The 121,896-nt window shown below is 37.1% G+C and overlaps 3 protein-coding genes and 1 long non-coding RNA gene across 6 annotated transcripts; 2 read left to right on the forward strand and 2 right to left on the reverse strand.

The window, feature by feature from the left end:
* Nucleotides 1-10,305: 10,305 nt before the first annotated feature.
* Nucleotides 10,306-16,631, reverse strand: LOC139962948 (uncharacterized). Its single transcript, XM_071963367.1, has 3 exons — nt 16,430-16,631; nt 12,111-12,171; nt 10,306-10,609 (listed from the first exon to the last, which is right to left on the reverse strand). Exons 1-3 carry the CDS (start codon nt 16,577-16,579, stop codon nt 10,512-10,514), a joined length of 309 nt encoding a protein of 102 aa, XP_071819468.1. The 5' UTR covers nt 16,580-16,631; the 3' UTR covers nt 10,306-10,511.
* A 2,945-nt stretch (nt 16,632-19,576) lies between these two features.
* LOC139962946 (macoilin-like) lies at nt 19,577-45,439 on the forward strand. 2 transcript variants are annotated; one of them, XM_071963365.1, is made up of 11 exons: nt 19,577-19,769; nt 23,173-23,314; nt 24,537-24,663; nt 31,293-31,425; nt 32,250-32,431; nt 35,204-35,735; nt 36,550-36,711; nt 37,862-38,047; nt 38,684-38,807; nt 40,091-40,265; nt 41,008-45,439. In XM_071963365.1, the coding sequence occupies exons 1-11, from the start codon at nt 19,669-19,671 to the stop codon at nt 41,325-41,327; spliced, it is 2,184 nt and encodes a 727-aa protein (XP_071819466.1). In that variant the 5' UTR covers nt 19,577-19,668; the 3' UTR covers nt 41,328-45,439. The 2 variants fall into 2 exon arrangements, with proteins under 2 accessions (XP_071819466.1, XP_071819467.1); XM_071963366.1 differs by having other exon boundaries at nt 36,553-36,711.
* Nucleotides 45,440-47,695: 2,256 nt separating this feature from the next.
* On the forward strand, nt 47,696-119,683 carry LOC139962945 (ribosomal protein S6 kinase alpha-3-like). 2 transcript variants are annotated; one of them, XM_071963363.1, is made up of 20 exons: nt 47,696-47,921; nt 68,680-68,724; nt 89,937-90,053; nt 94,077-94,158; nt 95,288-95,368; nt 96,630-96,709; nt 100,618-100,724; nt 101,765-101,942; nt 102,313-102,383; nt 104,278-104,431; nt 105,800-105,902; nt 106,454-106,584; nt 108,257-108,313; nt 109,842-110,006; nt 110,615-110,773; nt 111,510-111,671; nt 112,351-112,427; nt 112,939-113,059; nt 113,411-113,548; nt 114,673-119,683. In XM_071963363.1, the coding sequence occupies exons 1-20, from the start codon at nt 47,862-47,864 to the stop codon at nt 114,796-114,798; spliced, it is 2,214 nt and encodes a 737-aa protein (XP_071819464.1). In that variant the 5' UTR covers nt 47,696-47,861; the 3' UTR covers nt 114,799-119,683. The 2 variants fall into 2 exon arrangements, with proteins under 2 accessions (XP_071819464.1, XP_071819465.1); XM_071963364.1 differs by lacking the exons at nt 47,696-47,921; nt 68,680-68,724 and adding an exon at nt 72,386-74,517.
* On the reverse strand, nt 51,032-68,673 carry LOC139962949 (uncharacterized). The gene is made up of 2 exons (XR_011791405.1): nt 60,029-68,673; nt 51,032-59,602 (listed from the first exon to the last, which is right to left on the reverse strand). It is a non-coding gene; the product is annotated as an uncharacterized lncRNA (long non-coding RNA).
* Nucleotides 119,684-121,896: the final 2,213 nt, after the last annotated feature.

Raw genomic sequence — 121,896 nt, forward strand, 5'->3', positions numbered from 1 at the left:
TCTCATATTTCATAAGCAGGAGTACCACATTAAGGAGCAAAAGCCCATTGTTCATTGTAGAGGTCACAGTTCATTTGGGGTCACCAGGGGCCAAATTATGTGAACCTTCTAAACACGATATCTCAAGACAAAAAGCTTGGATCAAACTCGTATATCGTGTGTAGGAGTACCACATTGAGTTCAAGATCCCTCTTGTGTTTGGTGGAGATCCAAGTCCATTTGGGGTAACTAGAGGTCAAATTGTGAAAATTACCTTGGTAACACAATAACTCAAGAAGGGAAGGTTGGACGAATCTCATATTTAGTATGTAGTTGGTACACGTTCAGTACAAGATTTTATTGAGGTCAAAGGTCAGTTGGAGTCAGCAGACGCCAAATTGTGGAAATCTTGTTTTATAAGCTACCGTATATCTCCCACAGACCAGCCTATGAGATAACATGTTCAATACGCCTCATACGAATAGGAGGCTACTGGCAATTGGAAATTAGCTTATGGGCATCCGTAGAATCTAAAACTCAAAACTGAAAACTCGAACATATTTGCATTGGCTTCAACGTGCCGCTCGGAAGCCTTACTTTGCGTGCAAAAAGGTGTATTTTGTAGTACAGCGGTTCTATTGGACGTTTTCCGTCGTATTTATTTAAGGTTGGATGTGGTTTCGTTGTGACTAGGCAGCGTCTAGTTAGATTTTTTACTTTGGCCAATCTCAATGCGAAATAATTGTATTAAACGGTCTTAGTTTGGCAGTGAGTTTCACGAGCTTTTGTCTGGATCGGCTGTTGATCTCAATTTGTGTAGTCTCTTCCACCAGTTTCAGCATATCTAGGCCTTAAAAGTAACGTTCGACTTTCGTCACGTTTATGATTATTGGACAATTAACTTAAACCTGGCTAGGCCTGTGAGTAATTTTATGTTGTCTATGCTAGCAACGGTTGGGTAGAATAGGGTTCGTCAACACAACAACGTGAAGAATACTAGTCAGAATACCAATACACTTAAGATGGCAAAACATTCTCATTATGTCTTAAGGCATTTTTTCTACTGGATATTAGTCATAATTCGCAAAGTATAGAAACATTTGAGACAAGTTTGCTGTTGTTTCCTGCTAGGATTTTAGGAAGATAGATGCTCTTAAAACCTCATCTTTTCATTGCGTAAAAGATCGCTTTGATTTAAGCAGTGTAATAATAGCGATATTGTTCGCGCATCAATCTGCAGTTAAAAGACAAGACAAATAATGTGTCAAATGTACGAAGTCGCGCTAATCGAGTAGCGGTTCAACGTAGCAGTAAGATACTGTATAGGCTTAGGACTCGCGCACACCTATCTACTGTATCTAATATATACCCATGGGCGTCAACAGGTGGGGGACGGGGGGACATGTCCCCCCCCCCCCACTTTCAAAAGTGGAGGGGATATCATATCATTTGTCCCCCCCCCCCACTTTTCAGAGCAGTTATTAAAAAAATCACATGCATATGTGCGATTTTCTATCACAATTGCTGAGCTGATTCAAGTAGAATCTAACTTAAGAATCATTATCAATAAATTGCACTGGAAATTAGAACAGTGCTTGGCCCTTTATCCCCCTTCCTCCGATATTCACCCTCCCCGCTTCGTCCGAGACCTCTGATAAAAGTTTGTGCGATGTTTGAACGATGCTTTAGAGTGTTTTGTGGAAGCACCCCTTCTCGCCAGAAATGGAATTCCCCTTGCCCTACACTGTGAATCAGAGAAAACAACGACGCATTTCAACTTGAAAACAAGTCGAAGACCCCACCAGGAAGGTAATACCATATATTTTAGGCCCTACAGACAGTATTCTGCCTGTATGCAGGATATTATATGATACCAAACTACCGAAAATATTTCGTTTGAGATGGACGCTGTGTAATTCGTCTCCCTTGGTGTCAGAACGGCATCTTTCTACCAGTACTTTCTGTCGGAATTTAGTTTTGTGAGACAAAATTTCTCCTCACAGATCTGGTTCTGATGTAACTAAAAACGACTCAGGAAGGCCGTCTCCTGCAATCGAGGGGGTCTTATGTACCCAAAATTTTCTGGTACGCTACGCGCCAACCAATGGTGGCGCTGCGCTTAGATAGTATAGTGTCCCCCTCACTTTCTGAAACCTGCTGACGCCCATGTATATACCTAGTAATATAGGAGCCATAATGTAACAGAAGCCAAGCTATCTTCGTAGGTGTTTTTACAGACGTTTTATGTTTAATTATTTAAGACATTACAGTAGGCCTAGCTGCTTATTTATGATTCTGCGACATGTTTTACTTTGGTCAACACTCACTTTTGGTGGAAAAAAGTTTAAATTTGATACTGCAAAGAAACATGACTTTCCAACGCGCAATTACGTAGCACCATGTATCTGCCTAAACTTTGTTCGTAGAAAGTATTGATGGTGCAGATCTGTACTTTGGAGAGTTAAACAAAAATCAAAGGCCTACTGGCGAGTGGAATTTGGCAAGTAGATGTTTAGTCACGGTCGCCAAATAGCGAGTACTTTAAAAATATTTGTCGATGCCTGAAAACTTTCAAAACATGATATCTCATGGTAGAAATAATGAATACTGTTTATACATGGTATATGGATTTGCCATATTGAGATGTAAATCGTACCTCTAATACTTGGTGTGTGGATTCATAACATTGAGTACAATACCCCTCTTGTTTTTGGTGGAGGTGTGTATAGCCACGTATAGTAGACTGACCTGTGTTTATCATGCCATAGTGCTATTGCAACAGCTACTTCTGGTTATACTAACAAGCAGAAGTCTAGTGCATTGAAGTCATCGAAACCTCAATGCATTTTGCATTCTCATTATTTTTAGACGTTTCTCTGCACTGTTTTTCATGTGTTTATCCGAAACAAACATAGTCAGTGAGGATAATGCAGCCTTTTTCGGAAGAGGGCTGGAGAGACAAGATATGTAACATTTGTACCATGCAACAAGAAAAATTGGTCGAAGTAAAGCCTATAGTGACGTCACTTTTAATCATATCTTTGGTGGCAGTCCAAGAGAAAGTTACCACAGGACTACCCTTTAGATGTTGATGATCCGTTAGTTTTATATTGTTTCTAATATAACACGACCGTCTTTCTTCAAATTCATACTTGGAATGACATGCAGCTCGTACCGCTTATCCACCATATGTTTCCATACATTGCTAGCACGTATATATATACGTGTCGTTGAATCGAAGATGATGGTACGTGTAAGTACTTATTTCTGTATTTTTTACAATGTTTAGAGCTTCTTATCAACCAGTGCAGTACGTGCTCCGGTCCTAATGATCAGGGGCTTCAATGATGGGGGCAGGGGGACACGTCCCCCACTTTCATAAGGGTGGGGCACAATATCCAAATGCCCCAGGTTTAGTGACTCGGGTATACGCCTATAGGCGCGGGCACTTCTAAATTATGAAATGTTTCTCACAAAACCAGGCTGAGGGGATATGCCCCCCCCCCCCCACTACTGTCCGATTTGAACAATATGTTGTTCAGTAGAGAAAAATAATTTCGCAAGTAATGTGTGTATTTGTACTGTGTATTCATTTTCTGCCATGTATTTGACAATGTGTTGATGTTTTCTTTTGTTGTTAAGCGCTATGTGATCATATTTGGAATAGCGCTATATCAAGCACTGTATTTATTTATATGTTGACGATCAAAATTTAGATATATAGTCGTGGTGCAATGGTGATAGAGTGCCCTCGAATTATCAAAAACATGCATTTCTCTCTGAATAGGCCTATTCATCGAAGAGAGAGAGAGGTTGAGTCATCCATGACCATCATATGCATATAGGGTTACAAATGTTCGATACTGTATATATTCACTAATAACTTGTTTTAGTTTATATGTGAGGTTAAAAAGTGGGGTTACACACTAGTACCCATACTAGCATTGCATACCGTTTTAGGACAGAGGCTCAGCAACACCACTTGTGGTACACTGATGGTCACTGTCCGACAAATTTCGACACAGGAACTCATTGTAGTATCACACTTTGTCATACATGTGTGAAACATAATCTCTGTGTGAAATAGAGGCGTATGTAATACAAGCAGAGGTCTACCTCCATCTACAAGGCAGAGGCTATGCACAGGCATTCAGAATTTACAGAATATATTTGTATCACATTTAAGTTATGTAACCCACAAGCTACACTATAGTGCTCATATAAACAGAATAAGTACACAAACCTATTGCTTGAAAGTTCTCGGAATCAAAGTTTTGATATCAACAGCAGGTCGTTGGTTAGGTGCGGCCCAGTCAATTGTTAACTCCTTATATCTGGCCCATTCATTTAAAATGGTTGCCAACCCCTGCATAGAGGTATATTTGTATCATATATATGTTTTGTACCCCACAAGCTACACTGGTACTCAAATAAAACAAAACTTAGGTCCTACAATCATGCGAATGATAACTTCACTGTACATGTAAGGTTGTAAGCCAATGAAATAAATGTTTGTTTTTGATCAGAGAACTCTGGGTTTAGTGTGAAGACCAAACACAGAGCAAGACATACAAAAAATGGAAAACTCAACTGGATTGGATCAAAAGAAATTATAATTATCAATAACAAAAAATATACGGCTGATCTGGGCCCAGTCAAAGAATGAAATTAAATAACTTACAGTCGTGAGGTTCGCACCCAAAAGTTAAAGTAAATACACTTAATTTAAAAGTTGATTCTGGTGGGTTGGCCGGCTGGTGACATAAGTATTCCACGAAATTAGATCTTCCACGACATCATATCTCCCACGACATCAGTATAGTTGCACATAATACAATAAAAGGTATCATGAATGTCTCCCACAAAATAGTATCCTTTAATATATAAGAAATAGTGTCCCAGGATATCCTTTACAGTAAAATAATGTCCTTTATAAAAAATAGTGTCCTGGAATATCTTTTATAACAAATTAATATCCTTCGTAACAAATAGTGTCCCGGAATATCCCTTATAGTAAAATATTATCCTTTATTATAAATAGTGTCCCAGACTGTCAGTTGAATAACACGCCTTCCGTAAAATAATAAGGACTACAGTAACTTCTACTATGTAAATTCAGGTTTAAAACAAACTAACCAGTCATTGAAACTATATTTCTCCTCTTTTGCACTGCCTTCCTCAAATACTCATAGAAAACTCCTTATACCCCCACAAACCTCCTCTCTTTCTAAAATATAGACAGCACAGACCGAACTAGCCGTGAGGGCTAATTTCCAGGACGAACAAGAAAGTTGCCTAGCAACCCAGAAGAGGTAGCAGTGTAAAGGTGTTAATCCACCCTTTTGCTGCCACAAGACAACATCCAGGGGTCCCGTTTGTCTTATTCCGTCTTTGTCTGTTTCTTGATCAAACTTCTGTCCTCATCCACCGTCTAGTCTACCATCCAGTGTCTTCATCCATCTGCCTGCTGTTAAATCTGTAAGAAAAAGGATAAGACAAACAGTTAAAACATATGAAATATATTACAAAATTCACCAACCCACCCGGGATCCCCTGTCTGTCTTCTTAGGGCGTGCTCAAGAGTCATAGTCCTCCCGCTTATTCATCCATCTCATTCCTCCTTCAGATCTGAAAGCACAAAACAAAAGAAAACAGTTGAAACATCAAACACATTGTGAAACCCACCTATTCAGGGGTCCTGTCAGTCTTCTGCTTCTTCATCCATCTTCTGTCCCTTTCCACCGTCTCCAAGTGCCATGCAGCTTCTCCATCAATTTGCCTGCTGTCATATCTGAAAGAACAAGGTTAAGGAAACCATTTAAAACATGGCAAACACATTGTAAAACGCACCTGACCAGGGGTCCCGTTATTCTTCTTCAGACGATGTTCTGCTTCTTCATCCATATTCTGTCCTGTTCCACCCTCTCCAAGTACCTTCCAGCGTCTCTATCGATATGCCACCTATCACATCTGAAATAAAAAGGCTAAATAAAACAGTTAAAACATATCAAACACATTGTAAAACGCACCTATCCAGGGGACCCGTCATTCTTCTTCCGTCGTTGTTCTGCTTCTTCATCCATCTTCTGTCTTGTTCCACCCTCTCCAAGTACCTTCCAGCGTCTCCATCGATCTGCCACCTATCACATCTGAAATAAAAAGGCTATAGAAAACAGTTAAAACATAGCAAACACATCGTAAAACGCACCTACCCAGCTGTCCTGTCAGTCTTCTTCCGTCGATGTTCTGCTTCTTCATCCATCTTCTGTCCTGTTCCATCGTCTCCAAGTGCCGTCCAACTTCTCCATCGGTCTGCCCTCTGTCATATCTGAAAGGAAAAGGCTAGGGAAATTAGTTGTAATATATCAAACACATTGCAAACCGCACCTATCCAGGGGACCCGTCATTCTTCTTCAGTCGTTGTTCTGCTTCTTTATCCCTCTTCTGTCCTGTTCCAACCTCTCCAAGTGATTTCCAGCGACTCCATCGATCTGCTTGCTATAACATCTGAAATTACAAGGCTAAGGAAAACAGTTAAAACATATCAAACACATCGTAAAACGCACCTACCCAGCTGTCCTGTCAGTCTTCTTCCGTCGATGTTCTGCTTCTCCATCCATCTTCTGTCCTGTTCCATCGTCTCCAAGTGCCGTCCAACTTCTCCATCGGTCTGCCCGCTATCATATCTGAAAGGAAAAGGCGAGGGAAATTAGTTATAATATATCAAACACATTGCAAAACGCACCTATCCAGGTCATTGTTCTGCTTCTTTATCCATCTTCTGTCCTGTTCGACCTTCTCCAAGTGATTTCCATCTCATTCTTAGATACCCTACATACGCTTAAAACCCCTACTCATGCATAGATACCCTACTCAGGCCTAGATACGCTACTGCGCTTAGATACCCTACTCACACTGAGTGGGTGGGTAGGAAGGTGAGGGGAGGGAAGGGGGACAATGGGAGGTGATGGGACGGTACAGGAGGGGAGAAGAGTATATAAAAGTATAAAAAGTAAGTAAACCTGGTTCCTCTCGTTCTTCCATCGATCTGCGGTCTAGGTCCTCATTCGCATTGTCATCGTTCTAGAAGAAACCCAGTAGAATTGTAGATTATTATTTCGAGTATATCCCAAATATGAAACTTGGCAATACATTCGCTCCAAGTAGCAAGTTTTGACAACCTCCTTTTGTAACATCTTTATGATTTTTTGTATTTATTGAGGATCTTTGAATTTACATTGCTCCTAAAAACTTTGGATATAGCAGAGAACAACTCAACAAACAGCATTTTGACCAGACAGTTTGAGTGTTCTTTGCCAAAACTGAAATTTACTTAGTCAAAATTGTAACTGCTTGTCTGGGGATTGGCTCTTTTAGTTCACTAACTTACTGTCTCTTTTGGCTTTTGGTATCAAACTTTGCCTTTTCATCCCAAGTTCACATGACCCCCCTATCGTCTTCTGGTGGAATCGTCCGAAGTCTTAATCCATCTTCTTCTGTATCTGAATAAACAAGGATAAAAAACAATTAGAATGTGTCAAATACATAAACCCACCCACAAACCCAAGGAACCCCTCTTATTCTTCTGGTGGCATTGTCCAGCGTCTTATTCCACCTCCTTCTGTCTGCATCCACCTTCCATCGTCATCATCCTTCTTCTTATGTTGTCGTCGTCCTACGTCTTAATCCATCTTTTCTGCATCTGAAATAGGGATAGAAAAACCAGTAAGAACATATCAAGTACATAGCCCAACCACTGACCCAGGGACACCTCCCTCCCCCCCCCCTCTCTTCTTCTGGTGGCATCGTCCAGCGTCTTTATCCATCTTCTTCTGCATCTGAAAAACAAGGACAAAAAACAGTTTAAACATATCAAATAAATAGCCCACCCACTGACCCAGGGACACCCTTCACGTAACCCCTCTTCTTCTGGTGGCATCGTCCAGCGTCTTAATCCATCTTCTTCTGCATCTGAAAAAACAAGGATAGAAAAATAGTTAAAACATATCAAATACAGAGCCCACCCACTGACCCTGGACACCCCCCACCCCTCTTCGTCAGGTGGCATCGTCCAGCGTCTTAATCCATCCTATTCTGCATCTGACAAAACAAGTTTAGAAGGACAGTTAAAACATATCAAATACATTACTCACAATCTGACCCAGGGACACCCCACCCCCTCTTCTTCTGAGGGCATGGTCCAGCGTCTTAATCCATCTTTTTCTGCATCTGAAAAAACAAGGATAGAAAAACAGTTAAAACATATCAAATACAGAGCCCAATCACTGACCCTGGACACCCCCCCCCCCCCCCACCAACTTTTTCAGGTGGCAGCGTCCAGCGTTTTGATCTATCTTCTTCTGCACCTGAAAAAACAAGGTTAGAAAAACAGTTAAACATATCAAATACATAGCCCACCCATTGACCTAGGGTCATACCACCCCTTCTTCTTCTGGTGGCATCGTCCAGCGTCTTATTCCATCTTCTTCTGCATCTGGAAAAACAAGGATAGAAAAACAGTTAAAACATATCAAATACATAACCCACCCACTAGCCAAGAGACACCCCCCCCCCTTTTCGTCTGGTGGCATCGTCCTGCGTCTTCATCTATCTTCTTCTGCATCTGAAAAACAGGGATAGAAGAACAGTTCAAATATATCAAATACATAACATATCCACTAGCCCAGGGAGCCCCTCCCCTCTTCTTCTTCTGGTGGCATCGTCCAGCCTCTTCATCTATCTTCTTCTGCATCTGGCAAAAACAAGAATAGGAAAACAGTTAAAATATATCAAATACAAAACCTACCCACTAGCCTAGGGACACCCCTCACCCCTTCCCCTCTTCTTTTGGTTGCATCATCCAGCGTCTTAATCCATCTTCTTCTGCATCTGAAAAAACAAGGATAGAAAAACAGGTGAAACATATTAGAAACATAGCCTACCCACTGATCCAGGGCCACCTTACCCCCCTCTTCATCTGGTGGCATCGTCCAGCGTCTTAATCCATCTTCTTCTGAATCTGAAAAAACAAGGATAGAAAAACAGTAAAAACATATCAAATACATAGCCTACCCACTGACCCAGGGACACCTTACCCCTTCTTCTTCTCGTGGCATCGTCCAGGGTCTTAATCCATCTTCTTCTGCATCTGAAAAAACAAGGATAGAAAAACAGTTAAAACATATCAAATACATAGCCCACCCACTAGCCCAGGGACACCATACCCCCTCTTCTTCTGGTGGCATCATCTAGCGTCTTCATCTATCTTCTTCTGCATCTGAAAAACAAGTTAAGAAAAACAGTTAAACCGTATCAAATACAAAACCCACCAATTAACCCAAGGACATCCTCCCCCCCCCCCCTTCTTCTTCTGGTGGCATCGTCAAGCGTCTTTATCCATCTTCTTCTGCATCTCAAAAAAACAAGGATAGAAAAACAGTTAAAACGTATAAAAAATACCCCACCCACTAGCCCAGGGACACCCCTTCCCCCTCTTTTTTCTGGTGGCATAGTCCAGCGTCTTCATACATCTTTTTCTGCATCTGAAAAAACAAGGATAGAAAACAGTTAAAACATATCAAATACATAGCCCACCCACTGACCCAGGGACACCATACCCCCTCTTCTTCTGGTGGCATCGTCCAGGGTCTTAATCTATCTTCTTCTGCATCTGAAAAAACAAGTTAAGAAAATCAGTGAAAACATATCCGATAAATAACCCATCCACTTACCCGGAGACACCCGCCCTCCCCCCCCCCCCTCCTATTTTTCTGGTGTCATCGTCCAGCGTCTTAATCCATGTTCTTCTGCATCTGAAAAAACAAGGATAGAAAACAGTTAAAATATATCAAATACATAGCCCACCCACTAGCCCAAGGACACCTCTTACCCCACCACCCCTCTTCTTCATGTGGCATCGTCCAGCGTCTTCATCTATCTTCTTCTGCATCTGCAAAAAACAAGGATAGAATAACAGTTAAAACATATCAAATACATAGCCTACCCACTGACACAGGGACCCAGGGACACCCAGGGACCCAGGGACACCTCTTCTTCTGGTGGCATCGTCCAGCGTCTTCATCTCTCTTCTTCTGTATCTGAAAAAACAAGGACAGAAAAACAGTTAAAACATATCAAATACATAGCCCACCCACTAGCCCAGGGACACCCCTCCCCCCCCCCCTCTTCTTCTAGTGGCATCGTCCAGCGTCTTCATCTTTCTTCTTCTGCATCTGAAAAACAAGGATAGATAAAACAGTTAAAACATATCAAATACATAGCCCACCCACTGACCCAGGGACACCCCTCCCCCCCCCCCTCTTCTTCTAGTGGCATCGTCCAGCGTCTAAATCCATCTTCTTCTGCATCTGCAAAAACAAGGATAGAAAAAAAAGTTAAAACATATAAAATACCCAACCCACCAACTAACCCAGGGACACCCCACCCATCTTCTTCAGGTGGCATCGTCCAACGTCTTAATCCATCTTCTTCTGCATCTGTAAAAACAAGGACAGAAATACAGTTAAAACATATCAAATACATAACCCACCAACTAACCCAGGGACACCCTCCCCTTTCCCATCTTCTTCTGGTGGCATCGTCCAGCATCTTAATCCATCTTCTTCTGCATCTAAAAAAAGAGAAGAAAAACAGTTAAAACATATCAAATACATAACCTACCCACTGACCCAGGGACACCCCCCCCCCACTCACGCCTAGATACCCAACTATGCTTAGATACCCTACTCACTCTTAGATACCCTACTCAGGTTTAGATACCCTACTACGCTTAAATACCCTACTTACACTTAGATACCCTTCATAGGCTTATATACCAAAGTACTCCGGCCTAGATACCCTACTTCGTTTAGATACCCTACTCAGGCTTAGATACCCTACCCAGGCTTATATACCCTACTCAGGCTTATATACCCTATTCAAGCTTAAACTCTACTCACGCTTAGATACCCTACTCACCCTTACATACTCTACTCGGGCCTAGATACCCTACGTAGGCTTAGATACCCAGTACTCCGGCTTAGATACCCTGCTCAGGCCTAGATACCCTAATTCGCTTAGATACCCTACTTACGCTGAGATACCCTATTCAATCTTAGATACCCTACTCATGCTAAGATACCCTACTCATCCTTAGATACCCTACTAACGCTTAGATACCCTACTCATGCTTTGATATTGTACCCTACTCAGGCTTAGATACCCTACTAGGGTTAGATACCCTACTCAGGGTTAGATACCCTACTCACGCTAAGATACCTTGCTCATGCTTAGATACCCTACATAGGCTAAGATACCCAGTACTCTGGCTTAGATACCCTGCTCAGGCCTAGATCCCCGACTTCGCTTAGATACCCTACTCACGCTTAGATACCCTATTCAAGCTTAGATACCCTACTCACGCTTAGATACCCTACTCACGCTTAGATACCCTACTCAGGCGTAGATACCCTATTCAAGCTTAGATACCCTACTCACGCTTAGATACCCTACTCAGGCGTAGATACCCTATTCAAGCTTAGATACCCTACTCACGCTTAGATACCCTACTCACCCTTAGATACTCTTCTCACACTTAGATACCCTACATAGGCTTAGATAACCAGAACTCTGGCTTAGATACCCTACTTTGCTTAGATACCCTACTCCCGCTTAGATACCCTATTCAAGCTTAGGTACACTACTCACACTTAGATACCCTACTCACCCTTAGATTCCCTACTTAGGCCTATATACCCTACATAGGCTTATATACCCAGTACTCCGGCTTAGATACCCTGCTCATGCCTAAATTCCCTACTTCGCTTAGATACCCTACTCATGCTTAGATACCCTGCTCAGGCTTAGATACCCTACTCAGGCTTTAATACTGTACCCTACTCAGGCTTAGATACCCTACTTACGCTTTCTACTCATAGATACCCTTCTCACTCATAGATACCCTACTCACGATTGGATACCCTACTCACGCTTAGATACCCTACTCATGCTTAGATACCCTACTCAGGCTAAGATACCCTACTACGCTTAGATACCCTACTCACACTTAGTGGGTGGGTGAGAGGTGAGGGGAGGGGAGGGGAGGGGAGAAGGGTATATAAAAGTTTCACAACCTGGTTCCTCTCGTTCTTCCATCGATCTGCCGTCTAGGTCCTCATTCGCATTGTCATCGTTCTAGAAGGAAACCAGTAGAATTGTAGAAATTTATTTCGAGTATATCCCAAATATGAAACTTGGCAAGTTTTGGCAACCTCCATTTGTAACATCTTTATGAAAATGTATTGTATTTATTGATAATGTCTGAATTTACATTGCTCCCAAAAACTTTGGATATAGCAGGGAACAACTCAAGAAACAGCATAAACAGCAAGAAACAGCATGTTTGGATTTGGGGTTTGACATCTTGACTGAATAGAAATATTACTTTTGAGCTGTTCAAACTTGCTATTAATTTGCAAGATTCTGAAGAGTCTATATATAACCTTAAATTGGCACATTTTCTGACTGAAGTACCCCAGTCAGTGTTCGTTTCCAACAATTGTTTTATCTGTGAAGAGTGATTAAAATTTATACTACAAATGCTACAAATAACCATTTTGTTATGTGATCAGTTATGTTCCAACATCTAGTTATCACAGTGACAACAACAACTTGTGATTGGTTTCCATGCAAGTGTTTATCATTTGGAGACAAAGGTATATTTACTTTAAGCATTCATAACATGTAAGTGCTATGATATGATTATCTTCATTAAAATATAAGCAGTCTTTAGTCTTGCTCATGTGAGACAAGCTTTTGTTCTTTTCTTGTTTAGACCCTTAATAAGTTGTAAGCTGTTAGTTTTCTGTTAAGGTGTTTTCAGTACAAATGATGTTTAAGTTTCAAGATGAATAAAAATGTGAAACACATTAAAAATGACATCTTCAGTTTTACCCTGTTGTTTATTGCTTATCCCTATCGTCCACTAGCCCAGACTAAGGCGATACTTTGGAAAGTTAACATCAATGGGAAGATCTAAATAACACCAATTTTGGTGTTAAAAGCAATTCAGTTAGTGTTAGTTGTACACCAACCAGAGTAAAAAATACCAACACCAAAGATAATTAATTAAACACCATTTTTGGTGTAAAGTAAATGATTATCAACTTGGTGTTAATTTTACACCTGGTGTTGGTAAAAAACACACTCCAAAAAGAATACAAATTTAACATCGTGGGTGTAAAACTTAACACCGGAGTTTTGCAGTGTTAATTGAAATCATTGACTTCTGTTTGTAGGGTATGGTATGTAGTGTAAGACTTATACTGCATGCTATGCCATCTTATTGGTGTTATTGTTCTGTTCACCTACCCATTATTGCTATGTTAATGTTTGTACGGTATGCCTTGCAGTTGGTGCACTGCACTGGTGTATGCAGTGCAGTGTTGCGGGAAATACAGTTAAGTTTTGCACTTACTTCCAACCTGTCAACAGTGGCGGAGTGTCCATATCGTCAGGGGGCCGATCATGCCCCCCACCCCCCCCCCCCGACGGACTCAAATAGATTGCTGGCGCCCTTTTCAGCTTTTTACCACTTTTACTTATTCGCGATTATTGACTTTTTTATTGCGCTCTCATCTACCTATTGACACTTGTCACATTATCTGCAAATTAGCAAGGCCCGGAAAGGGTCATTTCCGGCGATCTAGGGAGTATCTTTACGCAAAAAATATTCTGTACGCTCCGCGCCAAACTGGTGGCGCTCCGCTTAGATAGTGTCGAATGCGCCCCTACAGACCATTCTCGCCCCCGATCAATAACCCTAGCTCCGCCACTGCATGTCAACATATCTTCTATTGTGCCTTGTAAAGGTAAAAGGTAGAAGTAGGAGTTTGCTCGAGAAAAACGGCCCTTTTTAGGGCCACTAAATTTTCCAGAAAGAGCTACTTTCCTCTCCTCCAACGTGCAAAATGTACTTTCTCTCTCTCTACCTCTCTCCTCGTTATCTAAAAAACGCAAATAGTCCGATCAGTGAAAGCTAATAAAAGCTCCGAAAAATTCCGCACCACCAACAGGGAGCTACAGACTACAAGTAGTCACTCAAAAGCCCAAAATCTTCGAAAAGAAGCAGAAACACTAAAAAAGTTCGTAAAGAACCTATCAGACAGAAACATGTCCAATATAGAGTTTATTGCGCTGGGAAAAGGTCTGAAGTTCATAGCAACTCCAGTAAACCTAAACGAAGTGATCTTCTCAAGTCATTAAAAGACCTAAAAAGAAAAATGAGAATCCGCTTCATCATTCAGAATAAAATGCAAAAAGGGATTACAAAATTCCGTCTACCCTCTACATGGTCACCAAACATGACTTTTAGTAAAAACCTAAAGGACTAATTGGAAGCAACACAAACCGAAATGGCACGTGTTACTATCCGAAATGCCAATAGCAACACGCATAAAGCGGAGCGCTTTGCACTAAATGCAATTACAAACGACCGCTCTATTATTGTCAAACCCTTCGATAAAGGTAGAGGCATTGCTATAATGAATCACTCAGACTATCAAGCCGAAATTGAAAGGCAATTAGCTAGTCACCACTACGCAAAGTTAGAAAGTGATATGACGTTTCAAACTAAAAGTTTAGTCCAGGAAACACTAATTGAAATGTTCTCTGCAAAAGAGATAAAAGCACCTTCGAGTACTTATCACCATATAGCCATAAGATCTGCACACCGGTCATATATGTGCTACCAAAAATTCATAAAGCACCCCCGGCTAACTCAAAATTTGCCGGTAGACCGATAATAAGTGGAAACGGATCACCGACCGAAAAAATATCGGAATTTGTGGACTATTTTTTGCTTCCTATTGTAATAAAACAAAGCACTTATGTGAAAGACACAAATCACATTCTGCAAATTTTGGAAGCCATCCCGTTACCAAAACGGTAGCACTTGCTGTACTCGATGTCGTCGCCATGTATACAGATACTCCCCAAAAGGAGGCATTAGATATATGTCAAGAAGTCTATGAAAAGACGGGAAAAAGCGAATATGGGATAAATAAAATATCTTCCATATCCATGCGCAAACTAATTGAACTCATCTTAACAAGAAACTGTTTCGAGTTCAATAACCAATTCTATCTACAAAAGATCGGTTGCGCCATGGGTAGCCAAGCCTCTCCGGAAATCTGCGATATCGTCATGCATAGACTTGAAAACCAGATTTTACCGACAGATAATAAAATCTCAAAATGGCTCCGCTATAGTGATGACATTCTATTGCTCTGCGACGGTACACATCAGGAACTTGAACACATAGTAAAAAGGTTGAATGAAATTCACCGCTTCTTAAAGTTTACGGTAGAAATATCACAAACCGAGGTAACATACCTAGATTTGAAAATCTTCAAAGGTCCAAGGTTCGAAACCAATGGGTTATTAGACACTAAAGTCCACACCAAACCCACGGAAACCTTCCAATACCTCGACAGAAACTCTGCACACCCACTTGCCACTTTTAAAGGCTTCATTAAAGGGGAAATATTACGATACGCACGTCTCTGTAACAACAGAAAAAGAACGCGTTCACAGAGAAACTGTTACTCAGTAGCTATAAGAAAGAGGAAATTGCCACAGCCACTAAAGGCATAAAATTTGAAAACCGTAGGCATTACCTCACTACCAAACCTAAACAAAAGGAACCACCACTGGTGTTCAAGCTTACCGTGACCCCATATCAAAACCACGCATTTGAAAGAAAAAGGACTTTTGAAACATTGGCACTTAATTTCGCAACACGCGGAATTATTAAAACTGTTTCCAAAAGAACCGATTCTTGCCTACAAAAGGGCCCAAAATCTCAAAGATTTACTTGTTAACTCAAGGTTTCGTACTAACGAAGACTCAGCTGACTCTCAAGGTTCACACGAAGCTCTTTTAGATGCTCTTATATAGATGCACTATGAGTCCATAAAAACTCGTGCACAGAAAATAGATGCATTTTGAGAACGAGACGCTCATGCCGAATATAAAATATTCAAAGGCTTACTACTGATGAAGCTCCTCCTATAAAAGTTGAGAGCAGAAACCGGTGTAGTTGGTCATAAGAACCTACACTAGTCTTTCCTACTTTTAAAAGTACACTCAATTCACCTAATAGGTGCAATTATATTTCATTATGAGGGCATGCTATAAGTTCATGTTCCTCGGGCCCTCCCTTAAAAATGATTCAGGTTCTTGGCCACTACGTTGCGTTAGATAGTGTAAAACCGCCTACACCCCCATTCCATACATCCCTTTAAGTTGTAGTGTACTCTACATGCATATGTTCTATGTTATAATTGTTGTACAGTTACGCACATTATTAGCGCTCACTTTAAAATGTTTTGTATTCCTCAGCCAATCAAAGGAAAGGTAACTTAAGATATTCTATTTAGATTCCTTTACTTACCTTCACTGCCAAGCAGCCCGCTGTATGAAATGTTGCACAACATTCGTTCCTTTCCTTCCTATCCTTCCTATCGTCAAAAATGAATTTCCCGCGAAGCGCGTCTGTCGCGTGCCTGACCTCATTAGTATGGATGTTTTCTTGTCTGAGCATTCATCGAAGTCAGTCAACCATACATACTGAGCTGTTGGAAGCTAGACCAATTATCCTCCTTTTCATACTGCGCCACTTCTTGTGGAAACTTCATCTATGAGTATATTTAGGAATGCATGCACTCCACGGCAGTGCTAGATCGAACAGCTGGATCATTTCTATTAGCGGCAATATGAATTTAAGGCAATCAAGTGATAATTTTTTTCCGCTTCAGATAGTAATCAGCCTAATTTTATAACCATAACAATAATAATACATTTTAGGTGAAATTTTTTCCTCATCAATTTCCGATGAGATATACCACGGTACCAGGGCGGCCAGTAGCGTCGTGACAGAGGCTTGTAACGTCGGGAACCAGTGCGGCCTGATGGGTTGGAGCAATATAGGCCATAGAATTTTGATGAACTATTCGAAATTTTCAGATAAACAGTTTTTCGACAACGTAGTAAATGCAGAATTTTAAGTTATTATTAACTTCTTTTTTTGCTCCCGACAGTTTTTATAACTAAATACAAAATGATAAGTTGTGGAGTGTTACACAAAATATGTTACACAAAGTTATACAAAATGATAATTTAGTGGAGTGTTAGCTCAGTGGTTAACGCCGGAGCCTTTCAATCATAAGGTCCCCGGTTCGAGTCACTCCCAGATTAATGTATGTCGTCCAGTTACAGAGTTGTTGACAAATAACAATTCATAATCATGGACGTTAAATATGAATGTAAGAGACTGACTTCGGTCAGCTTGCGGCTTTGATAAGCCAATGAGGCTCTTCGCGAGTTCCTGCTTGCAGGAGGATCTAATATACATACATACATAATATGTAAATAGATTCGCATTAATTTCTCCGTCAGTTGATAAGTGAAAAGGTCAATATATATATATATATATATATATGTATATATATATATATATATATATGTGTGTGTGTGTGTGAGGGTGTGTGTGTCTGTGTGTCTGTGTGCGTCGTATAGGCGTGTGCGTCCTATGTGTGCGTCCTACATCTGCAAATTTTGTGTCAAAACCGGTCGATTTCCCTCAAACTTGGTAGAAAGGTGCCCCTAAAGGGAATTCTTTTCTTTTCTTTCAGAACGCAATGTCAGAGGGCAGTCGGGAATTTTTGGGCTATAACTTCAAAGGGAAGCCGTGAACTCACGTACAATCTACAGAGGTACAAATTATGTAAGTGCCAAGTTCTAAGAAAATGAGGTTAACATGGTTACTGAGGTGAAAGGTTAAACTGTATACTTTCAATGTAATTTTGTGTCAAAAACGCCTCCTTAAAGGCTAAGCCGATTTTGTCCAATATTGGTATGATGAGAACTTGCATCTCACATACTGCAGAATGAAAAGTCAGGGGCCCAATGTCCAATAAAGCAGTGAATGTGTATTTTTCTACAACCCCAAGGGGACTATATACAATTCACTTGCAACGTTCACCTATTGAATTGGAAGTCAAATATCAATGAAATCTGCTCATGCTGTCAAATGTGGAGTTATGGAGAAAACAACTTAAAGGGGTTGAATTTACTCAATGGGTGTAACAGGTAAATAACGTAATCACACTTTGTGGTATCCATGGTAACTTAAGAGGTAAAATTTATAACTTCAGTGGAATTCGTGTAAGAAATCCACCCCAACTGCTCGGCCGGGTTTCTCCAAACTCGGTACGAAGGTTCGCCATGATGGGAACTTGTATTAAGCAGATTTTGAGCAAAATGTGAGAGGTCAATGGGTAAATAAAGCAAAAGGCGAGGGGAACAGTGGCGGAGCGTCCATATAGTCAGGGGCGAATGCCCCCCCCCCCCTGACGGCTCAATTAGACTGCTGGCGCCCTTTTCAGCTTTTTACCACTTTTTACTTATTCGCGATTATTTACTTTTTTATTGCGCTCTCATCTACCTATTGACATTTGTCACATTTTGTTGGTGTAATTTTCTGTCAAAATGCTCTCACGGCTATTTATTCTTAGTTTATCTGCAAATTAGAAAGGCCTGGTAAAGGGTCATTTCCGGCGATCTAGGGAGTATCTTTACTCAAAACAATCTGTACGCTCCGCGCCAGCCTGTGTTGGCGCTCCGCTTAGATAATGTCAAAAGCGCCCTACAGACCATTCTCGCCCTCTCTGACCGATACCCCTAGCTCCGCCACTGGAGGGGAAGCATTATATTGACTTCCAAACTTCACAGGTTTGTGAAAGGTCAACGAAAGGTGAAAGATCTGAAATCAAATCAAGCAAAATTTGTTTATTTTTTTTTTAGTCTGGCAACCTTCACAACTAAATGGTCTGTCAGTATAAGAAGAAAAAATGACGAAAGAGAATTGTTCGTACCCGTGATCGGGATTTCTTTTGAAATCTGTCGACTTATCCGACGTATACCTATGGGCACACCGCATATTATAATACTACTACTACCTTACTACTACTACTAATAATAATATTAATAATAATCAGCAGTTAGTTTACGACGCTTAAGCGACTACAAATGTCGCCGGGGAGGAACCGCAAGGGCTCGTGGATTACAACTTACACGTCGGGTGGCTTACAATTCAACATTTTAACTCAAATTTGGAATTATTTAAATTGAGAAAGTCATTTCAGATGGGACCACCGTAAGTTGCTTTTGTATGAAAGACCCATCTTACTATGACCCGACCGGGAATTGAACCCCGAACCTCCCGACTGCTAACCCCTCATTGCTTCAAATGCCGCCGCCTTTATCCACTCGGACACAGCACCGGTATTTAAAATAGAAAACAATGAAGACAAAAAAGACAGTTGATATGCAACCAGAACTGTCTCCTGTCTCCTGGTTGTCATCACATTTCGCCGACTTGTATCAATATGTCTTGCACATTAAATAGCTGTCATAAAATTTAGTACGTCAAAATATTTACTATGACCCCACCCGACCTAAAAGATGTGTCCCGTAAGGACATCCTTTGTGAATTGCGCCATCTATTGTGCACAAAGCGATTTGTACAGGTATCATATCAGGGAAATTGTGGTTTTAGGATTATGTAGGAAGAACTTGACAGCAGGTCTTCTAAGGTAGTATCTAACCAACAAACAGGCGAAAATTTTACATATGGTGGCCAATTTTTCGAATATGAAGAGGCGAAATGCCGACTGTGGCAGACCTAGAAGACCTCTAAAACGAACAAAGATCGCTGAAGGGTTTTACAGCAGGTAAAATTAGATATTATATCGTTACCCGAGTAAGACACATATGCTATACTTTCTACAATAACAACATAGCCTAGCCTAACACTAGTAACAGTTAACCATAGGACCTAGGCTAGGTCCAACCCAGACTAGGAGCATAGGTTATAATTACATGTAATTGAGATAACTAGTAGTAGCCTAAGCTAGGAGCAGGTGTGACAATAATAGGTCTGGCAATTATAACCAAGCCTTAGCCCATCAGGTAGGTGTAGTCTGATTTATTATAAGTTTTGACTAATGCTAAGTTATGGATAGGCTAGTAGCAGTAGGCCTAGTACTAGTATAGTCAGTATTGCGAAGTTCGGCATACTGCGAAGTTGGGACACCCTAAGAAATACACGATTTCACCATGAAAACCTACAGGAAGAGCCAAATTTCACCAAAAAGTATGAAGCTACAGTTATTTTCTCTCCAAAATGACCCGTGTGCAAGAAATTACTTACATATTTGTCAATAAAATGACGAAGATCTATGAAGTCTGTTATAATTACTGAAAGAGCAACTGCGCCACCAATTTTATCACCAGCGCCACACTGTGGGTTGCGTGTCCGAACTTCGCAATACTCTAGCAAAGAAATACCAGTTCCACAATCACGAAGAATCTTCTTAGAAAACAACGTGAAAACAGTTTGCAGGAAAGAAGTTTTGCCGTGTATCGTACTATAACACAATTCTCCCACCATATGAAGTATATTTTCTGGTGATTTAGACCAGAAGATTTAGTTTTGGGGTGTTTTAAGTCTTAAGTGCCCAAACTTCGAAGTCACCATGCTACTACAAGTAGTAGGGGGCCATGTCATTCCGCCATCAGTACATTCCACCATAGAAAATATGCTCTTTCCGCTAAAGAAAAAGTTCTGTTCCGCCATGTTACCCCGATGGCGGTAAAGAACTATTGTATGGCGGAAAGAGCACATTTATTGTAGGTGCACTGTAGGCCTATATGCACTGTATTGCTTTGCTTCACACTACCTATAGGCCCGCAAAACACAAAATCGGGTCATTTAAATCAAAAATCAGAATCTGTCTTTTTTAATAAACAATCAACCTAATTTAACTTGATTTATCCAACCAACTTTCATATATTTGAAGACAGTGTATCGACTCAAGATTACAAACTTACAACAAAAACTATTCAATCAACATGTACGATAAAGGCTGTGTATGTATTCCCCTATCTTGTCTTAACTATAATTCAGTCTATCCAGTGAACCGTCACATTTGAAGAAGGTGTACCTATAGATCCTTCCACGTGAATCAAAGAAAGTTTCATCGGTACATTCCTGTGTAAAAAAGTCTAACACTAGCCGTCAGTGTCGTTACTGTTAAAGTAAGCCTAACGTGGGCTAGATCGTGTGATTGAGCTCTAGGTCTAATTCAAGTAATGCTTTGTCATGCAAAATTTAATATGCCTATAGGCTCTTCACAAATTTATTGTAAAATTAGAGACAATTATAAGTTGACAAACCTATAGGAACTTGTTAGGCTGTCAATTTTAATGAATATGAATAGACAACACAAACATGTATGAAAATTGATTTGACATCGATTAATTGTAACCTGGTACTACTACTTGTGTGTTAGATTGTGGTCATTTCTTGAGTACATCTAAGCTAGACTTGATGTACACAGACACATGTTGCATTAATGCTACGTTTACCTTGTTGCTGTTCTTTTTTTGTCACTATTTGAGCGAGCAACATGAATGGGAAACAGTATACTGGGAAATTTTTACATTGTACTTTTTGGCAAAAGTTGCAGATTTATTCCTCAGTTTGGTAATAGCAAAGCCACAAGCTTTTAATCATTAAGGTCTCAGGGCCACCAGTTTTCATTGGTATTGGGCATGTGATTAAGCAATGTCCAAACAAACTCAGCAAAGATGGCAAAGTGTGGTTACGATGATAGCTTGGTTTCTGTCATATTGCCGTACAAACATACAGTAAGGCCTTATACTTGTAGCAAATATCTCCACTGCAACTCTGAGCGGACTCCATGTTCTATTTTCAAGTCATGTATTGCTGTCTTCCTACTGCAAAATGATTCATCAACATTTAGCTGCTACTGCCCTACATATATCAAGGTCATAATTTGTCAAAACTTTCATTATTTGTAATAATTTCCTATGCAGGGGATTTCCACATGTTCAAAGTAATCTAGATTACTAGTGCCACAAGCACTACGTTTGACACTAAGTTGACTGAGCTTATATGCAGGTTCATCATGGGATCGTTGATCAACAAACTTTTCAATTAGAAAAATGAATAAATGAGCACCACATGTTGATGAAAAAATGTTAATTCCCCACATGTCTCCAGCCTCAACCCATTCCAGCAAATGCCGTGGGAAATTTGTGAACAAGCACTGCACATGAAAAACTCACATATATACGTACAGTCAGAGTACCATTTCACACAGTTAATTCCCATTGAGATTGGTCATTGACAAAAATCAGCTTTACCGTTTAAACTCACTTCAAGTGTGCTAAGGTTAATTTTTATCATAAATAATACTATGCTCTGAAATATTGTTAAACATAGTCTTGGTATTATTTTGTAGGTATATAAGGTACTGATGAACTGTAGTCGGAGATCAGCAAAAAATTCTGTGTTTAATAAGTAAGGCATATGTAGGAATACTTACAAACAATTTGTAACCGTCTATAAACTTACCAAATCACTAGAAAAGCTATGTTGACTATTGTTTACCCAGAAAATTGCTGTAGTAGAAATTTATGTATTTAGCTCTCACAATATTTTGTAGCTATTTAGTACCTTCTTTTCTATTTTAGGGGTGGGGGAGAGGGGAGCAGTTGCCTCTAGCAAAATGTGAGAAGATGAATAGGTTGTTTGGAGATTGAAAATGTTATGCTACAGTAGCAGGGTATAATTAATTTGGTATCATAAAATAAAAGCTATGCAAAATAGGCAGATTGCTATACAGTTGTAAGGATGTAGAGCAGTCTTGTACACAAGCACCATAGCATTTCATACCTGTAAGTGGCAAAAATGAAGACTACACAAAATTTGAAAACTGAATTATTATTCCCTGATTAAGTTTCATACAGTACTTGTTTGTTTTGACATGCTTTTACTTACAGTGGGTGTGTGTTTTTTTTTTCTTCAAACAAATGTTCTTTGGACACAAGCAGTATAGAGACTTTCAAGACTAAAATATAGCGTTTGGGACATATAGGATCCCGGATTCATTAATGCAGATCACCGAACTATGAAAGTTTTATTAGTCTGATAACTTTTTCACTTGTGGCAGAATTTGAGTCTTTCAGTTATCAAATGAAATATGAAATTAAATGTCTTTAGGAAGATACAAAATGCTGATTGGTATACATTTTTGTCTCTACTTATAGTACCTTCTTGTACCTGAAGTTCTTGGGAATATGGGCTACTGTCTTGCTCTTTGACTTCTTACTGGAGTTCCGTTTTGAATACCTTTGGCCTGTGTGGCTCCTGCTACGCAGTATTTACGACTCTTACAAGTACCAAGGCCTGGTAAGCTTAAGTTATCTCTGGTAGCTTCCTGAGGAGCATTTATCACCTTTTCATAGTTTGTTTACAGTATGTTATTGATTGTGCATGTTTGTATTTGCTTATTTACCAACAGTATCTACAGTAGGTATTAACCAGTTCTGGCACAAATGCGCCTCCCTGTGTTGTAGATTAGCTTTATCTTTTATCAGCAAGATGTGACTTGGCTATGATGTTTCTGTTGTGAGAACAAAGTTTAATTGTAATGAACATGAAAGTGTATGTCATTGCTATCTTTACAAAAAAGTTAATCCATTGCCTACAGTAGTAGTATCGATTATTTGCAATATCATCATATTACTCACCAGATCTCTTGTTACCTTGTCAGGAGAATTTTTCTCTGCTCTTAAAATATTCTTGCTCTTGAAATTTGGTCAAAGCAACAAGGCAAACAGTGTCTTCAACTAATATGTTACACTGTAGTTTGTTTAAAGTCAGAAAAATACAAAGGTGTTTTGATTTCATATTTTCACTGCTAGTTGTAAATTGGTTGTTTGTGTGGTAGAAAAGTATTGCTTGACAAATTTTCTAAACATGTCACGTCATAAGCGATGCATGAAATCTACTAATATTCCGTATTAACTAAACTCCTATTTGGATTATCAAGTATGAAATGTTGTTACCCAAGGACCAAGGTAATGGAAAGCTGGCATCCTAGTATGTACTCTGTGTTAAATACACTCCTTATTGTGTTTGTAAAGAATGACACATATTATTTATTTGAAAATTGGAATTTTTCATATATTCTGTATATTAACTCCTATTGGTCTGTAAGAGTTTGAACATGTTATTTCAGGGCAACAGAAGCCTGGCATGTACTTACGTATGTATTCTCTACATAAACTTCTATGGGGGCTCGAAATTCTAATTGTGTTTCTCAGATACTTGTGACTACAGTGGTTAAGTATATCAGTGAATAAGCTTTCATTTGGGACTTTCAACTTGGAATATTTACAAGATATTTAAGCAAGCCCCTGATTACCACACTTTATGGAAGATTGTTGAAGATGCAATGTAACATTTGATTTTTCTTAATGAATTAAATCAGATAATTCTACCATTGAAGATATGCAGTCATGTTTGATTGGTGCTACCCTAGTTTCCTAATTCTTACATTATTGTCCCATAAATTTAATAATTCAGACGATGTCCATTTTATCATGTGTTTGTTTTTTGCCACCCGCAGGCCTTTTCCATCTTCTTCGTATTTATAGTCGCCACTTCGGACATGGTCTGCCTACTCTTCATCCCTGTTCATTGGCTGTTTTTTGTGGCCAGTACATATGTTTGGGTGCAGTTAGTATGGCATACAGGTAAATTGTCAACTTTTGTTTACATTTGTTAGTAACTGCAAAATTTAACACTTTTACCTGATCACACAGTTAATTATAATTATTTCCAGAATGGTTTTAATGAATGATTACAGTAGGCACTTTCTGTTGTCACTCAAGCTGTAAACAACTGGACAAGACTTGGAGCATTTTGCCTAGATGGTAGGGAATTAATGATGATGAGGAACAGGTGCCTGGCAAGATAAACCTTGCCATACCTCATCATATATGCTACAGTAAATAAAACTTCTCATAAATTGGCTTTAAAGAGATAAAGAAAGCTAACAGCTTGTCTACTGGGATAGTCAGTGGTTGTAAATATATACATGTAAATATCTTTATAATTGTTTCGAAGCCAGCAGCAACAAGCTACTTTTTAATCACTTGGATAGATCTTGCACTTGATATGTGGATGCTCCATGTCATGTTCAAATGTCAGATTATCAAATGATTCAGCAATGACTTCATCAATGTTGTGCTGTGAGCCATTTCTTTTTTCTTCTTCCCTAAATATTTGTATATTTTTGTCACCAATTGATTATGTTGTATAGAATCTTTACTCTTCAGCATTAACAGATTTGTACATGATTGGAGATGTATACCATCATACTGTATCTTTTATGTCACCTTGACTCTGCAGTATTTCTTGCTTCCTTAGTTCTGTATACAGTCAGAAAAATAGTATTTCAAAATTTCTCTACCTATTTGCACATACACATCTACACATACACAATGGCATATTAATCATCTTACATATTAAGGCACACCCAACAACCCACTGGTCTGACAATATGAAATCCTAATACACACATACTTGCAAGAAAAATTCTGAAATATCAAGACTTACCTTACAAGAGATATTTAAGAGCTTATTTCATTTTAAAATAATCATGTTTTTTTTGTGATATTACTTGATGAAGTGAACCTTAATGACTAGTCCTTGGTTGTTTATCAAACTCAACTGTAAACATGGTTTCGTGGGTGTGTTCCTTCTTGAGTTTAATCCATTGATTGTGAGTTTTGATCTTAATTAAGCAACAGCCAATCTCAGTAGGGAAAATCGGAACTTATGATCTGAGTCACCTGGAGAAGGTTAATAAACAGCTACAGTATTTCTGCAGAAGAGACTGGATATTAAGTGATGAGGTTGATTAAAAGCTCTGTGTGCATTAATATTGGAAGAGGTGAAAATGCAAACTTTATGACACTAAATAATATAGGCAACTATATAGAACACATAAATTGCCATTCTAATTTTGCAATTTAAAAAGTGTATCAGAAGCAATTGTCAAATTTTGTATTCAAACAATTATGCAAGTATAGGTAAATATAATAATTGTAATTACAGCATGAAATTTCAAGGTTTTAACATATTTATTGATTTTTTTTTATGTTGTACAGAGTTAAAGGTTTCACATTTTCAAATGTTTTTTTTTTAATCTAATTTAATTCCTAGGATTACTATGGTTGTCAAAATAGTGATATGCCTTAAAGGTTGATTTTGGTTGACTTTGTCACAATGTGTTGGTAACACACTCAATTGTTAGAAGAAACCAAGGTATCAAGAAGTATAAATGTTTCTTTAGTTCACCAAACTTGCACATGTGTGTTCAAGGATAACATAAGTCACAAAATTATTATCGTTTTTTTTATATGTTGTAGAGTGTTTAATAACAATGCTATCAATCTAGGTTATATTTCTATTTTTTACACCACATATAATTTGTGAGGAACCCTTTGCTTGCTGTAGTCTACCATTATTAACATTGACATATAGACCTTCACTTAGGAGCATCATCAATTAGCCTTAAGGGAGCTTTACAGAGACTTAGCATATTTTTAAAGTGGAATATCGTGAAAACCAGATTAGCATTAAAAAAATTAGTAGCTGTCAAATTTTTCTTCTGTCATGTACAATAACATATAAAGTATGAATTCTGTATAAAGTAATCCTTCAAAAACAGGCATAAACATCAAAGACATGTTTGCAAATGCAACAGTAAAGTTTGTCATTCTCGACTTTTAAAAACGTTTGCTTGCATAACCAGGATAGTTTTATGTAGGCACATTGCTCAATTGCCAGCTTGTTATGAGTAAAACTTTGAAAATTTATCAGTTTCCTGAAACATCTTACCAAATGCCAGAAACATGCTATATAGCAACGGCCAGAGATACATAAAGGAAAGTCATGTATATATCTAGATTCTATGCCAATATCATAACCTCATTCATTTATAGTGAAGGTCAAAAGTCACTTGAGGTAAACCTGCTGCAAAGTCATAACACTTCATATCAGTTCACAATATCTCCAGTTGGACAGTTTGTGAATCCACACACCTGATATATTATGTATATATTATATAAAGAGGCCAAAGATCAGTAAGGTCAAAGATTGATAACTTGTTAACACATTTGAAGCTTTAACCTTGTCCTTGTCTTTATTACTGAAAAAATGATAACTAACTTGAGGTCAAGGACATCAAATGTAATTTGTATATTTGCTGCTCTTGTTTGATATTTGAAACCAATTTGTAATGAACCGTTTATGAGCCTTAATTACATAGATTAAGCACTGGCCATATATTCCACATAATACATGTTTTCTTTCAATACTACAGTAGTACATGACAATATGCTGATGACACAATGTAGTTTAAGCAAGTATAGGTTCATAAGTGAAATGATAGTGTGTTCATTCCTGTAGAGATTCTGTTTCTGGGTTGTTAGTCTTTCAGTTATGAAACAGAAAGACCTCAGTTTGTGGGTGGTTGTGTTTTAAGGAAAAGTTACAAAAATAAAGTGAAAGAAAGTGTATCTGTGGTAATTGCAGAAGCTTTCTGTTACTGATTCAGTCACTCAGTGTGATTATAGCCTACAGTAAACTTGGTTGGATTCATCTTCCACAGAGAATTGGGATATTTGTTGCTCTAGCCACTTACCTTCCCATTACACTTATGGATGTATTCTTCAGCTGTTACTTTTCCAGAAGACCCTTTTTGGTTCTTTCCTGGAAGCAAAGCAACCTATGGTTGGCGTGTGTATCGTCTGTGACACTTGAATAGGGCTGCGAAAACTCAACAACAAAGTGATGGATATATGTCATACTTGCTATGTAGATGTAGTGAGAAGGTGTGCCCTATAATTTGTTGGCGCTAACTTTATAATGAGGTTGTGAGGTCAAATGTAAAATCTTTACATTGAAATGACTCCACAACCTTTGGATTGTAGCCAAACTTGGTATACAGTTGTTGGTTAATAGCTAACTAGTACATGTAGCAATTCTTGGCACACTTTTGGGCTGAGTGGGCCCAAATTTTATTTCCACCTTAAATGCATTTTGGGACACATTCTTTGGGCCCAAATTTGTGGGGTCCAATATTTTTGGGATCACTTGGGCCCACAATTTCTTTACATTATTGCTGCAATAAATCCACAATGGTAAGTCCTATTGTAGCCAAACTTTGTATAATAGCTTGGTTAATAGCTTAGGCCTAAATTTGTTATGACCATCTGGGCCCATATTTGTGATAGGTGATCCCATATTTTATTTCAACCCCAAAGTACATTTGGGACACATTCTTTGGGCCTGAATTTGTGGGGCCCAATATGTTTGGTACCATTTGAGCCCATATATTCTTTACATTGTTATAACTTTGCAACCTTTAAAGTCAGATTGTAGCCAAACTTGGTATACTGTTGTTGGTTTATAGGTGGTACATGAAGGCCATCTGGGCCCCCAAAATGCTGGCCCTTTTCTGGGAACATGTGGGCCCACATTTTTGGGGTTCAATTTTTTGTGGCAAATATATTTTTGAGGCACATTGTTTGAGCCAAATACTGTTGGGACTATTAAGGAGCAAAATGATCTTGCCCACTTTGTGGGGAGGGGCCAAAATTTTAAATTTGCAATAACTCCACAATCTTAAATCAGATTTAATCCAAACTTGGAATACAGTTGTTGGTTAATAGCTGATACATGTGGGCATAAATATTATGATATTAGGGTGATGACATGCAACACTTAAATATTCCATTAAGCTAGATACCATAGTGCCCGTTGGGCTCTCGTTAGTTTCTCCATCTGCTTTACCGAATGGCAAGGATTTTACCATATTATATCGGTAACAAGTATTCTGCACATTTTTACCCATTATATAGGACAGCAGCATTACACCCAGTGTCCCACTTCTCACCAATATGCAGCTGCACTTAAATCCCAATAAAACCTGTTAAATTCTTACTGTAGTACAGTACATTATGCCAACTTGTCAGCCCTTACTGGCTAAATTTTGTTTTGGTGTGTTTTCTGTTAGTGTTAGTGACCTCCAAGTTTAAAGCAAACTTTGCAGTATCTATAGGCAAACTTAACCTTACAGCCTATTGATACGATATATATTTCTATGGCAAAGTTAACAGTCTGTGGCGGTTTTCTTGCTTATTTGTCATTGAAACTTCCAATCAGTGGTGGGATTACAGGAGGACAAGACTTTCCCAGACTTTGAATTGGCTTTTTCATCTGATTCAGTTGGTAATTTGGTTGGTTATGTCGTAGCAATTATGACAACTCTGCGATACTTTTATACTTATTCATAATGTCATTAAACAGGCTATAAATAAGGACCCATTGTGACGATTCTTAATCTTAAAAATCTGTCAATACTTTTATGCAGATAGCATAATTACATTATCAAATACACAACTAGTACTGGGAAATAGCCTGTAAATATTGTACCATATTACATCTACTTATCTTAGATGGTTCCTTGTCCCTTCGAGGCTCTGGATGCCATGGTTCACCACTTCGTTCTATCCTCCGCTGTTCGTGCCAGATCGTGTAGGCTTTTTCCTGTCTAATTCCGGATGTCTGCCAACCACGTGTTCCTTGGTCTCCCTCTTTTCCTTTTGCTCCCCACCTTCCCTTCAAGGAGTTGTTTCTGAAGCCCATTCGATCGCAAGATGTGGCTCATGTACTGCATCTTTCTGTTTTTCAGCTCTGATAGTAGCTTCCTCTCATCGCTCACCCTGTTAAGTACCTCCTCATTGCTCATCCTGTCTTTGTAGGGCACTTTCAGCATCTTTCTATACAGCCACTTCTCGAAGGCTTCAATCTTATTTTCTGTCTCTTTAGAGAGTGTCCATGTCTCTGAAGCATACAGCAGGGTTGAAAGGACATAGCACACATCTACTATAAGGGGTTTATAAAATCCAAAAATTTCTCAAAGGGAAGGGTGATACCCCTCCTCTTAAATCTTCCCCCTGGTTTTCCCCACTTTCAGACATCAAATCTCTCCCCTCCCCACTTCCAATTGCTTGGCCTCATTTTATATTCCTTTTCTGAATGTATTCACTTGTATGAAATTTTTTAATGTTTCAATGTTCTAAAAGAAAAGGCAAACCAGGTTTGGTGTAAGGAAAAAAAAGCCATTTTAATGAGCAGGTGTTTGGGTTACTTCCAGAGTTACAAACTTAGAAGTTTTACAGTCTTATTGCAGTTATAAATTCAGACATGGTTTTAACCTATTCACAATATGGAACCACAGCCCAGTGTGTGGCAGATTTTCCTACAATATATACATTCTTCTTGATGGACATCAATAACATTGTGGAATTTCTCAGGGTTAAATCTCATTAGGCATTAAATTTAAACCCTGTTCAGAATTCTATTCTCAAAATTTCAAAACTTTGGTAATTTGCTGAAAACCATCAACAATACAGCTTTGTAAATTAAATCTTTTGGCAGGAGACTACAACTACCAAGCTTGTATTATTGTGAGGATATTTCATTTTTCCTTGCTAGTAAATAACTTTGGAAGTTGGAACACATTTTTTCCTCTTTGGTGTCCTCTCTCTTGAGAAAATTGTAGATAATTTAGAAATATTAAGAGCTCATTACCCACAAGATATGTATATTTTTGTGACATTTTTACAATGATTCAGATTGCTATGTACTTTATTATGTTCCTCATCCCTAATGGATGTGTGGGTGTCAATTTTTTTTTTTTTTTTTTTTTTTTTTTTTTGCTGTTCTGTTTCATGAATAACTCCCAAAGGAGTAAGTAATATGATCTAAAAATCAATGTACTTGAAATTATCATCCAATTTTTAAGACATCTTGTACAGCTTATCTGTGTGTGTCTTTCCAAATGACATGTAACCTCACTAGATATAGTTAGACACTAGTGTATTATATTTGGATTCTTTACTTTCCACCTAGATTTAGAACTGATAAGACCAGTTGCCTAGATACACACTGTATATATAGAGAATTTGATATTACATTAACTTCCATTATCATATAATAGTATTAAAAATTATGTTTGCATTCCAATTGAACAGTCAATAGATACAAAGGTGGTAGGACAATATATCAATGATTGGACATACTGATGTAAGAATATTGAAGTGCTTTTGGACCTTCTGGTCATTCCTACCCACCCCCCCCCCCCAAGAAAAAGAAGACAAAGAATTTGTTAGCCCAATTTAACCACAAACTACTGTATGAGATGCAACACTAGATAAGTGAAGAGACTGTTAATTGATTGTGTTGCAGTGGAAAATTTCAGTCATCTCTATTAACGAACCATTGTTTATTTCTTGCTTTTTCTGTACAGATCGTGGTGTTTGCCTTCCAACGGCGTCGCTTTGGTTGCTTTTTGTATACATTGAAGCGTCAGTACGGCTACGGGAGTTAAGAACAGCGCTCCCATTCCATTTGGATTTATGTAGGCCATTTGCTGCTCATTGGTAAGGAAAATAATGCTGCTTGAACCAAGCCATAATTTATGTAAAGATTTTTTGCAGCACCCCAAATTCTATCATGTCGAATTCTTAAAAGTTTCTGAAAAGTATGTTCTGCAATCTCTACAAACTTATTCCCAGACAAGAATAACAAAATATAGAGGGGCTTTCCATTAGCAATTAAGGATTGATTAATCAGAAAGGATGGCTTTAGCTTCTGCTTTTGAAAGTCCATTGTCTCACTGCTGGTGTTTCTGAGAAATCAAAGAAGTCACAAATTCTCAGACGGAGGTCAGAGATAAAATAAACTAGGAAAGATTGTTAAAATGGAAATATTGTTAAAAATGGACAATTGGAAACATGGTCGAAGCACTGTGAATGTGATACAACATTACTAACTGATCAGAGGCAAAATGTGGTCTGGTCATGGAAGAAAAAAAGAGACCGTACTTTACATTAGGTTTACAAAACTCAAGACCTTTAGAGGAAAAAGAACTCTATAAACATAGTGACTTTCTGTATTATACGAGCAAAAGAGAATGTGTAGCATAACAGAGAAACACATGATAGCTTAACCATAATTATCAGCTACACATGCTATTGAACAATTCATAAGCATTTCATATGCATATTGAAAGTAAAGTAATACATAATGAAATCAAAATAATATATGAAACTACTACAGTAGCATCACCCTGAAAAGGAAAGACATTTTATGTGTGTAATTTCATTCATCTTACTGGGTGAAAATGCCACATGTGATCTTCTAGAAATGAAGACTACTGTAACTCATTTGCATACTATCTGATTCTTTTGTTTTTACTTTCCAGTATTGGTTATCCAGTGGTGACACTGGGATTTGGTTTCAAAAGTTATGTCAGCTATAGACTGAGACTTCGAAAACAGAGAGAGGTCCAGAAAGAAAATGATTTTTATATGCAGTTGCTTCAGCAGGCATTACCACAAGAAGTGCTGACAAATTCATTGAATACTGTTCCTGATAAAAGTAAAGGTAAGAATTCACAAGGAAGAATTTGTCATTGAAATAATATTAAAGAGTTTCAAGGCAATGAATATGATATTACCTTCACTAGCATGGAAACACAAGTTGCCTAGTGCTGCCTGTAGCATGAAAGCTTTTGATTTTTTTCAGATTTATACTAAATGATTACTTAAATAATATGAAAGGTAGATTTCAAGAAATTGCATTTACAAACGTCACTGCAAACAGCATAAAGGAACTTGTCTCCGATGGTATCCCAACCCAGTTTACTGCACTGGATAATTCCTGTTAGCAGGAAGGAAGGTATTTGATACCATTTCAAAGTTGGGTTGGGTTTGGGGGAATACAGTTCTTGGAAGTTAAGTGTAAGGTATCATTTAATTGATTAAGTTCACAGACATCATAATTGTTAATGGCATATACGAATATATCCTTATGAGATGGTTGTAAGTTTGGGTATATTTTGTTTTGAATAAGTAGGATGTAATTTTATGAACTCTTTGAATTTTCATGTAAGGGAAATCAAGTACTGAGGGTTCTTGTTAGTTTCTTACTAACGTTTTGGTCATTAGGAATCCTAATGCTCAGGACGTATGAGGACGTCCGAGCATTATCTCGGAGACACAGAGACAAAATAAATAACACTGGACAACAAGAGTGCTGCGGACTAAAGTAAGCTAGATATATTCAATACTTCAGCCACTCAGTCAATCATAATAATTCACATAATTTGGATTTAACTTACTATTAAAGGTCTTCGATAACAGATAAAACTTAAAATAATTGCCTTACTGTTGGGGTGCCTCCAACGAACAACTTTAAATATAACAATACATAGTTCATGTAAATAATAAGCTGAATATTTTTTTGGTTATCTGTTTCATTGCGGATGGTGGTTGTTGGTGCTGGCTGTGGGTACCGTCTCCGCACAGTATAGTATTAAGTATTTATGTTGAATGGCAAATAATTAAACAGTTTGGCGACAGTTCCTTAAATTAGAATCACAAATCAAACACTTTTGACTTCCTCTAAATATTACGAAGGATGGCAGGAGAAAGTTTCTTCAAAGGTTGTATGAATATTAATAATGGTGAAGCTGGCGTCCAGACAAAGTTATATCCTTATTTAATAGTTTACTATAGCCAAGAGCTAGACTAATGATTAAACAGGATTCTGCTGTCTACCATACACACATAAACATTCTACACAGTAATAAGTGAGAACCTACAAAAAAATAGGTCTTCGCTGCTTGGCAGGTAGAAGTGCTCTGCTGATATAATTGGCTAACAGTCAGAACCTTCACTACCACGGAGGACTAAACAGAGGTATAGGGAACTAATCGCTCAATCGGGAGATGGCAACATCCTGCCTTATCTTTAACTATTGGCTTTGGTCAACGGCACTACTATAACATAATGTTTTGGTCCCTTTGCATATTCAGTGGTTAAGTGAACTTGTTGCCAGGGCTGGTGACTACTGTTACTAATACAACAAGAAACAATGGAAGGCTTGTTTTAGTACCAGAGTAAAGATGACACAAACGGTGTCTTATTCAGCACTTCTGCAATGGAAGATAACGTTAATTGAAAACAGTGTCTATTTACATTCAGGGAAAAGAGAATTCACAATCAACCTCAAGGCGGGTCCTTTGTAAGTTAAAGGTTTGACTGAGAAAAGTTAACAAAATTTGTAAAAATTCTCTAAGTTGTATGTGCCTTCACATAATACCCAAATCTCTGAACGGTACTCCCCACATCATGTCATGAATGGCTTTCCACCAACGAATTGTCAAATTTGGCTTAACTTTACAACTAGAATTTAATTATTTACTAGTAGAAGTAATCCATACCTTACAGTATACAGAGAACATAACATAAATAAATAACATAATAAAAATAACCTAAAACAGAATCCCATGTTTTCAAATTAGCTTTAGGTGCAACACCTAAGGAACAGGTTTTCAGGCAAATGTTGCACATTATAATGCAGTCAAATCCTCCGAAATAGTTGTTCACTTTTATGAAAGAAAGTCTCTGCAAAAGGAGTACAAGAAGTCCAGTGAGCTCTTACTCTTATGTAATGATGTGATGAGGTGATTGTTGGTTAGCTCAACTGGCATAGCCAGTGGAGCTTGTGGTAAAGCAATGAGGTGATTGGTGGTTAGCTCAACTGGCATAGCCAGTGGAGCTTGTGGTAAAGCATTTATCTATCTACCTGTCTGTCATCAGGTCAGAGGTCATTGCTTGAGGTCATTTGCTGCAAACGTTGTTGCCCATGTCAATTACTAAATTAATATTTAAGTCAGGACTGATTTGAGTTTACTCTAAATCATTCTGCTAGTGACAACGGTTGGAATTTTTTTCTTTTTTCTTGTTGAATATGGGGCAAATGGTCGTCATGTTCGGAGTAATATGAAAATAGTAAGTGTGGCTGTCGCATTCATTTCAAACTAGAGCAAAACCCAAAATCTTTGATGATGTGTCTCTTACAAAGGAATGGGATGGAAGTTGCTGATATGCTTTAATTATTTTGATGAGGACAGTGCTGTGAAGAGAAGCAGTGTTTCCACGTGTGTCAATATCTGTTTAATCTTTAAGATAGTATATACTGACTGTACTCAGTATTAATATTTGTTATGTTCCAAACAAAAGATCATGTCAACAGTTTGTGTAGTAATAGATGCTATTTTGCAAGCATAACAAGCTTATTTAAGGATAATTAAGCAATCCTAATTTGCTAAAAAGGCTATGCGTTTCACACCTTTTTTTTCCCCTCTTCCAGCTCTAACACACAAAAGCGATGAACCAGTTACAAATGGTACAGTTAAAAAAGGCTCACCGAATGGCCACGTCCATCACAAAGGTTCTTCAGATAGTAATTCAGACAGGGTGCATAGTAAAGATTCCAAGGAGAATAAACATTGCAAACACAATGGAACTAATAATGTGAGCTCAGCGACTAAGAGTGATAATCCAAACCTCTTAGACACCAAGCTTACACAGAGGATTGTGAATTATCATGACAGTACACGTGAGAATCTAGCCAATGAGCAGACACAAGCCAAACATCTACGACATAACTCATCCGGAGGCTCAGTGCCTAAGTCTAAAAATTCTTACTCAAGCTCGAAAGATAGTAGTAGTAGTGGTAGCAGCTCTTCTTCATCTTCCAACAATCGTAAGGGTAACAAAACATTACCTTCCAAGGTAGAGAACAAAGACAAAGATACTAACATAACAGCAGATGTACTTCTCCAAAATGGTCCGCCAGCAACAACCAGTCAGCCATTTATCAAAGATGACTTTATTATCAGGTAGGTCCTGCCACACCCTCTAACTTGTCAGTGAATTCATTATCATGTCAATAAGCTTTACATCTAAGCATAGCTGTATGGGTTCAAGTTTAGCAGAAATTTTGTTTAGTTACAGCCTGTAGCACAATTGGCTTTTCAAGGTTATTGATGCCCAAAAGTAAGAATGATTCAAACTTTTACATTGTGAGCAATTGAAGTTATGAAGAGACACAATTAGCAGAACATAATAGAAGGTCAGAGGTCATCTTGAGCATAATCTTAACGTTACATAGATACAACTCTGTTAGCATTGTTTTTCTGTCCTCAACCATATTTGACAAATGGATGTAATCAGTTTTCAGGTAATTTTAATAACTGTTAAAGAATTTCTCTGATGGCAGCATTGATTTTAAACATCAATTGAGATATTATGAACTTAATACTGGAGCAATGCACCTTGATGTGTCTGTCATTGATATCCAGTTGAATAACTTTACCTTGTTTATATGAGAAAAATATGTCAACATTGTTCAAATGTTCAATTATGTCCCTTGACCAAAGTAGTGTATAACTATCTGCGACTAGGTGTAGTTTCGCTGCAAATATTAGTTAAGTATTGTACATGGTAGTCAAAAGTAGTGAGAAATTCTGTTAATTGTTCAGTAAGGTGCATATCTCAAACAGTGAATGTTGCCTTAAGCTTTGGTAGGTAGTGGCATTGATTAGACAGTGGAGTTCATAAATACCATGTCTAGTTGGTCACTTACTGATTTGTATCTTAACTTCATAAGGTTAAGAGTATTTCACCATTCAGTGCTTTGTTTCTTTAATAAAGTAGATTAGAATCAGATATAAAGAAGCTAAAGGCAGATCTGCAAAGCAGTCGACAGACAGAATCAGACCTCAGAACGGATATCAGTCGCTATGCGGCAGAAGAAAAGAAGGCTAAATGTGACTGGGAACAACTGCAGAAAGAAAATGAATCCTTGCAGACAAGGTAAGTGTCATGAAAGATGTCAGGTATTCAGGTCTGTCTTATGAACATTAATACCCCCTTCCATCAGCCAACCCCCCCCAGTGCCAATACCAACGTAACACGGTGGTGACGTGTTTGAATTGAAATGACTGGTTCATAAACTTTTCCTAATCTAATGTTTCTTGTATCTGACTGAAATGATACTGTAAACTATGAGAGGTGCACTCATTTTGCACAGTTTTTTCCTCAGTCATTAAATTATTTGAAGTTTGCAATAAGGGTAAGTCAAAATTGATGTCTTCAAAGGAAGCATTTAGAGTACTTTCCATGTGGCTCTGCATATATAAATATATTTGTAGTCCTGGTAGTGAAGTAAATTTCTGAATCAGTTTAGCAGTTTTGCAGCTTGTACTGTCTGCCTTTGGCAACCAGTACTTATGCAGTAAGGTGGAACACGAAATGCCTCAATATCTCGACTCTGATTGATGTCTTACTATAATTTTACAAAGATTGTTTCTCATGGGATCTTTAAATTTTTGTTAATAAGGACAGGTTTGGTAGGGACTGTTCACACTTTGTATCTATTTAATTTTCATCCTGTTCATGATATCTGTTCGTAGCATTTGACATTAGTTTGAGGATAAAACGTGGTGTTTCACTGCTTGTTTGTTTTATATAATCTTACTTTGGTTTTCTTGTAAGGTGATGTGGGGGTTGTTCCCAATGCTTTAAATGATCTTGTGTATTATATAGTTTCTTCAGTTCAGGATTTCTTCCCTACAGCAAATTCAAAAAGTTGATCCCATTATTTTTAGTTCTATGAGTTTTCTGACTAGAATCTAGGAATCTCTGATGTAGTGTTGAACCATTCCGCTAAATGTTAAATGTCAATTAATGCACACCCAATCACTGTAAACAATTATGATCCAAGTTGAACCAGTTGTTTTAAAGCTGTACCAACCATCTCAACAAATATTCATGAGAATAAGTCACAAGAATATTGAGTAAAGGGTTTATGTTCTAAAATGGTCCATATTTAAGAAAAGTTTACAGAGGTTTTGTAACAGAACATGTGTAAGTGAGCACTCAAGATTAATTTACTTGTCTGTTGTGACTAACAAGCTTCAAAGTAAGTGTTCTATTCAAAGCCTAATTGTTCTTTGTTTTGCAGACTTCATAATTTAGTTACACAAAAGCAACAGGACAAACAAAACTTGGTGAAAATGGAACAAAAAGTTAAACAAGAAAGGGAGACCCGTTCATCAACTGAAAACCAACTACGAGAAGAAAGAAAAAATCGTAAGATGGAAGAGGCTGCTGCACGTGCTATGATCATGGCAGCAGCGAATCCTTCAAGGTATGTGTCAATATTGTGATTTCAAAGAAGTCTGTGTTCATAGTTAAATCAGGCATTGGTAGGAGCTAAGATAATATCTGTTAAGTCTACTTGACTGTCAGATCTATCTCGTTAAAGATAACACAAGCCCTAATACAAAAAAATGAAAAAAAGAACAAGCAGCTGTGAATTTGATTTTTTCTTTCCCTATGTTTGAGTAATCTGTAGCATATTTAGCAACTTTAGAGAGTTAAATAGCAAGTTTTAAGAGAACATTCATGATCTTGCCATTAAGATAGTGTTTCAGATATTTTGCTTGCTGTGTAGGTAAAGATCATAAAATTTAATGTAGAAACGTGGCATCTACTTGGGGACTACCTCGTATCATACTACCTCGTATCGTCCTACCTCGTATCGTCCTACCTCGTATCGTCCTACCCCGTATCGTCCTACCTCGTATCGTCCTACCTCGTATCGTCCTACCTCGTATCGTCCTACCTCGTATCGTCCTACCTCGTATCGTCCGACCTCGTATCGTCCGACCTCGTATTCTCCTACCTCGTATCGTCCTACCTCGTATCGTCCTACTTCGTATCGTCCTACCTTGTATCGTCCTTCCTGTTTAACTGTTTTTTGATACTTTTCCCACTTTTGCAGGGTTATAGAATGTTCAGAGTCATGTCGCACAAAGCAAAAAGACCAAGAAAATGAAATATGCAGATTGACACAGGAAGGACGTGATAAACAAGAGAAATTATGGGACCTGGAAAGAAAAGTTGGGGTAAGTTTCTGACAAGTGAGAAGGTGTAATATGTGCCAAACAAGTTTGTTTGTTTGTTTGCATGTTCTTCCTTTTCAATTGCAACAAGTGGGTTATAGGTCAAATGTCAACAGAGGTCAAACTCTGAAACGTAAGTATGATACCCCAAGATGGGGAGCATTGACAGCTGTCTTTATACGTGACATGTGGCCCTTAATGAAACATATTTGACTTGTAGCTCACAAAGTCAAAATTGCTCAAAGGGGTCAGAGGTCAGCAGCAGTCAAGGTGTGAAAGTCTTTATATCTGCATAACCGAAGAATCATAACCAGGGCACAGGTTGTACATGCATGATAGAGATTTATCTGTCAACTTGCATGGACTCTTTAGGGCTGAAATGTCATTTGAAGTCAACAAAGGTCAAAATGTGTAATGGTCTTTGTCTCAAAGAATCTTAGCATTCACATACTTGGGATTGCATGGTAGAATACTTTGATGATGTTGAACAAGTTGACAGTTTGCTAATAAAGAGTGTAGTAAAGTACATTGATAGGAAAGGTTAATATTCACTCTTCTTGGCACTTAACCAAATCTATGCCAAAAGCTGTAGTAATTCAGCTTGTGCTATTTTGCAATATTTAATATGTTTAGAACAGTTCAGAGGATTTCTTGTGCATCATATATGATGTTAATCTACTTACTGTACTTAATTGAGGGTCTTTCCTTCAGAGACATCCATTCCTTTAGAACAGCATTTTTCACACTCCTTGAAGGATATTTGCTGATGGCGGCAAATGGCAGGCATTAAGTTAGTTCATCAGCTGTCAGGATTTAACATCCTCGACAATAGGTCAACAGGTTATCACTTCAGAGTTCTGTTGAAACCTCATAGAGGTAATCTGTCATAGCAATGCTTAAAACATAGTTGTGATGACTTTCATGACCATCAGGTGTCTGGCAGTATATGATTTTTAAATTGGCTACTTCTAACCACTGGATTTGTTGGCACTCTTGTTATAGCAATTTGATTCAATTACTTATATGCTTTTATACAGTTGCTTGTTATCTGTAGATAAGAAAAGGGCAGGTAAGTTACTGACCTCCAGTCAGATTCATGCATGGTCCTTTTACTGTAAAAAAAAACACCAATGTAGGGAATGGCTCTTTTAAGATGTCAAAAATAAAACTAATAAAGAAAAGAATTAGAAGCAGAACACTGTAACTCTGGGAACTTGTAGACTATTTCTTCTTCCATTAATATCCTTGTCTGTCTCTGCTCTGACTAATCTTACCTCATCTTACAGCAATTACAAGACAGACAGGAGACACAAAGTCACAACGAGAGACTAATGTCCAATCTGATGGTCCTCCAGGAAAAGACCACCAAATTAGAAACAAGCTTGAGTGCAGAGACAAGACTTAAGATGGATCTTTTCTCTGCTCTAGGTGATGCACGTAGACAGCTGGAAATATCAGAAGGTGAGATTCAGATCAAATACAAATGTAGAATCAAAAAGCATCTGTTTCTCAGTCCATCTCCCTGTCTACAATTTACAACCTGTTTCTTTTAGTTTAGAGAAACATTCACACAGTGATTCTTGATTGCAGGCCATGTGATACATTCAGAATGTTCAAGGTTTAAGATAATTGTTTGAAATTTACAAACTATATCAGAAGTTTGAGGCCAAATGTTACTTGGGTTTGTTAGGGACATTTCTTGCCAGTGATTCATCCACATAAGTTAATGTTCAATTTTGGTTATTTAGGAGATTTGATCATAGAGGTGTTCTTTTGGGGTCATTGTTCTACCCTGTGTTAATGTGGAATTGTGAGCTCCTCATCAGATCACAATCTGTGAATGAGGCCGCAATATCTTTAAGTTAGCGGACCGGGGGTCATGATCAGGTATGGGAAATGATCAAGATTGTTATTATATATAACCTTTATATTGTAATGTTAGGTTTTGGTAAAGGAATTTTAATTGTTGTTGTGTTACATTGTAACACATGAGAGAAGTTTATCAATTAATTTCTGCTAAATTTTGCTTTGTTGTAAAAGAATTGCTATCACTGATGGACGGCGATTTAGTATTCGTTTGTGCTTTATACATTTTTGGAGAATTGTTTCAGTAAATTATAGTTCACATATCTTGATGTAAATGCACAATTTTCTAACTAGCGAGTCAGGATTAATACAAAATACTCTTGTTATATCATTACAGGTCAACTTATGAAAAAAGAGCAGGAAATTCACGATCTCAAGTCCAAGATAGCTGATATCATGTCTGTCATGCCTCATCCGTACCAAACCCCACCAATAACCCCTCTCCCACCAAACTTGGTACAAAACCTTAGCGTGCAGCGGTATTTCTGTGTACCTCCTCCTCCCACAGACATACCCTCTTCTCAAGTGCCAGCATCTTCCCCGCCCACAGCTTCACCACACGAGATGCAGGTGGAAGCTCAGTCTTCCCCTGGTATGGCGCAGAACAGATCATGTTTAGATCCAAATGCAGCAATCTATAGGCCTAAAAGCAACTAACTTCATGAAAGAGCAGTGGTCTTTGCATGGAAACATTTGAAATAAGGTGATAAAATTGTCAGACAAATAGTCCAGGCAAATAGTGAAGAGATTCAGTTTACAAGTTTAGTCTTGAGGACTTCCACACTTTTGCTACAGTTCACTTACTCCCTTTTAAATCTAAAACCAAGAGTTAAAATAATTAAGACAACAAGAGGCTTATTCTTCCCTTATTGAACAACAACAACAACCCCCTTTTCTCATTCAGTTCAAAGAAAACAGTACAGCTAATACTCTATAACTCTGTTTGTGTGTAACATGATAGTCTTGTTCTATATGTTTAGGAACCATCATTTCTTCCCGGAGACCAAGGAGAAGATTCATTTAAGAATATTTTATGTCAAATGAAATTGTCTCCCAAAGAAAAGATTTAATTTATTTTCTTGATTCAATTTGATGATATCAGAGAACTTGACCATTTTGGACACAACAAAAACCAGCATTGCTTCCAAGTTTTGCTTTTCATTTTTAAACCGTGCCCCTTTTCTTAAAACTTACACAGTTTCAATAAGGAATATGTATCAAATTGGTACTTTGTTGAATTTGACAAGTTTTGCTAAGTTTGTGGACAATTAGGCAAAAACAAAACCTTATTTCAAATAGTTTGCATTTTGTTTGTAATGTGTTTCAGAGGGTTGGGATCCTTGCATTTGTTAATTGTACTGCTATTTGGATTTGCCTTCTACAGTTCTTGTGCTGCACCCTGGAGTGTAGTATTTTTTTCTCCCTGTTCTTCATGGTGTTTGTGTCGTTTTCAAGAATGTTTCAATGTTTATCACTTACATGAAGACGAATATTCGTACTTGACTATTTTTTTTTTTTTTGTCATTTGTGGGTTTTTAAGCCCCACTCTTCTTTGTCCATTGTGAAGTTATTACTCTCACCTTATTGACAAGATAGATTAGAATATATCTGTTGGAATAGCTAGCACTGTTTAAAGGGACTGTAAAAAGAGATGTAAACAAGCTGGTGTTCAGGTTATGAACAACCTGCATTCATAATCACATGTGGTGTAAGATTGGAGTCAGATAAACTGATGTGGTACTGTCTGGTTGTATTCTGTTCAAACTAAGACCTTTCATCATCAGAGATGGTGTTAGCTTTGAGTCAGATACACTGATGTTCTACATGCTGGTGTGGGGTATGTATATTTGCTGTGTCTATAGAGGAGGTTTTGTGATGGGGTCAAGAATAGGTTGCCAGTTTATAATGATCATAATCAGGATGGACAGTGTATAGGGTTTATCTCACATTGAATTGAAGAGAACCATTATGATAGGTTTTGCATTATGTTATGAATGGTTAATGTTGTTATGTAAGATCATTAAGTTATCCTACATTGAATGGGTCATATCGTCATGACGATTGCTGATACTGACTGTCTGATGGCATTATAGTGTTAGAACAAAGACCGCTCAGTTGCATTGGTTAGATCAAGTTAGTGTGTACTGGTTACGTTGAGGATCTGTAATGGTAATACAAGAAATGAAACTACTTGATATAATTAACACATTTTTCGAATGTATGAATTCTGTCTGGTAACTGTTGCTATATCACATGATTGATTGGCAGCGTGTGGTTGGCTGATATCAGATCACAGATCTTTGTATTGTAAGATTAACTGTTACACATCTTATCATGTTACAGTAGCATACAAAACTATATTTAATGCAGCTGGTTCCTTTTCATAACGATATTTTGCCTTCCAAAATGATCCACTTCATATACTATCGCATTGGTCCTACATGAGCACTGTAATTTGTTTCTAGTAATCAAAAAGTTAACTGTTAATTATCATCAACTGTTGATGAAACATAATCCAAATTCTCAAACAAGAAGTTGCCTAGGCTAGATACATCTGTCATGAGATTGTGGTTGATAGGCTCTAGTGTAGGGAAAGGTGTGTAAACCTTATGACACAAGTGGGTGGTGGGTCATGGAGGACATTGGTGAAGGGGTAAAGTATCCACATATAGAGTGCTAGTGGATGTCATGATGGTTATGGAGCAAACCTGATAAGTAGCTAGGTGAAGGTGCCAAAGGAAGGGTGTGGTAGCTGGTGTTTAATATAAAAGTAAAGGTGTCACAAGAAGAATTTCATAGGAAAATTGAAATAGCTTTACTCCTTGGATTGACATGTTTTGAAACATAAGACCAAACTTGGTGTTTTACAGTAAGCACGTAGAAATTTTGGTGGAAGTATTTGCCAATTTATAGTTCAGCAGGTTGGTTCACAAGAGATTGTAATGTGTTTTAGTTATGTCATTATTAACTTAAGGGGGAGAGATGAGGTATATGATGTTAGGAAAATTAAGCAATTAATTTGGTACAAGGTACAAAAAACATGCTGATTTATAGATAGATAGATTTATTTCGTCCATAAGAATATGGAAATTTTCATTCTAAAATTGATCTGACAAACTTATAATGTCATCTCACAAGCTGTCCATAATCTATGGACAAAAGTAATATTTGATCTAAATGAAAAACAATATAATAATATCTCTGCATAGATTATATTAAAGAGGACAAACCGAAAGGCTAGGGGTACCAAAAATCTTTGGCCTATAGACTATCTTCCTTTAACAATTATACCAGGCAAATGTTCCTCAGTCAAGAGTTGATGTTCTGTAGGAAGTAGTGTACCTATTGTTGCACATAAACTTGTTAGGTCTTTCCCTTCCTGCTATGCAGTATCTCACTTTCTTCCTTTTTCAGAGAGCTGTGTAATATGTAAGATGGACAAAATTGTATGCCAGTTATAAGCCTTTGATAGAATACTACATGTTGCAGATACAAATAACATGTATACTTACCTATATACATATACACAAACATACATACATACACCCAAAGAAGCATATATATGAAACGGCCAGTTATTTATTTTTGTTCCATGGTAGTTATATGGCCAGTAATGAAGCACATGATACAACCATGCTGGGGTTGGAAGTAAAAATAAACCATTTTTACCACCACATAACCCAAATGGTATCACAAGATGTTAGGTAAATCAAATCAAACACAACGTTTCCATTTCTCTCTTCAAAACAGTCCTGCTGTATACCCTCCCCCTGCCCCCATTTTCATCATCCATCTCAGAAGAAGTTCAAGCTCAATTAAATTCTTCTCTGATTCTATTCTCCTGCCTCTCTCATTTGCATCATCTTTTCTGATTTTGAATAATGAATGTTCAGTAACTTTGCACTCACAAGCCTAAGAATCAGACATTAAAGCAATCACAAATTCTAAAATTAGTAGGGTGTGTATAAAACATGAAGTGTGAAACTTGTTTAAAGGGAAGTTGGAATTTTGTCAGTCAATTTTAGCTGTGAGGAAACAGAGCCCCCTCCCCATCCCTGTTTTCAATCAATGCTCTTGGTATATATTAAACTACTTTACATCACTCAATGACATTTCATTGTTCATGTTTGCCTATGGTTTCAATAACTGGTATGAAGCCAGTTACCAAGTTCAAGTTCTATGTTGGCAACTTGGTACACAAATCACTTCCAGCATTTACATTCAATATCATCATATGACAGAATATCTCCTCACATTTATAACATAAATCAGTTGGTATTAGAAACAGAAAGTGCCCCCATGTTTATACATACAGCACATTGACAACATGTAATGCTTTTGTTATGATTGATCTTGGAATCTTCTCATTCTCACATCTTCTCTTTTCCTCCTAGAGATTTTGTTTTCCACATCTTCAAAGATGCTTCAGTAGTTTTTGAAATGTTCTGGTTCCATGAGAACAAGTTAGGAAGGGAAACATGGAAGGGCAGGGGAAGGGGCTGGGGGAGGAGGGATGGAATAGCTTGGTCTGTTAACCCTGCTGTAACTTTTTCGGTCTTGTCTTGTGCTTTTGTCTCCTTTGCCTTTATCTTGCTGCAGGACTGCTCTCTTTTTGAATTATGAGAAAAGGGACTTTTAAGTCGGTTGTTACTATTTTGTAGTTTTTTTGGGGCGCTTTGAAAGAAATAGACTTGCTGTAAGTTCAGAAAGATAAAAAAATAAGAAATGCAAGTTGGAAAATAAAAATGTTTTATGTTGCAAGCGACAAATTCTGTGTCTTACTGATTTATGTTATCCTTTTTTCAACATGGGAAAAACCATTGCTGTACATACCAGAACCTGGTCTGGGAGTGTGCAGATATTCATAACAGCATACATGCCCTGGGTAAAGGCATGTACTACTACTAATACTAGATGTGTCCAAATGAAACAAGTTCAGATGCTACCATTCTTACTACTTCAAACATTACTTACTTTGGTGTCATCATCAGTAAATATAGGCCGGACATGGCAAGAATTGGATTGAACCTGGATTTCTAAAATCCCTATTTGCTATTACAACAGCACTGAATCTGAGTTGATCTTTGCTGTCTCAGTAATATAACCATACAGCCCTGAAAGGAAATTAATGGAAGTAGTTATATTAAAAGACTATTAACACTTGTGGCGTCTCGGAATAAGATTGCGACATACAGTTGGTCTATGATTTTTCACTGAACAGTTAACTTGCCACACAATGTGACACCTGATCTAACTCTGGCTATTTGTGTATTTTTCCACAAGTCATGGTTTCCGAAACGGCCAGGATTTGTCCATGGATTGTTTAGTCACGTACCAACCGGTTACTGGACCCTTAAATTCCCTTTTGTAGTTACTATCCTTATACATACTGTACTTTCTTGCTACTTCCCTTCTAATTTAAAACACATGTACAGTACTACCTTAATTGTTGACACCTTGGCCAAATGTCTACTAGGATTATTTCCAACATTCGGCATCTCCCTTATGAAATTTGTTTAAGTGCTCTTGGGCTAACTACACTTGAATTGAGGCGATACCATGGTGACATGATATACGTTTATAAGTTCCTTACAATTAATGATTCTTTAGGTGCTTGTGATTGTTTGAAGGTTTCAACTATTTCTCGAACTTGTAGTCATAGTCTCAAATTAATTAAAGAGTTTTCTCGTCAGGATATTAGAAAATTTAGCTTCTCTCAAAGGGTTGTGAATGAATGGAATGACTTGCAAGAATGGGTTGTTAGTTATGACTCTGTGCTGTCATATAAGAAAAACATTGATACTTTCTTTACTTCGAGTTGTCATATGTAATGGGGTGAAGGGTGCATTTTTTAATTTATTTTTCTTTCTTTATTTCTCTTTTTAATTTTTTTATTTTATAAAAAAGTTTATTTTTTATAAATAAATATGCTTGTGTGTGTATTCCTGTGCTGGGGTTTTCTAAAGTTGGGCTTTCCATGGGAAAATGTGGCCTACTTGGCCCTTTAACCTGTGATGTTACGTGATGTCTGTGAAAGGCCAGTTGTGAATTTTTGTCAGTGGATGGAAACAATTACACCCGCTTTGTTCCACACCTCTTCATGCTAGCCTAAAAATTTATTATTTGTATACTATTCTTGCCTCATCCCAACTCCTGTTCTATTTCATCTCTAATGGTTATTATTACCCAGGAACCCCCATAACCAATGCAACCCATATTTCAACTGTCATGGCACTAGCATCTTCTTTTTTCCTTAATTTCCTGCCTTACTGATGGCTCTTCCAATATCATGTAAGCCCAACCTCCTGACCAGCGAGGCCTTGAGGGTAGGCAATTCAGGCCGGCAAGTAGCCAGGCATTGAGTGGGGAGAGGGGGCAGAGGAGGAGGGAAGGGAGTGGCACCAATAATTTAAGGAGGTGGACAATACTTGTGTCCAGACACTTCTATAGTTTTTGTACACATCATGCTGGCACAAAAGAGGCAGTCTGCATAGGGGCAGTCCCCTCTCCCTTGGCCCAAGCCTGAGCAATTCCATTAGGGAAACCAACACCCTCTGTTCTGACATGGGTTTAATAATCATAAATAATTGATGAATGACAAATTAAATTGTTTACAGGTAGCAAATAATTTTGATGTATCCAATCAATGATTACTTTCAAAATATGAATTTTATGGCATTAAACTTCCGTTCCACTGAGGCTGCAAAATGTTGCTGCAGAAATGGGTTGGATCCTCGTGCTAGGTGAATATTATTGTGCTGCCAATATAGCATACTTATTATGAAGTTAATACAGAGGAGTGTCTGATCATTGTTGTTCTGTGCCAGCCACCATCCTCAGAAGTTTTTGTTCTTTATTCAACCTGAAAGAAACATTGACAAATGATTTTGAAGCCCGACATCCCATACGTTTAACACACAAATATAGGCGTTCCGTATTAATTTGTAAACCGGTACTACGCCCTCGTATTGTACTTCCGTTCAAGTGTCTATGTATGATATTGTGTTTGACGTACATTCAATATGCCACACATTGTCTACTGCCATATTGAACGTGTCAACCATCTACTCAACGACCCACTAAGCACTACCTTAAAATAATATCGGCATTTGGTGACTACTAGTCTTTTCTCACAAGTTTCTTTCGATCGTATTCAAAACAGTCAAGATTTTTCTCGGAGTGTACTCAAAAATGCCGCTACGCGAGTTAGCGGACCCGTGGAAGAAGATCCAAGTGAGGCAGGAGATAGAGGTAATGTAATCTTAGGCACTCTGTGTTAGGACGTGTAGCCTAACTTCCATTAACGTTAGGCTACAGTTGGACAACCTGAAATTAGTCAGCCAGGCTAGCTTAACCACAAGGTAACACTTAACTGTTAGCCTTTCTGTTCTAACTGTTAGTGCACTACTAGCCTAGAGCTGATAAGAAATCTTGTTTAAGAATCATTTCAAACCAATGATAGGGCCCTAAGTAGCCTAGCCTAAGCCAGCACTGTCACTAGTCGAAAGTAGTTAGTCTAGTAGTAGGAGTCGTACTAGGTAGGACAGACAAGTTAACAACTAATAACTAACCCTTTAGAAATTAAATCCTATCTTAACTGTGTTAGGTACAACCTTAGCAAAATGTTATAAGCCTGACATTAGGCTAATGTTACACAAATTTGCTAGGTGTAACTGATGTAGGGACTAGGGTTTTTGGTGATATGGGTAGTAGGTATTATGGGGAAAATAATAATACTTAGGAAAGTCATTAAACTGCAACTCACCAAATTACAATTTAGACAGTCTCTTGTCTATTAACAGCAGATCCTCCGAAGTCCAAACTAAAAAGGGGTCTTGAATGAAATATATTTATATGAAGGATATTAATGATGAAAACAATGAAGGTCACTTTTCGGTAAAGAAAAGATCAGTGGCGAGTGGAAGCTCCAAGAAAATAATAATAATAATAACAAATGAGACTTATATAGCGCCAAATCAGTATATAAAAGTCACTGCTCGAGGCGCTTTACAAAGAAAGTAAATTCATTTCCAAAAGAACAAGTGAAAAATGGTTCTTAAGTAGACTTTTGAAAGTAGAAAGTTTATAGCATGTTTGAATGTGATCTGGTAACTTGTTCCAGAGATAAGAGCCAGAGTATTTGAAGCTTCTGTAACCATATGTCTTCAAGCGTGGTTTAGGAACAGCATTAAATACAGTTTGTTGGAGGAGCGAAGTGTGCGAAAGCACCAATTTCCAGTAGAATTTGTATAACAAAGATGAGAGGATGTTAAATAAACCTCTATATCTTGCGGAGCGACATGGGGAAAATGGTCATAAATTCCTTTTTCCAAAATCCTAAAACAAAGGCCTGGTCCTTTCATGACTGAAGGGGAACATCGAGTTTCAGTCCACCTGGACAAAGCAATTTGAAGATTTTGCGTCCCTGGCCAAAACATTGAGTTCCGGACGCAGAATCCTGCGTTCGTAGCAATGCTGGTACCAATGATTTAGTTAGTTGGAATGGAAAATTTATTATTGCGTTGTTCGTGTTGTGTGTTTGCGTCCCTGGCCAAAACATTGCGTCCCAGGCGCAGAATCCTGCGTTCGTAACAATGCTGGTACCAATGATTTAGTTGGTTGGAATCAACGATTTATTGTTACAAATACCTCTGGGGTGATCAAGGGAGCTGGTAATCTTGGTTCTGGCTGTGAGTTGGGACTTAATTCTTGGACAATTAACTTAAATGAGAGCCTGGGAAACTAAATATGACTACCAGGTTCCAAACTGTGATTACCCTTTCCAGAAATTTGTAATAACTGGCAAAATGTACTAACATCATTTCCATTTTCAGTTACATTTAATATCCAGTAAATGCAACTGAAAAAGCAGTTCACATCTGTTGTTCTTGTCATCATTTGGTGTTCAACGTTTCCTTCCTCTTTGATGCAGTATTGTTACTACAATTTAAAAACCTACCTCCCAAGGCACTCCATAACTAAAGTATGTTTGCATCTGCTCAGAAAATCATACATCTTGCAGTTTCCCATGAAACCATGGTTTAAATTTCCAAGACAAGAATGCACAATGCTTGGTCATAATGTCCCCTACTAACACATTGGCTTACCCCAGAAACAGTAATGTCAGAATGACTGTGAGAATGAGAGAACTATCATTGGAATGTAGTAACCAAACATTCACACCTGTACAACACTCAATAGGACTACCTGACATGACCTGTGCCAATGTTAAAGGCATATTGTAAGTCCTGACTGGAAATTTGAAACTCATAACCTCAAAAGTAAAATGAAGATGAACTTCATACTTGGCATGTTGATCCACCTTAATAAGTACAACAAACTTGTTTTCTGTTAAGTTCCAAGGTCATTTGAGGTCACCAGAGGTCATGTCTGTAAACTGTACTTTGTTAACAAAGTTTAGATGACCTTTCATGTAGCATGTGAATCCAACTTAGTAAGCACAAATCCTCCATAAGTGAACTTGAAAATATTTTGTGCAGTGTTTTGTATAAACCAGGAAAGGAATCAATGAACCTCTAGTATGCTATGTGTTTTCTGGTTTAAAAAATGCCCTACTTTTCCAACCATTCATAAAATTAGAGCCTCGTAAATCTTGAGTCTCTACACTGCATTGACTGCAACAGCAAAAAACTAGGCTCACAATGCACTTTATGATCTTATATCCATGTATAAAATTTTGTGTCCAAAATGGCAATCCTGCATTTCTAACCATGCTGTTGATGCTGATATTAATTTAGAATCAGTAATTTCCAAAATCCTGCTGTTGGTGAGCTGTAAATCCATTCATGTTTGTAGAGTAGATAGGACAATGGCAAATATGGTGCATCGGTATATATACCGGTATACCCATTGACGAATAATGGTATTACCCGATATACCGGAAATTTTCATGGAACCACTATTTCCAGCGTTAACTGTACTTTCAAACACTAGCATGAACCTATGGACACTAGCCTAGCCTACAAATGTATTTGCTCGTTTATGACGACTTTCCCATCTCTCTCTTTTCTTTTGCAGCAACTTATTTAAAGATTTGATTAAAAAGAAAATAAAATACGAAAAAATCAGTGTTGTTTACATGTCTTTCATTTTAACGCGGACGTACACTCCACTACGGGGCCCAGTCCAAACAGTACAGTAGCATATAATCGGTATGGGAATTACCAGGAAATTGAGTATTTGGAAAGTAATGCATAGACTTAGTATGATACTAGGGATGCACCGGATCCAAATTTTTGGATCCGGCCAGAACCGGATTTTGCCGGATAGTACATGAAATGGAAGACCCCATTTATGAGATTAAATATGACTTGAAGTGGTGTTATCTACATTCTTTAATAAAATAACTACAATATAATTGTTGACAAACTTGATACAGTATGTTAATTTGTTTGCTGGAAAAATACTGCATACTACCTATGAAGTTTGTTTTAAAACGGGAAGCTACATTTCACAAATCTCATACTTTATACTGAATAAAAAGATTATTTAATTGTTGTAATAACACTACTATCTGGATTTAGAATTGTCTTTTATTATTCATTATTTGGTAACAAATTTTTACACTGCAATATTATCTGTAAAAAAAAAATTTTAAAAAAGAGCTTCATATTATTACAGTAGCTGTATTTTTTAGTTGATCTTTAGAAACAGTGGGTCAGACCATTGAGAAAATTAAATTAAACATGTTAAACCTAATTTTTCCTTACTTTGAATGTTTTTATTAATTTTTGGAAATAGTTTACATTGATTTAAGTTAATACCAACACCTTTTTAAGGAATAATTCAGGCTAGATTTTGAAAAAGATCCGGCCGGATTTTGAAAAATATCCAACCGGAACCGGATAACTGCTCACTATCCGGCCAGACCGGATATCTGGTGCATCCCTATGACAGTATCAGGCTGAGAACATGAATATATACGTATTGCGCAGAATCTGTTTCTTCCCAAAACAACTTGTTAGAGCATATGACCATGGACCTATTAACGAAATAATTTTGTTAATAGCTCCATGATTTGACATACTACGTGCTCCAAATGGAACTATTAGCTCCATGATTAGTCGTAGGAAAGTGTGGGTATTATTATACAACGTGACTGGAGAATAACTTTTATTTGTCAAGTAGCAGTCGGTAGAAAAGAACTTTGGGAGAGTCCTTTTCTCAAATGTAAAGAGAGTGACATCTTAGAACCGCAATAGCTCCGTAACATTGTGAAAGTAGTGAGATAGAGACCAGATTATCCCATCAATTAGTTTACTATGGATTGTTTTAAAACTTTGATAAAACTTTGCCGATCTTTCTGACAGTAGGTACAGAAAGCTTGGCATGCACAAATGTCTGTATTTTACTTTCGTGTCTTTATAGACCTGCTTCAAGCACATTTTACCAGCTCAGGTTTCTCTTAGACCGCATTGCATCGCTAACAGCAACTGCAGATTCCTTGCTACCAAAAAATGCATACATGTATTGTTATTAATGTACACACACAATGTGAAGGGCAGCACCTGAACTCCCTAGTTGAGAAAATAAAAATCAGTTCATCGCGCAACCCTTTTGGAACACCTGTGATCTGTATTCTTTTTCCACCCGGCTACACTGTATATAGAATTTTTAATGCATCTTTTAATCGTTAATCTCTTGCCTTTGTCTTTCCTTCTTTCATTGGGTTCTTATCATATTTACCGTTTGTGATTTGTTTATACTTTTTATTCCTTGCCATTCTGTGAGCTTTGGCGCATCTGTTCCCGTTCCTTGTTATTAGCATTTCTTATGCATTTATTGTCCTACTGTTTGTTCTCTTATTGTTGTATAGCATCGTTTTTATATCTTACTGTTTTTTCTGCAAGCATGTAATTTCCCTATCGGATGCAATAAGTTTATCTTATCTATGTACCTACCTCTCTCTGGAATAATAATATTGGCTTAATAGCGTGGATTGAGGATAGAGCAATTATCATATTTTCTCTGGAGGGGGTTTTACAATAACATCTACACTTCAGGAAGATTCTCCACCTGGCACAAAAAGTTTTTTGTGTTAACAAAAAAATGCTATGCTGGGGCCGGGGTATGAACATGAATTATGGTGGGAAGTAATTATATAGCATTAAAGGAATTGTCTGGTGGAAGATTTTGATACATTGTCCTTGTAGTTATTATTTTTCTCTTTCTAACCATGTAAAAATTGTCCCCATTCGACATTTTCTTCTTGTAGAAATCTGGTTTTCAAATTCACCAGTTTCTCACCAAAAGTACCGTTTGTTCGAACGCTTCAATATGGTGTTTGACGTAGTGCTTGCAGATAGGCAAAACAGGCGACTTGAAGTTAGCACTCCCAATTCCGCAGCAAATTAACTCACGTGTAAGCACATTGAATTGCCTCATATATATAACGTACATACTCGCGAACGTATATACTACGATGCTCAGTTGGTGTACTTGTATAGCGTTACACATAGTACACTCACACTCAAACCACAGTTCATTAACTGTTCTTCGAACTCGCGGAAATAAAATTCACAGATCAAATTAACAGTAAAAGGAAACTTATAAAGTATTCGTTAAACCGAAAGATGAAACTTGGCGGGATCGATGTCATCGCAGAACTGTCCGATTGTAAACGTTACAGTAGCCTATACACGCGAACATTCTTCGCGCTGGAGCTGGATACCGCGATGTATAAACAACGAAGAGCCTGCTGTTAAAACTTATCTTGTGTTACACAAAGACCACGAAACCACCGATCTACTAAATATATTGCGGCTTAAGGAGTTTTTTATATCATATCTAATTTATAAGAAATTTCACCGGAAATTATTGAAGAAATTGATCGAATCGTTGTCAGAGCAGAATATAGCGCTGAAAAGCTTAGGCTTCTCAGAACTGTCCGATTGTCAACGTTTGAGTACAGCCTACATGCGAACATTTTTCGCGTTGGAGCTGGATAGCGCGATGTATAGCCTGAACAACTCAGAGTCTGCTGTTAAAATTTACCTTGTGTTACACAAAGACCACGGAACCACCGCTCAAGTACATGGTGGCTTAAGGAGTTTTTGAAAACATAACTAATTTTTAAGAAATTTCACCGGAAATTAAGGAAGAAATTTATCTGTATACACACGCTGGTTTTGTTGTGATTACCGTATAGGTACTGTGCGGAGGGTGGGTTATGACGCAATCTGCTATGGCAGAGCTGACGTCACGTATTGTACTGTTCAAATCATATTTGAAGTGTCTATCCATAACGATTAAAAAATCGTTTCTCTGTCAAACGCAACATTAGCGTTCTCATACTTTGACAACATGTTTGGAAAATTATTTACTATTTTTTAAGGTAACTTCTTTGGGCCACCAGACAATCCTTTTAAGTGAGGGAGAAAATTACTGCATGATGTGAAGGGGTGAAAATACTTTTCTTTTGTGCATTTTCAACTTCAATCAAGGTAAAATTGGATTGTTGACCCTATATTTCAGGTACTGTAGCTCCATTTTTATGGAAGTCGAGGTCAAACTGTCACATTTAAACTTTTAAACAAACGAAACTGGTCGTTTAAACATTTAGATCATTAAACGTAAATGCACAGCCTTAACACATGCCATCCAATCCCTTTTTCCTGGTGTGACGAAGCACGTGTTTCAAATCCTCCAACAGGTGCTGTGCTGTATTCTGTACCTCCCCCCCCATCCGTACGTAGACTGTTCCATATTATCGTGTGTAAATGCAACCCATCTGTGCTCGTGCGTGGCCGAATAGGCTTAAACCATGTTTGAAGGTGAAAACGCAAGAAACATATCAGTGTGTCCCTTCAGTGATCTTTGGTCTGGTACAGTACAAGCAAACAAGGGCTAAGATTGTGCAGCAACAATGTTTACAGTTAACTTGGGATGGTAAGTTTTACACTATAAAGGTTAGCAGCCAGAGGTTCCTCAAGTTTGCATGTATTATCTGGGTCGGAATTTTTTATTGGGTATTATTTTTTGAAGGGTATTTAAGATTTGTTTTGGATAGACCTGGTATTTTTGTATATTTGTTGATGACAGCTTTGAATACCGTCAGTATGGGTATGAAGGAAATACCCGGTACTGTATATCGACCCACCCGAATCACAACTCTCATGGCATTTTAAGACCCATGACTCTTTACCAGCTTTTTACCAGAAATTCTCATGTATGAATCTTTATTTTCATTGTTACTGCTAATTACCTTTAATACTTTACAGTTTACTGTATGCAATATATTTTCCACTCCAAACTCCTTTCTTTACATCATCTGTCCTGAAACATCTTGAAGCTGGTTTTATGAAGATTAAGTTAGGGGAATTCTATATGAGATTTCCTTGGGGTTTTCAATGCATCAATTCGAGCAGGAAAGATGAATCTAATGAGCCTTAAGTTTCAGGCATCCTGCAGGGAAATCATTGAAAAGTAATGAAACAACTTGAAGCAATCTAATTGAAGGTAACTAGACCATCATAGGAGTAAATTATTATCTCATGACCCTACATGTAATGTATAGGGATAAGAGATATTGTACTTCACCCCACATCAGAAATGTGAGGTAGTAGTTGGTGAGTGTGGGTAGGTGCGTTTGTTTTGTATTCTGAACGAGGACTTGAACAAAAGAATTTCAGGTCCTCGGTTGTGATTTCTAAAGAATCACCACGTCCTTGGAAGAATTCTATTGTATGGGATATTGTTATCTTCTTGTCCAGAAACCTAAAAAAAAGATATTTTTGGATAGCATGCAACACTTTGAGAATGTAGGCGTTTGGCAAAGGTATATTGATGACGTGCGCCCAGTGGATGGTGATCTGAAAATGGTTGAGAGGACACAGTTTTTAACCTGTTATAACTATGAATACATTAGTGCTTTGGATAATCGTATTGATCTATAGATTAAATATGTCTAGCATTTTGTAGAGTTGTGATGTTATACAGTCATTCCGCCACAAGTGGTGCAATTTTTAAGTTATGTTGTAATTATAGATCAACTGTATACACTATACACACATTCAACTTAAAGTATTTTCATGATTTTATGTCAAATGTAGTTTACTGTATGCAATATTGAAAATTAACTTTGCAAACTTGATCAGTCATACATCATGGCAGTGATGCCTACAGTAGATAGAGTTTATCATTGCCATACACATACATTAGCTTTCTTGCATTCTTGATGCTCAAGAACTAAGTGCCTTGTGCACTCTGAGCAGAGGTGTTACTTTCACACCAAATTGATATCTTTATTGGTATACACTACTGTGTCAATTGGAGGATATCTCCTGTATACTTTAACATAGATTTGGAGGCAAGAGACTGAGATAAGATCTTAAAGCAACTTGTGTAGAAGATGTGACCAGAAGGTTTATCTACCTTTCAAGATATATTTACAACAGTAGGTTTCTTTCTTAATTGACCATACCTTGACAAAACCACTACTTTTCTGGATGCATGTGCCATGTACTTTGTTGAAATATTCATGATGGTATTCCCTTATCACCTACTGTATTGTTTGTGAAGAATCTTAAAAGGATTGTCTGGTGGCCCAAAGAAGTTACCTTAAAAAATAGTAAATAAATTTCCAAACATGTTGTCAAAGTATGAGAATGCTAATGTTGTGTTTGACAGAGAAACGACTTTTTAATCGTTATGGATAGACATTTCAAAATGATTTGAACAGTACAATACGTGACGTCAGCTCTGCCATAGCAGATTGCGTCATAACCCACCCTCCGCACAGTACCTATACGGTAATCACAACAAAAACCGCGTTTGTATACAGATAAATTTCTTCCTTAATTTCCGGTGAAATTTCTTAGAAATTAGATATGTTTTCAAAAACTCCTTAAGCCACCATGTACTAGATCGGTGGTTCGGTGGTCTTTGTGTAACACAAGGTAAATTTTAACAGCAGACTCTTCGTTGTTTAGGCTTTACATCGCGCTATCCAGCTCCAATGCGAAGAATGTTCACATGTAGGCTATACTCAAACGTTGACAATCGGACAGTTCTGCGAAGCCTAAGCTTCTCAGTGCTACATTCTGCTCTTACAATGATTCCGATAAATTTCTTCCAAAATTTCCGGTGAAATTTCTTATAAATTAGATATGATTTCAAAAACTCCTTAAGCTGCCATATATGTAGTAGATCGGTGGTTTCGTGGTCTTTGTGTAACACAAGATAAGTTTTAACAGCAGACTCTTCGTTGTTTATGCATCGCGATATCCAGCTCCAGCGCGAAGAATGTTCGCGTGTATAGGCTACTTTAACGTTTACAATCGGACAGTTCTGCGAAGCCTAAGCTTCTCAGTGCTACATTCTGCTCTTTCGGTGTAACTAATACTTTTCAAGTTTCATTTTACTGTTTATTTGATCCGTGAATTTTATTTCAGCAATTTCGATGAACAGTTTATGAACTGTGGTTTGAGTGTGAGGTTACTATGTGCAACGCTATACAAGTACACCAACTGGGCATCGTAGGATATACGTTCGCGAGTATGTACGTTATATATATTAGGCAATCCAATGTGTTTACACGTGAGTTTATTTGCTGCGGAAATGGGAGTGCTAACTTCAAGTCGTCTGTTTTGCCTATTTGCAAGCACTACGTCAATCACCATATTGAAGCGTTCGAACAAACGGTACTTTTGGTGAGAAACCAGTTGGTGAATTTGAAAACCAGATTTCTACAAGAAGAAAATGTCGAATGGCGACAATTTTTACATGGTTTGAAAGAGAAAAATAGTAACTACAAGGACAATGTATCAAATTCTTCCACCAGACAATTCCTTTAAAGAGGCCATGACACGAAAAATCCAACTCATCGAAAGTAACTTCCTCTGAATCTATGAGAAAATCTATGTTCAAAACTATCCTCAACACCTTGAAAACCTCAAGGACTAATTAGTAATTAACGTTTTAATATTCGCATCCGAAAATAGATATCTGAGAATGCGATTTCACAACAAGACAATGATGACGTCATGTTAGGAACACACGTGCAAAGCTCAGGCATGTATCGGATGCGCGACGATCATACCGTTCCATATACAGTACACGCACATTTACACTGAGAGAACAACCACTGTATTACGCTATATCGTTAGAAATTTCAAGTTTGTTTTACGACTGTTGTAAAATATCCGAGAGAAATGCCGGTCCGTTGTGTTGTTGGGGCTGCATAAATATCATTACCCATGCAATTAGCCTTCATCCATGGCTGAAGGACGAAAAAAAACACGGCGATTATGACCAAGTTAGTGCACAACACCAGCGCCGATTTCACTGGGCCTAGCCAGTATGCAGCTCCGAATGAAGCGAACACTTCACGGAAGCATACTACGATCCCTCCTTTTTGTTATGAAATAAAACAAATGGACTTTAACGGTTCGACATAAAAGAGTCATTCTTCTGTCAAGTAATCCACAAAAAACTACTCTGAAGACCAGATCGGGGAACAGGAAACCTCCAATGGGGCAAGTGGCGATCCTTAGGAGGTAGCGCGCCGAGCACTAGTAGTACTATAGTATTAGCGTTACTACACTGAAGTCGCAATAGACGAAGAGATTTTACTGTATCATCAAAATTAACACCCCCTTCATTGCTCTATTGTATACTAATAAGCTATGAGGTTAGCTTCAGAAGCGATGGGTTACATCTTCTTGTGAACAAATCTCAGTGCCCCAATTTATTTCTGGAATATGCTGGATCAGTTAATTATAGCAATAATTTCTTATTCCTATTCCAGGAAAACCATTTATTATGTTGTGGAGGGAGTGGGGATGGGTCAAAATAGGTAGGTAAAAAGATTTTATTCCAAAGGTTGTTTAATTAAATCTCAAAGCGATTTATTTTAAAGTCACAGAGCCAAAAATTCACACAACATAGTTCAAGTGTTAAATCATTGAACAAAATTTATTCAATATCAGTTCTAGACAGTCATTCTGGACAATCTGAACTAACATTAACAACAATCATTGTATTATATGACATAAAAGTAAAACTGTACTTTCCATAAACATTATCATTCTTAAATTACACTAATGTAATTTGTGACATCAAAGGAGGTTAAAAGAAAACAACTTACATGAATTTTTTTGCTTTAAGCCTACAAAGCAGTTGCATGTCCATCGCTATCAATCGTTGTTGTGACAAATTAATTAGAATAATCCAGAAGCAAATACAATACAGGGTTATTTAAACCAAGAAACACTGCACGACGCAACTCATATGCAAAAATGTTACCCACGCAGGACGACATGTACAACACTGATGGGCAATGTGAAACACAGCATCACACGCATTAAAACAATCGAAGACCATTAACAGGGTGTACTGCTGAGTTTTTGAAGAAAGACTACAAAACAAACCAACTGCTGCTGAAGAAACAGTCTAAACATTCAAGAGTTCTGCTGCCTCCATTGGTCTTTATTATGACTTTTCTGTCAAATATCATTGGTGATATGGATATTTTGGCTTCCAGATTAAAGGTACGAATCAACAAGGTAAATGCCCCTAAAAAGATCAATGCCCGTTCCCTTATGCACATATTATATGACATCACGGTCACACCAATACTTGTGTCTAAATGCTTCAAATCATGCCTTTTCTTTTATTGTTGATGTTGGGTCTGGAAAATAACCTTTTCATCCTGAATTAAAAGTCTTGAATTTCAATATATCAACACTGAGGGAACCCTGACGGATTGATAATCCAACACAATCGTAGTTTAGAAAGGCTTCCTATACAATGAGTTTTCTCCTGGCAACTTGAATCCAGTGTAATGACCATTGGCTGGAAAATCACTTCTGATCCTTTGGACTGCACATGATGGTAGCACAACCCTGACGTGTCTTGCTAGGAACCCCAAGTATCATTGAACCTGTTGACCGTAGGCTATGTATCTGTACTGCCTGGGAAAAAATTTATGAAAGTTCAAAATGTATTAATGTTGGCCATGATGTCCACAATAACAAGCAGGCACACAATGTACAGTTATGGTTACATTTGTTGTGATTTTACACCTTCCATGTATCATGAAACATTCTTTTGTTTCAGAAAATTGATTTGCAAAACTCCAGGCCAAAGTACTAGCCAAGTAATAATGAGTATGAAATAACACATATGCCTACCTAGCATGGCTGCATAATGCAACTTACATCCCCGAGCCAAACTTTCAGTATGCAACCAACCCTACTAGTACTACACACTCTACATATGGGTTGTAAGTTACCGTAACACAACGCACAATACGGTTTAGGGTGTTCCGCGAATTCCAACAACACATGCACAAAATGGACTGGATTTTGTTTTTAAATGCTTCGTTAATAAATTCTTACCACGTTGTATGTTCCTTGCAATGGTTTCGAACGGATTTCTTCTTCGATATGTTGTGGAGCTTCAATTTCGGCTCGTTTAACAGGCTCGAACTGATACGGTTCTAACACCTCCGCTCCACCCTCAGCGTTCGGTTCAATATTGGAATGATCATCGCCTTCACTCTCTGCTTCGAATATGAGAAAGGGCACTCTAATTATAGCCCAATTTCACTGCCTAGTGAAGAACCATTATCACTTTGAACTTCGGTTGCCGCATTTGGCTCTGGATCCGCCATTTCACAGGAAATTTTGATTTGATATCGCACTTGTGATCGGTGTTTTGTTTAGTAACTACTAGTGGTATGTGTACTTGTCTACTGTGTACGTGAATGGTACCGTAGCAGCGACAACAAATATGTGTTCAAAACGTGACGTCACATGACGTCATGCGAATCGGAAAATTTTCGAGTAAACAAAGTTTCAAACGCCGAAAAGGGTAAATTCATTCTCAATTTTCGACTTGAAAAATCAAGTTTTAAACTGGCAGATTGGTTGATACATGTTTTAGAGAACATTCTTTAATGGATCCCAAAAATATAGGACTTTGAAATTTTCGTGTCATGGCCACTTTAAACACCTCCAAGCCCATTTAACACATGATTCCTTGCCTACCATAAGAGGAAGTTATGGGATGGTGATAGCATTTGTGTGAGGGTGTTTAAGCGTACTCTGTGTGTATCTGTCACTATGCGATGCATTGATTTTTGTAAATACTGTAACTACAAAAAGGAAACGTTGGATTAATTTAAAGAAAACTGTAGGATCATGAACTTAATACTATATGTGGTACGCACATCCACCTTATTGAGTACAACAAATTTAGAATGTTCATCTGCTTCTTAAAATTATAAAATGTCTTCAGTTCTCTTTGTTTTAGAAAACACATTTTAAAAGATACAAAATCTACATGGAGGTTGACATTAAATGATCGCTGTACATCATTCACCTAATTGGACCTTATAGTTCTATGGATCGCAAGATCACTTGTGTCATTAATAAAATTTCTTTTTAATGTTTGTGCAAACACAGGCTTTGGTCAGTAGTTTGATATTTCACAGTATGTTCCATTTTGCTCACATCATGATTCTAATCAATGTAATATGAATTATGAAGTATGGAATACTTAACTAGTTTCTGCAATGTTCTTTTATGATTGGAAGTGGAATATACTTAGGTAAGTTTGTGCATTGCTCTGTACCTGCATATCAGTATTACAGTGAAACAAATTGCACAGTAGAGGTTCAGCTTTGTGCAAGTTTTTTTTCACTGTAATATTGATATACAGGTACAGACTCCATAGCAAAACCTTCTTTCAGCAACTTTCACTCAAACCAGATTGGTTAAAGAGATTATTTACACTTATTTGATTTACCTCTTAAGATTTAATTTTCTATCTCCTTGATTGGTTTATTAAAGCTTTGCAGCAAACTTTCCTTCAAAACTAGGACAGGACACAGAAACCACTTACTTGAAATGAATAGCTACTTTTCTAGTGAGTTTATGTACACAGGGACAAATAACTTAATTGACAATACAGTGCACTTAAGTACAGTGTTAAATACAGTGCTTATAGTACGCTATTGAGTAGGATGTGGCCAAAATTGACAATGAGTCTGTTTATGCTTCAGAAAGTCTTTAAAGTGACTAATTGAGTTTACTACTAAAGCACTGCTTCTGAGCACAGTAGCATGTTTTAATAGTACTTTTGTTGAATTTGCAGTACAGCAGTATAGTAGTATGAATTAATTGGTTCATATTTGTTTTGTAGTGTAAGGTTTTGCCACACAGCTAAGATTAGCAATATTCAACAAGAGGCCAATTCATCTCATTACCAGCAAACACTGATATCAAATTATTATTTGTTTTTGAAGTTTTTACATGACTGCATGTATTTGTGAACCCTACACTGAACAATTTTTCCTTTTTGGTTCCTTGCTTTTTGCAAAGCAAGGAACCTATGCGTTCAACTTGGCGTGTGTGTGTGTGTGTGTGTGTGTGTGTGTGTGTGTGTGTGTGTGTGTGTGTGTGTGTATGTGACGCTTGGCTTGTGTACACGATATCTCAATAAGGAAATGATGTATCATGATCAAACTTGGTGAGTGGATGGCCCATAGTAAGAGGAAGATCCCTATTGTTTTTGGTGCCCGCAAAGGTCACCAAAGGTCAGTTAGATGCCAAAAACCAATATATTAAAAACAGCAATAACTCCCATTGACAGGGTCCGACATGGTTGATATTTTGGGAGTAGTTGTGAATGGGGTAAGGCATCGTTTCCAAACATAACGGTAATGTGATCCGAGGTCAACAAAGGTCAATTAATGATAAAAAACTAGTATTTTTGCGATAACTTGAGAACGAAATGTCCGTTAGGGTTGGGAGTTGCTTCAATGTAATCCAATTGTCGACCCGCACCTCGGTGACCCTTGACCTCAATTTGACCTTTGGTGACCTTTACGTGTTTTTGGGGATTTTTACAGTTTTGATGCTATTTTCAGATGTCAAAGGTACCTTCTGAACATAAATGTCAATAGGTTGACCCCGTGTGACCTTTATGTGCGAAGTTATATGGGGTCAAAGTTTTTCGGTCGGAGTTAGGATGGTTGTACAGACTTGTCGTTTTGTTTTTTGGAATCAGGAGATTGAACTACATCTGAAACCAAGGTCAAAAGGTCAAAGGTCACATTAGAAAAAATGTGCTTATTTTGGGAGGAAACGAGCAAAAAAGAAAATGTTTGGTTTTGATGCTAGATTTGGATACCAAAGGTACCTTCCGATCAAAAATGTCAATGGGTTGACACCTGTGTGACCTTCGTGTGCGAAGTTATACAAGGTCAAAGTTAATTTTCAGACATTTAATGCAATAACTCCCAGTTCCAAGGTGTGACGTGGTTGATATTTTTGGACAAGTTGCAAATGGTATAGGGGAATATTTTCAAACTTAACGGTCATGTGATCCGAGGTCACCAAAGGTCAATTAATGTCAAAAAATTAGTATTTTGGGGGTAGAAAATGGGCAAAGAAAAGAATGTTTGATTTTGTATAGTTTGATGCTCTAATTTAGTTCTCATCAATCAAAAATGTCAATAAGTTGACCCAAGGTGACCTTTGTCTGTTAAGTTATATGAGGTCAAAGTTAATTTTCAGACATTTAGTGTAATAACTCCCAGTGCCAAGGTGTTACACAGTTGATATTTTGAGACAAGTTGCAAATGGTATAGGGGAATATCTTCAAACTTAACGGTCACGTGATCCGAGGTCACCAAAGGTCAATTAATGATAAAAAACTAGTATTTTTGGGATAACTTGAGAACAAATTGTCCGTTAGGGTTGGGAGTTGCTTCAATGTAATCCAATTGTCGACCCGCATCTGGGTGACCCTTGACCTCAATTTGACCTCTGGTGACCTCTGGTGACCTTTTTAGTGTTTTAGGGATTTTTACAGTTTTGATGCTATTTTCAGATGTCAAAGGTACCTTCTGATCATAAATGTCAATGGGTTGACCCCCGTGTGACCTTCGTGTGCGAAGTTATATGAGGTCAAAGTTAATTTTCAGACATTTAATGCAATAAATCCCAGTTCCAAGGTGTGACAAGGTTGATATTTTTGGAGTAGTTGCAAATGGTATAGGGGAATATTTTCAAACATAACAGTCATGTGATCCGAGGTCACCAAAGGTCAATTAATGGTAAAAAACTAGTATTTTTGCGACAACTTGAGAACAAATTGTCCGTTAGGGTTGGGAGTTGCTTCAATGTAATCCAATTGTCGACCCGCATCTGGTTGACCCTTGACCTCAATTTGACCTCTGGTGACCTTTTCGTGTTTTGTGGATTTTTACAGTTTCGATGCTATTTTCAGTTTTTAAATGTACCTTCTGATCATAAATGTCAATGGGTTGACCCCCATTTGACCTTGGTGTGCGAAGTTATTGGAGGTCAAAGTTAATTTTCACACATTTAATGCAATAACTCCCAGTGCCAAGGTGTGACAAGGTTGATTTTTTTGGACAAGTTGCAAATGGTATAGGGGAATATTTTCAAACTTAACGGTCATGTGATCCAAGGTCACCAAAGGTCAGCTAATGTTAAAAAAGTAGTATTATGGGGGTGAAAATGGGCAAAGAAAAAATGTTTGAATTTTTACAGTCATGCTCTATTTAGGTCTCACCGATCAAAAATTTCAATTGGTTGACCTCCGGGTGACCTTTGTGTGTGAAGTTACATACAAGTTCAAAGTTAATTTTTTGACATTTCATGTAATTAAATCTCAATGCCAAGGTGTGACATGGTTGATATTTTGGGACAAGTTGTGAATGGGGTGGTGGAACATTTTGAAACTTAAAGGTCATGTCATCTGAGGTCACCATTGTTATCATATCTGTTGACACGCTTGTAGGTCTCTTATATTTCTTACATTTGCGACGCCATATTTAGATCTCAAAAGTGCCTTTTGATAAAAAATCCGATCACATTTTGTGATCACAAAAGTGTTGGCTATAGTGTTGGTTACTTTATGGGAACATGTAGGACCACAATTACTTGGACTATTTCAGCCCAATCTTGCTTGATAATATTATGTGTATTGTCATATACCCCAAGCAAGGAACCACAGTGCCCTTGGGTTCTTGTTCTTGTTCAATTTATACTTACTTTTCACACTATGAAGATTACCAATCATTGTCAGTCAGTGTAATTCAATAACTAGGCGGACTTTGTCCTCTTGTCCGCACCTAGACGCAGGAAATAAACCTATAGTAGGCTACGCATCTAGGCACAATGCAGTATATGCATTGCACATATTTACAAGTTAAAGCCTAGGTATTAAGCGATATTATTTTGTTCGTATCCATCTGACATGCTGAAAAAAAACGTTCCTTGCTAGCTGCAAGTTCCAAGATAGTAAATGATAGTAGTAAACATTGCTGCATGGGTATTGTCAGTGAAATCCTTACAGACTATTGTTTTTTTTTAACTTGAAGCTCAGAGGGTACCAGACAGTTCTGGACATTGTCAGACCTTTTCGGACATGTACTTTAAAATCGGACAACTGTATGGAACACCACTGTATGCACAACTGGGTCATTATATGTACCAAAAGGAAGGAAAAATCAGTTATGGTATGCAGGCACAGCACACATATGCAGGATTTTCTTGCTGGTGAGGTGGAATCGTTATAATCTGATCTTAGCTGGTCAGCACCACACAACAGGCAGTTAAATATGACACCTTAGAGGGCATTTTGGTATAAAAATGCCCAGACAAAGCTCTACTTCGCCCAGTGAAAAGGCAGTGGTTGTCACTCGGACACCACGATGAGGTCAGCTTTGAGGGACTTTTGGTCAGAGAACTTTCTTTTTTAAGAATGACTACACATTTTTTTTGGTCCCTTTATTTATTTCTCATTCATTATACTAAAACTTTTGAGAAGTAAAACTGTCAGAAAATAGTAACAAGACAACAAAACATAGCTGCCAATGATGGCACAACCACTTCATAAACAAGCTATCAAACACTATGAAAAGACTTGAGGTAAAGTAGTAGAAGGTAATGTTACTTAAATGAAAGGCAAGACCAGGAATGGCAAGAAAGTTTGGTGGAACAGTTATAAAGTACATGATACAATAATATGTCACCCTATATAAGATATAAGAATAAAATATATATATGCTCCCAGCAAAAAAAATGTACCCTAAACTTACAGGGGTAAACTATGGTTGAAATTAATTAGGATAAAACATGGTAAAGTTACCACAGTAGCCCTCTACAGAATAAAAGTATGGTACTGTACACACTTAATTTACTTGACATAAACTGTACCATACACTGTAAAACTGTTTAACCTTTATATTGTTGTCATCAGACCTCGACAAATAAGGTCGTCAACTCACCATTGTAGAATTTTAGCTTTGACCATTAGAAAATGCACCACGCTCAACAGTTTGGGGAGTGACTCGTGGGCTGGTCAAACCCCAATATTAGCAAGGTTACCATGTTACAAACATTTCACAGAATGATGAAAGCAGTACTGTACCTTGGCAAACTTGAAGCAAGTTCAAATTGTAAACTAATTTTTGTCAATGACCAATATCAATGGCAATTAACTGTGTAAAATGGTTTGCTATCTGCACCTGCATTATTTTGAGAATTTCGTATCACTGGAGGTTGTTCATGAACTTCACAGAGCATTTATAAACATACCGCAAAAACAATTAAAATCTAATATACAATTTACTACAGGGAAAGATTTGAGCTTAAGAAGTACAGTACGTAATGTGTTTTGAGGGCATTCATAAATATGTATGTATTATATGTATTTTAGATCCCCCTGCAAGCAGGAACTCGCGAAGAAGCCGCAAGCTGACCGAAGTCAGTCTCTAAGATTCATATTTAATGTCCATGATTATGAATTGTCAATCGTCAACAACTCCGTAACTGGACAACATACATTAATCTTGGAGTGACTTGAACTCAGGACATCGTGACTCGGAACATCGGGACATATAAGTTGTGTTCATATATTAATTTCTCAACCAATTGAAAAAGTTTATGGAACATAGATATCATGACGGCTTGGTTATGTGCAGGCAACCCCTAAACAGTGGAGTATAGTACTAGCGACCCAGGTTTAGAGTACTAACAATAAACATTGGTCATCCCCATCTCTAACAACAGTAGGATAATATTAAGTTGGTTCACAAAATCCTGAAGAAAAAAATGTTTCGTGCCAGGATACCAATGCACTTAAGGTTGCCAAATTGCTCTTAAATTATTTCTTGAGGCATTTTCTACATGCCATAGTTCATAATTTGCAAACTTTACAACAATTATCTAGGATTTTTGTCACAAGTTTGCTGTTATCATTGACATGATTTTTGGGCAAACAGTTTCAGATTTTCACTCAACATGAGTTTCAAGTGGAAGATAGATGCTTTTTCAGCCTTAGATTTTAATTGCGTAAAAGATCGCTTTGATTTAGGTTGTGTAATGGAGTATAAGTGACATTTTTCACGCACCATTCTGCAGCTAAAAGACAGATAAATAACTTTGAAAATGTATGAAGTCGCGCTTACTTAGTAGCCATTCAAAGTTGCATTGAGGTACTGTATACGCTGCACACCTAGCTACTGTATATGCCTTGTACTAGAGGAGCCCTAATGTTACATAAGCCACGCTACCATCGTAGGTATTTTTGCTGATGTTCTTTGGAATTGTTTTAGAATTGTTAGACACTGCAGTGTTCCTGGCTGCTTATTAATTATTCTGCGATATGATATTCTTTGTTCATCATTTCATGGAAAAAGTTAAATTTCATTCAGCACAGAAACATAATTTTCCAATCTGTAATTATGTAGCACAAATTATGATACAATCAACCATTGGGTGAAATTTAAGGTAATTTGTGTTGTACTGATTATAGTTAAGAATAGGGAAAACTGTGGTACACTTAGGGTACAACGCTTGTAAATTTAGGGTAAAACTTACTGTGGTACAATTAGGTAAAACCATTGTATAACAATGTTAAGTACAAAGTCTAATCTAGCCAATTTTACCAAAAATGTGCATTTTTCTCATGTAACGAAAATCAAGCAAATTTAACGGCACTTTTTGGAGCCATGAAGAAAGGCGCCAAATTCAATGGAGATTTATCAGAAGTACAACAAAAATAGAAATTTTTACTGTTTCATTATGAAAAATATATGTGAGATTCAACTTTCTGGTCATGGAAGCCAGCGACGCCTTCTTTTGCATGATTCAAACATTTAAACCAGAGGGGTAGGTCTCAAGCAGTTTGCGAAATTTCATACGTCTGACTGACCAAATTTGGGGGCTCATTACCTCGTTCATTGACAGGAACATTGACAGGAACAGTAGGGAAAGTTTGAACGAGTACAATACTAACTGGAGAATCCAGTGAAGAGAATGTGTTATCCAGTGTCTAAGAAATTGTAAAATAGTTTGTGGCAACGTTGTGTAATTTAGTTTGATCTCATTTCTCCCCACAAACCCAATAATCTATCCTTTTTTCACAGAATTCAAACTAAGTAATTTGCAATTGGGTCAAAACCCTAATGGCAATGTTCTGCACTGTTCATGTGCACACATATTTTCTTCTTAGTTCTGGTTGTAAGCTTCAAATGTTTGAAAGAGTGAAAATAATTAACATACACTGTTGATTGAAGTATAACATACTAACATAGATCTAATCATGCATTTGTGTATGTTCACTAGTTTATATTTACTTCATAACTAGATAGTCTAATTTGCAATTGGCAGTTCAGATTAATCTAGATGATTCCTTACACTGTAGTTATAAAGATCCCTTTGCAGATTATGAGTGGATACCAAATAGTCTTTTGGTATGCCTTGAAGTACAATACTTACCTTGAAATATAGTCCTGCATACTGTACCTTCTGGTCAGTATAGTAGAGGTTTGTATGTCCCAGTGGTACTTTGATTTGCCAATGGTGGATTCTCCTTGATGGGGAACACTTTTTCAGTAACACTGGTCCTCTCAGGAAGCATTAAGTTAACAAGGTTTATAGAAGGGGTTAAATTGCTTCCGTAAGTCGATCAGTTAATTAATGAATGTTCTTTTTGATCTGTTTCACAGGGGAAGAGTCATGAGGACATGCTGGTAGATGACAATGGTCAAGAGGTAAGCCTAGAAGTGATTACATATTCTAAAGAAGACCTGTTCAGGATTAGAAGGGTATTTTGATTACTCAGTCAATAAAGAATGCCACATGTACACAATTCAATTAACAAGTTTGCGAAAGACAGAGTAAATAGTATGAATGAAACCAAAGAATATATTACATCTATACGATAATGTTAGATCTATGTGATATATTTTAATGAATTCATTTGATGACATCAGAGAGGAAGATATGTTGGTTGGCAAGCATGCTACAAAGGTTTGTAATCATTTTGAGTTCTATATTCCCTGTTTGATCTCAGAATAACACTATTCTGAGCTGAAAGCACTGTCTTTTTGGGTAATCAAACTGTGGGTAACCTTTTATGAAAAAAATCTCAATGTTGGGTTACTACCCCACATTTTCTTAAATTGTGTATTGTGACATGGGATATTCCATATAGTAAGTTGGGTCAGGGAGTTGTTGCAGCGGGGTGTGGGGGGGGGGAGGAGGTAATGCTTGGAGATCTTTTGACATATACAGGTGTGCTTCTGACCATCTTGAAACAAACATCTGTGATATTAAAACCTGTCTGCTCAGGAGGGATTCTTACAGGAGTCTAAAAGTCTCAAGACGTGTTCACTGAAGAATTTTGGAAAACAAACTTCCAAAGTAGATTCAATGTTTCTTATTCTAAATGCTCTCATGCTCTGACCAGGTGGGTTTAATGGAGGAAACTGGAAATCTGTTGCAATCGAAAAAAAGAATTTAATTTTCTGTTGCCCTTAATGCGCAAAAGATTTACCGTAAAATCACTGCGACTGCCCATGTCAGCATGTTCATTTACACAAATGTAAACAAAATGTTCTACACATGCTGCTCCAACAAGATTTTAACGCAGTCCTACACTCATATCACCCACTTTTTTACAATTCCACGGAGGAAACGTCTGAAAACACCAGTTTATTCATTGCAATGAAAGGAAATGACACAATTTCACAAGCTACGTCGTAAAGACCGAGAGAAAGATACAAGAGCAGGGACCTAAGACAGGACCTACTGTAGTCACGAAAGCCAAAGTAAGCCTAACCTCGCAAACAAAAAAGAGATTTGATTGGCGCATGATCTGTTGCGTGGGGCTTGCACATTTTGATTGAAGTTTGTAGAATATATGGACTCATTAATAAATCTGGTGAATTTTATTCAGCTCTAACATTTTTAACGACAGATATGAATATTGAATATTGATATAAAAATTGTATGGAACGGTTTCATTTTCACTGAACATATAGTGCAGTAAGCTGGAAAGGTCGAAGTTTAAATTAGACAAACACATACTGAGACTTTAAGATTATGTAGTGACTATTGTTTCCTTAGTGTGATGTCTTCAGTACAGCCATGAATATTTGGCACTTACACAAAGTGACCAGACAATTAGTAGAAAAATACTGTAATGTATAGATAGGGCACATGTACATGAATTTTCAACAGCAAGTGGACACCACAGAATGCCCTTGGTATAATTTGGTGGAAAAGTGAAGTTATTTTAGTCAAATTACTTTGAGTGCTTATTTCCATCCTTATCTTGTTTAAGCTCCCTCTTGCCATCATTCCCACCCCCTTTCAAAGAAGAATCAAGTTCAGCACTTTGAGTATCTCAAGCAGTATAAAACCCATGTATATATAGTAGGTACACAAATGTTCAACACTAAATGGAGGTCATGGAGTGCTATGCATAATTAACAAGAAAAGTGATTTATTTTTGACAAACCACCAAGATGTTCATAAGAACTTTGCAACCTTTATTTTGTTTTTATACAATAAAATGTCTCTTAGTAAGACCTTACTATCAGTAAATAGCAATTGAGACCTGACCTGCTGCAGTTCGACATTTTAGTGTGAAGGAAACAACTTCTATATCCTGAAAGTTAAAGTTACACTTGAACACTACTTAAGGGTTTTAATTATTTGGTGAAACCAAAACACATTATTTCACTAAAAATGCTGTACCGGAATTATTCCTGGAATGAACTTAAAACATGCCTCACTACGCAATCAAAGATGACACATTCAAGAATGTTTTCAGGTACTGAATGCAACCCTTTTTATTCCCCAGTGAATGAGGTTGCCAGGAGGAAAATCCTGTGGCGACTAGATCTTTATTTTTCTCAAATTCTGGTCGCCCAGAATAAAAATGTGATCGCCACTTTGATATGCTAAATATTAGTACAAAAAACACTAGGCCTAGGCTCAACATCGAGTAGCACTACTGTCAGTACTGACTACACTAACGATGAACTATAGTATAATTAAGTTCTAATTCCCGCGCTTTGATAGTCGTGGCAACATAAGGCCCGTGTGTACACACATGTATGGGACAATACCGAAACGTAAACGATAGCTACAGTACCCCTCACGTATAACTGGACATGTGTACGCGCACAGAATCGTATAAAGACGTATAAACACGTACAACAATTTAAGAAATGCTTACCGTTAAATACTGGCGTTAAACAATACATTTCGTATTTATTCCAATAAAGATCCACAAAGGATAAAAATGCTAAGTAGAGCTTACTTAAAGAGAAATAGAAACTGCATGTACAAGGTCATTTTAAGTATCCAAATACTATACAAAGAGATTCAGTTCACCGAAACACCCCTTTTCCTTACCACCTGAAGAAAACCGTCCTTTATAAATTATAGTACCTTACAGAACTTTACATTTGATACAAAAGTTACTTCTACAACAGCTTCCAAAAAATTTTGTGTGTCGCAATAGGTTAAGTTTTAACCGCACAGTACAATAATTTGCATATTACACAAAAATTTACACTCGGCGTCCAGATGGCGGGAAAATGTTCAATGTTGTTGTTGTGGCGTTCGGTCGTTCCCATGGTACGATGACCTTGGGCAAGTTCGAATGTCGATGACCTACTTATGTTCCGTGACCAATGTCAATGGGAATTAGATGCATATTACAACGGTATGGTACGTAGACCGCTACGACATGTGTGTACAGCGGTCTTAGGAAATTATTGCTGCTCTGAACTTTGCGAAAATTTGGAATGGGAAATCCATTCAATATTAATTTTATAGCAACGTGCGTTTAGTCAGTAAGTACATTTCAGTTTTTTGTAAAGCATTGGTGAAATTTTCAGTTGCAAAAACTGATCGCCACAGTATTATAGGGCTGGCGACTAGCATTAATTTTTCCAGAAATTCTCATCGCCAGCCGAGAATTGTGGTCGCCAATGCGACCATGGCGACCGTAATTAAAAAGGGTTGACTGAATGATATGATTATAATACCACTGCAGTACAAATTTTTAATTTCTTGGAAGTAGGATCCTTTTCAAAACACTTCAATGGAAGATTAGAGGGGAATGTTAAATTATTTCAACAGAATGAAAGTGGTCTAGTTAATGGGAAATACCCTGTTTCAATCAGCTTCAGAAGTCAGCAAGATTGTGGTGTAATAGTAAACTACAGTGAAATGTTGGTGTGACATTTTCTGCTTAGTTTGGTGTTTGGCTAGGTGCCAGTAGAGTTACCATTTGAAGTTTCAGCAAACAGTTGCTAAGATGTTACTCTGATATGTTCCAACTGTGATACTGTGTATTTCTTTTTCTTGGGTATTACTCTATTATGAAGTCCTATAGTTAGGATATTCCAGTACTGTAATAGGAGTCAATGTATTTACAGAGGTGGATATTTTTGGCTGTGGATTGAACCTCTTCAAGGTGTTTGACAGAAGTGTCAGATCTGTGGCATACAGCATATGAACTTCAGGTCTCATGACATGAGCATCCAAGCAACGGATGAATGTCTGAAAAATTCAAGATAAGAAAGTTAACTGATGTTGTCTTCTGCCCTATACCCGAGTGTCCAGGGACTTTTAAACCTTGCTGACTGAAGATTTAAGATTTTTTACCATGATGTGTCTTAAGTGCTTCATTTGAATTACATCTCATTCAAATGTGGCTATTACTGTGAAATATCGAGTCACCATACATGTAAATTTTAGAGGAAAGCATGCTTCAGGAGAGCTCTGCTTATGCATATTCTTGGAATTTTAAGTGTACACGACGGCAACATTGTCCAAGGTAGTGTGAGACATGAAGTACAGGTTGATGGATGTTTCTGGATTACAGATGGTGATCTGAATAAAGAGAGGTAGAATACAAAATCTCAATAGGTCAATCTGTAAAGTAGAATTGCAAGGACCATTTCCACAACTCAGGTTCGACTCTAGTATGTTGATGTTGTTTGGAAAAAACCTTCACAGTCATGTTCATTTGTTTCTTCTTGGAAGTAGAAGTATCAGCACAGGTGATGCAGTAGAATCATACAGTAACAGAACTTAATAGTCTGACGGATTGGATGTGTACTTTTGTATTTCCTGAAGATTATAATTCAAATGTGTTTAGTTATGAATGATTTGGTTTATAGGAGATCTTTGTAGGAAAAAGAATACAAGTGTTCAATTACCTGGAATCTTCAACTTTTGACTACCTTAAAGTCTAAAGGTACTGTCCACTTTGGAAATTTACACTGGATAAAACTCACAATTTAGGTCTTAGAATAGATATGAAAATTATTGACTTTCCAAGGGAACATTTCCTCTTAGAACAACATTATAGACCTATGTACTATTCAAACATCATTTCATTCCATTATATTATATTCACTAGAACAGTATATGAAATTTGTTCTGAGTGACAGTTGAATTGGAAGACCTCCAAAGAGAAGTGTTTTCATTGTGAAGACAGAACTTTACGCTCTTTCAATTGTGCCAGTGTATTGCTCACTCTGAAAGCAATATCACTAATACATTTAACTTCTCGATCTCTGTCATGTACATTTAAACTGCTTCTCCATTGAACATTAACTAAAGTAAACAATGGAGTAATTGGAAAGCGAAAGTTCTATGAGCATTGATGTGCAATCTTTGGGATTGAGAAATATCGAAACTTGTACAGTGCCGATTACAGCAAGCTAATTTTAAACATTTGCACTGGAGGCTTAAGAAGCTTAAAATAGAACATTGTACATAGCACTGGATAGGAAGGAAAATTGGAGTAATACATATATATCCTCAGGAAAGAATGTATTCCATCAAACTACATTGGAATTCTAATTTACTTATCCAGCGTACTATAAGAAACCAGGAAACTGTGTTCAGTTACTCATTGAATTTGAAGTGGTGTAACAAGATACCTAACTTTCATAGTTTCGTTATAGTACACTGTATTTAAGGGCATACTGTAGTATGCAGGAAGTACTGTTGTTAATTGGAAAACATATACATCGCATATATGGCATCATTTAGCATGATCATATATAAGTTGGATTAGTGTTTACAGTATAACCAGCAAGTGAATGGATGAAGTCCACATATGTAGAGTTTTGACAGATAAGGTGTACCTCGTCTACTGAATGGATATTTAGTGTTTATTGGAATTTTATATAGGTTTGTACAGCATCACAAACGTCTGCATCCAAAGTTAGAATTCATTGCAGTGGATAGATGAAAATACTTCTCTTTGTGCAAAGGATTTATTGGAATATGTATTAATTTGCTCTTTAAAATATATTTTATCAACAAAGAAATGAGACATTTTGAATTTGTAAACAGACCAGTCCTGGTAGGTGTGTCTTTACGTGCTTGAAAATAAACTTTGTGGATTCGACCTACCTTATAGTTTGATGAAAGCAGGTCAAGAGTTAATCATCATGGGAGCTGTACATTTGAAGAATAAATTTATTTGGAAAATGAGAAATCTCATAGCCTCTCCTCATCCCACCATTAAGGTAATTACTTCATCATTTTCTCTGTTAGAAATTCAGTTAAATCTTCTAAAAATCGTACCTAGTTTAGTAGCAATCCAACATTAAGCACCAACTTTAATATTTGCTCTGAATTAAGGTTTTTAGTTTGTTAATTTAAGGCTCCATAATACATCGTTATATTGTCACATTCTGATTGAGCCATATCATTTAATATTTAAATTGCTATTGAAGTTTTGACTCCAACTCCAGAGTCACAACTCCTGCTTAGGAGTCAAGTAATAGTTCCCACTCCATTGCTGTTGCAACTTGCACTTTTTTTGTTGCAAGAGTTTCTTCACTTTTAGTTAGTATATATAATCAGTTTAGTCTTATTTATAAAGAGGGGATGAAATTGTGGGTTTTCATGTTTTAGAATGGTTAATCTACATTACTACAACACCACCCATTCACAATTTCCAATAAATGCAGCTGCAAGAAATTCGCTGTCAAAGTATTCCCTTGAGACCTTCCCGAGCAGACACTTGTGAAAAAACTCAAAGCTTCACACTGCAGTTCATATGAAGTCAGTTAAGGGACAATTTCAGGAAAAGCCGACTACCCGATTTTTACTGTTACGGCGTCATACAGTTTACTACAGGTAACTACAACACACTCTCATCATCAACTGAAAAAGTCTTCTCCCGAATCTTCCGATTCCGAGGAAATGGACCTTCACCTCTCAGAACATTCGTAAGCTTTGACGAAAAAATTACTTTCTTGAAGAAGAAGAGGAGGAAATAGTGTTCGAGGGTGATGAAGTCGGTGTCTTGCCCTACTGTATCAATGTGACCCCCTTCCAGAAGAATTGTAAAACGATTCCCATTGCTGAGATGCTTCCCTGCCAATGAAAGTCCCTGAGCAGGTTGGTCCTGAACCGAAATTGGTCGGTTGACCATAAACAAAACCACTGTTATTAAGACTTCAATATGATTTAAATTGACTCTAATGTTTTTGATCCTGCTACTTAACTTTGTAGCAAAGCTGCTAGAATTTTGTTACTTACATTGCAAGGAAATTGTGACAGTCTGTAAAGTGTACGTATGTGCAACCATATAGTACTAGTACTTAGTAGTAGTAACATGGGTCTAGACCTAACTAATAAACCGTGTATAACAGGCTAGCCTGTGTAAGTTGTATCATCCAACTGTTACGTTAAAATCATAACACAACGCCAGTTTTACCACAACTTAAAAATTGCAGATCTAGTAATGGTTGTTCTAAATCCAACTGGCTTTAAGTTTTGTGCAAAAAATTGTCATTTGCTGCATCAATGAGGCCTAGGCTGTGGTCATAACAATTAAGGCCCACAGGCACTCATAATGTTGTCTATGTGTAGTGTTTTGAACGAATCGTGTTCAAATTCTTTGATTTCTGTCATCTTTTGGAAAAGTGTACAGGTGAAATATTTCTTTTAATTGTGTTGGAACAACCTGCAACCACCCATCAGCTTGGCCTAATTAACAGTTACGAGATAAATTTAAGTAAAAACAAAACTCAATTACTACAGAGCACTGCAACAGTGTAATGTTGTGTGTTCACAGATGTGTAGAATGCAAACATAGCGTCCCAGAAGTGAGCTGGGTTCCTCGACTGATGTCACGCAGCATTACCATATAAACAACAATTTTTAGAAAGTTTTATAACCCTCAAAGTTTTGATCGTTTATTCCTTCGTTTGACACAAATTGGGTATCATTGGAAAGCTACGAGTGTATATAAAACAATGATTCATATAAATCTGTCCATTTCACCCCCTCTTTAACTGTTTTGTTTAACTTGTCCGGCCACTGATTTAGCACCTTGAAACTCACAAATTATCCTTTATATGCTTAAAATTTCATCTGAGACCTATTCCTATTATATATTTGTTTCTGTTTTCAAACAATTTCTAGTAATGTTCTCCATACAGTACAGTAGTTGAACAAACAAACCATTGGTAAATGCTATGTTTTTGTGTGTATTGTGTATACGTTAGGCCACAACAACTACTGTGCATAAGTATAGTGGATATAAGCCTGTAGATAGCAAGCTTTTCATGGACGAAATTTATTATCAAGCAACATAAATGAGAGGACAGTATTCACCATTCACAAAGGGATTTAGTCCCAGCCTTAACGACTGATTTAGTAAAGCATTGTTAAAGAATACATTGTTAATGGTTGAGTAACCTGTGTTGGTTATTGGTATATGAGGCACTTGGTGTGGTTGCGCCAATTGCCACAGCAACTTCCCTCCTCCCCAACTTGTACACAATTGTGTGTTCTGTTGTTCTTTTGACTCATGTATTTAATAGTTCTTACCTCTTTACTAGCATTGGTATTGTGTAATACATATTTTGTTCCATGTTTTTTCCCTTCATACTTTCTTCCACTAGTGTTTGTTCATAGCTTACCCCAGGGGATGAAGTAGACCTAAGCTGCTGTTCTAAATACTACTGTGTGGGCATTTAAATCTCATTTACATAATTTAAGACTTTACTTTGTATGGTGTCCTCCTCACCTCATTCTTACCGCTCATTTTCTCACCCATCCCCAGTAGTATCATCACCCTTCCAATTCCCTTTGCTTCACACTCTCCTTTTGAAAATCTGTCCAAATAGGTCTATGATATACAGTAGTATATATTTGCTCCACTATTCAATCATTCATATATATCATGGCTTAGATGCATTCTGCAAATGATATACACAACAAGAGTATACTCTGTGTGTTTGTGGTCTGGATCCTTATCTCTGATGAAAGTCTTGTGGATTTTCTTCATTTGCTAGGTAGGGGGTCACAAGATCATTTTCAAGGAAGCTCAAATCATACATGTACATGAAACTACTGAGTAATGCTTGTAAACATACTGCACAGCAATGTTTATGTGACTTGTCACTGCTATCTGCTTCTTGTTATTAAACTATAGAGCTACCATCCTACAATTGCAACATCATCCACAGTTCAAAGGTCTTGCTGTGAAGTAAGAAGAAAAGCAACTTCTAATGCTAATACTTTATTCAATGTGGCAATGACATGTATGAGGTTATGTGTCAAATTGGCTTGCAAACTTGGTAACAATAGTATGTGATATTTAAAAAAAAAAAAAAAGTCTGATGTACATCATAGTTTTCATATAGAATCACCGTATTGAGTGAAAAAATTCTATCCTTACCTATGAAGGTCAAAGGTCTTTCAAAGTCAACAGAGGTCAAAATCTGCAACTTTGTAAACACAGTCAATTCAAAAGTAAGTTTTAATGAACAACAGTCGTTCTGCATCATGTACAAGGACCTGATATAATACACAGTTCTTATAAAGCGCAAATACACACTTTGCTTTGATTATTATTGCTGATTACAATGCGCTGATGATTATTAACCCCTGGTCATTGGTAACTTGTCACACCCACACACCAAAGTGTGCACAATTCAATCAATCTCTCCTGGGGCACCACAACCACGTGTCCCCCGGGGGACTTCCCATAGGGTGCAGCCACAAACCGGCGCACACAACTATATTTACAAGTTACCTCGCAGGTCCCCATTTATACACCTGGGTGAAGAGAGGCAATGGAGATAAAGCGCCTTGCCCAAGGTCACAACGCAATGATCTGGCCAGGGCTCGAATTTGTAATCCTTAGATCACAAGTCCACTGCCTTAACCACTTGATATGGACAGTGTAATTGAGATGTTCTCATATAAAATGCAGCAAGGAATCAATAAGTCTATTTAATTGTTTTACCAGTATGAAGTACATGGATATTTCAATTTCAAAATCAATAATGAAGTTAAAAAATTCATGGACATTTTACAAGCTAGAATGGCAAGTTTGGCAGTAGCTCCTACTGTAAAAAGAAATACTGCTGTGTTTGTTAAAGAAACCATCATTCATGTGGCATATTAGATCTTTACACAACAGGTCTAATTGTAAGATCCACTTTTCTGTTTTTAGTTCATCCACCCTTTCAATTCTCAAGTTTTCTATTAGCTACCCTGTAAGGACTTATTCACCTGTCTCTAGTCAGAGCATGGAGCTCATGGAGCAATCCATGGTATAAATGCATCATCATCACTGTGTCTGCTGCCTCTCTTGCTTCAATAGCACACTCAATTCAGCCTTTTGATGGTTTGCATGCATGTGTGTTGACACAAACACAAACATACGCTACAATGCACAGGATACGCATATGGCTTCCTGAGTTTTGGCTTTTGACTTGACAGCAGCAGGTGAAGAAATCTATTCATAGTTTTTTAAACCAATCAATGATTTACATTAACCAAAGAGAAAAGTTTTAAATAGATGCTGAAAGTGTGTGAAGCATTTGGACGAACAAAACATTTTGACCAATAACTGGAATTTCAGCTCTTCTGGGATGGCATACGTCAGTAGTAACACCTTGACGAAATGTTCATTGTTAAGTATTGTGTAATTTTACAGGTATGGGTGCATGGATTTGATAACAGTTTGAGGCCTTCCTTCCAAACGTTCTCCAACTTGTAAGAAGAAGGAGACATCATTGGTTATGTAACTTCGCATTGACTTCAAGTACAGTAGTCTGCTCTAACATTTTCAGTGTTACCATGTAATTTACTTCACTTTTCCCTGACCTATTTCCCAGTCAACATATTCACTTTCCTATCTACCTATTAAACTACATACTTTTTGTTAGCTAGGGAGATCAGCTTGAATATTTAGTGATGACAATAGTTATGATAGTTGTTTATAGATATTCCAACCAGAAGGTTTTGGGGATTACCATCATGCAATTTAGCAGTGGTTTCTCAAATACAGTGGCATCTAGATAGTCCACCTGTGTTAGCATTCTGTCAAAGTGCACTTCAGTGGGTAACTGGTTGAAATACATTAAGTTCAGCTAGACCCACTTTCAGTTGAGGCATACATTTACATACAAGCCCTGTAGTAGTAAAATCCAGTAAGAAATTGCTGATTGCACAGCAATTCTGTGTTCCAGTAATGTGAGGCCAGCATAAGAGTGTGTTTACTTGCTTGATTTTGTGTAAGACTTTAGTATTTTTAGGGTCTTCTGCTGAAAGCATCATGAAGGAAGGAAATATCTCTCCTAAAAAATTCTGTTTTGGTTCTGACCAGTACTCTCAGCAAGGAAATACCTAATAGGGGTTGGCCATGTGCAACTTACAGCTGGATAGTGTGATTGAGCAGAAGACTTCGAGAATAGCTGTAAACAGGTTTCTTGGCAACATACAAATATGTACTAGTGTGCTGCACATTAGCCTTCCTAATCTGAAATCAGGTACTGGAGCAGTGATTGAATAGCTGGCAGTCAAGAACAACAGCCTAGTGAGGAATAGAACATGTTTGCAAATTCTGAATACTGCAGGTATGTGTTTTATTGTTTGCACTGTGACTACATGATAGTCAGTTATATATGGTTCCTTTAAAACACTATTTGATTGATCTTCGTAAATCTTTTTATGTCAAATTCCATAAAAATGTTGTTCAACAGCCTGACTTCAAAACACGCCTTTGTTTCATGTTAATGAAATGAAGGCAGGTGCCTTAGTTCGATCAATTGCAATCTCAGTTTGCAAGTTGAATTGTATTTGGAGAAGTGGGTTGTTGTTCAAATGCAAAAGGAGCATTTAAATAAACAGCTGTAAAGAAACCATTGAAAACATTTCATGTTTGTCAATGAAATTTGGAACTACTTCCAAGCAGCTGCTAACTTGATCAATCTTAATTCTTGCAAATTAAGGAATCCATTTAACAATCCCACATCAAAACCCATGAAAGATTTTAAAAATTTACTTCGTTCCTCGCTTACCTGTCTCCCCACAACCTTAGCTTAGTTTTGGAATAATAAACTCTCACACAGCGTTCTTTATATGTGATCATATACTACTCAGTACCTACCTCAGACCTCAATATTCTGACATTCACCAGTATATGTCATATATGTCATGGGTGGTTATAACTTAGTAGGGTTTGATATGTTAGTTGACAACATGTGGTTTCTCAGTGCCCAAAGAATTGAAGAGATCACAGATTGAGTCTTTCATCACTTACAACAACACTGCAGTGCTGTAAGAAACATATTTTCACTTTGTATTGCATTGTGTAGCTGTCAGTACAGGCAGGGAGCTGCTAACTAAAGTAGCAGCTCCCTGGTACAGGTAAAGCACTCAGTATGTGGTGTAGCATTGTTTCTGTGCTGACCTGTATGTAACTTTTACCATAGGTTGGCATTGTTACACCCTGTTGTATTTCTAGCTGCCACTACAACAGTATGATACTGTATTACTATCACTAATTGACAGTGTGGTTTCAGGTTTCATAACCAATTTTGTGATTAGATTTCCTGTTAGACCAGAAGCCTTTGGTCTTCCCATTTCCTTGCAAACCTCATGGACAACGGAAGAATGATTCCTACTGTACGTTGAGAAGGTGTCCAGGTGTAGTTTTGAAACCATTGAAGAAGGATCGTTGTGCTACAAAGCATTGCTATTATGCCCTGTAACTTACTACATCATATTTTGAAGTAACAATTATTATAGCCAGTTGTATGTCCAGCTGTGTTATCATAGCAAACAGATAGAATACCATATGAATTGTATAGGCAGTTCTATACATGAGTATTGCTATGCCTCTGTGTTACCATGGGTAGACTCAATACACTATTTCCATGATGAGTGTCTAACATTCTTGTTAGTCTGCTTCAAAGGAAGTACACTTCCTCTTAGATTGCTACAGAATAGTCACACTGTGAAGTTCTGTAATGCTGGCATGTCTATATGACCTGTTAATAGTTCTTAAGTTGCTTAGGTCTGTGTTATTGAGTGTGTGCATAATATGTACCATATTTCTATCCGGTTAAGTGATGTTCATATCTCAATGCACACCAAGTCATTGTTATATATTCATTATTATATTAGTGATGTACTGTATATGAATGGACTATGTGACTATCATACACCAGTGTGGTGTTCCTGAATGAGCATTAAGAAGTGTGTGCTCAGTTGAACATGGCAATGCAGTTACCAATTCTGCACTAATTGTTAAATGGCTGATTACTGTTAGTCTCAGACTCTGCATGATGATGATTATATTATAACACACAAGCCATTTTATTTCATGAAACCATATATTGTAATGCTGATACAAAAAATTAACTGAACACATTTTACCAACCTTTTTACATATAAATATTAATTTGGAATTTTCTGCCTTCGACTTCTACACATGAAAAAAAGATAAACTAATGAATTACATTGTATTGTGGTTGTTGTCTGCAACTAGGGGTGTTAACAGTTAAGTACTGATGTCTTGATCAACTCTGTCCAATACCTGTCACACACAAAGAAAATGCTCAACTGTTTCTCTCACACCAATACTCCTCATAGAAGCTGTCTGCTGTCTGTCATTTATATGAATAATCTTACATGAATGTGACACATTAGGCTGTAGCATATAGTCAGGATGAACAACATACTTCAAATTAGTCCAGTGAAAATCATTGAGATACTGTATGGCAAACAATATTCACATTGGCAGCTGATAACCGAGATTGACACACTGAAAGCTATGGACTTTTGTTTGTGAGTTTTGATTAGATTTTACGGATGCCCATAAACTAATTTCCAGTTGCCAACAGCCTCCTGTTCTTATGAGGCATAATGCACGTTATCTAATAGGCTGGACAGTGGGAGGTACAGTAGATTAGAAAACAAGGTTTCCACAAGGTTTTGCCTCTGACTCCAAAGGACATTTGATCTTCACAAAAAACAAGGCTTCTTGACCCTAACATGTCACAACTATATACTAAATATCAGATTGGTCCAATATTCCCTTCTTGAGATATCGTGTTTACAAGGTTTTCACAATTTGACCCCTGGTGACCCCAAATGACATTTAACTTACAAAAAAAAGCTCTAGGATTTCTACTCAATGTGGTACTCCTACACAACTTATAAGATTGCTCCAAGCTCCCCTTATTGAGATATTTGTTGTTTACAAAGCTTTCACAATTTGACCCTTGGTGACCCCAAATGACATTTGATGTCCCCAGAATACAATAGGCTTCTTCTACTTATTTGGTACTGCTACACACCAAATATGAGCTTGGTCCAAGCTTCCTTTCTTGAAATATCGTGTTTACAAGCAAGGCATGACACACACACATACACACACATCCGCCTGCATGACTACAAAGGTTTATAGAGTTCATCAAAACCCAAAATGGTGAATCGTCATAGTGTTTCTAATGCAAAGAACTGACACTGCACATGAGCCTTAATACATTGTTCCCTGCCAATGCATCCTATAGCCTACTGAAGTAATACTCCTCCTATAGAGTAGGTCTGATTTCTTAGTTATCTGTCAGCAGTGTTATCTCCAGTTCTGGAGGTGATTGTACTATTTTCAACAGATCTACTGTATGTTGTAAGATGTGATTGCAAGGTTACATTGATAATAAGTGTGTCTCTTGTATGGTATAGTGCCTAGATAATGTAATATGCTGTTTGAAACAAATAGTGCTAGCTGTATTTTCAAGAATGCTAGCATTAACTGAAGGACTGTAAATTAAAGAATTCATCAGCAGAAATTTACATCGTTTTGCAACTCACCTGGCAGGATGTTTTTCATTGATGTGAAAATAATGTTTCCTGTTGTTGTGTGTGTGTGTGTTTTGTGGGTGATATATTAAGTCATTTAACCACAGAATGGTAAATTAAATCAATCTTTGCCGACAGCATGCAACTCTCTGAGCTATATGGGCAATTTCTTTCTGTGATATTCTGGTGATACAAGGAGATATAGCCTGGAGGATATAATGAAATATTAACTTGATATTATCCTGAAGATGATCATTTTATTATAGGTAGTCCTTAACACAGTGGCGGTTGCAGGTACAGTACTATAACTCGTTTTAGAAAGGACTGTAGCTCATCTTCTCTCTTTGTGACTCTACAACCTCTCAGGAAGGAGACTTGGTGAGTGGTGATAAGTTTGTGCCAGGGGAAAGTTGTCTGTGGTTTTGATAGTTTAGTCAGATACATAAAGTTTTTGTAAGGTTTGTCCTGATGGATTTTCTCTGAAACATTACTCCGAAACAGAAGTTTAAGTCTGACCATTCATGCCATTATAAACACACAGAAACCAATACATATAGTGACACAGTAATCCTCATCTTCAGTAGCATGATGAGTACTATCTTCTTCAATGTTTGGCAAAGGAATGAGTAAATGAATAATCGATATGAAAAGAGTCTTGAATATATTACTTGACGGAGCACTTGCACATGTTTGACCTTTCAAAGCTTTAATATTCTTGATATTACAGTGACTTGACAATCATTGCACCCTGTATTGGAGAGGGTAAAGCATTATTTATTGCTTGTAAGGTGACTGACAGCTTTGCAGAAACATGGATTAATCTTAAAGTGGTTGTTATAGTAAGTGTGCAGTGTACTTCTTATCCAAATTTATTCTTCGAAGGATTTGTTTTGTTTTCAAGATGTCTCATGACAGAGCACAGTAAGTGTTTTATATGAACTTGCAATCCGATGGAAACCATTGAATAATCTGAGCTGAAGTGACATTGTTCAAAGTTCCTTAATGTCTTGGAGACTATTTTCCTTATTTGTAGAGTTAGCTATCACAAAAAGAATAAATGAGAGCACTCCTGCAGATGTTTCCACAGTCTGTACAGGTGACTTCTATGAAGTACTGTAGTTTCTTTATTAGCATGTTTCTATATTTGGGTATTGGCCCTACATATTAATTAGTGTAAACAAACTAATATGAATCACCCACCAATTATTTAACATCCACTAATTGTTATGTGTAAGATTTCTTTTGGTGATCACTGCTCTGCACAAGAAATGTATTTCTTAAATATATACCAAAGACTTATTTTCAAGCATATACAGTACACAAATTAGTTATTAAATGGAGAAGTCACAGATGACAGGATCTCAGAAATCACACATTCAGAGACTCTTTTGAGATTTATCAGCCTGTCGTTTGCTAGCAATCACTTTCTCTCACTTTAAACAAATGAATTTCAGGACATGTTGCATGGTGGTAACTCAAAGTTAGTTTTGCTCTTCAGATTTTCAGATTTATGTAGGGCCCATAGGGAATTAAAGAAATTGTATTTCTCCTTAGTTTTCCCATATTCAATCTCTAATATCCTGGAGATGGTAATTGTCAGACAATGGCTTACCATGTGGAAATTGAGAAGAAAACCCCAACTTAACTAAGACACACTCAGTGAGTGGAAAGGCTAAATGGACTTTATTTAATATGATTTACAGTTAATGTAGCGCCAAGTGTTATAGACAGAAAACAGCTGCTTGATGCAAACTGCATCAGGAGTAATGAGTATAGAGTTAGTATTAATGACCATTAGGGCCTTCTGTTCTACAAGGTCAAAATAGAATACCATATGCCCCTTGTAACTACTTTGTACACATTTGCATCTCATGTGTGATTAACATCATATATCTGGTGAGCGCTGTCAATCTTTGAGTCCTTCCCCAAGGCAAAATGAGTCTATGCTGGATAGTGATGCTATGGCTTGTGTGTATTTGTATGTGTGTGTGTGTATGTGACTAACTTGTAAACACCATAATTCAAAAAGTGTAGCTTGGTTGAACTTATTCTTGGTACAGTACGTACATCAGGTTGTATTTTTCTCATTTTTCCATTCTGTTTTACCGATAGGAAATGATTTCTACAGTATAGTTAATACACAAAGTGAACTACTGGGAGGTAAAGCAATCATGTTGTGTGTAAAACTCAAATGGAAAAGTAACATAAATAAATATGAACTTAATTTGAAGGTGAACTTTCAAGTTTCTTTGTGTGTTCTAGATTATCACATTTTTCACATTGTTAGGCTTTGGCCCATGTATGTTTTGTAAAAATTTAGACACAGTGACCACATGAAATTCTACTCAGAAACCACAAGCCACATCCAAAGGATGCAGAGGCTAAAAAGGGCTTGTCATCAACATAATAGAGAGAAGGTTTACAGTACATAAAACCACAGTATAATATTGTGTTCAGAAATGGAAAGGTCATTTTGATTCAACCCACCCCCCCCCCCAAACAAATAAGGTGTTTTTATCAACTTTTCAAACAGTACTTTGCAAATATAATATGGTGAGTACAAGAAACCTTTTGAAATTGGTGGAGGTCAAAGGTCATTTGCAATCAACATTTAGGTCAAAGTGGGAAATCTTGTAAACACGATAACTCAAAAGTACATCTTTCTTGAACTTCATACTTAGATATCTATCTAGCTCGGTAAGTGCAAGTACCCTATTTATTTGGTAGATGTTGAAGGTCAAATGAGGTCAACAGGTGTCTGTAAACCAATTCTGAAAACCAACACTGAAAACCTTTTTAATATGAGAACTCTAAAACTAAAGCTACAATGAATTTGGGAATTCTCCAATGCTATGGTCATGGTGTTCGTTTGGTAAACAAAATTTGGCCACAGGTCTTCAACAAAACATAGTCATCCAAGAAATGAAATCTGCTTCAAAGAGTTGATAGTCTTGCTGTATAAAACACACTCAAGTGGGCCCTTATCAGTATTCACCCTCTGAGCTTCAAATGACTCAACAGGTTATCTCAAATGGTGGATTGGTCTCAAAATTGGTCATTTTTATTTGGTGGCTCATTCGTTAATAACAATTGCTAGAGGATGGTTGGTGTAGAGCCGATTTGCAAGCTCAACTTGGTAAAAGAAAGTGTCATTCTATTCAAACATCTATTTCTCTACATTTCACATAGGAAGACTGTTCTTTCTGGATATTGAAAAATTTTGAAATAAAAAATCTATACTGTAAAATCTTTACCAGTGGATTAAATGGTTGATGCCCACAAGGGAGTGTCACAAATATGAGCTACAAGTTTTTTGACCTTTTTTGACCTATCTGTCTGTCTATCATGTCTGTTCACATTGTTTGTACAGTTGTTTAAGTGCTCTGGAACACTCAATTTTGATGGTTTTTAATGAAACTTGGACACAATGTACGTTGAATGTTGGGCTACTTTCGATCAGTGAAGGTCAAAGGTCATTAAGTGATCACTACTGGCCATTATGTGAAAATTTCCAAAATGTGTCTTCTCTCTCCCTGAAGACCACATGTTTTTGGAAGAAACATGACCAGTTCTTCTTCCAGGGTGTATTTATGATTTTGGCTCTGAGGTCATCAGAGGTCAAACCCTAGAAATCTTTGAAATAGTCTGTCAAATGACCTTGAATTCTTATTCTTCAATTGATTTTGATGAAACTTAATAATATTGAGGATTTATTAAGCGCAGACATATCCACTGATAACGGTGCTCAAGGCGCATAACAATATTACCCTGGTCAACGATAACCTGTCTTACATAGAGACAATCCCTCCACATGGCAACTGCTAAACAGCATCCACCTGACAGGTCCCCATTAATAAACCTGGGTGAAGGGAGGCAATGGAGATAAAGTGCTTCGCCGTAGGACCCAACGTAAGTGATCTGTGGTGGTCAGACAAACCTATATTGGCGTGAGTCTAATCTCCCAAATAGACTCATTATCACTGTGTAAATACTTTTGAAAGGAAAAATTTGTGGAACTGCAGAAATGGTAGTTCCACGGAAATGGTAGAAGTTAGATAGTCTCAGACATCGATTGTGTAGGTTTAATACTAGATTCCAATTGTATTTTAGTCTGACATCATGTTGCTATGGTTCCCAGTTTTGTTCCAACTCTAAACAGCAATGTGTTTGTGTAAATGTTGTGTTGCTTGAAGCTTAAACTTCACATTGGGTGGCAGTCTGAGTCATAGTTACAATTCAGGATTTTGGATGTTTCAGAACTTTGAAAAGGTGATGATTCTTCGTGGTAGAAAAACCCACCTGACTTTTAGCCGGGGCTCAAAGTTTTGTGTTTCAAGCACAGTAAAAGCAAGCAAGCAAGCACAGTACAAATACTCTGAATAGCATGGTGACTTCCCGTTATTATAGTTAACTTTTACTATCTATTTCAGAAAAAGTAGGGCAATTTTTGTACTATAATTTATTCAGAGTTGTAAGGGATATCTAGTGTAGTAGTGTACAATCTTCACGTGATGCAGTAGTGTATGACTAGCCTTAGACTCTTATGTTGAATAATGCTGACATCCTCAGTATGATAACATCACTTCCTGCATGTGGGTGTGAATAAGCATACAGTGTCAAAAGTAAAGCAAAGTGTGACTGACATACTAGATGTTCATGTTCTTGTTCTTGGTGAAGAATTCTCAACAGCTTTAGTGTGAATGATATGATCTATACTTAATCTGTTCCTTAACCTAAGAAAGAAAGAAAAGGGCACTCAAAACATGTTTTACTCCACCAACATTGTAATGTAGTGTCTAGTGATGTACAGTAGTTACTCAACTTCAGATGATAATAAGTACATTAAATTGAGGAGTATATTCAGTCAATGTTTTCATAAATTCCTGACACAATAGAGAATAAACTCTACAACTGAAGTCACAGGAAGTTCAAGGAAACCAGGATGTTGTTTATATGTCTTCTTGGAAATGGAAACTTGGAATGGAAATGGAAACTTGTAATAAAGGATGTTGGAAAGGTGCATGGGCCTTGTCAAAACTGAAACAATATTCCCTGGCAACTATTTTGGGTATAGCAGAATTTGTCTGGTAATTTTCACACACTGGAATATCTGAATAATTTTATTTTACTTCATCCTTCTCATACCTCACATTGTTAAACTCTTATCCTACAGTAGCTAAAAAAAAGTGACCCGCTACTTGTGCACCAACCATTGTCCCTTTTAAATCTACCATTTCAAAGTCTTACAAACTGCATTCTAGCATTTTCATCCAGGTGAATCTTATTTGTCATATGTTTTGGTGAAACTCTTAAATACTCTGAATATAAGGTCAGATACATTTGTGTTTAATTGTATGATGACTTACTGTACACAATCCTTCCTGAAGTTATAGTAATCAATGGCTTTTTTCTCATGCATTTTCCAGATTTTCTTAGCTTCAAAGATATTGTGACTTCAGTATTATTGTTGATTTCTTTACTTCCGTTTTTACATTTCCCTGGTAGGGTTTACTTGAAACATCAGACGAGTTCCTCAATCATTCCCCTATCAAGAGTACCTTGATAGATACAACTTGTTTTGTAATTCACTTGAAAAAAGGTTAAACAAATAGTGTGTGCAGTAGTACTGCGTATTTTCTCTGTAAAGCCTTCTCGAATGCATGTGAAATGTGTGTACCTGCATTCCATATCAAAGGTTCAGTTGCACTGTGTGGGAGGAAATTCCAATGGCTCAGCAGACCTTCCTTGAAGGCTGTGAGTCATAATATAAACCACCACCTACCAACACTCTGCTTCATAACCTTTATGCCAACGTGTAATCAGGGAGTTGTTCCATAACAACTCCCTGGTGTAATGTATATACCAAATGGGTTTATTTGTCACTATAACATAGATGATTTGTAGGTAAAGGAGAGAGAGCATTGGTAGGTTATATCCCAAGTATTGAAAGTGCTAGTTTGCTTCATAGAATTGCAACATTGTTTCCAGGAATCAAGTATTGTCCATCTTTAATAATGAGACCTTTTTTTCCCCCTGGTATGTATGTACCTTCTCAAATAGGGCAACAGTCATATGTTATGTGCCTTTAAGTAATACAGGGTTATTATTGATTTTGGCAGGGTCAAAGGTAAGCAGATGTCAAAAATTCAAAATGTTAAACTCTTAATGCAGGTAGCTCTATAACTCAAGACTCATAACTTGGACAAGATTTTTGTATAGCCTACATAGCAGATTGGAGTTGTGGAATGGAAACTGTTTGAAGCTCCCTTACAAAGTCAACAGAGTTGATAACCTGAGAACATTGTAAGCCCCATGAACTTGTGTACTGTATCTATGAATGATGATACTTACCTGTCACTGAAACATACACACTCCGATCTGTTTAGCCGATAGAAATTGGTAACATTGTTGCTCTGTGGCCATGATACCTTTTGGTTTCATGGAGGTAAAAAAAATCTGAGAAAAATGTTATATCTCAAGAAGCCTAAATATGACATAGTTTGTAGTACATGGTACTAGAATCTTTGGGATTTAATCAACAATTATATAATAAAGTGCATAGCTATCAAATAAGCTATGAAATTTTATGATGCAGTCCTGTTCAAAAGTTGCCTAACCAGTACCTTACATTGTGTTTTCTTGCATAAAGGAATGACAAGTAACATGCGTTGTCTTTGTTGTGTAAGAACAATGCTCTATATCGGTTTGCTGTTATTGGCAATGGAGCTAACTTTTACCGATACCAATATGCCACGGATATTGCAAATATCGGCTGATACCAATATTGCAAACAAGTTTGTAACCTTCATCATTCTCTTTTCTATCACAGGAGGACTCCACCATGAGGGAGATTGAGGTTGTGTCTATGGCCGCAGAGGGCCTAGAAAAGGCAGACTCATCACACTTTGAACTCTTAAAGGTTCTAGGTCAGGGATCATTTGGCAAGGTAAAAAAAACTTAGAGATTGTCAAAGAGTTTGAAGCATGCTTTCAATACTGTTATGTACATCTTTGTTGAATAGGCTGATTTCTTACAGTTGTTGGATCATCGAAGACAACTGTATTTTGGTATCATTGAATTTACTCATTGCTATACTGTATATCATTGCTAACTACATTATGACTGATACTGTACCTGTTCCCTGGTATCCAATATATGTTTTTCAATGATTTGATTGACCTATAGTCCACAATAAACTGCAAATATTTGATCATACTCTGTAATCATTGAACCAAAAAGCTCTTTTTAGAGCTTCAGTCACTGTTTCTATGGTAAAGTATAGGCTAATTTCATGCAGATAATGCTACTGAAAGTTGCTTGAATGTTAGGCAGTGGTAGGTGCATGTATGGCAGTGCATGTGTACCAACTTACCAGCCCATGTCCATGGATGTTAATGTTGACAACAATCTTAATATGCCCATAAACTAACCTCATCATAACAATGTGATGGTAGAGAGCTTGTCGAAAACTGACAGGATTGATGAATGTTTCTGGACAACGATTTATACCTGTTTAATAATGGACTGCCAAATAAGGCTTTAAGTAATAATAATGAGAGCAGACAGATTGAACCCGGTTGCTCTTATGGTGAAGTTATGAGATTTGTTTAGGCTGCACTAAACTCATGTGAATTTACTAAGCATTTACCTTTAAGGTAATATTAATGGATTTTGTTAGTAAGCCCTAGAAGGAAGTATTATTGCATTAAGAATGTTAAACAATGTATAACTGTGGACTCAATTGATGCAAGATACAGTATATCCTTCTTTCGCTCACTAAGAAGCAGTATACTTGCAATTGGTTTGGCAGATGTCTGTGATGAATGAGATGGATGCTGCCTCTCAGTGCTTCCTGTCTGTTGCCTCTAGGCTCAGTCCTGATAATTGATGAGGGACAATGATGATAAAGACAAACATCACACTTTATACAGTCCCACATTTGTCAACACTGTGTCAAGTTTTCCTCACATTATTCACACATGAAACAGAACAACACATTGTGTTGCTGGAAGAAAAAAGAAATGAAAGATTTGCTGATGCTTTTAGTAGCTTTCTTCTTCCATTTGCACAATGGAATCAACAACATACATTGCTTTGATGAAGCAGAGGCAGTTGTTATTGATTGCAGTCATCTGTGTTTGGTTTCGATGGAAATCATAACCTTTGCATTCATGATGGCGTATGTGTGTATGTGTGTGCGTGTGACACCCAGCTTGTAAACACGAAATCTGTTCAAAGAAGGGAATGTCGGACCAATTGCAAACCATATTTATTGTGTAGAAGAACTACATTGAGTACAAGGAGCCTATTGTTTTGGAGGTCAAAGGTCATTTGGAGTCAAATTGTGAAAACTTGTAAACATGATATCTCAAGAAGGGAAGCTTGGTGTGTAGAAGCACCATATTGAGTACTGGAAGCCTATTATTTTTGGTGGAGGTCAAAAGGCCTTTGGGGTCATAAAAGGTCAAATTGTAAAAACCATGTAAACATGATATCTCAATATTGGAAGCTTGGGCATATCTCATACTTGATATAAAGGTGTATAGCATTGAGAAAAAGAATTTTGGTGGAGGTCAATGTCTGTTGGGGTCATCAGAGGTCAAATTGCCTAAACCTTGTAAACATGATTTGCTATGTACATTGCGTCATTGCGAGTAGTACACTAAAGAATAACCCAAAAATGTTGCGGAGATATTGTTTGATTCATCCTTCGCAATGCAGTAGCAATTTTTTGCACTTTTTCACTTTCTTACATGTTTCCGCAACCACCCCTATCTATATTACATACAGTACAAACATAAATGTCGTTGAGATCGTTTTTTATGCTCCCTTGGCAAGGACTTTCCTTTTTGACATTCTTTTAACTTCCACAGTAAGTCAATGAGACTTCTCCATTGAGTTAACTGTGTGCGAGGGAAATCACACAGTAAAATCCCATTGACATTGTCGCATGAAACTTGGACTTGCTTTAGTCGTTTCTGTATTCAGCTATAAACTGGGCGAGAATGTTAATACAAGAATATTTATGCTTGAATCACGAACGTATACAGCAGCTATAACTATGAGAGCAAAGCACATGAATGTTATGGACAAATACACTTGCAATGTCAATGGGAAAATCTAGCCTAACCATTGGTTTTCAAAACAAAAAACACACTTTGCATAGCTGTGTTTATAACGATAAATTGCTAAATAATTGCAAATTTTTGTGATTAATCGTTAATGCATTTGTTACATGTTGCAGCCCTAGTATCATGTCATATGGCACATACCATGTAAAGAAAGGGATGATTGATTACTTTAGTACTTATGGGACTTTTGAGGTAAAGGTTGCATTGCGCTGCCTTTTATACTAAATAACAACTATGTAGAGAAAAGTTTTCGGCATTTGGGATTTACTATGCCATCAAGCGAAAGAAACAAACGGAATTGATTTTTAAATTTTTGTAAATAAAATTTCGTTATGAAATGAAAAATAACAATTTGTGTGATACTGTACTTGTATTTTTTAGTTCTTCATAATGAAATGGCCTGATTAGACACTTTTAATGCGCATAAAAAAGGAGGTAAAAATTGCATCAACCATAAAGTCATCAGTGCCCTTACTCATATTCAATTTTGCCATCCTGCCCTTCCCATTTCCCGTCATGCCCTTCACAATTGGAAACTACCAATAGCATTTTTGCTGTGCCCTTTCTGAGGCTTATGTCAAGCCCTGTGTATGTATGTGATGGCTAGCTTGTAAGCACGATATCTCAACAACCACCAGCTAAATCAATGTCATACTAATAGGTAGATGCCCCATGATGTATAGATCTGCCCTATTGTTTGTTTGTTCCCATATCATGAATATTAATGAGTATCGGTGCTTAACATAAATTCGTAAAATGTCAATATCTTTTCAACCGTATGTCCAATTTAATACTTGGTATGGTGATGTAACTACATAGTGATTACATGTTTTTTCAACAACTATTTTACCTCATAAATATTCATGAGTGCGTGGGACTTAATGGGAAAATGACAAAAACAGCTTGTAAACACGAAAACTCAACAACCACAAGTTGAATCAATATCATACATGGTAGATGTCCTATGATGTGTAGATGTGATTGATTGTTTTTGTTCCCATCTCATAAATTTTAATGAGTGGGCTTGCTTAAACTAAATATTCTTAAAATGTCAACATCTCTTCAACCGAATGTCTGATTTAATTCATACTTGGTATGGTAATGTGGGGCTTAATGGGAAATTGTCAAAATAACTTGTAAAACACAATATCTCATCAACCACAAGCTGAATCAATGTGAATCTTAGTTGGTAGATGCCCCATGATAATAAGTAGATTGTTTGTGTTCCCATCTCATGAGTATTGATAAACGGGTAGGGCTTAATGTAAAATGTAGTTCATACTGGTATGGTAATGTTGGTACATAATAAGCACATTTTCATTATATCTCCAACTGTATGTCAATAATATTCATCAAATTGCAAGAAATGGCTTTTAAACACAAGAAAAGAACCAAAGGTTCCAAGGTTTTCATCCTTGGCATATTAGGTTAGTCACACTACATTCATACAATCAACCGTGTTGTGTTTGTTTGCATATCAATTAATCAGTAAACAGAGAATTCTGAATCAGATATGTCTGAAATAACATGTCTAATTAACTTCATGCATGTACTTGGATAATATAATATAAGTATATGGTTATGAGATCATAAAATTTGACCTCATTAATATTCATGCATGTATCTGTTTTTTATGCTATGTCACTGATAGACTTTGTCAACATAACAACTAATTCCTGGTTGGTCACTAGATTTAAGCCCTCTCCATTTTGGTGTGCACAATATCATGAATATTAACATGAATGACTTACCACATGATTAATATGTTTGGGCATTGGAAAATGTTAGAAACTTAAGAAAGATAGTTCTTAGTAAAGCCTTTTTTATTTCCTTTATAGGTTTTCTTGGTTCGCAAAATTACTGGTACTGACGCAGGCACCCTTTATGCCATGAAGGTACTTAAAAAGGCCACTCTGAAAGGTAAGGAAATCATTGCAATTGTGATGATGTTTCTCTTTGTGTCTTTGTGTTTGAAGGTCAAGTATCATCTGCTGCATATGTGAGAGAATAAGCAGTTGAGGGAAGGTTACAGGAGACATTACCAAATCATCATCTGTACTCAAGTTCATAAGCAGCTCCCTAAAGAGCCATAGTATTGAAGTGGGGACTCCCTTTTGTGAAATGTTTGATGACATAGCATCACCACAAGGTGAAATGTATTAGATTCCCCCTGTGCTATAGTCCATATATTCAGTGTGAAATGAAACTTGATCATAACAATAAAGTTTGTAACAAAAACTGACAAGTAAGAATGAAAGATGAAATAGAGAGCTCCCTAGTTTAGAATGGAATCTTATAAAGAACACACAGATGAGTTAAAATAACTACAGGAGGTATAACTGAATAAGGAAAATTGTTAAATATTTCAGCTGTTGTAGCTCTGTGATTGAGACTTTGCATGTGGTTATAGCTGAATTAGAATGATAAGGATATTGTTAACTACTTTGTTGTGCCTATTAATTGCACTGATTCCATTAGCTTACATGAATCCAACCTTTCCATTGTGTCTACTTTCTGTTTGATACATGTATATCAATAAAGTAGGAATGTCACTAATGTTCTTGACAAGTAGGTGGCTTTGAAAGCAATAGTTGCTGTCTGATCTTAAAAGAGAAGCAAACTAGACCATTATTTTCTTTAATAGAGATCTTTTTGAGAACAATGTATGAGGGGTGAAAAAATACACTTTTAGGCAGGTATTGTGATTGTTGGGATTCAAAAGTTTTATCAGGGAGTTTGTCAGCGCTGCTTTTAGTTTCATATTTTCAAAGTGCATGTTAACAGTATTGACATAGAAACCAATGTCAATGCAGGCTTCTTTATTCAAAAGGTTCAACTTTTCAAAACCTTTACAGGAAAAAAATATCATTACAAATTCAAGCACATTTGTGGCTTGATGATGGCATAATTAGACTAGTTTTGTGTGTGAAAGGACTTTAAAACAGTGGTATATGCAATATGGAATAAGAGTTTCCTTGGCTGATTGGAAAAGTTGTTAACCACAAGTATCTCTGATCTATAAGACCAATGCTGTTGATTTTTTTTGTAGTGCGAGATAGGGTGCGTACGAAGATGGAACGAAACATTCTGGTAGAAGTCAATCATCCTTTTATTGTCAAAATGCACTATGGTGAGTCCAGAAGCTTCTGACAACATAACTTTTAACCTACCTATTCAAAAATTGCTTTATGTATCTGTGTGACCCTTTGGCATACCAGATCCCACACAAACAGGAACATATCATTTATTCACCTTCCAGAAGAAGTCAAATACTTTTTAAGTATTGATCAAGTAATTTCATTACTGTAGCTTGGCTTGTCCAAACCATGGAATGGTTCTTTACTGAAAAAGAGACTTAATTATCCATATTGATTTCATCGTTTTAAAAAAAAAATCCATGTTTTGTCAGCGACTTCGCTAGACAGTTAGCTTCAAACCGCGAATGCCTCAGCTAGTTAGAAACCCTTAAGATATTGAAAACTTTCCATTAGATGGTCTGTACACAAGTTAAAATATGAGCTCAACGGAGTAATGCACAGTTTATAGAAGTACATTGCAATGCTGAAGGCATGAAATTTATGTAAGGGGTCTCTTTCCCTGTCCCCAAGATACCAAGGCAAAATATTGACTTTTACATGCATATATACTGTGTACTGTATTTAAACAGGTTGTATATTGTATATCATGTTTGATTGATTGATCCATTGACTTTTCTTTATTTAATATTGTACCTAAGGAAACAGGGTTTGTTATTTGGTTTGTTAGTCATCTTTGGCCATTATTCTTTCGCATTTATAATGTGTACCGTCATTGTGCTTGAAAGGGTTGTCATTAAAAACTCATTGATATCCTCAGAGCGTCTAACACCTACTGTACACCAAAGAACCACAGCTTATGTTTCCGTACATTTCCATGAACTTTGATCTAGACACTGGAAATACTGCCTCTTTACATACAAGACATTTTAATATTCATCCAAAATGTAGTGCCTTCTACTGCAATGGAAAGTACTTAAAGTAAGCTACTTATTTGTTATTGAATGCATCCTCATCATACAAAGAGCCATTTATCTTACCTTGTCCTGATTAAATTGTGAGATTTATTTATTACACACACAGTATATTAGACATTCATTCACCATACTCTGGCAGCTTTGTTTTTCGTCATATATCCTCCAGTTCCATCGCACTTTGTCCGATTTCAAGAGACGAATCTGCCCAGCTTTTTTAATCGTGCGCTAGGGCCGGCAGACACGGAAGTGCAATCCATCATTATCTGCAAACTGTGAGGTCATCTCTTTAGATCATCGATATTAGGCAAATAATCCTCTCCAGAAAAGCTGGGAGGCTGCGAGATTGACGTCACAGTCTCTTCTCTCTATTTATCTACAGCATTTCAGACAGAAGGTAAACTCTATCTTATACTGGACTTCCTGCGTGGGGGCGATCTTTTTACAAGGCTTTCAAAGGAGGTTTGTTTCTTTTTAGACTAAAATCCCTAATTTTTTTTTTAGAAAGCATGATAGTTGGTAGAGTTTCATGTGTATTACAATTTATTTAAGAATGGATCTAATGTGGAGGCTTGTAGATTTCAAGAACTATAAATGTTCAATGTTGACACCAAACTGTGGAGTACAAATTGCTGTACAACAAATTGATCTTGTAATATAGAAGATTTTCACTCCCTTGACTAAGGCTGTATAGAACAAAGTGCTTCAAAGTTAAATGTCATTGACAGTGATTATTATTGTTTCTTGGTTTATTTCAGCTTGGATAATGCTTAATAACAGACTACTGATGTTATTTGTCTCAGAGGATATCCATGAGTGAATTTTGATGTCCTTTGATAACATTTTAGTCATGACTCATCTATTTTTCCATCCTTCATTGTTCTCATTTGAACCATCTGCTTCATTAGTGATGGTGATGATATATTACTCAATGAACTGTAGTTGGCTGATAATTATCTTAGAGAATGCATCTTCCTCTCCTCTCCCATCTCCTTCTTTAGGTGATAAATATATTCACATAAATCATTAATAGTAAGGTGTCAAGTGGTTTCTGTTTTCAAGATGTCTCGATGCCTTGGATGCTTTAAAGCAAGTAACCTATAGTATCTAGCAGAATTTTTGGTTTTCTTGACAAAAATCCTTTAAATTCATCTGTACAGTATATTGAATCCTTCATATTACTAAACAAGTCTAAATGCAAATCCATAATGATAATCAATAATTTAAAATAAATGTGATAGAACAGAGAAGTAATGGGTTAGAACAATACAGAACAGGATACTAGTAGAAAACAATGTAACTTAAGGTAATGAACTTAGCATGGTTGCTATAGTTCCATGTGGCATTTATAGGTGAGAAATTCTTAATAATTGGTGCATTTTGTTTAATGCTTTTGGTGGTTCATGCAAATACATCATCAATAGATAGTTCATATGATAATATAGAGTTTTGTTCAAATTGATATTATGTTTTAAAGTTAATGCCACAAGTTTTAGTAGGCGTTATGGTACATCTTCACTAGTTGAAGTGGGCATGTTCTTTCTGACATTGGGAGTGCCAAATGCATGATTCACATGTTTTTCTTCAGCGACTACAGTATATCTGCGTGCCACCTTCAAGTGGTGTGCTTTATATTTTTTCCTCTTCAAATTTTACATCATTCATGTGCACTTAAGCCTTGAGTAAGGATTGTGAGAAACTTGTCAGGTTTCAACACAGATAAAGGATATCAGCAAATGTTTAGTAGTTTATTTGTATGACTTTGAGATCAGAGTAGTAGTGCTCATATTACATGTGTCACATGACACCCAGTGTCAACTCTGAATTTCCTGTGAGTTGCGTTCAATGGTTTGAATGATTACCTCATTTGAATGTCCTAAATTACATTAAAAGCTGGCATCAGATATTAAAATTGCTTTTGCTGGATCAGATCATTTGTTCAGATACCTTAAACCTGATGAAGACCAGAAATCCCCAGGGATCTATAGAAATAAAACAAAAGATGTATAAAGATTATTACACAAATAAAACAAAAGATGTATAAAGATTATTACACAAATGCCTGTTATTAACCTTCAAGGTATGTTTTATAGAGAGTTCTAGCAACCGTGCCTTTCACATACGAAGGCTGAGAACTGTATCATGCCATTTCTGGCAGGGTATAATTAATCTGGTATCACATTGTATAATTTTATGCAACCTGGTCAACTTGCAAGACAAGTTCAAAGATGTATCTATAGTTGCTTTTGTACACAGAAAACAAAGTATATTATAGGAGCCTTCAAAACTGCTGCACCAAATTGGAACACTAAATTCTTCCCTGGTTAGTTACTAAATTCTTCCCTGGTTGGTTACTAAATTCTTCCCTGGTTGGTTACTAAATTCTTCCCTGGTTGGTTACTGTATTATTCTCTGGTTGGTTACTAAATTATTCCCTGGTTGGTTACTAAATTATTCCCTGGTTGGTTACTAAAGTATTCCCTGGTTGGTTACTAAATTCTTCCCTGGTTGGTTACTAAAGTATTCCCTGGTTGGTTACTAAATTCTTCCCTGGTTGGTTACTAAATTCTTCCCTGGTTGGTTACTAAATTCTTCCCTGGTTGGTTACTAAATTATTCTCTGGTTGGTTACTAAATTATTCCCTGGTTGGTTACTAAATTTATCCCTGGTTGGTTACTAAAGTATTCCCTGGTTGGTTACTAAATTATTCCCTGGTTGGTTAATGAATTATTCCCTAGTTGGTAACTAAATTATTCCCTGGTTGGTTACTAAATTATTCCCTGGTTGGTAACTAAAATATTCCCTGGTTGGTTACTAAATTCTTCCCTGGTTAGTTACTAAATTCTTCCCTGGTTTGTTACTAAATTCTTCCCTGGTTGGTTACTAAATTATTCCCTGGTGGTTACTAAATTATTCCCTGGTTGGTTACTGAATTATTCCCTGGTTGGTTACTAAATTATTCCCTGGTTGGTTACTAAATTTATCCCTGGTTGGTTACTAAAGTATTCCCTGGTTGGTTACTAAATTTATCCCTGGTTGGTTACTAAATTCTTCCCTGGTTGGTTACTATATTATTCTCTGGTTGGTTACTAAATTATTCCCTGGTTGGTTACTAAATTATTCCCTGGTTGGTTACTAAAGTATTCCCTGGTTGGTTACTAAATTATTCCCTGGTTGGTTACTGAATTATTCCCTGGTTGGTTAATGAATTATTCCCTAGTTGGTAACTAAATTATTCCCTAGTTGGTTACTAAATTATTCCCTGGTTGGTTACTATATTATTCCCTGGTTGGTAACTAAATTATTCCCTGGTTAGTTACTAAATTTATCCCTGGTCGGTTACTAAATTCTTCCCTGGTTGGTTCTATCATTCCAAATGACTATTCTTGTTTTCTTGGAACACAGCTATAGTTCATACATCCAGCTAAATATGGTCCTCTAAAGAAGTAGATGTTTACATTACAGCCTTCTGTTACAGTACTTATTATCACGTTTAGTAACAACCATTCTTGGAGGATACAATTGTACAGTCATATCATTCACTATTTGTTGTCAATCAATCACTCTCATCCAGATAAAATCGACTTGTAAACATCCCTTGTGCAGACTTATGAATTTATTATGGGAAATGTCATAGAAGCATTACGGGTATTAACTGTGATTGTTGGTAAAGCATATTATGACTCAAGATCATAATTTATGCAAGTGTGTCATCACTTGGTGTTTTTAGTTGCAGATTGCTATATCTGGGAATGGACTTCTGCACAGGAGAGTGAAGTGTTACAAATCCCTGATCGTTGTGGTGTTAGAACTGTTGAAAATTGTATGAGAGAAGAATAGAATAATTGTGTGAACTTACAAGTTGTACGAGACAGTATGTAGCTAGTGTCACTAGATTGTGAGGATTCAGCTCTTATACCCAAAGAAAGAGAAGTGGTTTTTAATGCACCCTGCCTCCCACCCCCCCCCCCCCAACCATATAATCTAAGATCAAATATTTACAAATGTAACCAAATATTTTTTCTGCAATAAAACAGAGTTCTAGATCTGCCTCTGGACATATTGACTGTGCAAACATATCAACATCATCCCCTAATTCTTTCATTTAAACTAAAACGTTTCATTCTAATTCAAGGCACTGGAAACATGTCTCTGAAGTTCACATAATGCACAACTTCTGTTAACTTTTAAGTTAATGGTTGTTTCAGTGCACAAACAAATGCGGAGATCCGTGCCACTGCATACACCCTATGATTACGTAAATGCCTGCGGCATTGCAGTCTTCGATCTCCACCTGGTATGACAAAAAAGCTGGCTAGAGCCATGTTTTTGCACATTTTTAATAACACATTATTTCTTTACCAACCTAGGTGATGTTCACAGAAGAGGATGTCAAGTTTTACCTAGCTGAACTAGCTTTGGCCTTAGACCACCTTCACAGTTTAGGTATCATCTACAGAGACCTCAAACCAGAAAAGTGAGCTATAAATGTCATATACTTGTAGAGTACTTTACAGCTAAGTAAGTACTTTACAGCTAAGGAAGGCATTGACAGTGGGCCACTGTTATGTTTTCTAAGCTGATTGATTCCCTCTCTGTAATCAAATCAATTAACAAAATTGTATGAATTAGGAATCTGTCCCCCAACACAGGGATCCAAAGTTAATGAGGCAGGGCTAATTTGTGGGCAAACCAAACTTAACCATCAGTGAAAAAATTTGTAGATCTCTTATGTGTGACAATTTATTTTGTGATCAGAATCTCAACATACTCTGGCACTTTTCTTTTTTGATTTACCAGAAGTGAAATTACAAAGAATTCTGATGGAGAGTTATTAGCTATACATATGACTACACCTTTACAGAAGCTACACAAGTCAAAGCCTTTGTTCTTATATCCTTGGTATCTTTTGAATGGACAATGTAACAATGTAAAGTTTAATTAGATGACCTAGCTGTCTCATTCAAAGCTACCTGTCAATTGGTATGCTTGTACAACATCTTCACAAAATATTGACATTCAACATGGAGTGACATTATTTCAAGATGCTCCTGCTTTTTCCCCTGATTGTAATCGTCAATTTGTAGATGCAGAACATGCTCTTCTCTGCTTGGATGAACCCATTTTCATGATGGGTATGATCTCTTACTTCTCTCACTTCCATGAAATCTCTGCTCATCCTCCTTCCTCTCTTCTGTTTTCAATTAAATACAGTAAATTTGGTAGAGAAAGTCTTCCAATTTCCTCTTTGGCAGACTTAATTACAAATTGTATTTATTTTATGGTTTATTATGGATAAGCAGGTTCATTGCAAGGGACATTTCTTTCATGTTTTTTTTATTGTATGACAAGAGAAGTCTCACAGTATATTCAGGTTGAAATGATGGAATAAGAAGAAAAAAAACAAGATTGCTAAATGCAACAATAATAGAATGTAGAAGAATTGATAAACTAAAATAAACAAATACATGTGAGTTGATAACAATCACCTAAACTGCCCATTTTCTTTTCCTGCAGTATTTTACTAGATGCCAAAGGTCATCTAAAACTGACAGATTTTGGTCTGAGTAAGGAGTCATTGGACAACAGTAAAACCTATTCTTTCTGTGGTACTGTGGAGTATATGGCCCCAGAAGTGGTGAACCGGAAGGGCCACACAACAGCTGCTGATTGGTGGTCATTTGGTGTTCTTATGGTGAGTTGGTACCCGTTCCTCTTCCCCAGTGACAGGTCAGGGAGAGGGAGAGAGTGGTTTATTCAGAGTAGGTCATCATGTCTGATTTAGTACTTTATCATCAGTCAGAGAGACTGTCATTATTAGTTAAAGTGTATTCTATCCATACACTCTTCCTGAATTGCACAATACCTGCAAATGCATGATACAAAATATGTCAACATAACTAAAAAGGCTGTTCAATCTTTACTCTAATGTTACTACAAATATTTTTGTGGAAGAGTAAAGCAATGTGGAGGGAGATCTCAATTCTACCCTGTCCATAAGTTGTGAAATATGATGCCTCTGACACTTTGGTGAAATCACTTTCTTTTCATTTTGATTCTTGCAGTATGAATTACTAACAGGATCGTTGCCTTTCCAAGCCAGCCACAGAAAAGAAACCATGGAGATGATACTGAAGTAAGTACTAACCAACTGTAGATGGAGATAGTTGAAACCATACATTATACATGCTACTGATATCTCATATAACCTACCAAGTATTACTCAAAATTAGATTTCCATTCATCAAATTAAGACAGTCTCTTAGATTTGTCATCAGCTAAAGGTTCAGGAAGAAGAAATTAATGGTTAGATTCAATTCTCAACAGTTGGTCATCCAGACAATTTAAGTTCTTCATATTATTATTTTTAATGTGTAGAAATTTCACAGACTTTTTATTTTAATAAAATTATTTGAAATGAAACTTGACTACTAACGATAGTGAACAACAGTGGTGTTTTTAGTTCAGAATAGTTTAAACCATATATTTCATCTAAGAAAGCTGCTTTAAGCAACCTTCTGCAGTAGCAATCACCTCAAACCTGATGCTGACACTGTAAGAAGTGTCACCACTGCTAAGTTATGCAGGCTGTTTATGTCTGTTTATAGACAAACTGGAAGCTTCCTAGTGATTACTATTCGATTACCTCTACTGGTTTATTTCAACTATATCTGCAGTCATGAAATGATCAAAAAGCTATGAACAGGGTTGTCAATGGTGTCTTTGACATTAACAAAGTCAATCTTCATGAACAACTTAACATGAACAATGGATGCATCAACTGTTGTGCATTGCTGAACATGAGGGTATTACTAGCAATATTCTTGCATTAATAGTAACCAATAAAATTAACTAATAGTATATATGTAGTTAATACATTAGCAACAGTCTGTTTGCTTACCATGAAACCACATGTATAGAGGTAATATTAGTAGTTACTGTGAATGAGATCTGTCTTTATCTTCAATATTTAAGTGGTTTGTTTGGTTATCCGTCATGACAGACATTTATTTCCTATTAAAAACAATCAAACCATAAATATTTCCTGTATCATAATATTTAGGATCATAAGAACAGATATCATTGTGTTGTGAAGTTATAATAGTTATTCATGGTGCATTCAAATTAAATTGAATGTGTATGTTCCTGTAGACATTGCTATAAAGGAAAGAGTATATTTGCTATACAAATGTGGCTTAGTTTGGTGAGAAAATGTTGTTTCTGTATAATTGGGATAGTCTGATATTCAGTAATATAAAACAAGGAAGGGGTGGTATGGGTGGGTGGGGGGGGGGGTTGTAGAGAAAGGGGTTCCAGGAAGTGAAGGTAATTACAAGGTCGTCTCCTGTTTGTAGACTCACCAGACACCTCTGACTTTAACACATTTTAACATTTTCTTCAATTTCTTCAATCCCTTAAACATTACTTCACAACCAATAAATATTGATAGCATTGAAGTCTAAGTAACCACTGATTTGAAAGAGTTTTGAAAGAGACCACTGATTTAAGAGCCTTTTTGAATACTAGTGTCTGAGACGTTTGCTTGTTACTAAATTACCCTACTCTAAGTTGTTCTGTTGATACTAGCCTCTCTGTTGTATTTCTCATTTTATCCCACATACTGAGGTGTTGTGGCTTAATATGAATCTAGCCAGCTTGGTCTATTTCCTAAGTACAGTCTCTGATAATACTACAATTCATGTCATACTGCACTGTAAAGCATTCAAATGATTACCTGAAGCTTCTGATAACTGCATGGTCAGGGTTTACACCACCAGGTCTACATCCTTCTGTGTTGCTCAAATTTAAGCACCAACGTCTATCTTGAAAGATGTCCCATCAACAGCAATTATATTGGTAAATTGACATAACCCCATGCTCTGATAACGTGAGGACAGCTTAAAAGATTTGTTCAAGCCTTGATTAGCCTGCATTCCATCGGGTTACAGCATCACTTCACTGTTAACTGGAAACAATATAAACATGTGAAAAATGTTGAATCTGATGAATTGTTCTTTTTTTTTTGACAGGGCCAAGTTGGGTATGCCACAGTTTCTGAGTCCACAGGCTCAATCTCTGCTAAGAGCACTCTTCAAACGTAACCCAATGAACAGACTAGGGGCTGCTGCCAATGGTGTGGAGGACATAAAGAAACATGCATTCTTTGCCAGCATTAACTGGGAGGTATGTAGTGATTAACTCTGGCAAACCTTTTTATACAGATTGTAAATGCTCTCATGCAGGATGTCTTGACAGTATACTAGGCTTAGTAAAGAAGAAGCGTCTCCCCTTGCTTGCTTCATGTCTTGTAATTTGAACAAGTTACACATAGTTTGTAGAAAGAATCTCCCTGTTCTAGGCCAACATTTTGGTTTGGTCAGCCTCCCTAATGGCAAGTTTTAAACTAGCATACTAACTCAATTTAAACCCTTTATTATCATGGCCTCTTTAATGGGTAGGTTTACAGATAAGAATCCCAAACACAAGTAAGATGACTCTAAAACAACATTTTGACATATTTTCAGTCTCATTTATTTGGCCTCTAAGTACTTATGTATGCTGGCCTGCCACGGGATGTAGATGAGGTGTTTTTCTTTCTGCCACAGGCCCCCACAAATATGCTCTATGAGTAGAATAGTAGCTTATATGGTGAATGGAAAATCACCACGCTCGACATTTTGGCGAGTGATTTATGGGCTAATCAAACCCAAATATTAGCAAGGCTACCGTAACAAACATTTCACAGAATGATGAACGCATTACCTTGGTGAACTTGAAGCAAGTTCAAGTTGTAAACTGATTTTTGTCAATGACCAATCTCAATTGGAATTAACTGTGTAAAATGGTTTGCTCTTTGCACCTGCAATATATACAGGAACTATTCATGTGCAGGGAGCATTCCTTCCATTTATTAACCTGCGGTGCAAACATTTTAAAATTTAATGTTACCAATATTAACCGGGAATGGGTTGAGCTTACGAATTACATAATGTGTTTCAAAGTATTCATAAACATGTTGTGTTCAGTTTTTCATTTCTATAGCAGTTAAAGAAGTTTGTTGAACATCATTATTTTGATGGCTTCGTTATGCTCTGGTAACCCCTACACAGTACAGTATAGTACTAGCAGCCCAAGTAAACTACCAACAATAAACAAATGGAAACCCCCCATCTGAACTTAAAACATTAAAGCATTAAATTACTACAAGATAAAAAACTTCTTGGGTTTTAGTTGTTATGCACACACCTTATTGGTTGTTGTGGAGGGTCAAAGGTCATTTGAGAACAGTTCATTTGTTTATGTTAATCCAATTCCATCGAGGCATTAATGAATGTGTTAATAAGAATATTGACTAAATTTGGATATTTCTCAGAACCCAAGAAAGTCTCTAATTATTTACTAATTGGTTTAATGAAACCAATCAAAATGTCACCTCATTTCAATGATGTGTGAAACTTGGCAGAGTGTTGAGAATGTTACAGATTGCATAATGCATTGTTTGTAGTTTTATGATATTCAAATTCTTTGTGATTTTTCTTTATGCTCAAACAGAAACTGATGAAGAGAGAGTCTGAGCCTCCGTTCAAACCAGCTGTTATAGCAGCAGATAGCACATTTTATTTTGATAGAGAATTTACTTCCAGAACTCCTAGAGGTGAGCACATTTTTGTGTTAAAGATACTTGATGATACATAAGAAATTAGTATAAGTTCTGCGTTTATTTCTTTTTAGTGTATACTTTATCGAGAAAGGTCACATTTTGCAGAACTGTTGGTGGTAAAATTTGCTTTATCGTTGGATTATAACCATCCCATTCTGATCAAGGCATGTGACGTTCACACATACTTTCATGCCCCTCAATCTAACTAAGAGAGCTATAATAGTTACATCCAATCGGTTGTTCCTTTGGTCATCAAGCATCCAGTCCAATACTCAAATATGTTCTGCTTTAATGCAATGTGTGAATTTCACATTTGCAGAACTTTGCAGTTTGTTGGTAAATTCATGATTCCCTGTGTGAGCTAAACGTGAACCTAAGGAAGAGCTTATATTTGTGGATAAGTGATCTTTTCAACAGTTTATTATTCTACGGCCAGATTGTAGAAACTTCAACAGCACATAGCCTGAAATGTCTGGGTCTTCTCACATAATGCTGGTTAATTACTTAGTTTTGTATTTCTAACATTTTCCTTGTTGTGTCATCAGATTCCCCAGGTCTGCCACCAAGTCCAAGTGCCCACCAACTATTCAAAGGATTCAGTTATGTGGCTCCAATACTGTCAGATGATGGCAAAGCCTCCTCTGTGGCTCACACTAGACATACATCCAAGGAACAGGTACACATGCATTTCATGTCATTATAGAATATGAAGCAATGTTTTATAGTTGTCTGTGTATCAAGTGTCATTTCTTTGTTCATGTTTAAGCCATTATCTTACCTTTCACTCAGCGATTGAAACTACATGTAAGCTCATCATGTGTTTCTGGCAATATTGGCATTCCACAATGGTCCATTTAGGACTACTACTTTTTATTTTTAATATGAAATATAAATGATATTTAAATGTCTTCTCATATTGTTTCCCTTATTTTGTTTGCTGATGACACTATTGTTTTCATCCAACATAAACATCTAGAGAATGCACATCAAAATATCAATTCCTCGCAATTTCTGGCTTGCTAAAATTGAATAGATTGTCACGTAATATAGGTAAAACAACATAAATTGTGGTTTGGCAACAGATTTTGTGATTACCCAAAAGTGTCAGTAATACTTGATGGAGTGCTTATTAATGCATCTGATTGTGCTAAATTTCTGGGATTGTATATTGATTCAAAACTAAACTGGAAAAACATGTGTATATCATCAGCAATAGGTTGCATATGTAAGTAGTACAATTAATAGGTTGAAACTCTTCTTACCTAAACTCACTTTACTGACAATATATGATGCACTTGCTTTGCCTCATTTAAACTACAACATCCTTGTGTAGGGTAATGTCCACATGTCAACACTTGATAGCTAATTCAAATCCAGAAATTGACGGTAGAAATATTTGTAATGCTTCATATATCTCACATTCTGCACCCCTTTTCGAAAGCTTAAACTTGTTTACCCTTAATGAGCTCTAGTTCTGCCTTATTAGGAGCATTGTATCACTGTTTCCTTTCCCAGTTCTGTTAAACCCCTATGTGTGAGCTTTCTCTGTGTTTCCTTGATGTTTTCTTTTCTCTATATCAACCTTCTGGTTTTCTGGTTTTTCTGGTTTTACTTTGTAAGGGACCAGACTTAAAAGTTTATCTTACTTCTGGTCTCGATGCCTCATTGCTATAACTATGTATTAACAATTGTACATCATTGTGATTTGATGGCAGAAATAGACAAAACAAAACATGTATAAGAACAGTAGACTAATAAAACATCAATCTAGTTGACACTTGTTGAAGCTTTGATCAAATTGTAGACATAAACCAATGAATGTTAGAAAAAATGATATGATCATTTTAATTTTAACATTGGGTATGCTCAGAAATGAATAGTTATTCGATACAGGTTGCATGTATGTTTCAATTCAAATTGGTGATTATTAATGTCTCTATCAGTCATTATTTACATGCGATTAGAAAGAATTATTTGATCTGTCCTCCACTCCCCCTCCTCTCCATCCTTCCCTTCTCCATTTAACTTGTTATTGGTAAGACAACATGGAACAAGTGTTCCATAGGCGTTGACCAACAGAATTAAAAATGCACGACCTATTTTCAGGTATTAGTACTTGATTTGTGTCTGCAAGTGAGACATAGATCTCTCTCTCTTGTTGCTGGAACTACAGTTTCACTGATTATCTGGTTTGCATGGTCTTTCCAATTGTAATACCAAGCTATAAATGACAACAGTGAAGAAAAGGCAATGACCTGCTTGATGGAAATGTTTAGCCTGTGGAGTAAACAAAATATGATGATTGAATTGTAATCCCATGAATTTACAATGTTGTCATCTCTCTTCAGCACCACGTCAAGAATGCCAGGAAAACATCTATACTAGAAGAATATGAACTGAAGGAGGTGAGTTGAAAGAATGTTTTACCTGCTTAACTCTGCTTGGGCACAAACAAGTGAAAAGCACTGGAATTTTGGTACTAAGCCATAGTGTTTGCACAGGGTATCTGGGTACCCGCCTGACGCGATACTACTCGGTTCCTAATTTATTACCCAAATCCTACGCACAGTGTGATTTTTTTGGGGGGGGGGCAAACCGATGGTTAGGCAGATTTCCCATTGACTTAGTGTGGTGTTAGGCTACCATGTGGTCGAAGATACCAGCAATAACGAAAGTATTCCATAGATATCTTATAACTGCGTCACAATTTCAGCTAATAAACATCGTTAGGCTAGATTATCCCATTGACTTAGTGTGGTGTTAGGCAAGCATGTGGTCAAACGTAACAGCAATAATGAAATTATTCCATGGATGTCTTTTAACTGCGTGACAGTTTCAGCGAATAAACAGATGGATAGATTTCTCATTGACTTAGTGTGGTGTTAGGCTACCATGTGGAAGAAAGTGAAAGAATTCTCACAATTATTATTTATTCATTTGTATATTTCATAGAAGGAAAGACTGACAAAGAATTTTACGAGATGTTACTAATGGATTATAGACGGGGATAACTAAAAAATAATAATCGCAAGTGGTTTTTTACTTATCGTTTATTCCAAATGCAATCAAATTGCTCGAATCGCGTAATCTCGCTGCGAACCCTGGGCCTACATAATAGTTAGTAGTAATAACAACTGTTTAAGAGCTAAATTGAACATTTATATGGTCTGATCCAATAGAGGTGGAGAGCAAGCATAAGCAGCGGCGGCAGTGTGATGTTAGTAGTGATGTTAATTATATGAAGTTTATTAAAAAGTTAATGAAAGAAACAAAAGCAAATAGAAATTATTGAGGAAGGTTTTATACTTTATCATGCAGCTACGTATTTGAACATAAAAACATTGTCAGTAGAGAATATAATTTATTTATTATAGCATCCAATATGTAATTTCTTGAAAATCGTAACACACGAGGGTAAACAATTTTTTCCGGATACCTGAAGGGTAACAGCTCTCGGGTACCCGGTTCCCGATTTTTGGACCTGTGTAAACACTACTAAGCCAACTATGTTATTTCTCAGTCACTTCAGTAGATGCAATAGTGTGTGTGATAATGTAGAACTCCCTTGGTTTTTACATGCAAGTACATTTGTAATTTACTGAGGGATATCTTACTTCAATAGTACCAGAATCATTATTTTCAGTATTGTTAAAACCAAAAATATGATCACTCCCATCCAGACATTTTGCTCATCCCATGGCATTTAACCCTGATTGAGATGCACTCCAACTGCCACCCACATCCTACCCTCACCACACCCCCACCCCCACCCTCACTTTACCCATCCCTCACCACCCCCACCCCCCCCCACTATATTGTGAACAAATCAGTGGATTCAGAGCCAGAACATTTCTTGTTCAAGCTACCAATCAGATGCTATATAGCTCCTCATATACAACAGTAGTTATTGTTCTCTTTTGTTTATGTTTCCAGGAAATAGGCCTAGGTTCATACTCTGTCTGCAAGAAATGCATTCTGAAAGCAACAAGACAAGAATATGCTGTGAAGATTATAAAGAAGAGTGGTAGAGACGTCAAGGAGGAAATAGAAATATTATTAAGATATGGAAACCACCCACACATCATCTCACTTAGAGACGTAAGTATACTTACTTATATAAATCCAGCTGTGTGATTAGAACAGGTGAAAGTTATTTATTGTAATTTCATAAAAAATTAATCAGTTGGCAGACAACCTTGTTCATGTTCAGAATATTTTGCAGTTGAATAAGTTATGGTGGAATGGACATTGTCATTAATACTCTTTGTAATAGCCCTTGCTACCCCAGAATGGTGCCTCATGTACTTGGTGGGATGGTCCACATTGATGAAGGAGGAGGAGAGGTGCATCATTGGACATGAGTGGTATGGGAAGGGGTTACAGGTAACAGAGCTCTATCTCTAATGTTATAAATAGTGCCAGTTGTGTGCATAACATATTTATCAAACTTCATGAATCATTCACTTTCATGAATAGTCACAACAAGATGGAATAAGTATATTGAGGCCTAGACTTTATCATTGACTATGTGTATTGCATCTTGGGTTTTATAAATAAATATATATATAAATATACAAATATTCATTGCACACTAGGTATAAGTACTTCATGTCTGTGCATATGGGTAATTACTTGTACAGATAATAGTGCTATGTACCCTTACAAGTAATATTCTCTGGCACTAAATATATCTGTTTTGTCCTCAGGTGTTTGATGATGGTCAGAGAGTACACATGGTGATGGAATTGATGAAGGGAGGAGAATTACTGGACAGAGTCATCAAACAAAAATGTCTATCAGAAAGAGAAGCCTGTGAAATTATGCTGGTAGTAACTGATACAGTAGCTTATCTCCACAAGCAAGGGGTGAGTTAGTTATTGACCTGGTAACATATCTTTAACAAACATTATCTGTGTCCCAACATAGTTAGCAAACAAAATCACTGCTCTGAACCATGTCAACTGCATGGGTTTGTCACTCTTCCTTCCCATAGCAAGTCCTGTTATGTTTGACATTTGTGATGTTACATTGTGGATTAACATATTTCAAGGCAAGATTGCACCTTACATTCTCACTTTCCAAGCCTATCAGCTACGAAATCCACAACCATGTCACCATGAATGCACAGTGCATCTTAATGAAGGATGTTTAAGATATATCAAAGAAACTTTAAGTGAACAAAATCTTCATTTCAGGGAGTGGAAAAAGTCAAATCTCAAACTGGGATCACACGCACACGTAATACTTGCATATGCAACGGTGTCTTTGGCTGAGGGAAGCAAGGCATAAGCTGTCCTCCTATTGTTTGTTTATTCAATATATTCCGATGTATTTGTAGGATCCAGACAACAATCAAGGCATGATGATTCTACAGTATTTTGTTTTTGGGCAGAGATGAGAGGTGGTTGGTTACTATTCTCACTAAATTTTGACCTATTCTTGGCCGCCTATTTTGTTCATATTTGCTCCATTTGTCTTATTGTCTGCAGGAGTTACTCTTCCCAGACCTTTTGATTGTACCCTTCAAACATATATTTTTTTTAACAAGATTCTCTTATACTTTTGTATCATTTTAATGCATTGTCACTCCCAACTTCTCAGGTTGTCCACCGTGACTTAAAACCAAGTAATATCCTCTATGCCAACGAGACGTACGACCCTAAATGCCTAAAGCTTGGTGATTTCGGCTTTGCAACACAAATGAGGGCAGAAAATGGGTTGCTCATGACACCCTGTTACACAGCAAACTTTGTTGCACCAGAGGTAAGCTGTTTACACCTTTGCTGAAATAGTTAAACAGTACACTTTACTGTTCAAAATATAAAAAAAGTAAGATTTATTGTTACAAAATTATGTAACCATATTTCACCTTGTGTAATGTATGTATGCATTACATAGTGTTTTGTAGGTACAATAAGACAAATTACTCTGACCAGTGAATGATGTCAAACACAGAACATTTATTCTTATAGGTAAGGTATGTGTCCCTCTGTCTGCTCTGAGAGTGTTATAGGCCTATATTAATTTGATATTCATATTAGGTAACTGTATCTCTCTGAGTCACAACCACTTGTTGTGTCTCTAGTAATATGTTTGTGCTGATATATTAGCATGTCAGGAGACTTTGAAAACAAATAGTCAGCTGTTTTAAGACTCAATGAATTGTTTGCATTCTGTAGATATGTTTGATATTTATACTGCCAGAACTTTGTTGTTACAACTTGTATGTCCTCACATGTATGTTTCATGTTTGAATATTGCACTTAACAAGAGTAGAACCGCTAAGCAACAGAGTTGGACACTGTATATAAATCACATGAACGATATGTTAGAAACAATATTTGGGCAAAGTAGTTTATCTGTTTGGGGGTGTGGGGGAGGTGAGGGGACATTCATCTGCTACTTTTAATGTTATTATTAAAGTATTTTTCTATTTTGTTAGGTGCTGAAACGTCAAGGGTATGATGCAGCATGTGATGTATGGAGTCTTGGAGTTATTCTGTACACTTTATTAGCCGGGTAAGTATCAGTCATTATAGTAAAGAATACAGGTATCGTTAAAGTAGATTATCCAGAGATAATTAGTTCTTTGTTAGCAAGCATGCGGTTTATTGTACAATCAATAGAAAACACATCCTTGAGGCACGTTTTCTGAATTGATGTTAACTTTACACTTTAAATATCAGCTCCTGTTACGCCTCAAGTTTATATCCTATCCTGTATTAAATGTAACATATTTTAACAAGTGTTTGCTCACAAGCCAATTAAGTAACTAAATGTGACATGCAGGCTTTGCACATTTATGGTCCTTCAGTGTTATTTGCCTCTTAATATGACTTGAAGAAAGCTCTATATAGCATCCCTACTAAATAATATATACCAATAAACAAATGTATTAGAAAACAATTGCAAGTACTACAGCCAGAAGATAACACTTTACATCTGTTGAGTAATACTAGCTCTGCATTTGTATGATAGAATAGATGTGTGAACATACTTGATATATTTACATATTGCCTTAAATATACAGGTACACTCCATTTGTGAATAGACCAGAGGATTCAGGTCAGATGATCCTGGACAGAATACAGGAAGGAAAGTACCACTCTATGCAAGGAGGGAACTGGGACAATGTTTCTAATTTAGCTAAGGTATGTTTACCAACAGCAGCAGTTTAGGACAGAATCAATGGCTAATTGCTTAATTGGCCATGAAGATTTGTTGCCAATTTATGTCCCCCTCCCCCCAAAGCATACACTCATGCACATACACACCCAGAAACTTCACATAAACTTCTGAGAATGAAAACAGAAATGAGGCTGTAGTGGTATTACAGGAAGAGGGGAGGGAGCCAAGTGGAAGAAGATCCTTCTAAACATGACCTTAGAAATGAAGACAATTGTAGCAAATGTCCCCCGACCCCCCCCCCCCCTGACCCCCGGTAAGCCTTGAGTAAGTCTGAAGTAAAACTGAGATGTTTTACTGTGGTTTGCTCTCACCAGGATTTAATTAAGAAGATGCTACATGTGGACCCTTACCAAAGACCAGACTCTGCTCTTGTTCTAAACCATCAATGGTTCCAGACCAGGGAGAAGTTGTCACAGAACAGACTCACAGCTCAGGACTATCAGCAAGTCAAGGTTAGTTCCTTTTCAAGAAAATTGCAATTGCAAACTTATCATTTGTAGTGCAGTGATCACATTACATTATACTTGTTCTGCTGATACTCTTATAAGTGTAAAGATATTTTATGGTAGGTAAAGTTCATTATAAGAACTTTCCTTGCATACCTTTGTTAAAGAGCAATTTCTACAATGGTACAACCTTTGAATATCCATCACAGGCCACCAGATTCCACAGAATCAATTGTTTTCTAGTATGGTGTCGGTACTCTGACAGCAAACACACGGCAGCAACAAAACCCTCCAAGGGAAAATTTTGCTACAGGATTTTACGTTCACTATTACAGAAACCATTTTAGTATTGGTCTTTCTGTTTTATTTAGCATATACAACAACTGGATTGCCACTCACAAATTCTCTTTAACTTTATCCTCAATAGAGGTTAATAGTAGAATGATAGGTAACAAAGGTTCCCATCATTTGCTTCAAAGAAAATGGGTTCCCATACTTCGTGGGCACAGAACTGGAATTTGTTTTGCCATAAAATGTGAAATCCTGTGGCCTTCATCAATCATTGCATTAGGTTTGTCTTGTGCTGGCTTTCATTACATGTGTGAATTATTATCCAGTGCTGTTTATTCCATTTGACAATTGCAGCGGTTGTGAGCATTTACTTTGCTAAAAACAACAGAGACTTAGATTGTAGATTAATGTAATCTATTGATTTAAGACTTCCTGTCTCTTGCATCAACTATTATTCGTGGACAAGACTGCTTGTTAACAGAGAAACTATTTTCCATATCAGTTAGCAATTGGTCATTTGACAAATCCAAACATACTTACAAAACTTTGCCCCTTTCAGACAAGGTAAGGAAAATGTCCCAAGGTTTAAAAAGTTTGAAGGTATTTATTACTTCCCAGGTAATGCTTTTGTTAACATTCGAATTAGATTAGTGCTTCACTGAATTACAATTATGTTGTAAAAAACACTTGAGAGTCTAAGACAATCAGGATTTTTACATAAAGTTTAAATGGTTGGTTTCAGTTTATTCATTCCTCCTGTTTAATTTGACAGGAATTGTTAAAGGTTTAAATGTAACTTTGCAAGTATTTACGATAGCATCTTTCTTTGATCTTTCCAGGGTGCTGTTAAAGCGACCTACTCTGCCTTAAACCAAGCACCAAACCTTAACCCCCTGGAACCAGTCACAGCCTCCGTTCTGGCCCAACGTCGAAAGCAGAAGAAATCCAGCTCTACGACATTGTAAGCTTGCGTCATCATTCTCAGGTCCAGAAGCTACACAAGTACTAGTATTTGACAAACATTTTCTTCTCTCTCCATTTTTTTTCTTCTTTTCTTTCTGTTTTGTGACATCATTGTTCATTTTGTGATCTTCTGCTATGTCTGCTTTTTCATAAGCCAACTGTTGGTTCCTTTCATTTCTTTCATTTCTTTAGCTTCACTGTTTCCCATACGTCTTCTGTTGTTATTATGTTTGACCTAGGGGAGTAGTTGGTGATGTATATTGTCAATAAACAACACTGTAAATAGGTATGTTTGGATGCAAAATACAGCATCCTGTCTGGCTATGCTATCTCTGTACCTTTAGGAGGAATGAGATGCCATATGCCCCTCTCCTCCCCCCCCCCTGCCCCATCCTCATTAATTGCCCATGCAAATGAAGAGTGAGGTAGTTTTTATTGAGGTGCCTTGTAAAATTACAGCTGTCAAATATCAGTGTAGAAAAAGGAAGGATAACTTCCAAACATTGGTTGACCACGGGCAAGCAAGTTTCTGGAAGAGATTACAACTCTTAATCCTTGTAAAACAATACTTCAGTCTTGCCAAAACTCTTGATGGCCAAAAAAATGAAAACAAATTATTCTTTAAACCAGTAACCTAGTATGAGATGTAATGTGAATCAACTTCAAAGTTAAGTGTTTACTCCTCTCTACACTCTTTATTGGGGTGGGGTGGGGGGGGTTGGAAAGGATGCATAAGTGGAGGTACTTTTTCCTCAAAGACCCTGTAAGGGCAGAATTGGAAGTCATTGTTCAGAATGGACTTTTCAATGGAAGCTCAGGTCTCCAGCAACTTCATCGCAAAAGTTGCTTTTTGTTGTATTGTGAGACATCACCATTCGTTTAATTGTTAGACATGATTTCTCTTGTCAAGGCATCTTGAGGATCTGTCTATAGCTTTGATGCCAATCAGTAGCCAAACACAGTCAGTAAATGAGGAGTTGAATCTTAAGCTGAGGTTTGTTTCTGTGTATATCAGTCAGTATTGGTGTCTGCTGGCAGTTATTCTCTTCACTAATCATGTGGAACCAATTTTAGTTAACAAACTTTTTCATGATGAACCAATCTGTTTTGGGAAGTGGAATGTTCAAAGGAGAGGTTACAAAGTCTTTGCCTGAAAGAGAAACACATTTAATTTGTTCACCATTTAGAATAATGACAATGAAGGTAGTTGAATACCTTCTGCTGTTGGCTGCCAAGCCTTCTTAGTTTGGCAACATTTGTAAAATCCATTTATCAGTGTGGTCTGCTTGCTCCTCTATTAATATATTCACACAGTGAGTAGAGCTTCAGAGTAGAGAAAAGGATTCAAATAATTGCATTCTTCAGTATTTTGCTGGAGTTGAGGACAAAAGATACAAGTAGCATATCATATTTCAAACATTAATCTGACAGAAATCTGCAGATAGACCATTTTCAGCAAAACAAGTTGAACAGCTTGTAAAGAGCTCAGTTTGGTTGTAATAAATTATTCTGCTGTTGAAGGTATTTGAAAGTACAAAATGTCAGTGTTTCTTATTAAATGTCACAGACAAGTTTGTTATCATCATGTCTTTCATGCATCTAATTTGTAACCGCTGGCTTTTATTATAATTCCTTGTTCTGTAGCTGTTTTGTGCATCAGTTAGCATCTGTATATTTTTTTTTGTCCATCAATACTGTTTGTTTATTTTTTTTCAAGAGGCTTCCAATTAACATTTTTTGTCAATTTCAATAATCACTAAAAAAGAGTATCATGTTAATTCTTTCAAAAAGTTACAAAAATACTTATTTTTCATATCAAGTAAAAGACAATGGAAATGTACATATATATACACATCAAATTTGTACACTTGTTATTAAACTTTTTCATTTTTCTTTATAACTGTTCCTTAGTTGGTCAGCTCCAGGAGTAAAACTGCAGTATATTCTGTTCTAGTACCAAGTGATACAAAACAAGTCTATCAATTGTGATATCCCTTTGTAAGTGAATGTGGTGAGATTATGATCATTCATTAGTTGCATATCGGAAGAAATGTCCACTGTTTGAACACCTCATTGAGGAGGGATGGACTGTTTGACAGGAATTACAGAAAATGTATAAGTTGATTTGAACATTGAATGCTGCTTTTGGTTGTGCAAAAAGTCAGTTTGTATATAATACACCAGTTTTGTCGCTTTAACTTTATTTTATAATGATAGGGAGTATATCATAAAAGGTTTCAATGCCATTGTTTTGATAATTGTAAAGATTATACTAAGTTGATTTGTTTGTTTTGGTTTTTCCTTGTTGTGGGAGGGGGGATGGGGAGAGGGTGCATTTTTACTGTGATGAGGAGGAAATATAAGCAAGAAATGTGCTAATCAAAACAGTTTTCTGTTCATTGTATTTAGTATCTTAGTCATTTTCTCTTTTCTTTAGGTATTTTTTTTTTTTTACCAAGAAGCATGAAATGCTTTGGATCAATGAAAGATTCCGTAGTTTATATGATTAAACAGAACAAATATTAGTAGGAGACAGCAAATGTTTAATTGTTGGTATAAAGTCTATTTGTATGTCTGGTGAAGCACAGCTTTAAAATCGGGAGGAGAGAATTGGGGGTGGGGGGTGATTTACGAAGACTAATAGCCAGTGCTTATTCCGTTCAGTCAATGGTTTAGACTGGATGACTTGGATCCAATGTAATGTAGTATTGGAAATGTTATAGATGTAAAATGATGAAACAACTGAGGAACACAATCAGCGATTTTGAGTGAATGATTAAAGCAATCATAGTTGTGTTCAAACAGTTTACAGAGAAGGCAGTGGTGTATATTGAAGCCAATGTCAAAGGCAAGGTCTTTGGGATATTTGCCATTGAAGCTTACGATATAACACTAATTGTGTGTGTTGATAATGCAAGATGCTTGTATCAAATAGCTGTAACTCAACTCCCATAACAATTGAAAAGCAAAACATTAAAGTTTGCAGAAAGCTGCATTAATGCCCTCACTGCCGAAATAACAATTATTATTTGTAAGTCATAAAAAAAAAATTTTTTCTTTTGTTCCGTGGTAATTACAGATTTGTGGATCATGACATTAGTTCCTTTTCCTTGTCATGGCAACCTTTGATCTCATTAATGTCCATAGACATTTGATATCAATGAAATGAATGTGCTTTGAGAGGTTATAGTTCACTGATACAGCCACTGATGAGCCATAAATCCACCTGCTACTACAGTAACAGGGGTTGGTGGCTGGAGTCAAGGATGGTATGTAGAAGGGTGATATGTTGAGGAGGCCGTTGAGGTCTGGTGATTAAAATAAAGAGGTGAACAAAAAGTTTTAATTTACTCTGGTAGATCATTAATATGTAAACTCCTATTTATGTTCTGCATCACTGTAATTGATAGACATAGTGACCAAGTCTGTCTGACGCTTCGTTTTGAAGATAATGAAGGACAACACAAGGGCTTTTCTAAATCTGTTTTGATCATTACTACTCAAGGAGATGATGCAGGTCTCTCTCAGATTGATGTATAATATTGTTGAAACAGTTGGGAAACATGTCAAATGTTGTAAGCTTTGCATCAGACCATTTTGTGTTGCAAACTTGTAAGTCTATTTTATGGTAAATATCATCCAGTACAACATGAAAGTGAACTTTTTCTTCTCTGTTGAACATGTTTTGTGCCTATGAAATTGTGCAGGTTGTCCAACAACATTGGGTGTGTAATGGAAGCAGTCTCGTTCCTGGTTATTCTTCTGGCCAATGCAAAGGGTACGTTCTGTCTTGCTGATGATTAGAAACAGCTTGGACAGGACACACAAAAGACGTCAATTGATTATTGCAACATCATAGACTGGACCAAAGGTGCCAGTGTGTTTGTCAAGTGTTCTACTGCCATGAGCTCATACCAGACTGTTTGGTTTGTATTGTCATACAGATACAGGACAATGGCCTTGAGACTTACTCATTCTTTCTATTTCTTAAAGCAAGTTTTGATCATTTGATATGATATTTCTCATAGTGAAATGCAGAACTGTGCCCAGAGAAGTTCCTTATTTAAACAGTCAACGTGGATGCAGGGACAAACTTTTCGATTTTTTTTTCTCACAGGGTGGGGCCAATGAGGGGGCCAAGGAGGCCCGGTATATTATGGCAACTTACCATTGGTGCTGTCACTTATTCCAAGCCCTGGGAAAAATTAAGAACTTGGTTATTGTTTTGTTATAATGTCTTTAATGTTTGCCTGAACAGGAAGAAGTTGAAATTATCCTGGCTTTTTGTTAGATGAAGCTGGCTGTTCTAATCAGACTGGTTTAATCAAAGTTGGCATAAATAACTGGCAAATATCAGATCAAGCAGGAGGTGTTTCTATGTGTTTCAAACTGAAGAGAAATGAATGTATTGATAAACAATTAGCAGAATATGGAGCTAACCGACCAAACTAATTTGTGTTAAGTTGCAAGACTCATGTTTGGTTGCAGGTACTGTGTCTACATAAAAGCGGAATGTGTATCATAATAAGTCCTTCATTTTCAAATGTCATAAGTATCAGGTCCAACCTTTTATCTCAGTTATTTGGAGATGACACCTGTAAGGTCTCTCTCAGTGTGTTCAGTCATTCCCTGGTAGTTTATTATATAATATTTCAGTATCTTCTATCCAAACTTATCCTTCTTGTAGCTCTTTTGTACTGTAACTGTGGATGATGATATTACATGTTGCCTTCCATGTATCGAATTTAATGTACTTTTCACATTAAGACGTTCAGTGATGGGGTCTACAAAGTCTGCTCATATAGACTAATGATTTGTAGAAGGGTCTTCTTTTTCTCGAAATAATGTACAAAGGAGAAAAAAATATATATGAGATTGAAAACAAAACTAGTTTTGGGCTTGTTTTTAGCTCAAACCAGCTATGCTGGGTTGAGCTATTGTGATCCACCATTGTCACTTTATCTACCTGTCTATCTGTCTGCCTATCCAAGGGCGGCGGAAGCACTTTTAATCTGGGGGAGCACCGACATCGAAGGGCACTTTGCAGAAATTCGATTGGACTGATGCAGCCTGATATTTAGTACCCTTTACGCTGGCCCTGGACTTTGGAACGCTCTCCCCGTCGACGCAAGAAATTCGAAGACCATCAGAACTTTTAAAGCTGGTTTAAAGACTCATTTATTTAAGAAATCGTTTTTATAATTGTTTTGTTTGTTCAGCGCCATTGAGTGTTTCTTGTCATCGCCATTTTGTCAGAAAATTACACCAACAAAATGTGACAAATGTCAATAGGTATTTGAGAGCGCAATAAAAAAGTCAATAATCGCGAATAAGTAAAAAGTGGTAAAAAGCTGAAAAGGGCGCTAGCAGTCATTTTGAGTTCGTCAGGGGGGCATCCGCCCCCTCTGACTGTATGGACGCTCCGCCACTGCCCCCCCCCCCTCAAGGAAAAAATGCATACTAACACTGCAATATCCAATGTGCACATTGGAAACAAGGAACAAGTTTTCTTTCGAGACAAAATGAGGTGAAATCATTATAAAGTCCAAGTCCATGCACACGCGATCGATACATGCATGAAAGCAAATGAAATATGTCAAAATACAAAAGGATGGGGTAGGTTATGGGATATTAACTAAACTCATTCTTCATAGTAGGCTATAAATGGCTTCTGCTTATAAAAAAGTCACAATGTAATATAGCAATGTATTTTTGGAAATGTATTAGGATTTTTTTGACAAATTGAATATGCATAATGGCACTCACCAGAATGTTAGAAGCCTTGTGTTAGTAAACATTTGAGTTTGACCCACAGAAATTCATTAATACTTCTAAATTAGGACTAGATCTCTTACTGAAATATCGCTGACCTAATAAGGTGATCAAGAGTAAAGGGCACATTTTTAACCTGAGGAAAAGTGGGGGGCACGTGCCCCCCCCCCCTCCCGGTTCCGCCGCCCTTGTGCCTATCTATCATTTCTGTTCACAATTGTTTGTACAATTGTTTAAGTGCTTTGGAGCACTCATTCTTCAATGGATTATGATGAAACTTGGATTCAATGTTCGTTGGATGTTAGGCTCAATCACTGGGAAGTGAAGGTCAAAGGTCATTTAAGGGTTGCTACAGGCCATTAAGAGAAAATTTTAAAAATGTATCTCCTCTTTCCCAGAAGACCACATGTTCTTGAAAGTTGGTCATGTTTCTGGGTAGTGCTTCTTTTGGGGTGTATAAGGATTTTTGATCCAAGGTCATTAAAGGTCAAAACCTGGAAAACTTTAGAAACAGTCTGTCAAGTGATCTTGAATGCTCATTCTTCGATTGATTTTGATGAAACTTTGACACAATGATCGTTGGATGTTAGGCTACTTTCGGACATCAGGACGTTAAGGTTCAGATTTGGGGACAAACTAAAACGAATGACAGCGAATGACCGAATGACAATTGACTTTGTACAGGGTTAATTATCATTTGCGAATGACAACGAAGGACAGTGTTGAGAAGAGATAGAATGATTAACGGAGTGGAGTAAATGCGGTTATTGGTTTTCTGCGCAAAAATGATTTGAGGAAAATCGCATGTTACGTGGTTGCAGGGTTTTGGTGTTATTTACGGATAGAAACCACAGGGAAAGTTTTTGTGTGAGAATGCGCTTGAGTGCTGTGCTTTTTACCCAAGGGCGGCGGAACCGGGGGGCACAGGGGGCACGTGCCCCCCCCCCCCACTTTTCTCCAGGTTAAAAATGTGCCCTTTTTCTACATCAAAATTGAGGTGTCTCAAGTTAGCAAGAGGCCAGGGAACCAGAATGAACACTCGTGAAGGGCCGTTTCCGGCCATCTGAGGGGCTTGTAAAACCAAAATTTTTCTTGTACGCTCCGCACCAACCGATGGTGGCGCTCCGCTCAGATAGTCGTGCATACAACTTTGCAAATCCTGGCTACGCCCCTGACTTTTCATGAATTTCTGTGGGTCAAACTCAAAGCTATTTCGAATGGAAAAAAATTGTTAAGATATTAACAAGAAATAAACTCAAATTCCGAAGATTCTTACATTAGCAACTACCATGATTTCACCTCATTTTGTCTCAAAAGAAAACTTGTTC

The sequence above is a fragment of the Apostichopus japonicus genome, chromosome 21 (genome assembly GCF_037975245.1).
Source record: "Apostichopus japonicus isolate 1M-3 chromosome 21, ASM3797524v1, whole genome shotgun sequence".
Classification (NCBI taxonomy): Eukaryota; Metazoa; Echinodermata; class Holothuroidea; order Aspidochirotida; family Stichopodidae; genus Apostichopus; species Apostichopus japonicus.

Excerpts from the sequence above, each read along its gene's own strand:
- LOC139962948 (XM_071963367.1), bottom strand. The coding sequence starts at position 16,579 with ATGCTCAGACAAGAAAACATCCATACTAATGAGGTCAGGCACGCGACA. Across the intron at positions 12,172-16,429 it reads CGGGCTGCTTGGCAGTGAAG|AACGATGACAATGCGAATGA; the intron begins GTAAGTAAAGGA and ends GTTTCCTTCTAG. Across the intron at positions 10,610-12,110 it reads GGAAGAACGAGAGGAACCAG|ATGCAGAAGAAGATGGATTA; the intron begins GTTGTGAAACTT and ends CTCTTTTTTTAG.
- LOC139962946 (XM_071963365.1), top strand. The coding sequence starts at position 19,669 with ATGGTGGCCAATTTTTCGAATATGAAGAGGCGAAATGCCGACTGTGGC. Across the intron at positions 31,426-32,249 it reads AGGCCATTTGCTGCTCATTG|TATTGGTTATCCAGTGGTGA; the intron begins GTAAGGAAAATA and ends TTTACTTTCCAG. Across the intron at positions 35,736-36,549 it reads AAAGATGACTTTATTATCAG|TAGATTAGAATCAGATATAA; the intron begins GTAGGTCCTGCC and ends TCTTTAATAAAG.
- LOC139962945 (XM_071963363.1), top strand. The coding sequence starts at position 47,862 with ATGCCGCTACGCGAGTTAGCGGACCCGTGGAAGAAGATCCAAGTGAGG. Across the intron at positions 100,725-101,764 it reads AGAGACCTCAAACCAGAAAA|TATTTTACTAGATGCCAAAG; the intron begins GTGAGCTATAAA and ends CTTTTCCTGCAG. Across the intron at positions 110,774-111,509 it reads CTTATCTCCACAAGCAAGGG|GTTGTCCACCGTGACTTAAA; the intron begins GTGAGTTAGTTA and ends CCAACTTCTCAG.